Source organism: Aulonocara stuartgranti (genome assembly GCF_965226115.1).
Source record: "Aulonocara stuartgranti genome assembly, chromosome: 1".
NCBI classification, from domain to species: Eukaryota; Metazoa; Chordata; class Actinopteri; order Cichliformes; family Cichlidae; genus Aulonocara; species Aulonocara stuartgranti.
Window position 1 is genome coordinate 3327277 of NC_138939.1, and position 143426 is coordinate 3470702.

At 43.9% G+C, this 143426-nt stretch overlaps 5 protein-coding genes and 1 long non-coding RNA gene across 8 annotated transcripts; 2 read left to right on the forward strand and 4 right to left on the reverse strand.

Moving 5' to 3' along the window:
* Window positions 1-6937: 6937 nt before the first annotated feature.
* plekhg4 (pleckstrin homology domain containing, family G (with RhoGef domain) member 4) lies at window positions 6938-50805 on the forward strand. The gene is given in 23 exon segments (XM_082519059.1): window positions 6938-7067; window positions 27030-27227; window positions 28874-29828; window positions 33795-33962; window positions 34146-34269; window positions 34346-34439; window positions 35611-35697; window positions 35782-35898; window positions 36450-36548; window positions 37258-37545; window positions 38442-38564; window positions 38713-38904; window positions 46042-46931; window positions 47030-47279; window positions 47385-47474; window positions 47566-47790; window positions 48515-48685; window positions 48769-48949; window positions 49023-49139; window positions 49231-49373; window positions 49376-49544; window positions 49668-49822; window positions 49971-50805. Coding segments are annotated over 23 exon segments (4887 nt in total). The 5' UTR covers window positions 6938-7064; the 3' UTR covers window positions 50019-50805.
* A 2007-nt stretch (window positions 50806-52812) lies between these two features.
* On the reverse strand, window positions 52813-69158 carry LOC309697632 (ras-related protein Rab-8B). Its single transcript, XM_082519693.1, has 8 exons — window positions 68824-69158; window positions 59332-59392; window positions 59136-59196; window positions 58512-58589; window positions 57034-57123; window positions 56692-56757; window positions 56557-56607; window positions 52813-56336 (listed from the first exon to the last, which is right to left on the reverse strand). Exons 1-8 carry the CDS (start codon window positions 68945-68947, stop codon window positions 56247-56249), a joined length of 621 nt encoding a protein of 206 aa, XP_082375819.1. The 5' UTR covers window positions 68948-69158; the 3' UTR covers window positions 52813-56246.
* A 993-nt stretch (window positions 69159-70151) lies between these two features.
* LOC309706603 (calcium and integrin-binding family member 2-like) lies at window positions 70152-86901 on the forward strand. Of its 2 annotated transcripts, XM_082533295.1 has the most exons (7): window positions 70152-70275; window positions 81333-81632; window positions 81901-81935; window positions 83303-83414; window positions 83539-83686; window positions 84289-84484; window positions 86221-86901. In XM_082533295.1, exons 2-7 carry the CDS (start codon window positions 81582-81584, stop codon window positions 86240-86242), a joined length of 564 nt encoding a protein of 187 aa, XP_082389421.1. In that variant the 5' UTR covers window positions 70152-70275; window positions 81333-81581; the 3' UTR covers window positions 86243-86901. The 2 variants fall into 2 exon arrangements, with proteins under 2 accessions (XP_082389421.1, XP_082389420.1); XM_082533294.1 differs by lacking the exon at window positions 70152-70275 and having other exon boundaries at window positions 81283-81632; window positions 84289-86901.
* On the reverse strand, window positions 71188-80326 carry LOC309706538 (isocitrate dehydrogenase [NAD] subunit alpha, mitochondrial-like). Its single transcript, XM_082533164.1, has 11 exons — window positions 80204-80326; window positions 79015-79080; window positions 78753-78836; window positions 78049-78163; window positions 77769-77956; window positions 75200-75333; window positions 73936-74038; window positions 73578-73642; window positions 73409-73493; window positions 72480-72632; window positions 71188-71634 (listed from the first exon to the last, which is right to left on the reverse strand). Exons 1-11 carry the CDS (start codon window positions 80228-80230, stop codon window positions 71551-71553), a joined length of 1104 nt encoding a protein of 367 aa, XP_082389290.1. The 5' UTR covers window positions 80231-80326; the 3' UTR covers window positions 71188-71550.
* A 15151-nt stretch (window positions 86902-102052) lies between the features above and the next one.
* On the reverse strand, window positions 102053-102901 carry LOC309712441. Its single transcript, XR_014278294.1, has 2 exons — window positions 102463-102901; window positions 102053-102216 (listed from the first exon to the last, which is right to left on the reverse strand). It is a non-coding gene; the product is annotated as an uncharacterized lncRNA (long non-coding RNA).
* A 550-nt stretch (window positions 102902-103451) lies between these two features.
* hsd11b2 (hydroxysteroid (11-beta) dehydrogenase 2) lies at window positions 103452-130537 on the reverse strand. 2 transcript variants are annotated; one of them, XM_082533916.1, is made up of 6 exons: window positions 126025-126075; window positions 115087-115186; window positions 113183-113395; window positions 110078-110263; window positions 108848-108985; window positions 103452-106378 (listed from the first exon to the last, which is right to left on the reverse strand). In XM_082533916.1, the coding sequence occupies exons 1-6, from the start codon at window positions 126058-126060 to the stop codon at window positions 105975-105977; spliced, it is 1077 nt and encodes a 358-aa protein (XP_082390042.1). In that variant the 5' UTR covers window positions 126061-126075; the 3' UTR covers window positions 103452-105974. The 2 variants fall into 2 exon arrangements, with proteins under 2 accessions (XP_082390042.1, XP_082390041.1); XM_082533915.1 differs by lacking the exons at window positions 115087-115186; window positions 126025-126075 and adding an exon at window positions 130004-130537.
* Window positions 130538-143426: the final 12889 nt, after the last annotated feature.

Here is a 143426-nt window from a genome sequence, read left to right on the forward strand (position 1 = left end):
ACAAATTTTCTTAATGTGAAAAAACTGTGGATTCTTATTTTGTTGAATATGAGGAATGGGGTGCAGGACCTTTTTCAGTGCTGAGGAATGTGTTGAAGCCCGAGGTGGAGCTGTTTGATCCACGTCTGCTGACCCGTTCATGTTGTCTCAACTAATCCAGTGAAAGCTTCTACACCCATTCATGCAGTCTTATTTAGCTGTGTACTCTGCGGTCATGAGTCACTGACGCTGACTGATGCTCTGTGTGCTCATGTGCAGGTCTGCTGAGCTCACCTGTTTGTCTCAGGTGAGAGGGTGTGCTGGAAGGCGTGTGGCCCGGTAACAATGTGACTGTGTAAGTGTAAGCAGGAGTAGGCGTATAACGGTTCCTGTGTCCGGGCCACGGTGTGGTCATGCGTGCAGTTTAAAATTAAAGTGGAATTGTGTCACTGTTGTTTCATGTTATACCTCTTCATTTTAGTGTTGGTTATTAAAGAGGGCCAGTTATGATGATCTTGAACTGTCTTTTTACTCTGAAACTCCACTAAAGCATCTTTGTTTTTGCACATCACTGCAGACTTGAACTAGTCTTGATTTGAGGCGTCACAGATGTGAGGTTTCTCCTGCCTGGTGCATAAACCACCAGTGAGTCAGTCTTGTGTGCCGCTTCCTGTCCTTAAGCCTGAAGGTAGGGCTGGGCGATATGACCCAAAATTCATATCTCGATATTTTTTTAGCTGGATGGCGATATAAGATATATATCTCGATATTTTTTTTAAAGCCACAAGGTAAGAACAAAAAGAGTTCTTAGTCAAAGCTGTGTCCCAGATGTCACACGGGCACTTTTATTAACATACAGCATAGATGTACATGAAAAAAACTACTCAAAAATAAATTATGAGCATTTATTAAATAATAATGCTCCATAAATAAGAGAAAACTATGTTGGTTTTGTGCATAACAAAGAGCTCACAATTGTGCAGTCAAAATGTAAACTAAAAGACGCTGAGCATAATAACAAAGACAGATTTCACAGCTGCTCTGTTCCCAAGTTCGTGACTGACAGCCTGGAGTTTGAAATCCGCTTCGTAACCATGTCTCTTAACAGGTGCCATTTATGGTCCTTATACACACACAGTAGGGTAATATTACGTTGAAGCACAGTACGTATCACTCCGCGAGGCTCCTCGGTAGCCGTAATGCTCCGACAATCCATCAAGCGGTGCAGCTCCGTAGCTTACCAAAGTTGTACTGAAACATTTTTTGACAGATTGCTGAGCACCGTGTTCCACATAAAATCGGTTCGCAGTCATCAAGCACATCAGAATTCATACATAAGGCGCGCTGTCAATTTTTGAGAAAATGAAAGGATTTCAGGCCGTGCATGCCGTTAGCGTGGTTAGCTCATTAGCACGTTGACGCCGTCCACCCCCACGCACGGGGCGATGCGCAGTAACTTGTTAACGGAGATTTGCCGTGTCCATCTTGTGGCTGCCTGCAGGTGAAGCGATGGGGGAGGAGGGGGAGTTGTGTTCAGTGAAGGAGAGGCGAGGCCGAGTAACGTTGTTTAGAGACAAAAGTGGACGAAAGAGAGGCAAACTTGTGGCCCACAACTATAATTATAATGTCCTGTGAAGGACATTTCTGGCTATGAAAACTGCGTTTCCAGCTATGGCAATTCATCAGGTTATGCACCATGGATTTGACCTTCAAGGTCAGGCTGTCCTCGTGGACTTTAACATCCCGAGGCAACCGAGAGACAACATTTAACGGTTAACCAGATACACCGACTTCCTGTTTTTCCTGTTTGCTTCCTTGCCTCTTCATCCATTCCCTGACAATGAAAATATCAAGTTGAACGAGCACCACACCATTGAGGAGACTCAGTGAAAGTGTTCCTGTGGACTAGGGCTGCCGCAAACAATTATTTTGATAGTCGACTAGTCACAGATTATTTTTGCGATTAGTCGACTAATCAGATCATCATCCATTGAACATAAAACGTACAGCTTATTGCACCAGCAGCATCTGCTCTTATATGACTATCATTAGCTTACAGCTTTAAGTGTTTAAGGTCTGTGCTAACTAAAAATAAAGACAAGATGGTAGTTTATTAATTTTTAATGAAATTTGCAGATTGTCTCGGTGAAGTTTAATAAACTCCTTGCTATCTAAAATATAACAGGACACCGGAGTAAATTCTCCAGCATCTCACACTTCTGATAATCAGCTGTCTGCTTGACGTTTATTCAGCTGTGTAAAAACTATAACTTTAATCTCAGCCAAACCGATTTACTCAGGAACAAATAAAATACTAAAAAAGCCAAACAATAACATGTTTAAGTTATCTAAGTGACTTATATATCATGTTTAACCTGAGTAGCGAAAGACAGCAGTGGGTTTGAAAACGATTTGCCGGGAGTCCGGTGTTCTCACCGGCTCTAGTGAGCCTAGCCCCCGGCTAGCTATCGAGCTAGTGGGTAACAGACGTCTCCGAAAACGTCGGAGCGCTTTTGAAAATATGTGGTGTCTTGATAAACTGAGCAGATATTTGAGGTTTACACAGCTACATTCTCGCTTGAAAATATGTTAAACGTTTATTTTGTGACCCAGAAAGAATAATAAGAGTAATATTAAAACTAAGTAGCTGCCGCCATTGTTGGAAACTGAGCTGGGCTGCGCTATGAATTCTGGGACACAGCTTCTTCTTCTTCTTCTTCGGGGTTTAACGGCAGCTGGCATCCTTGTACACGCAGTGCTGCCATCTTCTGTTTAAGTCCGTTATTACACTCTTAAATCCTACTACTTATTCCTGCGTCTTTTGGGATCTTACAAAGCTTCAAACGACGCGTCGACTATTAAATCAGTCGTCGACGATTTTGATAGTCGACGTAATCGTGACTAGCCGACTAATCGTCGCAGCCCTACTGTGGACCGTGTGTCGGTTTTTAAAAGTGGTCCCTCCCAAATTTAAATCTTTCACAGATTTTCCTCCTTATAGTTTCCTAACCGTTTGTTCTCACTTGCTGGTAAAACCCAGGTGTCGATTACATTCATGTTCATTTTAGGTAGAGACACGGCACTTGGTGATATTTGGCCTCTGGTCATAAGAGGGGCTGTCAGAGCTGCTAAACAGGGGCCTGCTGTGCTGTGAATGACTCACGCTGACTGTCTCTGTGTGCTGCAGCAGAAACATTACAGGTCACATCGCCGCCAGGACTTTCACATAAAAGAAGTTCCTGCATTTATTCAGACATGAGAGAACAAGTGAAGCTGCAGGAACATTTATGTAACAGGGGCTGAGAGGGGGTTTTGTTCCCCCCTCAGGCATTTGTTTAGAAGAGGAGCCCCCCAGATCCTGACACGTCTCCTGATCTGTGTTGTTAGCAGATAACTGAGCAATACTCCTCCAAGACACAGGGAAACGGGATATGTGTGAGACCTGCCTAAATCCCTCATCATTTATAAAAAAGGTGGGGCTAATAGAGCATAGATGCTTGTATCCTCCACCTGCGCACCTTTCGGATATGTTATGATCTTGTGTTTCCTGCAGAAATAGTTTGTGGTGGTAAACCTTGTCCTTTTCTTCAGTTTTAACTGTTTTCTCTTTCTTCCTTTTCTCTCCAGTTTAAATGAGTAGTATATTAGTCAACAGGAAACTTTTGTAGTGTATTTATGTGTAAATAAATCATATGCACACAATAACTAGAGGATCAATATTCAACTGCTTCTTCAGTCAGTTCATGGATGGACTCCAGATCCAGGTAGTGATGGTAGACTGTATTCTGCTCAGCAGGCGAACCTGTTCTCTGGAGGTTAAGTAGGAGTAGACCGAACCTGAACTATGGTCTCCAGCTGCACTCTTTTAATCTACGAGTAAAGAAAAATCTTCTGGAGAGCAGCTGAATGATATCAGACTGTCACAACAGCAACCTGATCAGCCTGCTGGTGGGAAACACTGGAAAGGGTAGGGCTGGCTGGTTACCAACTTTCAAAATAAGAGTGAGCAAGTAAAGTCTGTATGTAGGGAAATGCTGCTCAGAACAAACAGGTGGGTACCGTTCTCTGATTGGATCAAATTATTTAAAAGTTACCTCAAAGTAAAGGATGACTTTTTCTTTTACTGAAAGGTTAAAAATAAAGCCCGTTGCTGGTTCTGCTCTGGCATCTCTGTCTTTTGTTTTTCATTTGCCTGCGATTATACATGATGAATGACACAAGCAGATCTTCAATCGCCACAATTCTAATTTGAAGGGAGAGCTGGGAATTCGAGGAGACCCTGGCAGAGTCCCCAGTGTTCCCATCATAAACGTCCGGGTAGTAGTGTTGGTGGTGGGGGGACTCCATGTCATCCTTTCAGAGCCTCAGCCATTGTGACCTTGCCAGTTTGTCTCTGTTTTCTACACACGGACGCTCTGAAAGCAGTTTTTCTCTGCAGCTCCTGGAAACCACAGACAGACTCCCAGCAGCACCCTGGAAACCAGCACAAACCCCTCGACCCTATGCTGGTCTCAGTGGTGCATCAGCTTCTCTGTGGAGTCCAGCTTCAGTGAACAGTTTGAGCACTGTGCAGGAGTCTAATATCAGGCACTAAAAACAGGCTTTAGGCTTTGTGTTTCCATTTTCTCTGACTATCAAACTGAATCGTGTGACATTCATGACCGGCTTAGTCACTTTAACATCTTAGAAACTGCAAAAATGACTCGCATTAATCTTCTCGAGCTTTGAGAACTTTGGGAAAACCCTTCATCGCTGTCACCATCAGCTGGTTTCTGGTCCAGTCTGAGCTGTCATCAGGTGACCTATATCAGCAGGAACTCTGCTTCAGGCATTGGCCCATTTCAGCATCTCACTAGCCCACTGCCATACATTATCTCTGACCCCCGACCCCAAACTCAGAGGTCTCTCTGCTGTGATGATAGCAGCAGCTGTTTGTCTCCAGCTGTGACCATCAACTTGTTTCAGACTGGAGGCTGTGGGAGTCAGTACAGTTCTGTATGGGTCTTTGTTCCCAGCCGGCAAACTGTTAGCAGTGCGGCGTCACATGTGGGACTTGTTAGGGCAGTAATGGATTCAGCAGAGGCCTCTAGTGCCCTTCAGTTCAGCCATTACTGTGCATTCACAAGGCAGATGTTTTTAACAGTGACCACATTCAGCCTCGGTGGCAGCAGGAGCCAAAAACGATCCTTCAGGACTTTTGATGCAAGCGTCCCTCGGTTACTGCTTGGAGTCAGCCGATGGACTCATCTGCAGCTGTTTTATACCTGATTTCAGTGAATACTTGTCAGAAACACTAGACATCCCAAAATTTGAGGAGACTGGAGAGCAAAAGGATTAATCACAGGACTGATAAATCAGCCGAATATTTCAGAGCATTTATTGATCGTCCGTGTTCTTGGACACATTTTCTCTGGGTTTACATGAAAACAAATAGCATGTCTGTTGTTTTCATTGTGGACACTTTGACCTGCTGGTGGAACTAAAACAAATCTTTTCGTGTGTGTGTGTGTGTGTGTGTGTAACTGAAATTCTTTGCATTGTTACTCAAACGTTCTACAACGTCTGAGAAAATGAGTGTGCATATTGTCCGTCTTGGCTTACTGTATTCAACATATGAATATAATTTTGGGCATCCTGAGCACACTCGATCTTATCTGATCTTGGAACCAAAGTGGGATGTTGCCTGTTTAGCACTCGCTCATAGACCACCTGGGAACTGTGCTGTAAGCTTAGGGGCGGCTGTTGGACGTCTGTTAGTCGGAAAGTTTGATCCACACTTCCTCCGGTCTGTGCCGCAAGATGCTGAACTCCTGGTTATCCCAGTGCATCCTTAATGTGTGTCTGAATAGGTAACTTTTGTTACTTTAGTGCACGAGTGGAAAATGTAATGTGATTAGAGTAATGCAGTAATTAACCAAACTGAGTCTTTTTAATAAGATTTGGGTGACTATTCTTTGCTGGGGAAAGGCTTTGCTCAAAAGGCTACAAGTGGAAAGTCTTTTCACAGGGGCTTTGCTTCATGTCTGTTCACAACAAAATTGACCTTTTTTAAACTTTTATTTAACAAAGAGGTCCTTTAATTTTTATTTTTTTTTGCCTCAAGGACAGAACATGAAGAGACATGAGACAAAAATAAGGACAAATCAGGACAAACAAGTAACTGAATACAAATACAGAGCCCAGCTTAGGAATGTCAGTATCATTCTTCAGTGCGAAGTAAAATGATACATGAAGGCTGAAGGTTGGTTTCTGCCATTATCAGTAAAACCGAACTGATCATAATGGAGTTGGGGCTGATAAACGACACCAGCTTTTTCCTGATACAGAACAAAGAGAAGACTTTAGAACAAACTGCGTCTGTTTGTATTATCAGAGTTTTAAAGTGGGGAAAAAAACGACACACGTCCACTCTAAAGAAATTAAAAGAGATAAAGTTAGCTTGGTATATTGTGTTACAGTTATCACTGTCTCATCGGTGTGCTGTGTTTATAGCTGGTAATACTGGAAAACAGGCCTGTCACATTCTGAGGAAGGTCCAAGTCACATTGACACAGCACTAAAAATCATGTTTTACTGTGTGGGAAGTTAAAATGAGCTGGAATTGGTTTAGAACGGCTTCTTTGAATCAAACTGTTTTAAGTCTCAGGAACACAATACAGAAAAATAAACCTGCTCGGAGCTATCAAGATTTCCCCTGACAGAGGATCTGTCCTCACCTGCTCCTTGTTGGGTTTTCCTGGGTTTTATTCTGCAGGTTGTGATGAAACTGGATTAACTTTGTTTGGTATTTAAATTATTTATTTGCAGTATTTGTAACTTGAATCTTGTTGATGTACCTTAAGTTCTGCCAGCAGAGAGTGACAGAGAGGTGAGGTGAGGAGGGCAGGGGGAGGATCCAGAGATGCATGATTGGCAGCTGGTGGGCGGGGCTTAACATGTGAGAGGCTAGACTGAGAGTTGCAGTGAATCAGACCTCACCGGAGGCGAGACACACGGCACACAGACAGACAGACGGAAAGACAGGAAGAGAGGAGCTAAAATGGTCTTAAACTGGAATACACAGCGACTGACAGCACACTGCAAACATGGTAAGATCACACACTCAGTCTCCAACAGCAGTCTGCAGCACATGGTGTGTGTGTGTGTGTGTGTGTGTGTGTGTGTGTGTGTGTGTTCAGTCAGTTAAAAAGTCCTTGCAGTGACTGTGTGTGAGTGTGTTTGTGTGTGTGTGGTTTGGAGCAGAGTCTGTGTTCAGCTCAAATAAACCTCTAAATTCAAACCTCTTGAGTTCTGAGTTCAGACTCGCAGCAAAACAGAGAAAAGCAGAATCATCTGTTGGTTCAGCAGTTTAAAATGTCCATGATTGAAAAAGCAAAACAAATGCAATAAAATGAGTATGTAACAGTTCACAAAGACAGCTAAAGTGCAGTAAATAAAAGCACCAGTAATGGCTTTTTTGGATGCACATTTAGTTGGAGTCCCTGTCTTCACCCTCTTGTGTTTTTCCAAACTCTCAGATCTTTATTTTAAAGTTTTTAAGTGTCAGTTTGTGGTTGAAGGTTTCCATAAAAAACCAAAAAACAAACAACCCCCCCAAAATTATGTATACCAGGACCTTTGTGTGTCTTTAATGAAGAGCTGCAATAACGTGAGGGCTTTTCTCTAGCCTTCAGAGAAACCTGGGGTTAAATGTAAAATGTGGTGATGTTTAATGCATTTAGATGTTGTGGGCTGTCATGATGCTGGTTTGGATTGTACTCCTGTTTTGTCCCTCAGCTCCTCCTGAAATCGGTTGTTTGTTTTGGTCCTGTGGTCAGTGCGTCACCTCTCAGGATTTCCTTATAGGCTTTAAACCTAGTTTGGTTTTCTTACTGAGCTGTTAGTAGATTTGTAGTTTTATTATTGCTGTCAGTTATGACTATTTAGCATCAGATGGACTTTTACCAAAGTAAGATCATTAAGGCCACAACGTCTTAAACTTACTGTAAATGGGAGTCCTCCTCACACACAAGAATAATTATGGAGTTCCACAGGGTTCTATGCTAGGACCAATTTTATTTGCATTATGCATGCATTATATTATATTATTTGAAATAAAATACATTTTCATCATTGCTATGAAGATTATATCAAGCTCTATCGATCCATCAATCCACACAACACAAAGTGATTAGATAAATTGCAGGAATATCTTGCTAGCAACAAAGAGTGAGCTGCAAAGTGACTCACTACGAGTGACTCACTTCCTGTGTGGAAGCCCCTTCACAGTTAGGAAGGAGGATTATCCAGGTGGTGCTCATTGGTTAATGACTTAAAGTCACACGTTAGCCAGTAAGCATGCGGCTTCACTGTCTACCCCTCATTTGTCACAGCTAGTGTCACACCTAACATCAGGATAGCAATGGCACAAAAACATCTCTGCCTCGTAATGGATTTAACTGACTGCCTGTTTGTGTCATGCTATAGAAACGTTGTAGTCTGTGTGTAAAGATGGCTTTAATATGGGGGTGAACAGAAGAGTGGTTATCATTTATTTTATGGTAGAACACTTAAATTTGTACCTGTAGTGTTTTTGTAGTTTAGTTCACTCTGGGCTCATTAACTAACATCAGACCCGAGGAGCACATTTTATCACACTCAGAAGAAGGCGAGACAAAGTTTTAGTGAAAGTTCACAGTGTTGGTTTGACCTTCAGTTTGTTCCCAAAGAGCCACAGCAGCGTCCCTCCCTGCAGTACATCCCAGTGCCTGGGAAGTGTAAAAAGAAAAGAAGTGTAACAACACAAAACTGTTTGCCACAGATATCTCTGTCTTTCCCGTGAGCTCTTATTACACTGTACACTGTGAGGTTTCTCACTGCTGGCCAGAAAATTGTACAACATTCCTGTTTTTCCAGTTTTATTAAAGTGTAATAAACAGATCGCTTTGCCTGAACAAAATGCCTGGAACAAAAGTCAGAGGGTAAAAAAGTTTAGTTTATCAAAACCTGAAGACTTTCACGTTAAAGAAGTCCTTTCTTTCAGGGAGTTAAGAGCTTCCTGCTTTCCTGCAGCAGTGAAGTAAATGAAGTGGTGTTAAAAAAGGTGTTAAAAGCTTGTCTGCATGAATGCAGGGTTCCTCCTCCAATCACATTATAATTCAGTGGCTTTATATCAGGTTCACTGGGATTTGTTTGTGGTTTGTAAGTCTTAGAGGAGAAGCTGCTGAGTAAAATGTCATCTGTCGAAGCTTGGATTAACTCAAAATTGATGATCGTGATTTATTATGGACTGAAATGCTTTGCGGGCTTTCAGTGCTTCATTGTTAGACTTCAGAAATGTTGGCTTCCGCTGGAGGTCTTGCCCCTTTTCCTACTATTTTACCTGAGGATTAAATAAAAATAATAAAATTTTTATTTAATATATATATATATATATATATATATATATATATATATATATATATAAAATAAATAAATGATTTTTATTTATTTTAAATGAAAATATCTAAAAATACACAGATTTCTGTGAGGTAATGTGACACAGCCTTGGCTGTATGTGGACCAGTCGTAATAAGTCACCCTTCAAAGGTCCATTTTAATCCAGTAAAAGCCCTGATTGGTCACTCTTCATGACCAGAAGGCTTGAAAATAAGGCCCTGGATCTCATGTCCAGTCTGCTCCGATTGCCACAGTGCAACTTGGTAACAATGGAGATAAATAAGTGTGTGGCTGTTGTTTCAGTGAGTCACATTTTGGAGGCTGAATCACACACACACCTGAGCAGAGATGAAATGTTGTTGCCATGGAGGAGTGTGATTGGGTGTGTTTGACACAAAGGTGAAATATTGCGAGGCTGAAGAACACGTGCTCAGGCATGTTGGGGAACCATAAAGGTTCTGCAGGAGTTAGAACCAGGAGTCCACCAGACAGGAGGTTGTCCTGCTCAACTGTTTTTAAAGCAGAAAATCACTCAGAAAACACTTCAATTACACTACAGTCGCAGCACAGCCATCTTTGGTCAGTTTTCCAGATGTTTTGCTCCGTGTTCCTGTCTCTGAACTGAAGTTGTCCTCACCCCAGCAGCTGACTCAGACTGTGATGTTATGCCATCATGTTTCATCATACTGGTCTGTAACGTCCCTCATGAATGACCCGTTTCTAACCGGGTTTATAGCAGTTTGCTTTCTCCCTGGCCTGCAGTCCTCTCTCTGTGATTAGCAGATCAACCCCCTGCTGGGATGACCCAAATGGCACTATGCTGTGATGCGAATCAGTGTTTGAGATTTTGGTGATGCGCACTTATCATCATCTCCATAAACAGCCTATTAAATAAGCAGAAACGCCTAACATTATTCAACACATTCCTGCATTGATTATTTTTATTCTGTAAGATAAAAACATTTAATCTCAGCACATCACAGCTTTCATCTGACAAACTGCTGCTCTGACAGTGCCAGAAGCAACACACAGCCTGACATAACCTCTGCCGGTCTGCACGTGATGTTAGGATAGAGATAAATGTACTCTTTTCCTCAGAGCAACTGTGGAATAAGCTGTGTTTATTTAACTGGATTTAAGGTGAGGGCTCAGTACCCCCTGATCCAAACCCCGAAAACCAACCCAGCATTTGGGGCAAAAAAAGAAAAAGTTCCCGTTAACACTAGGGCTGCCACAAACGATTATTTTGATAGTCGACTAGTCACCGATTATTTTTGCGATTAGTCGACTAATCAGATCATCATCCATTGGACGTACAGCGTACAGCTTATTGCACCAGCAGCATCTGGTCTTATATAACTATCATTAGCTTACAGCTTTAAGTGTTCAAGGTATGTGCTAACTAAAAATAAAGACAAGATGGTAGTTTATTAATTTTTAATGAAATTTGCAGATTGTTTCGGTGAAGTTTAATAAACTCCTTGCTTTCTAAAATATAACAGGACACCGGAGTATATTCTCCAGCGTCTCACACTTCTGATAATCAGCTGTCTGCTTGACAGTTTTAGCTGTGCAAAAACTATAACTTTAATCTCAGCCAAACCGATTTACTCAGGAACAAATAAAATACTAAAGAAAGCCAAACAATAACATTTTTAAGTTATCTAAGTGACTCATATATGTTTAACCTGACTAGCGAAAGACGGCGGTGGGTTTGAAAACTGTTTGCCGGGAGTCCGTGTTCTCACGGCTCTAGTTAGCCTTGCCCCCGCCTAGCTAACGAGCTAGTGGGTAACAGACGTCTCCGAAAACGTCGGAGCGCTTTTGAAAATATGTGGTGTCCTGATAAACTGAGCAGATATTTGAGGTTTACACAGCTACATTCTCGCCTGAACATATGTTAAACGTTTATATTGTGACCAAGAAAGAATAATAAGAGTAAAGTTAAAACTAACTAGCTGCCGCCATTGTTGACAACTGCGCTGGGCTGCGCTATGAATTCTGGGACACAGCTTCTTCTTCTTCGGGGTTTAACGGCAGCTGGCATCCTTGTACATGCAGTGCTGCCATCTTCTGTTTCAGTCCGTTATTACACTCTTAAATCCTACTACTCATTCCTGCGTCCTTTGTGATCTTACAAAGCTTCAAACGATGCGTCGACTATTAAATTAGTCATCGACGATTTTAATAGTCGACATAATTGTGACTAGTCGACTAATCGTGGCAGCCCTAGTTAACACACACACTAAAAATTATTTCAGTTTTTCCCCAAAAGCCTTTTTATTTTTCTCAAACAGTGGGGTTAGGGTTACTCCTCGTCATTGATGCCTTGGACCTCACACGGGTTAAATTGAGATATAAAGATCAGCGGCTGTGTTCAGGCTCTTCCTGCGACACCGTCTTTTTACCCAGCAGACCCTTGACAAGCCCAAGCGCCTCTGATTTACAGAGCCTTGAAGCTCTGCAGGAATGTTTGAGGCACTCAGATAATGGACTCGCACTGATGGAGGTTACAGACAGAAAACAAGGTGTGGTCATGGATCGTTGACATTCTTACAACAAACATGTCACAGATAAGCCTCAGTGTAATTCAAGATAATTAGTTTGGGTGATTTTTTAAAAAAAAAAGAAAAAAAAAAGAAAAAAAAGATTTCATGACATGAGATTTGGTAATACTTCTTAAAACGGTTAAAGAAATCCGCTTCCAGTAAACAGGATTTGATGGAAGAGGTTTCCATGAGCGGGCTGCTCATCTTGCGTATCGGGTTTAACACACTGACCCAGTGGGCTTCACTTCACCGCCTGATGGAAGCTGTTTTTCACGCTGCCTCTCGGGTCAGATGTCAGAGGAAAAAAGCTCAGCCTTTGAACCTGCAGGCTGCAGCTCAGCCGGAAATGTTTTTATCTCTTGGGACTCGTCAGCGATAGGAAGTGGTCGTCGTCCGCGGTGTTGAGTGCTGCGTTGTTGGGATGGACCCGCGGCGATGCGCTTCGGAGGAGGCAGCACAAAGAGCCAGTGTTCCTGCAGGTCCTCACCGTACCTCAGCACCCTGTCATCTTCCTGCCCCAGCCTGCCTGAAACATGAAGCCTCTTCCCCCTCCCTTCACCCTCAACTCCGTCTGGGAAAACACCCCTCCACCGAAGAACACGCTACCTGAATATAACACCCGTAAAATAAGATTCCCCCCCAGGCCAATAAATTCTCTGACCTACTTCAGTGTGAGGTGAATCCTGCCACACATGCAGAGAGCTTCAGGGTCCCTCATGTGGGATATTAGATCCATTTCATTGTTTTCCACTTACAAACTTTACATGGGTGGTCCACTGCACTATAATTCCCTACTCGTTTTAGCATTTTTGTCTTCATCTTATTATCTTCATTCATCATGCAGGATCCAAACAACACTTGATTAAAAAGTTCAGTCACAGCTGAGCAGCCGGTCCCAGCTTTTTCTTGTCGTGCATTTTCTCTAAAGGCTCTGTGGCAGGTTGCTGTCGTGGCAGTTCATGATATCATTCAGCTGCCCAGAGAGGATGCTGATCATCCTGACAGACTCCAACTCCACCACTTTGGACTGCAGCTGGTGATTCTAGGCCTGTGTCTCATATTCGCTATCACTTATGAATGATCGTAGGTGTTTTTTGTTTTGTTTTTTTGTTTTTTTTCATATGGATCCTATGTGTTGGAATTTCTTTTAAGAAAAAATTAAATGGTAAATTGAATGTATGTTTGATACTTGATAATGTATATCAAGTATCAAACTTTTTAAACTTCTTTTTAATGACTTTTTACAACCTGTTTTTATAAATGTCAGACTGGTGTAATCAGACTTCAACTGCATTACAGATGTAATCAGTCATAATAATGTTATGTATGTATAATGATGAATAACAGTGCTGAGGCAGAGATGAGTCTGCAGCATGCACAGAGGTAAACGTAGGAGTTGGAGTTACAATCGGTGCATCAGTTGAGTCCTCCGCCAATTTAATGTAAACAGAAGGCGATAAAGTGAGCATGACTGCTTTTCTGGTCTGTAACTGGGCAACTTTAAACAGCCCACATGAAGGCGTTTATGGTGGTATTTACAGTAGCTGCAGCTTTAATGCTGAGCGCAAACGTCTCACGGCTGTCCTAGACCCACTCCTTACATGACTTTATTTAAACCAGCTGGTTTGTCGAGGATTCTTGTGTTCAGTGAAGTTATTTACAAAAGAAAAAAACCCCTTTTGTGTTGTTTTTTTTTTTTTGTTAATATGTTTCTTCTCTGTTATATCAGGTTAAATCCACTCAGATTATGTATCTGTGGACTTGTTTGGTGACTTTTTACCTTTGAGGTGACAGAATTATGACTAGGTGATAATTTGTCTTTAAGATGGACAGATGTGGCTGAAACCGTTTTGGGTCAATGTGTTATGAAGAACTGTTGGCAGCTTGTTGCAGGCATCTTTGAGTTAACAAAGTCAAAGATGGTGGAAGCACCTGCAGAAATCTGCAGTAGCAGATTAATGGAGTTCAGAAATCTGCTGCTTCTCTGCACTGGAGTTGAAACACATTCAGAATTCACTGAAGGTCGTTTGAGGGAAAACATATTGTCGGCGCATCAGAGAGAGGCTTTCAATTAATCTGCATTGTTTCTGTTTACAGTCCTACCTGCTGCCACTTGAACGTAAGCCGCCCCATCCTGCAGACAGACTTCCTTCATGTCCTGTCTGTAGTTTGGGGTTTAAGGGTGCAGCAGTGTTCATCATGCTGCAGGTTGAGCTTCAGTTTTGGCTCAGTTTGCTGCAGTAATAATTAGCATGTGAAGCAAACATGAGGAACACCTTTGATGTGGGATACTGGGGTTTTGTAATGTGATACACAGATGAACCATGAGGTTTCATGCGGTTGTCCACACCAGATCCTAGACCAGCTTCTGTTGTTAAAAGTCACCTCAGGCTGAGTTTGAAGATGAACTGAAATATTTCGCTCTGACTGTGTGCAGGTACTTGGGACAGCTCACTGTTTTTCTGGCTTTTTGATTTTCTCCTCTTGAGGAGAAGATGTTTCTTGCTTTAGACTTTCCCCCGTCGAGTACCCCTGCAGCCCCTCTGATCCTCTCAATGGTCTGGGTTTAGCTCGGCCCTTAAATCAAATCGTGTCCCACAGGGACCGGCCATTACCTCTTTCCCCTATAAAGGGCCTTGAAGTTGGGCTTTTTGTCCTCCCCACTCAGCCAGCTGAGCTCAGCTTATTGAGCAGCCTGTCAGCTCTTCGCTGTGAGAAACTTGCAAATCTAATCTCATGTTTTAGAAACTCTGTGTGTCAAGGTCACGGCTCTACGCTATCGGTCTGAGCGCTGTGGCGCCGGACGCGGAGACGTTTTTGTTCCCCTTCAGGTTTGAGAAAGGTTTGTGTTCATGTGGGATGGATGGTGGCTCAGCTGCTGCCTGGCCTCATGAAGGTGTGAACTCCTGTGAAAACACTCCACAGGAGGCAGAAACAAAGACCACAGGCAGTGTGAAAGCAAAGTGAAAGGAGTGTTTGCTTTGAAGCCGAGGACCTCGCTGACTTTAGCTGATTTTATATCACGTCTTTGCTGCTTCCAGTTTAGTTTTGTTGCTCAGGCTTTGTTAGTCTGAGTTTTGTTTCTTCTTCTCTAGTTAAATAATGTATACTACAATACAAACACACTTTTAGTTCTGAAGAGTCAAACTGAAGACATTTCCTGATAATCTGCATTTCATTACAAGGCCCTTTCAGACATGTTTGCCTCCCATGAATCTGACAGCGTCTGACCTGAGGGATCATCACGGTCACTTTGTTGTGACATTTTATGCTATTATTATTGTGGCAGATTGTGACTGTCAGTTTTAAGTTGCAGCTTCATCAGAGAACAACCTGAGGTCTTCCTCTTCTTCTTTTCTCTTCCTTTGTGCTACAATCACAAGAAAGAAGATTGATGAGATTTTATTGATACCACAATCCCGTAATTGATTTCTCTAATTAATTTTCTATGGGTAAAAAGTAGCCCTGTGCAGGTTTAAAGTGTCAGTGCAGGTGTATTATTCTCTGTCTGAAGGCAGCGAGGAAACGGATTACCAGGTAGGCTTAACTATGAATGCATATGCTCATGACATCATTATTTTGCAATGCACAACTGTGGAGGAAAGTAAACAAAACTTGCCAGTGCTGACAGAGCTGATAATCTAAGGCATGCAGTAGAATCAGCTTGGTTCCATGACTTGGTATCGGTTCTCTAGTTTTATTTTTTCCTCCATTGAGATCAAAATGTTGAAACGGAGCCTTCCTGAATGGTGTCCAGAGCGTATGAGTTAAACTCTAGGCTGGTGGTCCCATATCCACTTGCATAACAGCATTTCCGTTTGTGTTTTTACCTTTCGTGCTTTTTGAGTGCATGGAAGGTAAAAACAGAGTTCCAGGTCACTGGAAACAGACCAACTGGAAAACTTCTTCCCAGGTGTGAGATCTGTTTGCAGTGCTAACAGGTGTTGAGAGAAGTTTCAGCTTGTGATGTCTGATATGTGTGACTGTCTGCACCACACAGCAAGCCTTATTATAGCTGTCAGAAAATCCCATCAAATAATTCAAATAGTCACTGTTGATTAAAATATTCACCTGTGGTAACCAAGTGGCATTTTACCAATTAGATGGTGACTTTGAATACCTGAGCAGACTCCGAGCCTGAGGCTGAGGGCTTTGATTTCCTCTGTGTGATTGTGGATGTGCATCTGTAGCATTCCTTTCCTATTATCTGTGGATCGCTGCCTGGTACGTCGTCTCATCTGTCATGTTTTCCTCTCATGATGAGTTTACAGCTGGGATTTTCAGAATAAAGGCATGCTCATTCTGTTCATTCTTGCTCATCATTTGCAGATTAGACAATTAAAGTCTCATCTGTCTGATACAATCAGGCAGAGGAGACTTTAATTGTCTTCTACTTTAAACAAGCTGCAACAGGTCACAGCAAACAGAAACAAGTCTCTGAATGAGAAAAAGGCAGTTTGTGGTTAAAGGAAATATTGATGAATGGAGCAGGAGATGAAAAACGACACCGTGGAGCTTCCCGATGCAGACATGCTTTATTATTTTCACACGGGACTTGTGTGACCCGCAGGCCCTGTTAGATTTGTAATCGTTAAGGAAACAGAGGTTGTCTGCATTTGTAATTTCCACATTTCACCAGAGGTCATCAGATAACATGAAGCTGTTGAAAAGGCTTCACAGACCTCTGACGCTGTGCTGTGATGAGGGATGTGGAGCCACAGTGACAGAGGCTGCACATCCCTGTGGGACAATCAAACATCTGTCTAGTTTACCGTGTCGAGGTGTTTTTCTGTTAAGGATCGTCACTGATTTCAAAAGCAGCGTGTTTTGTATCAGGGTGGGCCGCCTGTGGTTAGCCGCATCGCAGCAGCGCAACAGAGGAGAAGGAAAATAGCATCTGATTTTTATCTCCCAGCCACAATCGGCAACATGAACTGCCAGACGTGTGTGTGTCTGTGGTGTGGGTGTTTTTGTTGTGATCAACTGTTGGCTGTGTGTTTCTGCAGAAACCATCTGCACTGAAGGTTTCATAGTGTTCGTCCGGAGTAAGGGAGCCACATCAAATGGATATAAATATGTGAGTGGCATGAGGCTGTTGTTGAACTGTGGTCTTGTGCAAATACAGCTGCAGATATGAGAATATGGATCTTTTTATTTTATGTGCAGAGTGTTGTTTGCATGCAGTGAAGGAGGCCAACACGTACAGTTTTGACAGATTTCTGAGCGCTGTGTACCACGTAAGATTCGAGGTCAGTAAGCACAACCAGAATTCATACATAAGGCACACGGGAAGGGGCACTGTCGATTTTTTTTCAGAAAATCAAAGGATTGATTTTAAGTGTGCCTTATTTTCCGAAAAACACGGTAATAACGACGGCCCGCTAGCATGTGCTACCAAAAATAGTGCTTTGGTGCATATCTGACGGACGAACGCCAAACCAGTTCCACACCACTGAAGTTGCAGCATTTTTACAAACCAGTTCTGGTTCATCCGTTTCATACAACCGTCCACTTTCGCCCTTCTCATTCTGCGTCACCGCCATGCTTTTTCCGCCATGTGCGTATGAAAACAAAGGCACCGCGCATGCGTGTTTTACCCATATTCTATCGCGATATTTCATTTTCTTATCGTTGCCTAACGTTATAACGGTATTACCGTGAACGGTATGATATAGCCCAGCCATACTCCAGACTAAGGGCAACTGACGGTCATTTTATTTGTTCCATGTCCAAAAAATGAGAGCAACAGTTGTTACCTTCACTCAGTTTGTAAGTGAACAAACTCACAAATTCAACAGGGATTAAATAATTACTTCCCTCTGCGCACATCACTTCATCCTTTTATTATCATTTCATAGACTTTATTATTGTGGCACAAAACATTGTTTGATGCAAGCAGGACTTAAGAGACCTCGTGCTTTCTTATATATCAACATCACAATGTTCCCTTTCTGCGCCCCTCACATGTGGCTGACTTTGACCAATAGAAGTGCATATCAGGCTTTTCCCTGCAAGGAAATGTAGGAGAAAGGGAAAAATCTCTAGCATTAAAGATACCTTTGAGGTCAGTTTTCTTAATCGGGTGTTTTACTCAATCACTGCCTTGATTGGACAGACTGAGCCTGGTATGAGGTACAGCTTTTTCAGTATCTGGATTGAGCGGGTCTCCGTCGCTGGTTGAATTGGTCTGTGCCGTCAGAAATCTCTACTTTTCCTTTAGCTGACAGCTGGCCTGTCACTGTTCACGTCTCTGGAACGGGGGGGTTAAAAGGTCATATGTCCTGTGGGTCCCTCGCCTATATAGCTCCTCCCTCCCCATGCCATGTTACCATGATTGGTAACTAAAACAGTCATGACCTCTGCTTTGTGGAACCGTGACCCCCTTTTGTGGCTGGGCTGTTTAAACATGTGAACAGTTTCAGCACGCCGCTGACTCCTCCTCCTCCACACCCAACAGGAACTGGTTTGCCGCTGAGCAGTCAGCCGAACAGTTGGAAGGATGAATCATGACCCTCAGGGGAGACACGGGCTGCCACTAACTATTCATAAAACCAGCTGAACCTGAGATATTACATTAGTTTATCTCAGAGGCTCCATCCTGATTATTAAACAGGAGCCCTTTTCTCTTCCATCCACATGCTCATTTAAAAATGGCACCAAGTACTGACAGCAACAGTGAAACTGAAAGAGTAACATCTGAAGAATGAGAGCAAAGCATAACGTGATGGTTGAATGGACATTTCAAATATAGTATGAAGTAGCTACAGAAAAAAGTCTCACAGCAACCAGTAGAGCTGGGCGATAGAACGATAACGATATGTATCGCGATATAACTTTTACTCGATAGAGAAATTAAGCTATCGCGATAGACCTCGCCGCTCTTGTCCTCTTAAAAAAAAAAAAAAAAAAAAAAAGGTCAGCCAATCCAAATTAAGTAGCGCAGAGCCGAACCAATCACAGCCGCAGCGTCACGTCACGTGACTTGTTACGTACAGCACAAGTGCCAAGCCGCACGTGTGTTTGTTTGGGAAGCAGCCAGCGGGTAATGGAGGAAATGAGTGTGCCGACTAGAAAAATCAACCGAGCGTGACCGAAGAGAAAACAGATGATGGCTCCAACGCCGGAGAGATTGTCGAACGGAAGAGCCATAGAAGTTCCGTAGTGTGAAGGTATTTCGGCTATTTCAAGTCTGACAAAAAACAGAGTAGCGTGCACTGTAAATTGTGCCGAAAGCAAGTCTGGAAATACAATAAACTGGTGCATGCGTCACACTGTGCGCCACGTTATTGTTTCGGTGAAATGAATTTCTACAATACTGTTAATTCTACTCTCTGCAGTGTTTAAATGCTTACATATACACACAGTTACTGTCCGTCCACACATACGACTCGGTTCTGCTTCTATGCCCCAGCTTTGTTTACTTTTTCCCACCGAGGCTTCTAGACTTCTGATTGGCCAACATTTCCGCACAGTTAGGAATCTAGCGCCACCTGCTGCTTTGGCATGTTCATAGCAGCGTTTTCCTTCATTTCTGCCTTTATGTGTGGACGGGATTATTTTTTAAAACGAAAACGGAAAATCTCAGTTTTCAAAAATACCCGTGTACGTGTGGACGTAGCCTCAGTCTCTGACTGGAAGCGCTAATTCGTCATTCGGCTTTTGTCAGACTAAAGTAACTGTTAAAACTGTTTGAAAAGCTCAGCTATACAACAAGGAGAGATTGAGAATTTCCTTTTAGTTCTCAGTTTATTTGATATTGACAAAAGTTAGTCAGTTTTGTCTGTTCTTCTGTAAAACAAACTAAGATTTATTTTTAGAATTAATATTTTGTTTCTAAGTGGAATTGACAATTTAGTCTGTTTCGTTTGTTCTATTTTGAAACTTAAACGCTTTAGCGGCTGCCTTTTGTGTAGTTTGCAATATTTGCCTTTATTTATCTGAAAAAGTCTCATGTTCCTTAAGTACATCTACCCTGTTGAACTTATTATGGGAAATAAATATTTAAATAAAAACAAGCTGCTGATTATTTCACATTTTACTTGTGAGCAACAGCACATTTAAATCTTACAAATATAGTTATTTGGCTTATATCATGATAGATATCGTTATCGCCTGAAATGAAAAAAACATATCGTGATATGAAAAAATCTCATATCGCCCAGCTCTAGCAACCAGTAATTAGAAACATACCTTAAACACTTAAAGCTGTAAGCTAATGATAGTTATATAAGAGCAGATGCTGCTGGTGCAATAAGCCAGTTTTACGTTCAATGGATGATGATCTGATTAGTCGACTAATCGCAAAAATAATTGGTGACTAGTCGACTATCAAAATAATCGTTTGTGGCAGCCCTATATTTAACACATTTTTCAATAATGAATCATGCTGCTTAACTGTGCGGCACCTCACATTGTGCATTATCAACATTATAGTCCAGACAGATGACGAGCAGTCGTAAATGTTAAAAATGATTTGAAAACATGTTACAACAAAAGATGTTGACGTATTATTAAAATGTGTTAAATTAACATCTGAAAAACTAAAACATTGCGACGGAAAAGTATGGTGCTTTGTGCTGTGCACTGAGAATGATGCAGGCTGTTCAAAAGTTCATGCCAACCATTTCAATAAAAGTTCAAATCTAAAACAATAAATCATCCCGCCATTTTCTTCCTCTTATCTAAAGTCAGGTCGTGGGGGCAGTAGGGAAGCCCAGACTTCCATCTCACCATCTCCTTCTAACGATAACGTTGAGCCTTTCCGAGGCCAGCCTATAAATGTTAGCTCTCCAAATTGCCTTGGTTTCACTCCGGGGCTTCCTACTGGCAGCACATGCCTGGCCGGAACACCTTACCCAGGAGGTGACGGGCTTAGTCCTCTCCTTTTGATGTGGAGGAGTGGTGGCCCTTCCCTGAACGCCTCCCGAATGACTGAACTGCTCACCCGATCGCTAAGGCAGAGCCCATCCACCTTTCGGAGAAAGCTAATTTCCACTACTTGTATCAGAGATATCACTCTAATACTGTTAACAAGAGATCAGACCGAGAATAACAGATTTTTGGCATTTCCCAACAACCGTGGACCATCTGGTTGCAGATAGCTGCTTAACATTAAGCATACAATAATGTAGGTGTAATATTTATCCATCCAGCCATTGTTGCCATATGTTCAGGGCTGTCACACTGTGAGAGGCAGGGCATGCTCTGAACAGGTCACCAGACTATCCACTCATCGTTTTTCCCTTACTCTGTTTGGTCACTAACAAGCTGTTAAACTTGAGGGGGCATCACATGATTGGTTAAGTGTAAATATTCCTTATTGGTCCACATATTGCCTGCAGGTTTATGTTTACTGGCTTGCTTACATGCTGTTGCCATTGACAGTGGGTTATTTATAGTGACTTATAGTGTGCTCTATAAAGAACGTGAAGCCCAGCGATTGGCTGGTTGTCAGTAAAATGATGCCTGGTAGTTGATGTCTTTCCTTCAGTTCCTATATCTGCAGTAATAGAGCTCCTGTGGTTTTTCTTCATGCGACCAGCTTTGGACTCCAGTTCCAGCTGGTCGTGGTCTCTGTTGTACAGACACACTGTCCTCTGTCTTGGTAGCGTGGTGTTATCCAAAGGGGTGGTGAAACGCATGAGGTATGCTGATCAGGTTTGTCTGGTCCCTCCCGTTCCGGTTCACAATACCAAAATAATCTCAGTACAGTAAGCTCAGTAACAGAGTTATCTCTGTTTACTTTGCCTGTTTGATCTCTCCACTGTTCCTACACACCTGGAGCTCGTGAGTCAGACGGCAAACGATTTGTTTAAATCTTGTCTTAAACTCCAGAATTTCACTTTCAGTCCCACGTCGGCCCAATTATTTTAGGCTTTGACCTCCAATATTTCTGCTTGTTTTTCTGTTTCTTCACACTGACACTGAATCCATATCACTGCTCAGCCTGAGGCGCAACACAGGAAGGAGCTTAAACCCACTGGTTTGACCTCTGACCTCCTCCTAATTGGTGTGTTTACGTTGTGAAGTGATCTCAGGAGTGAGACTCTTCTGTTGCTGCACTCCGGATTAGAGGCCGAACTGACTGAAACTCTGTAAATCTGAATGAAAGTAAAAGCAGTGTTTTTATCACAGGACTCTGGTGTGTTGAGGATAATGAAGTTATTATTCAGAGTGGGTGGCCTCTCTCTTTCTCCCATGGGAACCTCTCTCAGCCTGCTTTGATGCGGCCCCCTCCCATCATCCTCCTCACCCTCTCAAAGCAAGCCTGAGCTGCAGTCTTAATACTGTAATCCTCGCTTTTATATACATCGTGATTCCTACAGTCTTTTCATGCCGTTACACAACAGAGTAGGTTTACAGTTTATATCCGCAACATAAAAGATGTGAAGTATGTTTAATGGGTTTACTCCTCCTGGACTGTGTCACTGAGGTTTTCTGGTTCTTGAAACACGTATTAATGCATATTAAGAGTCCTAATGCAGAAAAGGAGAGACCATTAGCTCATCGCACCTCAGAGAAGATGATCTAAACATACGTTAACATACTGGCCTTATTATGATGAGTTAAGAATGTCTATATTTCACATTTTCAAATAGCTCTTACATATGCATGCTGTATTTTCACAGTGCTTTCTTACTTGTAGGCCATAGACAGTATAAGATATGAATGTAGTAAATACGAACTGTCCACGGTTTACAAAACGATCTGAAGTTTGGCGGTGCAGCGATGAATCTGTAAATTTCTGTCGTTGATGAAGCTGCCAGCTTTGTGTCAGTGTCACGTCAGCAGAGACGTCCATCAGTGCCCATTTATTTTCACTCCGGTTGTAACTTTTGGAGCGCTGCTGTGTTTACGATCGGTCTCTGTTTGCATCAGCACTTTAAACTCATGATCGTCCACAACCTGCCGCGGTGCTTTTCAGCAGCACAAAAATCCCCCCCCGGTCCCCTGTCCCCCTGCACCAGCTGTCATCTGATATCCTGCTGCTAATATTGGCCTCAGTGTTGCATTTGGCTGCCAGTTGTCGCCTGATTCACATCCAGAATATTCAGCCGAGGCTGAAGGGGAACGCTGGCTGAGCAGGACGACACAACTGGAAACTGTTAGTGACATCACCGCAGGGTCAGTTCAACAGGTCTGTGGGCGCTTTGAATACGGCGCAAATACAGCGATAAACAGAAGCGTCAAACTTTACAGTCAGGACAAAGTCAAATAAGGAGAATTTAAACGCTAAAGAAGCTGCTTAGAAAAACAGAAAATAATGTTCAATTTATTTTATTTATTTATTTTTTTGCTGTGATGCAGTGACGTAATCTCTGCATCTGAGACTCATACAGCAGATAAATAAGACTCTGATGTTGATCGTGGTGCTGTCTTACATCACCATCTGTCTGCGCTGTGAAAAAGAAAACACAAACACTCAGTTACACATTCTGTCATATTTGTAGTTTTTACATCTTTCTGATTAAACTATTATGAATTTATTAGCAAATTAGGAATAACCTATGTTGTCAGGATTATATCCATGATTTAGTCAACACTGGTTGTCTTTAAACTGAACTTGGACTTGAGTTCACTGCCGATGTTGTGCTTACATTCAATAGAAAAAGATGCTGGTGCATTAAAAATCATGACATAAGCTTTTGTGACTTAAACAACTGTCACCTGTAAGTCTCCAGTCGTTTAATGCTGGCGCCTGAAGGCACCTGCCTCGTGAGTTCTGCCCTCTGGAGGACAAATGAAGGTAGATTTTCTTTCGCAACTCGGTGTGACTGATGGTATCAGTTTAGTATGAAGACACACTGAAGGCGTCCTTTATCACAGAGACCATGGATGATGCACAAACTCTGTCATGCTGTTATCTGCAGTGATCTGGATTTCTGTAACGGTCCCAGAAATCATCAACAGAATGTGCCGAAGTGTGCAGCTGAGAACGGCGAGCATGTCTCCCATTTTCCCCCTCCCTGCACTGCTACCAGAGACGATCTCAACTGATTTATGTTAAAACTGCTTGATTACAGCAGGAGTCATGCGCTTATTTGGGTCAGTACTTGAATCTGAGTATTCACAAACTTAAACAAGAAGCAGCTTTCACTTAAGAACGTGTTTTACACGAAGCATTTAGAACTTTAAGTGAAATGTGAATGAAAGACGTGTTCATCAGGATGTGACTTTGATCTTGCAATGTGGCGGTTTGTAGCAAAGTGAGAAGTGACTGCTATAAGGGTCAGCACCTCTCAGTCAGAGGCCACATTTCTCTCTTGGAAAATGGTGGATTGCTCCTTCTGGGAATCGAGGAACGTTGCTGCACCAACCAAGGGAGTGCAGATATCTCTAGAGATGGTGGAGCATGACATGGGTAAGTAGAGGTAGCATGAGGCATTGTACCAGACTGTTGTGGGGAAGAGAAAGTGGAGCCAGTTGATCTTTGTTCCGGCCTTCAACTGTGCTCGTGAGCTGTGGTGGACAAAAGCAGCCAAACTGAGCTCAGCCTTAAATTTTCCAAACAACCCCAACTGGGAGTAAACAACGGGATTGACCTTCAATTCATGAGAGATTACATATCTTGTCTAGTCTGGGAGCAACTTGGATGCCCTGGGAAGAACTGGAAAACATTATTGGGAGGAGATATCTGGAACGTCCTGCTCAGACAGGATAAGGATGGATGGAGGTGAGGATGGTTTTGGACGTGGGTTTGGACTGGACTTGGGCAGCACCGGGCTGCCCCTCCCCCTCTCTCTGTATCTTCCTCTCGCTACACAATGCTGTCAAATAAAGACTTAAAATGCCAAAAATAAACCGGAGAGGGAGAGCTTTTGTAGCAATTATCTTGTTTTCATAACCATCGGATGCCAAAATCGCTCATGACATTAAAATTAGTTGCCCAACCCCAGTCTTATATTAAACTCGCATGCCTCCTTGTAGACTCGGACCAGCTGTTGCCTTTGGTCCCGAAGGCCAGGCGACAGACAGACTCCACTTCAAGCTTCAGCTGATAATCACACGAGCTGCCCTCGTATCCACTTTTAAAGCTTATAAAACAGCTTTTTATGTATTTTACGACAAGTTATGTATCAGTCTCGATTACTGAGTTTCTGTATTTTCTGTTTTATAATGTGCTGCGTTTGTTTAACTTTGCTTGGATGTATAGCTGTAAAGCACTTGGTAAACCTGTTTTTAACTTCATTATAAATACAGTTAATTATCAGGGATGGGCATTTCAGCTATCTGGAACTATTACACTGTTCATTCAAGAACGCGCTCCACCCCAAACCACTCTCCAGTGACGCTGTGCATAGTTCTGTATAGTTGTGCAATTCATCAAAATGTAATCTTGGTTACAATCCTGGTTTCCAGCGACTATGAAAGCAAGACATTTGACATGAAACAATTAAAAGAAGAAAAAAAAAGAGAGGCCGTGGCAGGTTTCATTCAACTCATGCCAAAACCTCTTTTTCCTTTATTTTTCTGACACTTGGCACTCCATCCCACCACACTTTACCCTGGTGTGTTGGTGTGTTGAGCTGTGTTAGCGTCACCTTTATTTCCATAGAAACGTCCTTCCTGGCGGTGCTAAAAACACAGGAAAATATGAAAAGGGTTTTCTTTTTTAATATTTAAAACTGAATGCCGATAACTGTCCACTGCAGATCTTTAATGGTCTCTGTTGTGTTACTTCCTCTTCACGGTGAAGAGTTGGTTGAAAATTAGATTTTCTTATCGCTTCCTTGCTGGTTTGTAGCTGCAGGTGCTTCTCAGGTGCTGCACAGCGGCGACCTGCTGCTCCTGGATCGTTAACGACAGGAAAAGGAGGAAAACTGAGCTTATTTGTCTGTGTGAGTGAAGCCGACGCTGAGGGTGGAGCTGCCAGTCAGTGTGCTTCTGCCTGGAATGTTAGACATGTTGAATTAAAGAGGAGGCATGGACGCACGCACCTCAGAGGGCTGTCTGGAGCCAGACGGGGTGCGGATATTTTTACCTGACCAGTCGCCGCTACTTCCAGACCAGTGGATCCAGTTACCGCTGCAGACGGGGCCTCCCAGCCACACCTCCAGGGCCTGCCTTCTGTGCTTGGCCTTAAACATTAATCAAATGTGTCAATTGGAAGCACATGAGTGTGAGAGCAGCTTTACGGACACACGACAGCTGACTGTGGAGGTGCAGCACACTCGCATGACGTGTGGTCATAGCGGGAGAGGAAGCTGCTGTGGTCTCCGAGGCGATCCGATCAGTCCCTTTGATCGGTCTGAACAGATGGGAACAGAGGAGCTGTTGTCTGTTCTGGAATGTGATGCAGAGGTGTGGCGTTTTTAAAGACAACAGCTGGATGTTCTGCAGACACACACTCACATGTTCTCTCCTGTATCCTCTGCAGTTTGGGCTGTTCTACTGCTGATTGTGACACACAGCCCAGCATTAAGGCCACATGAGCTGAAACTGATTATTCTTTAATACCATGAAAGCACCTTTTGTTGGTCTGAGCGGCTCATTATAGAGTGATTTGGTTGAGAGACGTCTTTTATTTTATCAGCAGTATGATAAAATCAGGACAGAGGAGCCAGAGAGGACTTCCTTAAACTAACAAATAAACAAAACAGTCAGTCTGCATCAGATACTGTACTGTACAGCGCACAGTAAAAGTAAACTTGGAAAGAATTAGGCCTGCACATTGTTTTCAGCGTCAGCGCAACTGTTTTATTATCCGTCTCTTAACGCAGGGTAGTGAGTTTGACAAGTGAGTTTGACATTGCTGTTTTGCAATCTCCACCTTTCAGGAAAACATGCCAGCATTGATTGTTTGATAAGCACAGAGGCATAAAATTCAGATGGTGATGACAATTTGTTACCAGCTCTCAACTTCAATCCACAGTTGAGATGTTATCGTGTCGTCTGAAGCTCAGATTAAAGAAGATTGAAACCTTGTGTGTTTAAAGGTTCTTCTGTAGTGTGTCTGATTTTTTTTTTTGGGATCTGAAAATGTGAAACTCTCATTTGTGGCATCTGTTAAAGTGTAGCAGAGCTCTTAGATTTGCCAGCTGAAATAAATTACCTTTGAAGTAAAACGTCTCATACTCTTTGCAGGACTCTGAATCTTTGGACCGGTGCATCCAGTCGGCTCTGGCAGCCCTCTACCCACCCTTCCAAGCCACATCCCCAACTGTCCTCTGTCAGGTCCTCAGCGTTGTGGAGCGCTGTTACCGAGGAGACGGCCTCCGCTACCTCCTCCACTTCCTGCTGCCGGCAAAGCAGTTCTTACAAAACCTCCAGCAGGATGCCTGTGTGAGTATCTCTGCATTTCCCCGAGTAATCTCGTCACACCTTTAAGCGTCCTTAACTTACGCTCAGTGTCTGTTTGTTGTGGATTCCCTCTGCTGTAGTCTGTTGTTACATCAGCTTGGATGGTGAACACAAGAACAGACAGGAATCTCTGCACAGATTATCACTGTTTCTGAATCAAACGACTCACAGAATATTCGTGTCTGTTCCTGCCTGTCGTACGTGTTCGACTCCAAAGCTCACGTGCTCGCTGCTGGGCGTTCACGTCCCGTCAGATTTGGGGAGGCTCTGCTGCTCTCTAGTTTGCGTGTTTTTCTTCGTGATGCAACTTTTGACTGTAAATGAACAGAAAGATGTCAGACTGTTTGAGGGACTCATTAACTGAGCAGCTACAGCAGCCTAAGTGGATACAGATGTGCCACAGCTGCCAAACATGGACTTTTAAGCACTGTTCTCTTGTTACAAAATATTAATGACAGATCAACCAGTACCTGCCCTTCAAAATAAGCTTTTGTGTTTTTTCACTTTTTGTATTTTTTCACTTTTGTTAATGAGGCTATGCAAAATGTTCCAAGTCACAGGCCCTCAGAATACAGAGGAGTGGGTTTAAAGGAAGTCTCAGGATCACTGCATGATCTGAATAGCGGATGAAGATGCAGAACTTTTAGTTTCCCCTCTAAAGTTTAGTAAACCAAATAAAAGGGACGTGGCATCTTACGCCAGAGAAAATTGTCACAAGCTGAACAGGAGATGGTGCAACAACCTGCAGACAGATCATCCGTGGATCCTCTGTGTCCTTCACGAACTTTGAAAATCTTCAGGGCCTAAAGTTGTTTGATCATCATGTTGAGACTGTTATATACAACAGTGTGGTTTCTTCATTTCACAGTGAAATTCACAAGTTTTAAAATGGAGCTGTTGGAGTGTTTTGACCAGCCACCTGCCCTCCGTGCTCCAGTGCTCGTTTCTGTTCCTCCGTGCCAGGGATGTCCAGTTGATTTTACAACCTGGGCCACATGGAGCCCACTTTCATCTTAAGTGGGTCGGATCAGTGAATCTCTTGTGTGTGGCAGTGAAAAGACGTTTGACTACACATTGCAATTTCAGAATTATGTGTTTTTCTACCTGTTAAAGGAATTTCGCTTCATTAAAGAAAGAAATTCCAAAATTTATCCTCTTCTTCACCTTTTCCAACATGCTCCAGTGGGACAGGTTGGAGTCTGTGCTCCTCATGTTGGACACCCCTGCTCTATGCCATAGATGTTAAATTAGTGCAGGTTTTGCTATTAAAACTATGATGTATCCTGTGATACTGATGCTGAAAGTTAGCAAGATTTTAGCTTTGCATTGTTACACATGGAGAGATGTAGTGGCAACTTATACCCGTGTGCTTTTAGGGCAAGTTATTTGACAATGAAGGTAAACTTTTGCATGATTTCTTTAAAGAGATTAAAGTTATTGTAAGAGATAAATCAGCTGATTCTGAGGGGATCAGGTGGGAACTTTACTCAGATTTAATTGAATCTCTGTGGTTGCTCTGTTCCAATATTTGGAGAAGGTGTTAGTTTGCACCCATACAGATGATATTCTTCAGAACCAGGATTTTAATGACGCTCTGTCTTGACTGGGATGCTCTCTTCTCTCCTCAGCTGCAGTACTGTGGTTTCCTGTTTCGTCATGAAGGCTGGCCTTTGTGCATCCACGAGAAGGTAGTCGTTCAGCTCAGTCATCTGGACCCACGCCTCCTCCGTCCAGGAGACTTCTACCTGCTGGTTTCTCCTTCTGCAGCCCCACCCCCTCCTCGAGCACACAGGGCCTCCTGGAGGGGCGACATCCCGTTAAAACCGCGCCTGCTCCTGTGCAGCAAGTCGGCCGGCAGCCATCATGTGGAGCAGCAGGAGGTGTCTGGCGTAGCTCTGCAGTCGCTCTTTAGCATGGCCTGGTTAGACTCCGTCAACAGGGAGAGGGAGCAGCGCGGAGCATCCAGGTTGGAGCGCTGCCTCCTCTCCGCCCACGGAGACGTCTTTAGGGTCCCCTGGGAGGATCTGGTCTACCCACAATTCATCAGTCGGCCCTGTGCTGCTCCGAAGGAGGACCAGGACCCCTCCATTAAGGGCAAAGATGTGGCAATCAAGACATCATCTGACAACAACAGAGAAGCAACCTCTTCAAGTGATGTGAAGCACCTCCCATCTTCGCCTAAAACCGACCAATCACCAGCAAATAGCGGGGGCGAGGACTCGGAGGGGGAGTACGTGGAGCTGACGGAGCTCCCGCTTCCTCGCTTCTCCCCACAGAAAGGCTCTTTAACCCAGTCCATCAGCCTGCAGCACCGAGCCAGGACAAGTACACATACCACCACACACACACTGTCTGCTGCTACCGCACACACTCCTCAAACCACCAACATACACTCTGCTGCTTCCACACTCACTGCTCACGCACACAGCAACTTCCCGCAGCCCTGTGAGGATGCAACCTGCAGGCTCATGGAAGAGAGCATCCACCAGGACCACCGTGAAGCTGTGGTCCCGACCCCTTTCTCCTCCTCTGCCCCTCCTGAAGTCACAGGAACATCCATCTGTGAATCGGAAGAAACAAAAGGTACTGACACAGGCACAAATCTGAACACTAAACCTGAAACCTGCACAGAAATGAGCGTGGAGGGGGGGGAGGAGCAAAGTAACAAGGAGGAAGCTGTAATTTCAGCTGCTGAGGAAGAAGAGGAGGTGCCAAAGGAGGAAGAGTTCCCAAGTGATGAGGAGGAAGCTGAAAGTGAAGATACAGAGGGAGATGGAGAAGACGAGTTGAATGAAGATGGAGAAGATGAGGTAGAAGAAGGCCCAGAGGAAGTAGAGGTCGAGGAGGAGATACAGGTTGTGATTGTGCAACAAAGTAAAGAAAGAAATGAGGATGAGGAAATGGTGACAGAAGATGCAAGAGGAGGAGAGACAGAAGAAGAAAAGGGATGTGGAGAGGTTCACACAGATAAAGACTCTTATTTTGAAAGTAACGCACAACAAAAGCAATCTGAAAACTTTTATTTAAAAAATAACACACAACAAGCACACTCCATCGACTCGGTAACAGAAACAGATTATAAAGACTCTTATTCTGAAAATAACACAAAACAGAAACACTGGCAGGGCTCTTATTCTGAAAGCAAAACTACAGAACCATACTACGAGGAGTCTTATTCTGAAAACATAAAACCAGTAAAAACCTCAAATTCTGAAAGTGATGCACAGCAATCGCACTCCAGTAACTCTTGCTTTGAAAATTGCAAAACACAAATACATTCTGAGGAATCTTATTCTGAAAGAATAGCTACAGAATCATATTGCAAGGACTGTTATCCTGAAAATAACAAACAACCACTACACACTGAGCACTCTTATTCTGAAAACACAGCACCAGAAACGCACTCTGTGGACTATTCGGAAAACATAAAAAACGTAGACTCAGAAACCTTATATCCTGAAAATGCCACACAGCGTGCACACGCTGTTGACTCTTATTTTGAAAGCAACAAACCACAAAGTAAATCTGAGCAGTCTTATTTTGAAAACATAGCTACAGAGTCACGTTGCGAGGACTGTTATCCTGAAAATAACAAACAACCACACATTCAGGACTCTTATTCTGAAAACACAGTACTAGAAACATACTCGGTGGACTCTCATTCTGAAAACACAGTACGAGAAGCACATTACAAAGACTCTTATTCTGAAAGTGACACTAAACAGACAGACTCCAGTGACTTTAATTCTGAAAATAACAAGCAAGAGATGGCAAGAGACTCTTATTCTGAAAGCAACATAAAAGAAACAGACACTGAGGGCTCGTATTCTGAAAACACAGCACCAGAAACGCACTTTGCGGACTATTATTCTGAAAGTACAGCGAGAGAACGACACGCTGACTCAGAAAAAAATAAACAGCGTCACACTGAGTGCTGTTATTTTGAAAAAACAGCAACAGAACCATATTACAAGGACTCTTATTCTGAAAAACAGACACAGCACACATGCTCTGAAGGGCCCAGCACAGGATACAAGCAGATCAAGGATTTGTTTTCTGAAAACAGCACACATCTAACACAACACAGGGACTCTTATTGTGAAAGCAACACACTGCAAACACATCAAGGAACTTTTAATTCTGAAAAAGAAACACAACCTCAGAGCTCTTCTGAAAATAATACAGAAGACTCTCACTTAGCAAGCACATATTCTGAAAGTACACCTGACCCTGGGGACTCTTATTCTAAAAACAAAGCACATTGCGATGACTTTTATTCTGAAAGCAGTGCACTTCAGGGACCCACAGAAGAATCTGATCAATCCAGTACTGGTGAGAATAATGCGGAGGAGTGTAAAACACTGCACTGCGTCTCCACACCAGCAGCACATCAAAACTTGCTTCCGACAAAAGCTGAGGAGTCCAACAGTGGACAGGAAGTCCAAAAAGAAGAGGAGCGGTGGAGCTGTGAGGAGGCTGCTGGAGCTTCAGAGTGTCACACTGAAGGTACATGAACCCGTTTCTCCTCCTCAGTACATTTTCCTCTCCTGCTTTTCCTCCCACAGACCATCAGACTCACTCTTTCTCCTCCTTTATCACATCCTCCTCCTCCTCATTGGCTGAGTGGTTCTTCCTTTGCATCTCTTTCACTAAAACTACCCTCGACTTCACCTCCTGTTTTAACTCACCTGTGTGGCTGCAGGAGCAGCTTGTGAACGAGTCTGTGTCAGGTTTTCAGTTTTTTCTATAAAATCTCACATTTCACACGACTGCGTTGATCATTTAAAGGACCATTCACTTTTTTTTTCGGCCTGCTCTGCCTCTGTTACCCAAGAGCAGACAGGAAGTTGTGTGCCTTGTGCTCTCGCTCCAGGCTCCATTAAGGGGAATTCTCTGCAGTGTCTTTCAGTTCAGAGAAAGCTGAACGTCTCATCCCTCCGGTTGTTTAACAAATAGTAAAATATGCAGATTTATCACGATGTGTTCAGATGCAGCAGAGTCTTGATGACCTCAAGCTTTTGAACTAAAAAACGACTCTGTGCATCGTAATATAAACAAATCACCCAGAATACCTAAAACAGTAAGAGGTCAGTTTCTGCTGCCCTGAGCGCTGCCTTATAGGCTCCAACACTTGACAGTAACATACTGAGTAAGGATGCACAGGTGATATATTTGTTTACTGAACAAAATCACGGAAGCCTGGATAGATCTCATGCAGAGGAAGCATAACCACAGGAACTGCTGAGATCCTCTGTCTTCATGTTAGGTTTGGTGAGAGTGCGTGTCAGGGAGTCTACGTTGTCTGTGTGTATCAGCACGTAACTTTTTTGTTTTGTAATTTGAGTTTGGTCAATTTGGTTAGTTCAGACATGAACGTCATGAAAACTTTGTTTTGTTTTGTTTAGTAGCTGCATGATTTATTTATATTTATATTATTGTACTTAAGTTTTTCCACACTTTTAATATTTGTACACTTTTCTGCTTTTCATTATAGCACCCCCTGTGGGTTATACCCCACAGCACAGGGGTTGTTTCCCACCTGCGACTGACTTGCACTTTGTGAAACCCTGATGAAGCCTTGGACTCTGAGAATTAACTGAAAACATTCTCTCTTTATTTAAAATCAAAATTATATCATCCAGTGGGACCTAATAGATGGCTTTAAAAAAAGTGTGAAATTATGAATTACTTTATTGGTCAATAAAATCCCCTGCTGTTCCTGTTGCAGTGACGCCAGCGATAGTCTATGAAAGATGAAGGCATTTCTAGTTTTGTGGATTTAGAAACTCTACAGGTGAAGCCTCCATGCCTGTCCAGTAGTGTGGAAAAACTGAGATCTGCTGCTGGAGTTTGTTGTTTATCTTAAGATGTTACAGACTGTTTATCATCTGCTTTTCTTCGAGTTCACTAAATGAGAAAAATGAGAAAAAAAAAGAGATGATACCTTCTGTTAAATGTTAAAGGAGTGAGGTGAGGGGCGTACGTCACTTCAGTTTCAGCTTATTTACAACATCTTGACTTAAGTGAACAAAAAACTGAAAACTGAAGAAGGGAATGATTTTGGTTGTGCTTGAGATCAAATTCAGCTCTTTGTGGACGGTGAAGGAGTTTGACACTCGTGGTTTAAAGTCTTCAGGCAGTGTGTGTGTGTGTGTGTGTGCGTGCGTGCGTGCGTGCACTGTTGTATTTGTGTCCTCAGACGTGGAGACCTTGACAGTGAGGACACTTTTGTCTGGTTCTTAGCTGTTTTGCCATTTTGAGGTTAACGGTTAAAGTTCTTCATTAACTACATTAACCGCAGCCCTGAAATTTAGCAGGCATGACCCGGCGGAGCTGAATCTCAGAATGAAAATGTCCTTGATGGCCAGATTGGACTATAAATGGTCTTTCTTTCTTTTTTTTGCATCTGTGAGAGAACCCCAGCAGCACAGTATTTCTAGTTGTGAGAACATGTCCATTATCTGTGTCATACATGAAAACTGGGCCTCACAGGCCTGCTGTGTCAGTACACTGTAAGTAACACAGGTTCATTTCGGCATCTCTTCACAGGCCTCTGCAGTGAGCTGCGTCCTGCCCAGTCAGAGGTTGCTCTGGCTGCTGGTTCGAATCCGACAGAACAACCAGCAGCTGTTCCAAGGGTAGTCCAGCCTGTCACCCAGTCCTCCCAGTCCAGACTGTACAGTATGCTGCTGAGGTCTGGAGCTGTTTGTCTGCCTGGTGAGAAAACACAAACGTCATGTACCAACCAGTTTCAGGCCTCAGACCCGACTAGACTAAGATCAGGGCAGTCAGAAGCTCCAGCCTGAGGTTTATAAAGTTGGGCAGGTGGAGCAGAGACTGAACTTCAGAGTTGGAGTCATTGTTTCTGTGTGTAAATGAAGTTGCTGCGTCTTCCTGCAGGAACCAGAGACAAAGGTGGGCGAGCGCTGCTTACCGTCTCCACCACGAGCCCCGTGTGGTCCCACCTGGACTGTGACAGCACTGAGCTGCCCCGCCTCCTCCTTTACTACACCTCCACCCTCAGGTACACTCCTCTGTTACTGTTGTTACCCAGGTCTCTGTGCTGTCCACCCTCTGATATCACTTCTTTCATGGAACAGGAAGGAGGTGCTAGCTTCGGGGCTGACGGTGTTGGTGGATGCCCGTGGAGCTGCTCCCTCTCCCGCCCTGTACTCCGCCCTCAGGTCGCTGCAGGTGAGTTGGTTATGATTGAGCTACCTGGAGACAGGAGCTCTGTGCTGTGGAGCTGCAGACTGAGCGCGTGCGAGAAAAGGTGGCTTTACTAATTCTGGAGTCTCTCTCATGTTTCAGCCCCTCAGAGTCGTTTTATTCTCCAGGAGTCATTTAGAGAAACATGCACTCGTGAGAGACAGCATCTCAGCTCCTATTAAAACAATGATGCAGCTGCTCCTGATGAGGAATACATGCAGAACATGAATAGTGGAGAAACATTTGTAGAGAGCAGAATATGTCGTCCTTCTTATCTCTGATCGACCATGAATCTGAGAATGTTTTTTACATTTTCAATCATGATTTCTTGTTTCTGTTTAAAGTATCAAAGTTGAAGCTGTAGGTTTCTGTGCAGCCACAGTTTTTTAGTTTCTGGTCAAACAGGAAATGGATTATGGATCCTTACTCTGTCCTCCCCTCTGGCATCCAGGTCTGAACATCGTCAGTGACCTTCAGGAACGAGGGGACAGTCAGTTAGTTTAAAAAAAAGAAGTTTTTTTTCCCGTAAACTTTATCTCCACCTCACTGGAAAACTTAGGAAGAGAGAAGTGTGGTTACAGAGGCCAACTGAGCTCCTTAATGATGTGCTCTGATTGGTCAGTGACCAACAGGGGGCGTTAGTTACAAACTGCGGTGGTTGGAGGACTGCTCTGCTGCTGCTTTTGAAATTTATCGTTTATGGATTAGAAACAAGTCCACACACAGCTTTGTATAGTTCCAGTCAGCTGGTTTCACTGACAGACTGAACCCAGAGAGGTCAGAGGTTGCGAGTATAACGCATCAACAACAGCACTCTTTGTCTACCAGTGCTTTTCTTTAATATATGGGTTCAGTGACTCACAGGCTATTTCTATCTGAATTTATTAGCATTAATCAAACTTTAAATCCTGAAAGCAGAACATCTGAAAAGCTCGACCCCCAGCAGACTAACAACCTGAAAATCAACCAGACTCCAGTTTTTAGCCCCGTTTTAAGAACGGTTTTGTTTCCTGATGTATTTTATTAGTTTAATTCTGTTTTTAGTGGTTTTCTCTGAAAATGTGGTCAATTGGTTCTTGTTCTAAATACATGAACAACTTGTGTGTGTGTGTGTGTGTGTGTGTGTGTGTGTGTGCGTGTGCGTGCGTGTGCGCAGGAGGACACACCAGTCTCCATCCACGGTGTTTTGATCCTTGCTAACAAGGACTCATCTCTGCGTGTGGACAAACCTGCAGCTACACAGGTAACACTTTACACCGCAGCTGCTCACAAACACCTTTGTGTGAATGTATGTTTTAAAGTGTGCGTTGATGTTTCTGTTGTGCAGGTGGAGGTGCTGAGCTCTCCAAAGTCTGTCCAGAAACACGTGGAGCTCCGACAGCTTCCCGTGGAGTTTGGAGGATCCTTCATCTTCAGTCAGAGCAGCTGGGTCAGCTTCAGATTGGTCAGTGTAAAACTCGCACACAGATTAAAATGAACAGTCAAAAAGAAACAACAAGGCAGACGTGTAACAGTGAAACACACGAACGCGGTGAAGTCTGTTTGTTAGAACAATGTCAAACCTTTCTTAAGTGTTTCGATGATTTGTAGTCATCAGAAAACTGTTTCACCTACATGAGTATAAGACTCAGACTATTATTCCATGTTTGTACTGATGCGTGTTGGACAGACGTCTCAGTGTCACGACAAACCCAAATCAGTCAGCACAGGTTAATCCCTGCTCGCTGGTGCAGGTGAGGCATGTCTGATTCTGGACTTTCACAGCTCCTCTTTGCTTTTCTGCAGCTGAAACGTTGCATGCTTCATTAAAAAATAATTGGACAGGTTGTCCCACATTCCTGGGGTGCTAATGACATGAGGTTTGTATTGTAGAGTGGAAGGTTTTATTCACCTTCCAGTTGACTATTTAAAGCTTCTTTTCTTCTTTCATAAGTGAGTTTAAGTGTGCGGCTTTGGAAACGATTCACACAATGAAAATGTGTTTGTGTCCCTCAGAGACTGGAGCAGCTGACCCGTCAGTGTGAGGACGTCATCAGCCTGCTGCAGAAGAGCATCAACGCGCTGCAATCCACACCTTTACCGAACACTGCTGAGGTAAAAACACACACGGCATGGAAAGAGAGTGCTAGATCTGTGTCTACTCCTCACCTGTAAAAGGCCGACGGGGTACTGTGATTACCCCGCCAGCCGGGTGCGCGTGGACACCTTAGTTTGTACATGCGAGAGTGAGGCAGCAGAGGAGCTTCAAATTGATACCATAGGTGTGTCTGCTGAGGGGTAGCCAGTATTTTTACTTTAGGAACCTAAATCTGTCCAATTAACAACAAATTTGTTAGTTATATAAGAACAATCGGGGGGAGGTTGTAGTCTTTAGGAGAGCTAAGGACTACAACTCAGTCAGTTGAACTCTGAACCATCCTCCCCGCTTGGAGTTTGAGATACAGTCGTCTTTTTAAGATATCTGATTGGATGACTGAAAGACTGTCTCGTGCTCCTAATCCTTTCTGGGCAAATGGCACTCTGACCAAATTCACGGTGCTATTCCAGAACTTTTTCAAAACTTTTGTAAAGTTTATCATTTCCTGTTCTTATGTTATACAAATTGGGTTTAATATAAAACTGGAAATGAGGTCTAAAAGTTGGGCTCATTGAAAACATGAACAGTTTCAACAGGAGGCTGTTGATCCCTTCACAAGTATTAAAATCCACTCTGCGTGTTTTTATTCACTTGAACAGTTTGTGGTTTTGCTCTGTTCTCACATAAAGGTTCAGACACCAGCTCAAACCTCTCTGTCTTTGCCAGGATGCCGAGCTGCTGCTGTCCCGCTACAGGGCAGTGATGTGCAGCATCCTCGCAGACAGCCGATTGGTGCAGCTCCAGCAGGAGGGCGGCGCCTCGCTGGCGTGGCTGCGCAGGGAGGAGAGCAGCGTCGGCGTGGCGGTGGACCAGCGGGCGGCGGTGGAGTCAGTGTCGGCTCTGTACGAGCAGGTGGACGAGCTGCTCCACCGCCTGGTGATGCTGTCCAACTCCAAAACGCAGGAGCTGAACTTCATCGCAGACTTCAGGAACCTGGAGCAAGGTTTCAGCGAGGTCAGTCTGAGCGCGCTCAGTATGCATCGTTCATACTGACATTTACATCAGTGTCGTCTTAATGTGAGGAGTTGACTTCATGATGAACCGTGACTCTAAGTGACACTGAGACACTCCCACCTCCTTTGTTTCCTTGGTTACGCTCTTAGCCAGTGATCAAAGTGTGGACAGCAGCCCCCTGGTGTGCTGTGAAGGTACTGCAAGTAGGCCAAAAGAAGTAATGCACAATAAATACATTAAAAAAATATAATTTTCAGATGTTTTTCTTTTTTTTAACCTGAACTCTGGTGTCTTGTATCTTGTCAGTAGGAGGAAAAAACTAAAGTGGAGTTGTGGTTGTCAGATGTAGGGAGGTTTTAACTTACTACATCTTTTTTGTGAAATGGAGGCATGTTTGGAAATATGCGCTCTAAGCTGTAAGCAATCGAATTATTACCTGATAACATCAGATTAATATCAGATCAATAACCATCAACAGAAAAACACCAATTATGTGTTTGGAGTTAAACTGGAACGAGTTCGTCTTCTGAAGCTTTGACAGGATGAAACACTTCCCTCCCTGAGCACACTCACAAATGAATGATTAGGAAAATGAATAAACATTAGATGATATATGGATTTCATAAATGGGTAATTCAGGTTAAAGTAGATCCATATGTGAGTGATTTGCTGCTTGTGGGTGTGGATGAACTGTCAGACATTTGGCCCTCAGGCATAGACGAGCTGACAGAGCTGCAGCATTGATTGGTTCTCTTTTTCCTTTCTTAGCCTTATTTTTTGTTTTTCTGTCATTCTTTGACTTCGTAACCATAAAAAAAAGTGTCGACTGGAGTTCTGTTTGGTTTTTTAAGAAGTGTGTGTGTGTGTGTGTGTGTGTGTGTGTGTGTGTGTGTCAGGTGAAGACGTGGCTACAGGAGGTTGGTGAAGTTTGTCTGAAGAGTCTGGAAGAGCCGGCAGACTCTCTGGTGCTTCTGAATGAAAAACAGCAGGACTACAAGGACTTCTGCACAACGGCATACGTACGACACACACACACACACACACACACACACACACACACACACACACACACACACACACACACACACACACTCTCTCTCACTCGTTCAAACATTTCTTTTAGCACTGGTCCCCACAGAGGATGAGGTCTGTTTCCTCTGTGTGCAGGACCAGTGTAAACGAGGGAAGGAGCTGCTGTCTCGGCTGGAGCGCCGGGACGACGTGCCGTCCGCTGACCTCCACATTTACGAGGACAAAGTTCACTCCTTCTGGGCTCAGCTGCAGGATTTCACTCAGCGGGTCAGCAGTACCGGGCAGAACATCGAGCGGGCCGTCCGACTCTACGGCTTCTTAGATCAGGTACAGTCACTGAGGCTGTGGCTCATCGGATCAGTTTTTAATGGCAGTTTGAGCCTCACAGCCATCTAAATGTGTAAATCTATATTTAATCTGGTGCTTTCTGAGATTAGCTAAAGTGAATTTCAGTGTTGTGAACAGTACTTGCTGCTCTTTCTGATTATAGCTCCAGCTGTGCTCTGATTTTTCATGTTTTACTGTCTCTCGGTTTAAACCATCTGAGAAGCCTGTCAGCTCTGTCTGAGCAGCTTCTAATCCATCTTCAGAAATCTAATTTTAGCTGCATGTAAAACAGCTGAATGTGGATCGGAGCAGCTGGTTTGTCGTGTCTCTCCTCCTCCTCCTCATATCGTCTCCCTGCAGTGAAACTGACAGCTTGTATTGAGGCCAGGAGGATGAAGAGGGGGGAGAGAGTGTCAATATTGCTTTGTGTACTGGACTCTTTGTAAAGGGGTGTGAGGGGGGTGATGGTCTTTGTCCACATGACTCTGTCTTGTAGGTTTGTTTGTGTGTTTTTATGTCATGCTGATATTTTTATAATGTGCAGATTCTTGAAATTCAGTCATGAAATAGTTGAAGTTGTCCCTCAGACATCCTATAAAAACAAACGCACCGACCACAAAAGTTTCTTCGATCGTTGTTCACATCATAACCAAGAGCGACACGGTGTGAACTCCGGCGCACTTTCGGTTTTCTTTCAGAAAAGATTCAGACTCGTGTCATATTAGGACGTACACAGCGTAGGATGAGGACAGGGCCGTAGATCGACCGGTAAATCGACAGCTTTGCTTTTACCCTCTTCTCCACAACAGATCGGTACAGCGTCCACATCACTACAGACACCACCCCAATCTAGTCTGTCAGTCTCTCACTCGTGAAAAAGACCCTGAGATACTTAAACTCCTCCACGTGGGGCGGCAACAAGTCCTGTGACAACTGAAAAATCAAGAATCCAGTTGATCTGTCCAGATCCCACCACACACACACACACACACACACACACACACACACACACACACACACACATTGGGTCCCAGCCACACTTAGCCCGAAGAAGTTACATGGTCCACATTCCTGCAACAAACTATATTTTCTATATCATCTCCCGAGGTGCAGCAGCTGCTGGGCCTCCTGCTGCCTCTTCAAAAAAAACAGCCGCTCATCCAAAGTCCCTTCTGACGACCTCGCGCGTCCGTAGACCTTTGTCTTTCATTTCATTTGTTTCATTTGTTTTTCGAAAGGATGATCCCAAATTCCCTGTAAAAAGACACTTCATGATAAGTTGGTACAGAAATCAAGCGTACAATTACCAACAAAGTAATTATGGTTTTTGCTATAGCTCATAAGCTCGTGCGAACGAACATGACGGACCGACACATTTTTACTCGCTCGGTTTGCTGCAAAGTTGAACTAAACCAAAGGAGAGAAACAGCCTCTCTGTTGAAATGCAACATAGACATAGAAGATTTCTATTTGGGGAAAACAAAAATTGAAATTGCGATGACAAGAAGATTATTTTTCATTGTGTGGAAGTCTTTTCAAGCCTCACTTCCTGTCCTGTCCTGACATGTCTGCTCTGTGGGTGAAAACATCAGCCTGTGGGGATCCGAGCCGCCTCACTCAGTGGTGGGCTCGGCCGGTCGGCAGGCACGTGTTTCAGACCGATGTTTAAACTTTCACCAGTGAAGTTTGTTCGGATGCTTTAGTCACGCCACCAAATTCTGCACAACACCAACCACAGAGTGTGCTGAAGTTTCCTCTCTGATACACTAAGCAGGCAGTACTGACCTGACACACACAGACAGGAATGAAGCGTGCGTGTGCGTGCGTGCGTGTGTGTGTGCGTGTGTGTGTGTGTGTGTGTGTGTGCGTGTGTGTGTGTGTGTGGTCGGTCCAGGTATCACTCCGGTGCCAAGTTTTCTTTCCATCCCCCTTTCATTCCTTTCACCACAAAGTCTTTGTCGCCGTGGTGATGCCCCCCCTCCTCTCCTCCTGGGACCGCCCATCTGCCATTCAGCCCATTGATGAAGTTTGGGGGGGTCACTGTGTGTGTGTGTGTGTGTGTGTGTGTGTGTGTGTGTGTGGTCAGGATGCTGCTCTCTGCGCGAATCACTCAGGCTTCAGAGCTTCAGCTGAACACACAGGTACGATACACACTTCTTACTGTTTTTTGTTGTTGTTTTTTTAAAAACACACACAGCTGAGGTTTGCTTTGGAGAAGTTTTATCAGCACGTGTGTGTGTGTGTGGCAGTTTTTCAGCCGTTTGATGTTAACTTGGCGTCACTTTGACTGCAGAGAGATCTTTGAAGCTGCTCTCGCTGCTTGTTGCTCGCTCTCTTTCTGCGCGTGTGTGTGTGTTACCAGTTTACCTGCTGCAGATGTTATCGTGTCGTTTCCAGATCACGCATGTTGTCATGTTGCTGCGGCTCAGTGACATTCCCACCCTGACTCGTGTTTTTTGCATATAAAGCAACACAGGGTTGCTGTCTGTTTCGATGATGGTGTGTCGGAGGTAATTTTGCTTGTCATGCGTTTTGGGGACGGAGACTCCAGCTAGAGTCTGCAGGAAAGGAAAGGAAATGGGTATTAGCAAATACAAAACTGGCTGTCTGCTCCATTTCACAGCAGTCACAGCGGCAGCATCATTCCCTTTTCCGCTTTGTCGTGTCCACATTGTTCACAGCTGAGTGGCAGGAAAAAACTCCAACAGCTGGCAGAGCGCTCTGTGCTCATAGGTGGACGATAAAGGGAGCAATCTCAGGCTACGGGTTTATTCTGCTGTACCTACACACACTGTCATTTCATTTCAAGGAGCCAGTAAAGAAACTTTAACCTTCCAGTCAGTAAACCAGCTGCTCCACCACAGCTATCAGAGCTCAGTCTCCAAAATCAGTTTGATTCATACCAAGTTTTCTCTTCAGAAGGGATGAGCAGCATTCGGAGAAAACATTTGTTTTTTCTTGTATTTACTTATTTTTAAATATTTTTGGTAAAATCACTTAATCGTGATTAGATATTGGGGAAAAATAATGAATTCTATAATTTTGATCCATTTCCAGTTCACCCGTTACCTCTTTAAGAATCTTTAAAAATAACAGCTTTTAGCACAGCAGCGAGGTTTGGCCAGGCGCTAGCAGCTCCACGTGGGCTCGTTTTCAGAATAGTTTCACCACGTTGCCTAGTTTCTTCTCGGATGGCGATACACCAGATCTGGTCATGTGTCAGCTCATTTATTTAATACGCACCACTCGAACACAGTATTGGGTTCATTCTGAACCTCGTCGGTACCTGCTGTGATCCAAACCGTCGACACCTCCTCGGATCAGTTCCTCGGACTGCGTTCTGGCAGCAGTAGATGTGTTTTTATAATAAGTGATTTTATATTGAAAGGAAGGAGATCAGTTTCCTCTGATCTGGACAGGATACAGCATCTGTCAGTTTTATGTTTTTAAGTTTTCCGTTTTGCACCGAAAACGATGTGTGACAGTTTGTCAGGTAGTGTCTGAATTCTTGAATATTGTGAGCTCACAGTGACCTTTGACCATGAAAATCTTACCCTCCATCTTCGAGTTCAAGTAATTTTTTTTGCCATGTTTAAGTATCTCAAGAATGGGACAAATGGACACCTGAAAACACGACAGCTCTGGGCACAGCTGTTTCTGACGTCGGGGCATAAAAACACTGGTATTGGAGGATTCTGCCTTGTTTGACATTTCTTCCTTTTATATGAAGACTTCAGAATAAAAGCACAGAATATAGAAACGGAGCAAAGAGTGAAGAAACAAAGTGAAACAAAAGACTTCTTTCACATCAACAAGAGTTTGAAGACAAAACGCTCTCCTCCAGGAACCGCAGAACCGTTTGAAGTAGGTTCACCACTACTCCTCTGAAGGAGGAGGAAAGGAGCCCTACCCCCTCCTTTTATATGGTTTGGAGGGTTTTGGCCTCCTCCGCCCTCCCTCTGTTTCCCCTCCTCCTCTTTGGTTGACTGGCTCCAGGCCTGGAGTCCTGCAGGGCCACTGTCCCCAAAACCACAGCCCGTGTGCTCCTGTTTATCCCTCCTCCCCCTCCTGCCTCCCCCCTCTGCAGCACCATAACAACCACATGTTATTTTAATTAGAGTCCTCCTCTTCTCTGCCCCACGTTTTCACTCCCTCTCTTGTTTGGAAACATCCAGAGGCGAGCTGAAACAATCGGCCGAATAATCAATTTATTGATCGACGGAAACGTAATCGGCATCTGTTCTGATCATTGATTGTCGGAGGCCTGAAAATAGATTAAAAGCAAATGTTGTCAGGTTTGTGAAGTGGAAATGGTCCAGTAACGCTGGATCCAAAGCTTCCTTACTTGGAAAGCAGTACATTTCTTCAGCCTTACTTTATAAATCGATGTGAACGATGCTAAAATAATGAAAGTAGACGAAAACAAAGGAACAATCTGTTCCTCATATTATTATATGAACAGTTTACAACACTTATCTGAAGGACCTTCATATTGAAGTGTAAAGATCCTAAATATTAGAGAGGCTCATGTGATCACTGGGCTCTGTGAGCAGTACTTGGTGATGATGGGGAGGAAGAACACTCTTTTAACAGGAAGAGACCTCCAGTAGAGGGAGGGTCAGCCTTTGGTAATAATGGTACATGCACAGCAGCCCACAACTTGGTCCAAAGAAGCTGCACGTGTTCAAGTTTCCAACCGTTAATTCTCCAGTCTTTAACCTGGCAGCTAATGCTAACCGTCCCAGACAATCACTGCTAACGGCCGGCCATCATGTGTGCTGCCTCCTGCACGCTCGACCAGGTGTTTCTCTACCTAAACCACAGAGTAGCGCCTGCTGTGTGCTACATGTGGAAGACATTCCAGCCTGTTGCTGCTGAAATAGTCCAAAGACACACAGCATCTGGGTTCATGAAAAGCTTTTTATACAGTCAGAATATTGAGATCTACATTGGTCATTTCCACAGTCCAACCACTGTCTGCCACGGTCTCTGCAGGTAAACTATTCATTATAAAAAGGTCCTCTGAAAACACCCCAAGTCATCTTCATTTAAAGTGGTCCAATCAGATCTTAATAAAATGATTAAACCTGGCTGACAACTAAAATGTACCCACAGTTGTTGTGTTGTAGAATCGAAGATAAAGAGTACAGTTACAATAAAGGACTGCTGTGACGATCCTCTCTCTCTCACACACACACACACACACACACACACACACACACACACACCTTTGTGCATGTGGGAAGTGAGCGGCTGCAGCGATCAGGACACATCAGCAGCTAATCGGTCTGGAGAGCGCTGACCCGGTAGCCTCCTGCCACATCGATGTCCATATGGTTTCATTGTTAGCACGTCCTGTCGGATCATATCTGTGTCACCGCCTTGGTTGTTTACGTCGACCTCATGAAGACGTCTGAATGGATTATTATTAGACCTTATCTAATGAAATATTAACTGACACATCCGTCTGTTTTTGGACCACTTTCTCCTCTTTGAGCCTTTCTGGGAAGACTGATTGAAGAGTTGGTGTAGGTAGAGATAGATGTTGGAGCACACCTCCACCTTCTCAGGCAGGCGTGCAGCAGATGATTGTTGTGCCACAAACCTCTGTGCTTTGCACGTTTAGACTCAAACCATCGCCGCTGTCACCAAATCAGCCGAGACTGAAGTGTCAGAGCTGCTCCTCAGTGTTCTGCGATGCTGGTGGGTTGTTTTCTTTCAGCAGGCACTGAAGAGGGTGTCTGCACCCTCACAGTGAACCCTCACCCTGCTGTGCTTCCAGCGCCCTCTGCTGGCCACACCCTGCCCAAACCCAACCCGCTGTCAGTGCTGCTGAACTTTCCCTCTCCAGGCCTTGAAAAGTTTGGAATAACCTGCACATGACCTTGTGTGCGTGTGTGTCTCCTGCTGTTTTAGTGGTGAAGTAATATGTTAGCTGCATGTCAGGAAGGTAAAGACTCATTCAGTCATTCTTCAGTGGAGAAGCAGGAGGCCTCTGGTCTTTAATTTACCACACACACACACACACACACTCTCCTCCCCCTCCAGCCTTCAGCAAAAAGGAGATTGGCGGTCGACTCCTTCGTGGTGCGCACACAAACACGAGCTCACACTTCAAAGCTCTCTGACTACACACTTGCAGAGTGACGTCATTGTCGGTCTGTTCTTGTTGTTTGTCCGAACAGACAGAAAAAACGGAGACGCCCTGAATGTTTCAGTGTCGGGTCCGAGTTCTGCTCGCTTTAAAGGAAAAGCTGGAACGGCTTGGACCAGGAAACATCATCACTTTGAAAACAAACGAGGAAAACGTCTTCTCAGAGAGATGGTTTAAAAGTTTACATGTTACATCAGCTGTTTTAGTGCGGGCCCTTTAGGACCTCCTCCATGTGAGAAGAGGACCTGCACCATGGCATCTTTGTGTGTGACCCTAGCAAAAAAAAAAAAAAGTGGGCGGGGAAAAGGTGGGTGTTCAACTTGATTGGGGAAACTTAAAATGTTCCCATCATAACCAGCTAAAGTAACCCCATCACTTCCTGCCTTTTTCTTTTTTCAGTCTTTTTGCTTTTGAATTTATTAAAACGAAGAAAAAAAAACATTTCTTCAGTGGGCTGCTGTCTAGGGTCAAAGGTCATGTCATCTGGACAAAATAGATCTTCTGCTCTTTGAATTTTTTAAACGATGATATTTAAGTTTCAGATTGTTTTTCATGTTATAGTAAAACACCTCTGAGCGCTGGGGTGTCACAGCGTCTGTAAATGTTGATTTGAAGCGTCGGGCGAGCAGCAGCCTCAGAGAGCGTTTCCTTCATCCATCACAACCAGCTGGACACAAAGTTCCTGCTGGGCTTTAGCTCTGGTTCTGATGTTTAGTTATCATTCTGAACAGGGTGCCACTGAGAGTGTTTTCTATTGTCCTTAACCAACCAATGAGCACGCACTACAGCGTGACTGCTGATTGTTTGGGTTTTTTTGTTTTTAGTTAGTCGTCTTATTTAATTTCTGACAGATTTTTGATGCTGTCTGACTTTCTCCTGAGCGCCCCCTGCTGTACTTCAGCTAAACTGCAGTCATTTTAACAGGAAGTGGAATGGCGCCTTTCCATCGGCTCTCCATGTGACTCTCCCCTCTCTCTCTGCAGGCTTATGGCTGGGCGCTGCAGGGTATGCGTCACCTAGCTGGGATCAGTATGGAGGACTGCACACTGCCAGACAAATGCCAAGCTGTGATTGGCTGCCTGGAGGACTACCAGCGTCTGCACCCACCAATCTCAGACGCCTGTTTTCAGGAAATGAAGGTGGCTGCGGGTGAACTGCGGGGCGAGCGAGGCCTTCGTCAGTGGAGCTTCGCTTGGTCAAAGTGTCAAGAGACCAAGAAGATGTTTGACAGGAAGATGGAGGCAGCACTCAAGACGCGTGACTCTGCCCACAGGCGCCGCTCTGACTCTGCCACCAGCAGGAGCTCCATCTCCTCCAGGAAGTCTCTGTCAGGACTCTGGCTCTCCTCCCGCCTGCCAGAGGAGAAAACAAATGCCTCCTCGGTTCTTTCCATTACCTCCACCCCTGCTGGCTCCGCCTCCCCTCCCACCCCGCAGCACACGCCGCTCCTCCGGCGACTTTTTCGCAGCTCCTCCTCAGACGAGTCCTCAGACCGTGTGGATATCACTTCCTGCAGTCCCAGACTCCCCCGCCTGGATTCTTCTCCCTGCTTCACTCCATCGTCGTCTTCCTTCTCCCTCTCCTCTTCCTCCTCTTCCTTCTCCTGCAGACGACAGCAGCTCAGGAAGACTCAGAGTTTCGACTGCCCCGCCACCCCGGAGACGTCGCGCTACAGCCCGTCTGCTCGCGCCCTCAGCGAGCCAGTGCGCAGAGGAAACACGGGTGTGTTCATCCGTGGTCTGGAGGTCAGCAGCACTGAGGCAGCAGACCGCACGCTCTGCCCCAGGACGCCTTCTCACAGCTGGGGAGGACAGGGGCCACATAGCCCCGGGACACCCAGCACACCCACCGGAGAACCCCGACCCAGGAGCAGGTGGGTAATCCTGGTTCTCAGACTGAATTTGTAGACTGACACTTCTCTGCTGACATCTGTGTGTGTGTGTGTGTGTGTGTGTGTGTGTGTGTGTGCAGCAAGCTGCGTCACATTGTGGAGGAGATGGTGAACACTGAGCGCGAGTACGTCCGCTCACTGCGTTACATCATACATCACTACTTCCCTGAGATGGACCGAGCAGACCTCCCGCAGGATCTCAGGGGGAAACGCACTGTCGTCTTCGGCAACCTGGAGAAACTCCTCGACTTCCACAGCCAGTTTTTCCTGAAGGAGCTGGAGGCCTGCTCGAAGCATCCGCTCAGAGTGCCACACTGCTTCCTCAGACACGTAGGGGACGGATACACACACACACACACACACACACACACACACACACACACACACACTTCATATGTACTCTGTGTGAATGTGTTTGTTGTTTGTGTTGAACAGCAGGAGCAGTTCGGTCTGTACGCTCTTTACAGCAAGAACAAACCCAAGTCTGACGCTCTTCTGGCGAATCACGGACACTCCTTCTTCAGAGTGAGAACTACAACCACCACCTCTGACCTTTGACCTTCATGTGACCTCATATTTGTACTCGCACTAACCCCTGCCCCCCTCGTTCCTGCAGAGGAAGCAGCTGGAGCTGGGCGATAAGATGGACCTGTCCTCCTACCTGCTGAAGCCCGTTCAGAGGATGAGCAAATACGCGCTGCTCCTCACTGACCTCATGAAGGAGGTGGGCGTGGCACAAGAGGCGGAGCTTACGGCACTGCAGTCTGCCACCAATATGGTCAAGTTCCAGCTTCGCCATGGAAACGACCTGTTGGCCATGGACGCCATTCGAGACTGTGACGTAAGTGTAGCCTGATCTGAGCTCAGGTGAAACTCGTGTTCTAGACTCACCAGAAATATTGATCTGAGGTGAAAGTCCCCTCCACATCACACATGAATCAAATTCAAGGAGCAGAACTTCTGGAACTGATCACTTGTTTCAAAATCCTTGATGATGGTCTCCTAAAAATTTCTGGATCCAAAATCCTGAAAAACTTTTTTAGTAGTCCAACTAAAAACCAATCACACGACCGCCTTGATGGACATGATTACCACAGTAAGATGGGAGGTTTGTGTTTGTGGGTTTCATGATAAAGACGGAGCTCAAGGTGAGACGTTTAAATCGGACCGTGTCGTTAAAAGCTCCCTCTTTGTGTTTTCTGCTCTTTTAAGTTAAACAGCGTAACAGTATCAGAAACTATTTTCCATATATGCTGTGAAATACTCCAGAAGCCAGTTCAGAGGCTTCCTCCAGCAGACTGCAGCTCCCTGTGAGGCTGGGGGTAGCCTCCAAAAAGCCTGACCAGCCATTCCTTTGTGTTCAGATTACCAAACTAAGGGCTGTGTCCCATGAGCCTCAGCAGAGCCGCTTTTACGGTCTTTTACTTTCTTATAATCCTGTTTTAGCGTCATCGTTCGTGCCCAAGTCTACAACGTCTTAAATTAAGTTTCGATGGACCTTATGAACATAATTAAATCGGCTACTCTTAGGAATTAAACCCAATCAGCTCTTCTTCTGCCTGCAGGTGAACCTGAAGGAGCAGGGTCAGCTGATCCGGCAGGACGAGTTCACTGTCTGGAGTGGGAGGAGGAAATGTCAGCGTCGCATCTTCCTGTTCGAGGAGCTCGTCCTCTTCAGTAAACCTAAGAAGATGGAGGGAGGGCTGGACGTCTTCATCTACAAACACTCCTTCAAGGTAAGCTCTCCAAGAGCAGGCGAGCCCACGCCAACCGTGAGGCGAGGAATTTTCTGAGCAGAAAACGTGTGCCTGTGCTGCAGACGGCGGACGTTGGTCTGACAGAGTCGACGGGGGACAGCGGGCTGAAGTTTGAGATCTGGTTCAGGAGGAGGACATCCAAGAATCAGACCTTCATCCTTCAGGCGACAACGACGGACGCAAAACACGCCTGGACAAACGACATCGCCCGAATCCTGTGGACCCAGGCCACGAGGAACAAAGGTGCGGATGGCGGAGCGTTCAGGAGAGCGTCGGTGTCGGAGATCAACTCACCCGTTTGTCTTTCTGCCAGCAGAGATGCGTTTGAAGGAGATGGTGTCGATGGGCGTGGGCAACAAACCGTTCTTGGACATCCAGCCGAGCGACGCGGCCATCAGCGACCGAGCCGTTCACTACATGATGAAGAGCAGAGGTGCCGCTCAGACTTTACTTTCACTAGAATTCACCAATTAGCTCGTTAGTTACTGATGATCAAAAAGTAAAACGGTGATTGGGTCCTTCAGGTGCCAGAACGCGGGCGTCCATCGCCGTCTCCGTCTTCGACCATTCGAATCCTTTTAAAAGGGGAACGGTGACCTCTGACCCTGCAGCATTAGGCCCGTCTTCAGCCAGCCTGCTGGGACCGCTCAATCTGCACATGTACAGGTGAGACTTACCTGTCCTGCTGTCAAAGGTTCTTGTGCTGGTTTTATAACATCCTCCTCTCCCTCCTGCAGTCAGAGCATCCCCCCTCCTCCCACCACTCAGAGCTCCTTCAGCGCTTCGTGCATCGAGGAAGACGAGCAGGAGCACGAGACCAGCAGCCAGCCCTCCATGAGTACGTCAGCACACACCTAAACTCATGAGTCTCAGATTAGGTTTGAGTAATCTTCGTCCCAATCCTCCAGCCTCTTCACTTTAACGCCTGACTGCAGTTTCTTTTTCTTTTTTCTGTCTTCAGCCACTGAGAGTTCAGGTTCGTCGTCTCGCTGCCTCTCCGGCTCTACTGGCTCCGACAGCGGCTGCGTGTCCTCCCACCTCCAGGAAGCGCTGCCCGAGGAGCCCTCCCCCTCTTCCCCCAGCAAACAGCACCTCAACAGCCCGTACATTTCAGCTGTGAGTGCAGACAGCGCCATGAAGGAGGCGGAGTTAGAGCATTTTTAAATATGTTTGTCATCTCTCCGAGCGGCTCGGTGATTCTCTGGGAATTTCTCTGAGTTTATAAATGTTTGGTTGATGGTGTTCTCCGTCTGTCCTCAGAAAGCAGCTGCAGTCATCAGCCCGGCAACCATCGTGTGATCAGCTCGCCTGAATGACGTTCCTGTAAGTCTGCAGGTCCTCACAGAGGGATTGTGTTTGGGGGGAAAACTGGAAATGGGCAAACCCTGACGGCTTTTTGGGTTATTGCAGAAAATAAGCGGGAAAGCAAAGTATGAGAATAAAAATCAAAAAGGGAAACAAAAGAAAAAAAGGCATACAACCCGAGCAAACTGTTAATGATAACTTTAACCATGCGAGTCTTTCTAAAGACAGGCAGGCAGACGTAAAGGCTGACACATGAAGCAAAAGCTATAACAATGAGTTCGCAACAGATCAGAGACTAAGTGAGCTCAGGATGGTCACCTTTAAGTAATCTGCATTAATCTAAGCCCCGCCCCCAAGAAAACACTGATCACCAGGTAAAAATATAAACGAGTACAACACGATTTCAGCGTCTGCTGGAGGTCACCGACTGGTCTCTGTTTGGTCTGATGACCCCAGTCTCATGTCTCTGAGGTGATGCGCGAGACCTCCATACATACCTTAAATCCGTCTGTGTGTGCGCGCAGGTTCATCTGCTTCCTGCTGCAGTTCTGCGTTTCCTCCTGTTTGACCCGGACGTCGGACAGCTGCTTTCATTTGTGTTGTAAATAAGGACAGTTTGAGTTCGTCTCCTCGCCGCCGCGTCCGTTTGTCATGCTGACCCAGGGTCAGTCTGCGGGCGGGCCGGCGTGCTGTGAGGATGGCAGGTTTGTGTCTGTACATGTGTGTAAATAAACCCTCAGCTGAGCGTCTGCTGCCACTTTTTACTTGAATAATAAACTGAGTTTGTTCACATGCTTCCTGTTCTGTGTTCTCTCGGAGATCAGCTGACCTGGGGCCCGTTCTTCGTACCTCGCTAAGTAGGTTAGCCGGATTAGATTGTTGACGATTTCGCGTGATCCTGGATCGTTCGGTTCCCCGAAGCTCATCCGGGACTTGCTGTCATAGCAACAGAGCCGTAAGCGTAAACCTGCTCGGGAGCAGGTTTACTTTATGTAAACAGGATTAGATCGCGGCCACGCAGGTATGTCCGCTTCATTTATACGAAAGCAACAGCGATATTTTACCACTGTTTCACCATAAATAAATAACATCAATGTAACTAAAGATAATGCAGCACTTGATCCTTTTACAGATACATACAGGTCATTTCCTAAAAAAGGGAAATGAACTATTAACATTCTATTACATGTATGTGATTATTACAGATGTAATTCATATTTCAGAGTAGTAATTGTAAATTACTTCGTGTAATCAAGATGAGAGACCACGGCTATAAAAGCGAAGGTGGATTTGGGAAGCCTGTCGCAGCCATGTCCTGTCCGTATACGCGACCAACCCATTGCGGAAGGTGCAAGATTGATAAGGAGAGTCCTCAGAATTCAGCGTATGTTGCGGGATAGACAGGATCCTTTAGCTCAGCGCGACAGTGTGCTCATAGAGAGATATCGATATTCCCGTGAGGGTATTATTTACTTAACCAACTTGTTGACGAGGGGGTGCAGGACCACCACCTGTCTTTTTTTCCTCTGCCCTTTTCTTGGTTGCTGTTATGAACAAACTAACAGAGTATTACAGGCCAGTATTACCTTGCCAAGAGACGCAAAGCAATCTAAGAGATAAATATTACCATTCTGTAGAATACTCCTGTATTCCACTTTTACTTGTTCCCATGTTCTTGTGGGTCCTGTTGTGGCTCTAATGTGAAAGGGGATATAATATAACATATTATAATATAATATAATGCCATATGATATTGGACAATATAGTGTCATATGATAGATCTACCCTACCGCCTACTGGTGTTGGCCAGAGGGGCCGATGGCGCGATATGGCAGCCTGGCTACAACCGTAGCTGCCTCCACCAGTGTGTGAATGTGGGAGTGAATGAATAGTGGTATCGTAAAGCGCTTTGGGTGCCTTGGAAAGCGCTATATAAACCCAATCCATTATTATTATTATTATTATTATTATTAAATTACCTACGAGTCTGATTTGTCAGCAACTTTCTGCCAGCCCTCTCTCCTTGCTTTTGCAGCCTTTGCAGTGTTCTCTTGCGTTTTAATTAAACTCTGAAACTCCTGTAATCCCTCACTCATGAGTTCTTGGCCTGCTGCCGGAACATACCGAGCACGCCCCTTCGACATTTTCGCCGACCAATCAGCGGGTTGCCGATCAATGTTTCTACTATCGATGCGTAGCCCCTTTTACGACACCCAGTGATGTCACATTCCTGCGTCCAGCTGTAGTAATCGTCAACAGCAGGTGTGTTCGGGGAACCGGATTAGCGAGCTCACGGTTAGTGCGATGATTTGATCTTGGATGTGTCATTTGATCTTGGATGTAGTAAGCGACGTACGAAGAACGGGCCCCTGGAGCCAAACACATTCATTTCTTTTTAGGTTTTACGGAATAATACGGAGACAACAGCACAACAGCCTCATCAGGCAGCTCATGATGATGTCGACTTTTGTTTTTCCAGTGAACTTTAAGAATCATACAGCACCTCTCTTCTGATCGTACTGTGACATGCAGAGTTACACCTATAGGATCTCATTTACCACCTGTAAAAGTAAATTACTGTACCTGTTACACATGTAGTGTAAAAACTCATTTTAAATAAGCATCACCAAAGTTTCATCATCACATAACCCAACATGTCCTGCACACGTTGAGGTCAGGCGAGTGTTTCAAACAGCTGTAGGAGAAATCATTTCAGCCTCAGCCCGGATCACCTCAGTGAACCCGAGGCATCCTCTCCTCGCTGCAGCAGCTGAGCGATTAAAGATGAAAAACAAACCAGATGGTAGAAAGTTGTTTATTGTTCATCAGCTGAAGCAGCGACGACGCTCCAATCATCTCAGAGCAAACGGAAGACACTGATGGGGTCAGAGGTCACCGAAACCTACTGAATCAGTCTTGTGAATTTCACATTAAGAGCCTCTGGTCTGCAGCCCTTTTCTTTGATTCAGATTAAAAAAAGAAAACATCCAGCTCCTCCTCAGAGCCTTCATCTGTTTCACCCTCATCAGTAACTTTCAATCCCAGCCGACACCAAAGTCCCAAATATAAAACTTTATTAAAACCATCCGTCTTTCCATGTGCTGAAGTGACAAGGCTTTTAATCTGAAAGTCACATTTAAAATAAACTCGTTTCCTACTAAAAGTATGACCTCTGACAAACACATCGATGCGTCTGACGACCTGTGTGACCAATCAGAGCACAGTAACACAAACTCCTGATAAAAGGAAAAAGTGGTTTTTGCATAGCGAATTACAAAGTGCTGAAAAGTACAAAAACACGTCGAGCACGCCTCCTTCAGCTCTTCATTAATCTTTAAGACGTTCGGACTGGACATAAAGATGGATGACAGGAAGTGAGGAAACGTGGTACACAGGTCACAAACCCCGCCCCCTCCAAGTACATTCTTACTGTTTTTTGATTGCGTGCTTTAAACTGATGTCTGTGGCCGTGATTGGCAGCTTCTCTGATTGAGGTCAGAATTATTCCGCATTAAACCAGAATGGCGGATACTCTGAGGAAGAGGCGGCATGTCATCCATCTTTATTTACAGTCTGTGGCTGTGACAGGAAGCCGAGCGGAGTAAAATAAAAGCACTGCTGTAAACAAACGTGCTGTAACACTGATTTCTGCACACGGGCTTCATCTGCAGCTGCTGAGTGTCTGTTCCCGCTGAACTCGGGATCAAGCCAAAATTCAATTTTTAGGAATTTTCCAGAAGCTAAATCACTGAAAGTATTTTTCCTCCGAAGGAACTGGAGGAACAGATCCTGCAGGCTTTGAGCTGCAGGATCTGTTCAGTTCAGTACACATGTACAGTGCTCAGGGGGGTAAGCCAAGTTTGCTGATACCACCTTGCATCTCACCAGGCTCCAGTAAAAACGAGTACAGACATATTTCAGACAAAAATGGGATATTTAATCACTTAAACCGGCACCGGTGGCTGTCTTTTCTCAGCCTGGTTCTGCTGGAGGGTACTTCCTGTTAAAAAGATGTTTTTCCTTCCCACTGTCACCACTTGCACACGGGCGCTTTCTGTTATTGTAGGGTCTTTATGAAGTACTTGAATATATAAAAAACACACTGCTTCTGATATACTTCACGATATTTGTAAAACTAGAAACCCATCTAAAGCCAGACAAAAACGACCAACGGCAACGCGCCTCACTCGTTTTTGGCGGGCTCAGGACAGACGTCACAAAATCTTTCCGTTTTCACTCTGCCTTCACGGAAACAGTCAGGAGGGATTATATGAATTCGAGGACTTTCCAAAAAGCTGAAAGTAGCTTCAGTTTATATCCCGTGTTTCCATCTTGCTTCCCGCCGTTGTTTGGGGTGTTTTGGGATAGTCGTGACGGTCAAAGTTATCGCAGAATATCGGCTGCAAAAATTTAAGAGCTCGAGCTCCTTCCGCGGAAACAGCTTTTCAGAGAAAACTGCAGGAAACTAAAAGTTTGACTTTACGTTTCCACGCCGTGCTCATCGAATTTAATCAATCGTTGTTGTCAATCACATCTTTTACGATAATAAATATATAGTTTCAGCCAATGAACCGATCGGGAGTCAGAAAGAGGAAATCTAACACCAGCAGCTGCACATGAAAATAAAACACTTCAAAATAAAAGCGCAGGTTGTACAGTTCCTTTGAAAACGTACAAAATAAAAGTAGCACGTGTGCTATTAAACGACTAAATACAAAAACACAGAAAAGCATCAAAAGTAAAAACAGAAGCTTCTTCGCGTCTTTGAACAGAGAAGAAAAAGCTGCTTCGCAGGGACTTTCTCTGCTTTCATACATATTTATCACAGAGACGTTTTAAAGGAACAGAATTAACTAAAGATGCATTAAAAAAAAGATAAAATATAAAACTATTAGTTCTGTTTAGTTAAAATAAACTCTGAAAGGAAATGAAGGCTGGAGGTCACATGAAGGTTAAGACATTTTAGTGAACACAAAATTTAAAACTCAATAATATTTTTATGATTTCCACTCGTCTGTTCGAAGCCCGCCGATCTTACTGGGCTTTTACTTCCTATGTTTGAGTTGGAAATTCAAGATTGAAATGAAAATGATTTTATACATTTTTATATATATTTATATTTTTTATATATATTTATTTTAATCTTTTCAGCTGATTTCCTGCAAAGTTTCCTAAAATACAAAGCTGCACATTTCAGGACGTTTTCAAAGGTCCTGCACAGTTTGCCTCTGATAACCAACATCAGGTAAGTTCCTGTAGTTCAGCTTATTTTTAGGCGGCGTGCAGGAGATTAGCTGAAGCGATCTGACACAGGCCTGAACCACGAAGCAGGACCTGGGCTTAGAGACCTCAGGTTTAACCAGGTTTTGGGGTTTGTGACGGCGGTGCACGAGGCTGTAAACCTGTGCACAGAGATTCAGAAAACCTGGTTTGGCTTCACAACCACCGTGTTCCCACTTTTCACGATTAGATCAAGATGAGACATACGAGGTGCGATCGGAAAGTTCAGTTACGGTGTTTATTAAAAAAAATTAAAATTAAAAAATGGAAAACATTGATTCTGATTTGAATTTGGTCGAAGACTCTTTGGGAATGAGTTGCTGCCCCATCGGAGAAGTGTGTTCATGAGTGAGGGAGGCAGGAAGTGAGAGCCTGACGGATGGATTTGTAGATGCCGACAGAACAGAGACCCGAGCGAGATCCAGCCGTCATCGCGGGTGATTGTGGAGCTGCTGATGTCCACGCCTGACCTCTTAGACTCCCACTGACTCAGGACTGAATGTTACCGCCTGGCTGAACTCTTTAATCGCACCTCGTATCCTTGGTTACCTGCTTCGTAGTCCAGGCCGCTGGTCTGTGATTGGTCAGTTGCTGTAAGAGTCGGACTGAAGCCTCTGCAAGAGTCTGCTACATGTCTGATCCTTAAATGCTTCATTCTCAACGCGTAAAATCAGAGGAGAGGGCGGAGCCACAGCCCCACCCACTTTGGTACAAACAGTCATCGGCCTTGTCCTTCATCGCCATCATCATCATCATCGTCGCCTCCGTGTTCTCGCTGCAACAAACACTGAGATGCTGCGTTGGCTCAGCCTCCAACTGCTGAGCTGACAGCAGACAACAAGAAAACAGAAGAAGAAGAAGAAAAGGAGGAGGAGTCACAGCAGGCTTCTAAACTGTCCACAGGTTGTTCCTCAGCTCCTGCTGCAGGAGGAGGTGGTCTGAGCTGAGGCTCCGCCTACAGCAGCGAACACCTGAACAGGCTCTTCTTGGAGCGGGGCTCCGTGATCTTGACGGGCCCACCTCCACCTGACGGGTTGTTGTCGTTCTGCAGGAAGAAAGGAGGTCAAAGGTCACATCAGTTATAAGAACACAGCGGGGCTGATTATGGCGATTAACAATCTCCTGCTCACGGTGACCAACTCCGTCTTTAATTTTAGCGGCACGTTCATCCCCTGCATGTTCAGCTGATAAAGTCATTTACATATCTGGAGCCAGCTGCTCGAGTCGGAGCGCCGCCTCCGCAGACCTCAATCTGCTCAACTCACCATTTTCCTGTTGAGCCTGGCCATGATGTCTCGGGCGAGCGTGTAGAAGCCCTGTGAAGGGAAACGGGACAGAAATTAGTCGCCTCGTGTGCGCGGGACTGACGGAGGAGACGGCGGATCGGGATCAGGACTCACCTCCTCCACGTTGATACTGGACTTGGCGCTTGTTTCCAGGAACTTGATCCCGTAGTCGATGGCGAGCTGGAAAACCAAAGAGAAAGGGATTACACCCAGGTAGAAGAAAAGGTTGAAGTGACATTTAAAGCATAAGTTCAGAAGCGTTTTCTCTCATTAAGGCTGAAATCAGTGTGAAGCGTTTCTAACTGTCAGCAAATGAATCCCTGAAGCAAAGCAAAGAGTAAAAATCTCGTCTGCTCCTAAATGCATAATAATAAGATGATATCATCTCCTGGAGGTTTCCTGCTTTCACTCAGTTTGATCGAATGAGTCCTGCTCTCTGCAGGGATCGGCTCAGACCTTCTCTCCTCTCTCCTTGGACACTTGTCTCTTGTCGTTCATGTCGCACTTGTTTCCCAGAACCATTTTCTCCACGTCTGCAGAGGCATGCTGAAAACACACACACACACACACACACACACACACACACACACACACACACACACACACACACACACACGGATTAATCCACCATGTTTTTAACGCTAAAGTATAATTATTATTGTTGTTATCCTTCAATTTTCAAATGTACTGCTTTACAAGAAAATAAATTTTTATTTATAAATTAAAGTTATTTAGTTGCATCCTTGAACAAAAAAAAAAGTGTGATCTCAAAAATGTGAATTCTTGTTTTTCTGAGAAGAATTCACTGGATAGAAAACAGATCACATCTCTCTGCTGGTTGGGACGCCTCGGTGTCCCCCCAGAAGAGCTGCAGGAGGCGACCGGGGAGACGGAGGTCTTGGCATCTCTGCCACAAAGACCTCGATAAGTGATGGAAATTGAACACGTGTCAGGTTTGCACATTTCTACCACATACACTCAAAGCAAACTGATGGATTTAGAGCATTTCTGTGTGCTGTGTTTGTGAGGAGGGCCTACACCACAGCCTCTCAAACAGGAGATAACTGCAGCTGTTCATCACGGATCTCAATATCTGATTACTGAGTATTGATTACAGCTGGAATTGATGTGTAATGTGGAAGTGAACGCACACGGTCGTATTCCGTCACCCTGCAGAGTGAGCGCGAGTAACGGTACTAACACCGATCTTATCTTCTGTCACACATCATAAGGAACGAGAGCTCAGCAGGTCTGATGTCCAGAAATGAGTCATGAGGATGTCACATCTTCCAACCATCTTAAAGGATGGCGTACTTACTAAACTACTTACTAAATTTCGACTTATTAACTCAAAATTTCGAGTTAATAAGTCGAAGTTATGGATACTAGCTGTTTTGTTTTTATTTAGTGGCGGAAACGGGCTTCCATATAATTACACCCTAACCTTTATGCAGTGCCTTGAAAAAGTATTCATACTCTTTTGTCATCTTACATCCACAAACGTGGTGAGATTTTCTATGATAAACCAACACAAAGCAGCACATAATTGTGAAGTGGTACAAATATAACATGGTTTTCAAAATTTTAAGCAAATAAAAATCTGAAAAGTGTGGCATCTGTATTCAGCTCCCCTGAGTCCTTACTTTGTAGAGCCATCTTTCGCTGCAATCACAGCTGCAAGTCTTTTGGGGTGTGCATCTAGAGACTGAAATTTTCCCCCATTCTTTGTTGCAAAAACAGCTCAAGCTCAGCCGGATCTGATGGAGAGCATCTGTCTCATTGTATAACAGATCACATGACTCTGTGATGACGTCATACAAGCATTTCTTCGGGAGCAGGTGTGGAGTTCACCTGAAGACCTCTTCAAATCCAACTGAACAATGTGAGCTCTGAAAATAACAAAAGTCACGTGACATCAAAGGGGCGTGGCCTACCTCCTCGATATTGCGAATCCAGTTCTTGATGTTGTCGAAGGACTTCTCGTTGGTGATGTCATACACCAGCATGATGCCCTAATGAACACAAGACAGGAAATGACATCAGCACAGGAAGTGCAAGCTGATTCCTGAGGTCAGGACCAGCTTGTTTTAACAAGGCCCTGCATGATGTGAACCAGCTCAGGCCTCCTGGTTGTGGCTGGTCTCAACCAATCACCTGGCACTGAAGCAAATCAGGTGTACAGGTGTGCTCCCACATTATCAGAGTTTAAATCCAACTAAAGTAGATAATTGAGTCATGGTCTCAGTTATCATGTTATTTCTTTTCTAATGGTTTTAAACTTTAGGTTTTAATTTGGACTAATGCTGAGCTTCACAAGTTTTTCCATTTTATTTCTATTGGTGTCATGTTTTTATTGTTTTACTCATCTATTGTTGGTTTCTATTTCTTTATGGATTAGCTTGAATGTGTCTTTCCTGTTATCATTGCCTTTTGTTTGTTTGTGCTTCAGCTGGAATAAAATTTGCTGTATAAATAAAGGTTTTCTTGCTTGTTTCACTGGTGACCGACACGTTACCTGTGCATCAGCAGAGGGGTAACAGGAAGGGGGTGTGTCTTACCATGGCTCCTCTATAATAGGCCGTTGTGATGGTCCTGAACCTCTCCTGACCTGCTGTGTCCCTGCAGGAAGAAGCCACTGTTACACACCCGCACTGAGAGGCTCATTAAAAATATCCACACAACAAAACACCTGATTTCAGGTTCATCTCCTCTCAAAGCTCACACACGGACGTTGGAGCAGAGAGTGGCACTCACCAGATCTGCAGTTTGATTTTCTTTCCATCCAACTCGATTGTTCGGATTTTGAAGTCGATTCCTGAAAGAGAAACAACGGTCAGCTTCAAGCTCCGGACACAAACATATTTACAGCTCCAGAGACGCCAAAGCGTCATAGCAACGATCACGAGCAGACGCAGAGAGCGCTCGGGCTCACTCCGTCTTATTCTCTGCCCAACGACAGACTCAGAAAAGCAGGACTGATGGAATAATGAACAGTTAAGATAAAAGCGGCTGTCAGTGAGTGCAGGAGTTTTATGCTTTTAAAAACTGCGGTCTGATGCAGAGGAAGCCCTGCTAGCAGGGCCATGTGGTTAAAACAAACGCTGAGGCGTGTTTGTTTCTCTTCTGCGTCTTAAATCTGTCAGCTGACTGGGTTTGTGCCTGCCTGGTCAAAGAGGAAGTCGAAGATATTTTTAAAAACACTTCTTCCTGCCTGAGCAGAAGAAATGCTTCCAAGAAGCTGCGGATGTGAAGCCCTGACAGCTCGGGTTCCTCCTGCTCACAGCTGTTTGGGCTGCTGGTTCAAATCCCTGGGCTACAGCTCTAACCAAACCCCTCCCTCCTCACGCCACTTCACCATCAGCTGCAACTGATTTCATTCATTCATTCATTGATCTTACAACTAATGACACAAGAAGTGAATGACTGATGAAACCATCCTGGCTCTTATGGACCCGTTCTATGGTTAAGTGTCTCATGTTTGAAGGATGTGCTGATTTAAGCAGAGAGCAGGTAATATTTTTATTTCCCCCACTGTTAAATTACTAACTTTGTCTTGGACTGATAGGACTGAGCCCTGCTAGAAGTGAACTTTCATCACATTCTCAATTAATGACTTCATTGTCTCAAAAGACAACCAAAGAGCAACAAAAAAACCCCACCAATAAAATACAAAGAAATCCAGCAAAGAGTGGCACAAAGCCACCAACAGGAGGCGCACGACCGAGGAGCCAAACATTCAAGAGAGCAGCACAGACCCGCCAAAATAAAGCTCCCACCCTCCCCCCAAAAACAGAAAAATGAAACGCTACTCTGTTTCCTTTTAGAGAAGAAGAACACGGGCAGGTTTCAACACTTTGTAAAGACTCACACGGCTCACGTTTATTCTCTGCGCTGAGTATCATCGCTGGTCACAACGGGCCTGATTATTAGAGTGTTACATTCTTTTATCGTGGCACACTAGAAGAGTCTGTTATTAGGTTGTAACTCATCAGTTCTTCCTGTTGTGGTTTTGGTGTATGCTGTGTTTTGTTTCGTTGCCATGCGTCGTAAAGGCAACACATCGGCACATTAACTGTTTATAAAGGTGTCAACTTTTCTTATTTTGGGATGTTAGCGCTGGAGCTGTGGCTGTGCTTACAACATGATCAACCATCAAAGTGATGCCTCCATGTGCCGTCTTTCTCAATCTCTCCTCTTATGAATCCACTGATGTAGGAAGTAGAGAACTGAATTTAATGTGAGCAAAGGCAGAAAATGAGTCAGCTGATTTCCTCTTTGCTTCTCTTCTTCGGCTCAGACTAAACCTCTCCTCTTCCCTCCATTCTTCAGCAGCTCTTTCTATTCTCTCACCAGGAAGTGAAACATTTTCTGCTGCCTGTTACGGAAACATGCAGCGGACGAGGTCACTGACCTCCGCCATCTCCACCCACAACATAATGCTGCAGCTAACAGTTTCGTCTGCTGCTGATAAATCGAGCATTCTGCTTTAAGAAGCAAAACAGTAATGTCACAGTCCCCCAGGCATCAGCTGATCATTGTCAGATGAGACTTTAGAGTGGGCTCGTGTTAGCCCACTCCATGCTGTTAACTCCTGTGTTGCCTTGGTGGTGTGTTTTGAATCATTGTCATGCTGGAAGACCCACCAACAACCCATCCTCAGTGTTGTGGCTGAGGGAAGGAGAGGGAAAGGTCGTACTCAGCATTTCTCTTCCTCCAACACGGCGGATGCAGCCGATTCCAAAGAGCTCAACCTTGGTTTCACCCGACCACAGCACTTTCTCCAACCCTTCTCTGAATCATTTACGTTCTCTGACAAACATCCATTTCACTCCATTATGGCAGAGAGTGTTATCAATGGTGCTCTTGGTGTTTGTGGTCCAAACTGCTTTCAGAGCATTAACAAGCTGCTCCTGTAGTTTTGGGCTGATCCACCACTTTTCTCATAATCATCCTGACCCAATGAGGCAAGACCTCGCATAGAGCTCCTGAGGACAACTGACGGTCATTTTATATTTCTACCATTTACAAATAATTGCACCAACAGCTGTCATCTTCTCCCCGAGCGCATTACAGCCTTGTTTAGATCTACAATCCTGTACCTGACGTCCTTTGACAGCTCTCGCCCGTGGTGGTAGAGCGGTGGTGTAGTTTATATCCATAACGAGATCAGGAGTGTCTGTGATTGAGTGACTGATTGATTGGTTGTAGGAGCCAGAGTTCTGGCTGGTGTGTAGGGGATCAACTACTTATTTCACTCAATATGACATGCAAATCAATTTATATCTTTCAAGTCTGTCCATTAAAATGAAACTACCAGAAGAATTACAGACTGTTTATTTCTTTGGAAGTAAGAATTAACATGTATTTAAAGCTTTAACAAAACCCCCAAAATAATGAAGAACTGCCAAATAAAAAAGGAAACTGCAAAAAGACAAAACTGTCTAAGAGTGAAACAAAACCAGAAAAAAAGATGCAAAATGGCCAAAGTTACAAAAGACACAAAATGATCAAAGAAAAGGACAAAAACTCCAGAAAAGAGACAAATGTGAAAAACAACCCCAAACAGCCAAAAACATGATGGAAAAAAACCCAACAGAAATAAAATGGCCGACGATACAAAAACCAAAAAAGAGACAAACACTGAAATATACAAACTCGCCAAAGAGCAGAAGACGACCAGCAAAAACATTCAGACAAATATATTTTACAGACATGCTTAAATTTAATCGAAAAGCTCTGTGTGCTGCTTTAGAAACACATGAAACTCTCAACTAGTCCAAAATAGCTCCTTAGCCTTTGTAACATTTAATTAAGAAAAGTGAAAGACCTTTGACCCCGTAGTTTTTCAAACAGCCGGGCCTTCCGCCCTGAAACTTGCCTTTAACGCTCTGCAAAGTGGAGCTTTAGCTTAAGCGAAGGTACAATTCTGTTGTGACTCTTTTCAGTTCAGCTGCTTTCTGAAGCTTCAGTTTCTCGTCTGTGACTTTAAAACTTTTCTGTCTGCTGACTAAAACATGTAGGCTGCCGTCACAGCTTCAGCCTGCCTGCTGTTAGCCAGCTCGCTCAGTTCGGTTGCATCCCTGTGCCAGTCGCACCTACAGCCGGGTTTAAGAAACCTAAAGTGACTCAAACTTGTGAATGTCTGGATTTGGCCCACATGCCTTCGATTCTGACAGAGAGGTTAAAAATTACCTTTTAAAACAATGAGAAGCAAAGTTTCTGCCTCAAACACAACAACTACAGAACAAACTCAGAGTGTTTTTGTCAATTAACTAACCAACCTGACAATCAGCTCATTGTTTGAGCTTTATAGAAGTCTGCGACCGCTCACTCACTGAAATAAAAACAGGAAGATGAATACCACACACACACACACACACACACACACACACACACACACACACACACACACACACACACACACACACACATTTCCTGCTCCTACTCTAAGCATTTGCGCTCACATTTACATCGTGGTGGTTTTATTTTGTGTCCTCAGTAGGAAAGTAAGTCCTCACGGTGAGAACATGTAAAGTCTTATGTCCACACAACACGAAGAATGCACACGCACAAACACACACAGCCTGCATCAGAGCTGAGGAAACCAGTAACTCAGTGTCAGTGTTTAAATACTCAGCACAAAGCAGCACTTAAACACAACATCACTGCCTTTTATAACATTTAATACCTTCTTCCTGCCTTCCTGTGTGCATGATGAAAAACGTATGTACACACACATGACAATCCTCCACATCATAGTGAGCAATACTTCTAAATATCACCATAAACCCCCCTTTGTGCTTCTGCTCGTACCTGTTTTTACTGCTCCTACTTCATATTTACATCACAGACAAGCACACTGGCTGTACCAGACTCCATCACTATAATAACAGTTTTCATTTCTTCTTCTTTGTTATTTTGGCAGTGCTGATCATCAATCACTCTGTGCACTTTTTATTGTTCAGTCTTCAGATGCATTAATAAAAAAACTTTGTGTTTAACCAGTTTACAGCGTGGTCACATGACGTTTCCAGCCAATTAAAATTCACCTCCATGCAGCCTGAAAAAGGATGTGATGTCAAATTTGTGATACAGGCAGTAACTATATATTGATCCAAGACTGTAACTGGCAATCCCACAAAGAGTAGCTGCTGTATGCAGCAGCAGGTGACCTTTGACCTATGAGCTCTAGTACCAGGTCTGGACCCCTCAAAACAGCTCTTTAATGCAACTTCCTCAAAAGTGGCCCTCACAGAGCCAGATACACTCACACATGCTCAGAGGTCAGCTGACTCTCACGAGACCTCTGACAGAGCAGCCACAGAGCGTCCTCTGTCCAAACGCCGCAGCAGAGGATTGTGGGAGCTCATGTAACATTCATGCAGCTCCGGCAAATGAACTGGGAACAACCCAGCAGAGAGTGGAGCGCCGTGAGAGGAAGATGACACCTTCAGGTGCCACTGTAAAAACCAGGGTTGTCGCTGTGTGGAAAGCCTGAAATTTACAGACAATAACCCCTCAGTTTACAAATCAAATAAATAAATCAGGGCGACACCGAGATAATGAGACGGCAGAGAGCTCAGCAGCTCACGCTCAGCTGTGAGGAGAGTCCACCCACCAATCAGCTGTTCAGATAATAGCTAACCAATCGAATGCTCGCACTATGAAGCAACCTGAGATCAGCAATCAGGCTAAAGATGTTACCAGCTCGATGAATCAGCCTAGACTTCAACAATCTAACAAATAATTCTAACCAATTCTGACTAGGGCTGCCACGATTAGTCGACTAGTCACGATTACGTCGACTATCAAAATCGTCGACGACTAATTTAATAGTCGACGCGTCGTTTGAAGCTTTGTAAGATCACAAAAGACGCAGGAATGAGTAGTAGGATTTAAGCGTGTAATAATGGACTGAAACAGAAGATGGCAGCACTGCATGTCCAAGGATGCCAGCTGCCGTTAAACCCCGAAGAAGAAGAAACTGTGTCCCAGAATTCATAGCACGGCCCATCGCGGCCCTGCTCAGTTTCCAACAATGGCGGCAGCTGGTTAGTTTTAATATTATTCTTATTATTCTTTCTGGGTCACAAAATAAACGTTTAACATATGTTCAGGCGAGAATGTAGCTGTGTAAACCTCAAATATCTGCTCAGTTTATCAGGACACCACATATTTTCAAAAGCGCTCCGACGTTTTCGGAGACGTCTGTTACCCACTAGCTTGATAGCTAGCCGGGGGCTAGGTCACTAGAGCCGGTGAGAACACCGGACTCCCGGCAGATCGTTTTCAAACCCACCGCCATCTTTCACTACTCAGGTTAAACATGATATATGAGTCACTTAGATAACTTCAAAATGTTGTTTGGCTTTTTTCAGTGTTTTATTTGTTCCTGAGTAAATCGGTTTGGCTGAGATGAAAGTTATAGTTTTTACACAGCTGAATAAACGTCAAGCAGACAGCTGATTATCAGAAGTGTGAGATGCTGGAGAATTTACTCCGGTGTCCTGTTATATTTTAGATGGCAAGGAGTTTATTAAACTTCACCGAGACAATCTGCAAATTTCATTAAAAATTAATAAACTACCATCTTGTCTTTATTTTTAGTTAGCACCTTAAAAGCTTAAAGCTGTAAGCTAATGATAGTTATATAAGAGCAGATGCTGCTGGTGCAATAAGCTGTAGTTTTACGTCCAGTGGATGATGATCTGATTAGTCGACTAATCGCAAAAGTAATCGCTGACTAGTTGACTATCAAAATAATCGTTTGTGGCAGCCCTAATTCTGACCAATCAGAAACATGGACAGGTCTACTGGCAGCAGAGCGGCCGATGACAAAACTGTAATGAAACACATAACAAAGAGCGTGAGAGATAAACTGCTTTATGAATCTGAGAAGCTGGCCTGCAGAGCAAATATCTTTCAGTGCTCAGCGTGACAGGAAACAGGCTGTATAAATAAAGTTTATTTAAAGCCTTGAAGGAAAGCTGTGTTAAAATGTGACTGATGTTAAACTGTCAGGGAGCAAAAAAATAAAAGAACAAAAATAAAACCAGAATTCAAACCAGTAACACCTGACTCATCCTACAGCTTTAAACACAGTGACCTGCAGAGGCTCACACCTCATCAGCTGTGGCCAAATTTATGCCCTCCTTCCAGTTTCACACTTTCCACAGCCATCCAAGGGGCCCAATCGGAGCTTTTGACGATCCAGCTCTGGCCCCCAGCCATGTATTTGACACCTTGATAAATGCGGTAATCAGATTCGGCTGTAATTGTATCTCATTTTGCTAATGCAGCAAATACTTTGACATAATGTAAAAATACTTTAATTGTAGAGATCCGGAGCTGTGCATCCACTCAGTCAGCTATGAAGCAAATTACCTGCCGTTTAATGTTTATTACTTCCAAGTTAAAGACGAACAGGTGAAGTCAGGTCAGTGCAGATCCACCAGGACAAAGTAAAAATGTGACATCATCACCCACTAATGAACCATCTCCAACACACTTAAACCCGACGTCACCTCGCCAAATCCTGCGTCATATTTCTGGCCTCAGGAACTTCCTGCTTCTGTCGTGACACATTTTTGCTGCTCTCTTTGAGTGTCCGCTGAAAATCTTTGAGGTTTTGAGGGATGTAAAGTCGTCACATAGACTTTTTCTGGCAGTTTAATAACCAAACAAGTTAAGGAAATAATCAGTAATAAATAGGAGTAGCAATAACCTAACTCTTTAGCCAGTTTGATGACCTCAATCTTTTGTTTCTTTTTTCCCCAAAATAAAAGCTTCTATCAGTTCAGTCTCCCATCCCACACACACGCGCGCGCACGCACACACGTTCTTAAGCCTCTGTATAACCACTCACTTATATTTGATTTTACTCTGAATCCTCAGACCTTGTGGGGAGAGCCTGAAGAACCACCAAAAATGTCCTCACTGTGATACCAAAGACACAAACACACCCCCTACTACTTAAACACTCGCCGACAGATAGAAGAAGACAGCTCCCACTTCCTGTTTCCACCAGGAAGACAGCAGAGCGACACACTCCGCTGACGCACCGGAAACACACACACACACACACACACACACACACACACACACACACACACACACACACACACACACACACACACAGTCTTGCTTCTCTATCTCTGTGAGGACCTTTAGGATTCAGGGTCCCGGTCAGGGACCACCGAGGTTCCACACAAAGACAGAAGGCCTAAACTGCATCCTGCTCAATGTGAGACGTCACCTCATATGACCTTTGACCTGCCTCATGTAAGAACATCTTCCTCCAGATAAACGTCAGCACAGCTGCTTCCTGATGCAGCTGCTTACTGCAATTTATCGATGGACTTTTTGATGTTAATTAGCTCCACTGCTTCACTAAAGATCAGGAAATCAGTAAAGCTGCAGCTGATCTGTTTCCATCCACCTGCTTTTCACGACCATCTCCAAATTTAAAAAAGGAGCTTTATTACTGCCATTATATGAAGAAGAAATCTAAAAAGTAATATAAATAAATCAAACACAACAACAGGGAATTACAAGTTAGTAATCTTTCTCATAAAAGTTCCATTAAAAAAAAAAAAATCGACAAAACTAATAAATTAACAGTCGTGTTTTCATCCACATTTGATCGTCACAATTCCTGCTGTCGTTTCCGACTCTCTGCTGTGAGATTAACTACAGGAAGGTTTATATCTGAGCAACACAGCTGGACACATCCTCACTGTTAGACCACAAAAAGGGGAGCCTACATTTCCCATGATGCAACTCAGTGCCATCTTTCTAATGTTTCAAACTGCACGCTCTTCTCTGTGAAGCAGCCTTTCTGCCAGTGGCATCAAGTTTCAAACCGAAGCCGAGATATCTGAGAGCATCGCATGGATCTGCTTTGTCCAGCTGTTATTTTATCCAGCTGTTCATCCCAGGATGTAGAGCCCAAAGGCACATATTCTACTTCTATTATTTTTTGGAGACAGAACAGACAATTATTAAAATAATGACAATAATTACAAAAAACGTAAATAAATCATGACTATTTTGTACATTTTTGACTCTTTTTATGATTGTACATTCAGATGTACATCATCAGCTCTAAAACGTAGAGCCCAATGCAGTGGTATCTGCACATAGTGTATACAAAAAGGAAACTAAAAGTACAATTCTTAGGATAACTACACTCTGTAAAAATATTTTGAATCGTTTATTCTTTTACTCTCTGATTTTGGCATTATTAAAAAAAAAAAAAAATCGTACTGTTAGACTTCATCTAAAAATGTCTGTTTAAAAATGAAGATTTATGAAAGCAAAATTTTGTCTAATTAATAATCAGATTCATGAAGTATGAGCTGTGATTTCTGTCAGTGAAACAAAACATTTTTCCCCTCAAAGTAAAGTTAGGGTTTATTGAAAGAAATCAAAAACTTTGTATAAGTGGACAAAAGACGTACTTCTCTGGGCTCATCACAAAAAAAATACATTTTCATCAGCTTCAGTTTGGTTTCGTAGGCGATGATTACTTTTTACAATATGTTAAAAAAGTAAATGAAAAATAGGTCCAACCAGAGTTATTATAATTTTGTAGTTTCATATTTTCAAATTGTATTTACTTTATTTCTCCACTTGGTTTGGTCTCAGTCAGTTTACTAGTTTCATTTTGTTTGGTAAAATGTTCTCTCTATTTGTGTTATTATTATTATTATTTTTCCTTTAAAATTGTTCAGTAAGGTCATACAAAATGATTAACCAAAGCAAACTGAGGCGGACTCTATTAGAAGTTTGTCCACATTTTAAAAACAAACAAACAAACAAACAAACAAAAATTCTAGTGGATCTTCTAAAAAATCCCTTTGATTTAGAACACGTTTCGTAACATCTGAGTTTCTTTTCTTTTCTAAAGTTAAATAAAGTTGTTTTTAACCACACTGATTGTGAGTTTGTTAGACACGTGCGCTGATATTATTGATGACAGTATTGCTTATGATATTGATGATAATAAGTATTAGTAACTGGATGGGAAAAACCGTGGGAATGCTCCATTAAGTGATACTCGATCACTAATTAGTTAACAGATACATCACTTCACAACTACTGTATGTTTCTGAGGGGTCAGAGGTCACATGCTCCACACCACCCCACCCGAACACTTTCACTTTTCCGGTCAGTTAGCTTGTGGCCTGGAGCTAGCCCTCCGTTCGGCCGGTACACCGGGAAGAGGGTGATGAGGAGAAGACTCACCGATGGTGGAGATGAAGGTGGTGTTGAAGGCGTCCTCGCTGAACCGGAACAGCAGGCAGGTCTTGCCGACGCCGCTGTCCCCGATGAGCAGCAGCTTGAACAGGTAGTCGTACGTCTTCGCCATTTTCCCGCCGTTCGTCCGTCGGTCCGTCCGTGTGTCCCGGTGAGTTCACGGGGAACCTGCGGCCTGCTCCCTTTCTGCTGGGCGGACTGGCTTCACTGGGAGCGCTGGTTTCGTGTTGGTTCCACTCTGAGAGCAGCGACAAGCAGCAGGAAGCGCTCCGGCTGCAAGCTAGCCTGAATCTACCCCGCCCACATCCGGTCCCTTTTTTTCACAATAAGGCCAGCCTCTCCCAGCGTGCTCCGTTATTGATGATCGTTAGTAATTATAACATTTCACACGTATAAAGTCTGGAACAGAAACAACATCATAGGTAATTATTATTATTATTATTATTATTATTATTATTATTATTTAGTAGTAGTAGTAGTTTGCAAATAGGTGTGTGCAGGGGTTTATGATAGTAAAATAGAGTAATGGTTATTTATTTCTTTATTCTAAATGTAATGAATTAATATAGTAATCAAAGGAGCTTGCAAAGAAAAGCGTCTGGACTTCTTTAAGTTGCTTGAAGACGTTTCACCTCTCATCCGAATATTATATAATAATAATATAGTAAGTATTTTTGCTATTTAAATTTTTTTTCGTTTGTATCCCTCTGCCTCTAAACAATTTGTATGTGCTTTACAACTAAGTAATAAAAATGTTTTTAAGTGTTGACTGTGACATAATTAAATGAGTATAAAAATAAAGCAAATCTGCAGTGTGCATTGTACTAACACAAAAACATTTACGATGCGTGTAACAGCTCCATGTGAAAGACTACCCTTGAAATTCAGCGAATATAAAAGTTTATTTTGATCTCTATATTTATGGATTTCTAAAAACAAATTATGAATATTTATGAAAAATATAAAAATATTATATGTGTAAATTGTTTCTTTTTCAGTTTGATATTTATTATTTAATTAATTTTATTCATTATTTACCGTGACTTTATACAGTGGTTTTGAGCTCCTTTTTTAACATAATCTCCAACATGTTTCTGTTATTCGTGTTTTAAATTAAATAACTCACAATTATCTACATTTTTATATTTTGTTTTCAAAAGTTTAGTTTTCATTTCGATCACTGCGCTCTGCAGGTAAAAACAAATAATATTTTGAAAGTAAAACTGCTCTTTTTCCCGTTTGTATGCCGCAATTTGACGCAGCCAGGAAATAGGGGCGGGGTCACATGACGTAATTTGCAGGGAGGGAAAGGGTGATAATTATAAATATTATTATTTATATTGGTTTCTGTTTAGTTTATTATTATAAACATGAATTATGTGCTTGCTAATGGATCATGATTCTAACGTCTCTGGACTTTCAGACTGACTCCATCACAAGGTTAGGTCTTGTTTCATTTTCATGTTCATGACTTATTTCTGTTCAGTTTCAGTTTCTTCCTGTTGTTGGATTAAAGCTGCTCCACCCACTCTGCAAAAGTCTTGAGCCATCTGGCCCTCCAGTTGATCCACATACTGTTTCTGATAAAGTCTCATCAGAAACAGTCTCAGTGGAGCGATGGCGATTCATCACAGCTGGATTTTTAGCAGTAACCCTTCTGTCCTTATTTGGGGCCCAGCAACTTTGGTTTAGAGCGATGACAGCAGTATTTTTGGTAGAAATCCAGGGACTGGGATATTAAGACTGTAGAACGTGTACCTAACAAAGTGGTCAGAGTATGGAAAAGAGTGAAGACAGGTTTCTGTTTTTAAATAAACAGTTTCTTGATGCTGCTGCTGATCCTGCCCCCCCCCCTTAAACTGGTATTGTTTAAAAGGTCAATACATAGAGTTATAGCCATTTCTCTTACAATTCATTTAGGTTAATTGGGCAAGGTTATTAAATGATCTCAACTCTGGGTAATAATAATGCTAAAATGTATAATCCCAGTTTGAACGACAAGATGTCGTAATGACTCAACATAGCATTGATTTAACAAGGTCATAATGAGGACATTCTTGTTTGCAGTGATGGCCTTGGGAGAAAGCCTCTTTAGGAAATTTAGCCCAATTGAGAGTAATTACAAAAAGCACCTTTATTGAAGTTAAGTAGAACCTCTCTCTGGTGCTGCCATGTTTCCTGATGGTTTGCTCAGTGTTCCACTCTGACTTTAACAGGATACGCTAAACTGTTTCTGAATAATTTCAAATAAAAACGAATGTTAAGAGCAGATGCTAAACTTGAAGCATTAAAGCTGCATGTTTGAGTCCAAGTGTCTGAGGTGCAAAAGAAAAACAAAACAGAGGAGAGACCTTTCTTTGTAGAATTTTTATATATCCGGGTGAGTGAATAAAGCAGTAACAGGAAGTGGAAACAATAAATAAGAGGACCTTTTACCCGCAGTACTACTGTTACAAAAATACGATAAAGAATATGCGAATGGAACGAAGCACTGATACCGTCATTCATCTGATATTACAGTAAGAAACGCTCATCTCATGCTTCTTGGTGAAACTTGTGCGTTACGCTTGCTGTGAATGTTAAGGACTCAAGATCTTGCTGCAGAAGCCCCACCCCTCCACAGCCAGCAGCTCCAGAGAGATATGACGAGTCAGCAGGATAGGTGGGCGGGCGGGGGGGGGGGGAGCCTCCAACAGCGGCCTCTCCCCTGCAGCTTCAGCCCAGATCCTGGACACGACGGCAGATCTCAGCTGTGAACTCAGAGCACTTTGCACTTCCTCCCAGGTCCTTCGTCAGAACCTGAAACACAAACACATCAGTGAGCAGCAGCTCTTATTTCACAGGAATCTGCTCCAACCAGCAGGTGGTGCTGCTGACAGCCAGCCTGGACTAAAGTGCAGACCCATCCACAGCCACTGGGTGGTGCTCAAACTGACTTCTGTTGAATAAGCCTCCTAAGGCGTAACAATGTATCAACTGTCATCTCAGAAGAGCTCAACAGGAAGTATCCAGCAGCCTCCACTCAGATTAAAAGCAGCCCTGTCAGCAGAGTGTCATGTTTCCCGTCTGCTTCGCTCCAAGATACAGGAGTGTGACAAACCATTAGAAAAAAGATCATACAAAGTGTGATTTTAAGGAGGTCGTCCTCCAGAATGCACAACTGAAAGTAAGTGTAAGATTTTTTCCTGGCGGTCCTGGAGTAACTGCAGCTTCTCTCTGAGAGCATTTCAGGTGTCCTCAATATCATTCCAGCTGTTATTAATGAGATTAGCAGAGGTTCTCAGACTCCACTAGAGTGGCTTTGGACGATTCACAACTGAAAATAATCCTATTTATTCTGGGCGTCGATGAAACCAACCAGATCGCCTGATACATGCCGTTTAAGCTTCTCTGCTTTCTCTCGAGCTTTTCAGGCCACCTTGCTCGTGATTGGCTGCCCGTCATAAATAGAAGGTAGGTGGGTGGGGCTGCTAAGACACTCCCCTTTCTTTGTCATCATCCAAAACCAAGAGTAAAAATTCAGTGTTTGGATCAGTCGGAGCTTTTGGCACAATGAGTTACAGACACGCTGCTTTCATTGTTTGAAACTTCGACTTAAAGGAACAAAAATACTGGAGCCCTCCAAGGAGAGACTTCAGCCTCACCTTCTTGTCTCTGATGGTGTCAAAACAGGCCGTCTGGATCTTGTCGGCATGGTCATGCAGACCCATGTGACGCAGCATCATGACAGCACTCAGTAACAGGGCAGTGGGGTTCGCCAGGTCCATGCCGGCGATGTCAGGGGCGGTGCCGTGGACCTGCAGCACAAACATTCATTTTAGTTTGTCAGCAAAACAACAATAAATCTGCAGGTCTCCTGATTACAGACGTTTGGTCACAGGATTACAGGACTGGTTAACACTCAGATAATTACACTGTAAAACTGCCTGTTACAAGTTCAATCCAAGCATTCAGTTTTGTGGGAAAAATATCTTTTAAAGAGTTTTACTGATGGGATTTTTCTGTGTACCAGGTCGAGGTGGAGCTCAACATTACTTCACCCCAGGGCTCGACTGGAGCAGCTCTGCATAATTCACAGTTCAGATTAAATCCTTATTCATCCCTTTACTGACATTTTCAGTAGCTCCTGTCTCTTTAAGGACACGACTGTGTGTGTCCACAGTAAGGTTACAACTCAGGCAACTGCACAGACTCTCAAACTCATTCCCAAATGACCACAGTGACATCTCTGGGGTGAGAGCCCCCTCCCTAAATTTCTACTTCTACCAGCAGTAAATGAATCCCTGGGAATGGAGCTTTTGTTCCCAGGGAGTCATTTGCCTCATTGGTTGAAAGACTAAGAACACCTGACATCATATAACAAATTACAGAAGATCAGAAAAGAATATTTAATCTTTTTAAAGCATCTGCTTTTAAAGATTGTACATGCTTTTTGTGCAGAACAACAAGCAAGTGCAGTAAAACTACAGCATGAAGAGTAAAGTACTCAGTGTATGAAGCACAATAAAAACAGATGAAGTATCATAACTCAGATGAAGCTGCACGGCACTAAAAAAGACAACGCCATACAAACCGATTCGAATATGGCGACTCCGTTGGCGCCGATGTTCCCGCTGGGAGTGACGCCGAGGCCTCCGATCAGACCAGCGCACAGATCGCTGAAACACAGTCACATGACCTCAGCACTTCCAATCACAGCCTCTGATTGGCAACACAGGTTTCAGAGCGAATAATTCACTGACCTCAGGATGTCTCCGTACAGGTTGGGCATCACCAGGACGTCAAACTGGGTTGGATCCTGGACCATCTGGAAAACACAAGCATCGGGACATGTCAGGAAAGTACGGAAGAGGATAAGGGCCACTGGAAACAAAACTAAACAAAAAGTGGGCACATCTTTCTTTCTTTCTGAGAAAAAAGTCAGAATTCTGGAAAAGCAATACTACTGAATACTGAAATTAACCCCCACGTCCATCCAGCTCTGAACACACTCATTAAACATAATTATTTCACTGTCTGGATTAATGAGGTAAACACATTAAATGCAGACTGTGAAACAGCTGCAGAACATCTGGCTGCTGAACTGTTTGGCGGACTCACATTGAGGCACACTGTGTCGAGGTACATCTCGGTAAACTTGATGTCTTTGTAGTTTTCAGCCACCTCGCGGCACTTTCTCAGAAAGAGACCGTCTGACATCCGCCTGCAAACAGAGTCGGAGTTACACAACAGCAACACAACATCTGCACTGCGGGGGAACACGACGCCTGACAGGGACAGAGTCTGAGTGTGTGAGTGACAAAACATGGGTGACATTTTATTTAAAGGAAACATTTAATCGAATTACTTCAAACAGTTTGGGGGTTATTATTTATAAGTCCTCTAATCACTCCTCTCCCTCAGACGTGCAAGCTAAGGTGGAGTGATTACTTGGATTTTGGCTTTCAACAACTATTCTTTGTTCATTTATTTCCACTCTCCTTCTTTCTGTATGTTATCTCTAATCGACCCCTTTCCTTTACAGAGGTGCACTTGTGCCCCGTCCTAAAAGCTGAAACTCAGTAACCTGTGGACTGACTATCAACAGGTGGTAACCCTCGCTGGAGGCAGGCTGCCCACTGTCCATGTGAGATGGACTTTGGGTTTGGTCCATCTCCCATGGGCCTCCGACTGGATGAATCTACCTCACCTCCATTTCTTTCCTGCTAATAAAGTGCTTTTGTTGGCAGTTACTGATGATTAGGAAGTCAAACCTTACACTGGTGAATAAATGAGTTGCCTGATCAGTTTTGGTGGAGGTTCCCAGGGGATGGATGTGAGACTTTACACACACACACGTTCACTGCCAGCTGGAAGATCTGCTCGGATGCCTCGTTCTTTGAACACGGACACCAGCGTTCATGCTAACAGGTTCTCCCTGCTGCTGGGCTTCGTGCTAACACCGTCTCCAGATCTGAGCTGACAGTGTGAATGCAGACGGATCCACGTCGGGAATGTGTGGGTGAACAGGTGAGCTTCAGGAAGCTGGCAGTGGTTCTGCCGTATTCACAAAACATCCAGAAGCACCAAGAAGATTTAAAGGACCATTCCGCTTTATTTCAGCCTGCTGTGCTTTCCATTCACCTGTCTATGGTGTGTCTATGCCCAAATGTTTACAAAGGTGAAGGAGAGCAGAACAGGCTGAAACGAAGCAGAAATATTTGAAGGTTCAGAGGATTGTGCTTTAAACTTGAGTTGATAACAAATATCAAAGGATCTAATCAGCATAAGACACTAACTGTTCTGAATTTGTTCTTCCTCGGCACACGAGGACTAAACATTCCGGTCTCACTGACTGACACACAGGGCGATGGGCTGCACTCACATGATGTTGGCTTTGTGGACGGCGGTCACGCTCGTTCTTTTGTTGTTCCTGGCGTACTCGAAGGCGTACTCAGCGATGCGTCTGCTAGCGTTCTCGGTGATCAGTTTGATGCTCTGAACAACACCGTCGACGATCTACGGCAACAAAAAGATAAGAAACGCACTGAAGTTACTCACAGCTGGACAGAACACAATCGAATCAACAATCAAACTGTGGAGGGACGCAAGAGACTGCACCTATTACCAGAAACACAGAAGGAAAAGATGGATGTGGCTGAATACACATCTGGCAAACTAGTGGAAATCAGTGGAAAACGGGGTAATTCTAATAGTGGATCGTCCTGCCTCCACACACATGCACGCAACAGGAAGCGTGTCTGCTGCGTTAGCCAATAGGTAACGGAGCAAAAAATAGAAGGTTACAGCTGGTTCGATCGATTTAAACGCTGCGTTTTAAAACAGGAAGTCGAGGAGACCCTGCAATTCAGGCAGAGGAAAATTAGTGTAACAGACCCTCCTGCAGCCTGTAACTGCAGCCTGTGCTGCTTCAACCTTTGTGCTCAGTCAAGGTTTCGGTGCCGTGCCGGTGCAGAAAAAGCTTCTCCACAGCTTTTCTGTGGAAATACATGGAACAGTTTCCAGATTAGGAAACAAGAGGTATGTGACGCACACAGGGAGGGGAGGCCTAATCTTTCAAAGATATAAAAGCATCGTTTTGGGGACATAATTAATCAGATATATACAAGGGGAGGTTTCAGACCTCTAGGACACTAGCAAACATCTTTTCCATGAGATTCGAGGTCTTTACCAAGTTAAACTTGTTCTCAAATAAGGTTTGACCTTACAGAGTTTCAGCTGCTGCAGTTATTAGTCCATCCTGAGGTCAGCTGTGGGTAAAAGTTGAGACAAGGAGGAGGGGCGACACGAATCACCAGACGGAGAACAGGTGGAGGTTCCCAGGGGATGGATGTGAGACTTTACACACACACACGTTCACTGCCAGCTGGAAGATCTGCTCGGATGCCTCGTTCTTTGAACACGGACACCAGCGTTCATGCTAACAGGTTCTCCCTGCTGCTGGGCTTCGTGCTAACACCGTCTCCAGATCTGAGCTGACAGTGTGAATGCAGACGGATCCACGTCGGGAATGTGTGGGTGAACAGGTGAGCTTCAGGAAGCTGGCAGTGGTTCTGCCGTATTCACAAAACATCCAGAAGCACCAAGAAGATTTAAAGGACCATTCCGCTTTATTTCAGCCTGCTGTGCTTTCCATTCACCTGTCTATGGTGTGTCTATGCCCAAATGTTTACAAAGGTGAAGGAGAGCAGAACAGGCTGAAACGAAGCAGAAATATTTGAAGGTTCAGAGGATTGTGCTTTAAACTTGAGTTGATAACAAATATCAAAGGATCTAATCAGCATAAGACACTAACTGTCCAATCAGGAGTCCAGAGAATTAAAGACCTGGATCCACAGTCTGAATAAGGGAGCTGCTCAGTGCAGGATGATAGTTAGCATGCTCATCATGTCTGCAGCACAGTGAGCAGAATGTGAAACAGTCTCAGGTCCTTAGTTTGTGTCTTTGGGATGAAAGTGAATCTATCAGAGGTGGAACGAGGTGCTCTGTGAATACGACTCTGGCGCCGCTTCCTCCTTCTTACCAGAAGAGACGAACAGGAGCAGAGCGTCCTGCCTGCAGCTGCTAGCTGACCTGCAGGGAACAGGTGAGGAGGCAGGTAGACCAACCAGTTAACACAGATAACAACACCTGCTAACAGCTTCCAGCAGCATCCTGACTCACACGCTAAAGAACTGGACAACAGTCACTGTGACAGATTCCTGCACACATTTGCTCATTGGTGATTATTTTTGTTTGAATACAGAAAAAAACCCTGACAGGCTGAAGGACAAAAGGATGCCATGCAGCTCCTAAATGAACAGGTGTGGATAATCCTGGCAGGGTGCACAGCCTTAATAAGTGTAAACTTGCTAGCTGTTGATGAACAGTGGTGGATGTTCACCTTAAAAACGGCCAAAGCTTCTAATAATGAGCTCAGTGTACCTACAGTAACCCCCGTGATCCAAAAGACCTCACACAGTTTTTTCTACTCCTGGCTCTGAATGATGTCAGCAACAGAGGAAATCCCTAATATGGTTATCTGAGGCAAAGAAGCCCCACCCACCTGTTGTTCAAACACTGTTTTTGAGGGGCAACCAATCGGAAGGAAGCTGACTTACAAGGGGAGGAGCTAAAACAGCTTGTTTCATGAACCACAGCAGCAGCAAGGCCCACTGTGTAGAATAAGTGAGGCTTATTTTGAAATGTGAATCATGCAAAGCTGCTCTGGCACAGTCCACAAATAAAAACAGAACAAAATGAAGCACTTTAAACAAATGCACTACCAAACGTTTCACATACTGTGTCAGAAAATTAAGCAGAACTCCTCTCTGTCTGCAGTTTGTGCATCGCCTGTGACGGCTGCTTTCACACAGCTGTCAGGATTACTCAGGACAGCCCGCTGTAACCCTCTCAGCTTGGAGCTGTCGCACACTCGGCCTCCGTTCACTCACCATGTGTTCGATGCCGCTGTACTCGCCCTCCGTGTTCTCCCGGATGGTGACCAGGTTGACATCGGTGTACGGAGTCTTGTAGCCCTCGATGGAGACGCAGGGCCTCACGTTTGCGTACAGGTCAAAGGTCTTCCTGAGCAGCAGGTTCATGGAGGGGTGACCTGCAGCGATGGGTGTCTTCAGGGGTCCTGATGGAGAAAAAAAAATGTAAAAAACAAAAAACACTGACGAGCAGGAATCTTCCAGGAAATCTGTCTAAAGGTAACGGACACGTGCAGACCTTTCAGACCGATCTTGCTCCGGTCCATGGACTCTTTGGCGTCAGGAGGGATCATCCATCTGCCGCCAGGTCCCTTTATCGCCGTCACGTTCCTCTCCTCCCACGTGATTGGAGCCTTCAGAGGAAAATTCTATTTAGAAACTGATCCAAAACCAATCAGTGCCTCCCACCTGACCCTCTTAGAATAGCCAGCAGTGCTTTGTATTTATTTATTTCCAGCACGTTGAGCTCACATAACTTTATAAGAAAAGGTGATATCACATGAAATTTTCAGGGCTGAAAACACACTAAAGATTTATCAAAATGCTCTAACGCAGGGGTGTCAAAGTCCAGGCCTCGAGACCTGGACTTCGACACAGAGGAACAGAAAAGTGCATGGATCCCCTGAAGGTTTGCTCTATATTCTGATCATTTACTCGAGAAAACTTAAATAAAAAGTGTATTTTGGGTAACCCTTGAAGGGTACAAAGAACTAAAGAAGTTACGAGAGATGAAAAATGGTGGAAAAAACAAGGCAAATTAGAACGCACCAGCTATGTACTTCGAGGTGCTTATAACTCAGAAAATACCCACAGCATTAAAGTACATTTTTTCATGGCTTTATTAAATATGTTAAAGTTACTGTTCCAAAAATCCACTGACTCTGAGAGGACTCAGGTGAGATCATTTTCCAGATTTGGCCTCTAAAGTCTGATCAAACTTGCCTTTGCTGCTTCAAAGATCTTCATGACAGCAGCGGAGATCTCTGGACCGATTCCATCACCGGGAATCATGGTGACTGTCTTCACCTGCAGAGACAGAGAGACAACTCAGACAGCTGGAGCAGATCACAGTCCAGCCGAGATCAAGGTGTCTGCTTTCATGTAAAACATTTCCTGTTATTTTATAAATGGATTTTCTGGGAGTTGTGAAGCGAAAAGCATCTCTTTGATTGCATCCCAGGAAGGCAGAGGTGGATCTACTCACCCCTCTTGAAAAGGAGGCTGAAGCCAGAGCCGGTTTTCTGACCGCCACCCCCACTGCCTGGGTCAGCTGGAAGAGACGACGTAAAGGTCAACTCAACACAAAACACACCAAAGCAGCTCAAAAACAACCTGATCATGATGGTTAGTCTGTGTTCAGCTGTTTGAAAACACTTGCTGTTGATGTGTAAAACAAAACTGCAAAGAATCACCTTGATTATTTGCTGCTGAGGCTTGAAACACTCCTAATAATTCATATTATAACATTTAAAAATGACTTGAGGAGCTTATATGTACAAACTTTAAGTTCTAGGGCTAAATTCAAGCATCAGTAACAAATTACAAGAAGGGAGAAAATTATTACCACCACTTCCGCTGTTCTGTTTTGTAGATCCTTTGTATGCTGATTATTTTTGGATAATGTAGTATATCTCTCACATTTTTTACTGCCTATTACATTACGGTGACTTTTTTCAATGCCGAGTTTATCTCAGGAGCCTCACATTATTTGACATCTTTTCCGTCAGTTAAAACGGGACCTGGAATTTAATCATAGTACGAGTTTAAGGTAAATTGCTTTATTTAAAAAGGGAGTCTGGTGTTCGTCTCCACATTAGTTAAAGCAAACATTTCTCAGCAGCCACACCTAGTTTGAGTCTACCATGAACTAGCTACATGTTGAATTTCATGTATGCAGAAGTTATCAGAGGATATCCACTTTTCGTGAAATGTTTTCAACTAACTTCTACGATCTAATGATTCCATCTAAACTCTAAACTGAGCTTAAATTCGTGCAAATTTAAACGGAGGCTGACGTTGGTTTCTCCGTCACTCTAGTATGGATTTGGGGATCACAGAGAACTAAAGAGCAGAAATAGCGGGACAGGTCGACGTATTGTCAAGGTAACCAGATTGAGGTTGGCGGAGGGGAATATGTAAAGTCAAAGTTGTATTAGACAGGTGAGACGAGGGTACACGTCTCCGTCAGCTCCAGAAGCTTCCGTTCACGTGAAGGACGTGGGTTCCTGGCTAAGAGCTAACCAAGGTACATCAGCCCGAAAAAACACGCGGAGAGCGCGTAAAGACAGACAAAGTCACAAACACAGGCTTCAGGACACACACACAGCCCCGTTCATCTGTAACACACAGAGCTTTGGTGGTCTAAAACCGGGAATAAACACGGTGCTTCTTACCAGTGACCTCCACGCGTTGCCTGCCATTCTGCTCAGGAAGAGCTCTCCGAGATCGTCTGTGGAAGAGATGACTCACTCCGAGCTGCTGCCGAAAACCAGCCGGGATAAAGATCCTGTGCGAGCAAGATGACTCACTCAGAGAGAGTTTTGTGGCTGTACGAGTCATTGGCGCCACAGGCTGTTTTTGGCGCCACCTGCTGGACGCTGCACCACCATCAGAATTAGTGCTGCCTTCAGGAGCAATTAGGAAGATCCGAATCTGCACAAACAAGGCAAAAGGGCGCTACTCTCCAGTCATCACCGTGATTAGAACATATTAAAAGTTTGTTCACTTCTTTTTTGTTTTTTTATTTGCTGTAATTAGGCTGGTTTTTTTTAGTGGTTGCCATGTCTATTTATTATATCTTTTTTTTGTTGCTCACTTAGTTTTATTTCTTTACTTATTTATTGGACAAAATGTATGTTTGTGTGAAACAAGAGAATTTGATTTATGTCATTTGAAAAATACACCTGTGTACATCACTTACCCCCTGGTGTCTGAGTAGTTTTTTGATTCTGAGGTTTATATTTTGAGAAAGAGCCACTGCTCCTGCTCTACCCAACACTTGATGTCCACTGTCAGAGCTTTAATTTCTAGACCTGCATGCAAAAAAAACACTCAGACTCGTGTGCGTGCACTTTTGTTATTGACTTTACTTTGTTTACTGTGAGCTTAGAACCTGTGGCTCTAAGCTCAGAGCTGTGGCTTAGTGTTCAAATGATGTCTGAGATCTGATGGCACAGAACAGCCAGTCTAACATTCATCTCGAGAAAGAAAATCTGCAAACATACATTTCTGTATTTATTTTAGCATAACTTTATTATTATAAAAGGAAAAGAAACAAACAATACATGAAAAATCAGTTGAAAAAGAAAATGGGTTTTACAACTTTTACGCTGATTGAACCCAAGCTGGAAAGCAGATCGAAGAAATGTGTGGTTGAAATAAAGAAAGATGGATGTAAAGTTATAAAAAGTAATTTATTTAACATAAAAATAAACAAAACAAAAAATAAACAAACATTCTGATAAAGTCATCGTACAGACTAATCTAATGATGTAATTCCAGAATTTCTTCCTGCATTTACAGTTCATGGTTTTCCAAGCAGCAGCTGAAAGCAGCACTGTGATGCCTGCACCTCCTCCTCCTGTCCTCTGAGGCGTCACAATCCTGTTTTCCTCCGCGTTGGGACCAGCAGCAGCAGCAGCAGCATCAGGCTCGCAGACTGAGACCCGGATCAGAAGAGTGGATGTCCCGGCTGTGCGCAGACCTGCTGCCGGATGCAAAGCCAGCTCAGAGTGTGATGCAGCTGTGTGATGGGAGGATCCGCCGGCCAAGATGGGCAACAAGCAGACAACCTTCACCGAGGAACAGCTGGAGGCGTATCAGGTGAGGGGGGGCAGGATGGAGGCAGACAGCTGGATGTCCTTCAGAGAGGCGTGAAAGGTGGAGAGGTGTCTGCCTTCATGGCTCAGCAGAACGCAGACCACATCAGATCTGCCTCCTGCTGCTGATTGGCTCTGCATCCTGCTGCACTGGATGATGATGATGATGGTGGTGGTGGTAGTGGTGAAGATGCTGACTGATGGTGAAAGCAGATCCTCCCTGAGGACTGGCCGCTCTGACTCACTTTCTTCGTCTCTCTGTTTGTTCCCAGGACTGCACCTTCTTCACCCGGAAGGAAATCCTGCGGTGAGTGTGGCGCACGGCGAAAGTCTGCTGGTCTTCTTTTCTTTTTGAATCTACACCTTCATCACTCACTGAGGGAGAGGAACGACTGCAGCTCGGCTATTTTTCCTGCTGTGTATTGTAGGCGCGATGTGTTTACACAATGGTTTTGATGATTGGCTTTACTGTACTGGGATCTACTAAACTCACACTGAACGCAGCGCGCTTGGAGTATATTTTAATAGCTGATTGACTCATTTTAACGAAGCACAAAAGGAAACACTTTATATGCTTCACACACCTGTCCTGCATGGTGATACGACCCTTCAAAGTTTACTCAAAATGCACTTTTTGAAGTTTTCTCCAATAAGTAATTAGAAACAGATCAAACATCCATGGTACAGATGGTATTTCTGTTCCTCTACATCAAAGTGGATGTTACTAATGCTCAGAAAAGGTTACAGGAAGAATTGTACCAAACAAAAAACACATTTTAGCTTCAGATTGTGACACTTGAGTGGGCTTAAAGTGGATTTGGGTTGCATGCTTTAAACAGAGCTTAAATGAGTTTTTCAGCACTGGAAAGATCTCGTGTAGTCATGACGTTGTGAAAAAACAAAAATGCTGGGAAAAAAATTTGTGCAAAATTTCCACCCACACCTATGCACCTCCAGGACCTGCAGCTCCACCTGTTTTCATAGTATGAGGTGAAACTGTTCAGTAGACTGAAGTGAGATTAACTGAGCTGATTTCAAACATCAAAACTGGATTTTTTAACTTATTTTAAGATGACTTGTAACGTAGGCTGATTCAGCGTTCCTGTATTTCCTGTCACATGACCCAGAGTTAGACCTTCATATTAAACCTGCACAGTTTAGAAAAATAATGAGTAAACGTATCTAAAGGAAATCCCTGTGAGCCAAACACTCAAACTTCAGATTGCTCTGAATGCTTTGATTCCATCATTTGGTGCCAGTAAAGCTCAAAAAGTCTGGATGCTGCCCTTCAGCAGGCTTCTGCGAGTTGACCAATCAGAAGAAAATGGCATGAGAGGGGGTGACCTTCAAGAAACAGTCCCTGGGTGGGATAAATAAAGGTCAAGACTGAAACTCTAGAGGTGGAAATGAGCAGATTGGAGTCGCTCAGACAAACACTTTACAGCTACAGACGGACAGCGTCGGCGTGTTTCAGATTCTCCTTCCTTGTTCCAGCAGCTTTTATCTTAAGGTTGCATCATTTTGTTAGGAAGGCTTTGATCACTGACTGACTGATGGAAACTTGTTGCTTTTCTCTCATCAGTCTGAAATTTGGGATCCTGAATGTAAAGTGTTATTAAAGTGAATGTATTAGACTCCTGTGTAAACTGCTGACTTTGCTCTAATGTGCTGCAGGTTACACGCTCGATATCGTGAGCTGGCGCCACATTTAGTGCCGCTGGACTACACCAACAACCCCGACATCAAAGTCCCGATGACGCTCATCGTCACCATGCCTGAACTGAAGGTACAGTTTGTACAGGTCAAAATTCTGCTGGCTGATGCAAGACTTTAAAACAAATGTGTCTCACATCCCGGTTTTTGTTGGCCGTTATGTTCAACTGTGTGATGTTTTGCGTCTGTGCTGACAGGAAAACCCGTTTAGAGAGAGAATCGTGGAGACGTTCTCCGAGGACGGACAGGGGAACCTGAGCTTCAGCGACTTCATCGATATGTTTTCTGCCCTCTGCGAAGCTTCACCCAGAGAGCTCAAGACCATTTACGCCTTCAAGATATACGGTAACGTGCGCCTTCAGGTGGAGAAGCTCGGGTTGGGTCTGAGATGACACACCTGTGGCAGCAATGTGCCTCGGCGAGTACTCGCTTCAGAATAAGTGCTGTTTTCCCGATTTAAACAAAAATAGCATGACTATATAAAAGATTATTTTAATTAATTATTTCAACTTCGTAAGTATATAATTAAGAGAAAATTATTAATTCCTGGAAAATGATTATTATAATTTCTGAAAATATTAAAAGAAAGTAAAATGTTAATATACACAAATCTCTCCTAAATGTAAATAAAATGGCCAAAAATATGTGAATAAAAGAATTATCATTCAAAATAATCAAAAAATTTAAATAATTATTATTAGTCTAAAAATTATTCTTCTAAATATTAATTAAATGTCACTAAATTAACATTAAATGTCTAAATAGATTTAAATGGTCTCAAAATAATATATGAAAAATCTAAATAAAGTCTAAGAAAATGTATAGTTTACAAAATGATTTCATTATTTGCAGTTATTACTGTTGATTACATGGAGATTATTCGTAGAATAAGTTCAGGTTTTTGTGGCAGCCCAGTACTGAGTCGTCTCGTTGGGGATCTGGTCCAGACTTTAACAGGGACAACTTCATCTGTAAGGAGGACCTGGAGAAGACCCTGAACAAGCTGACCAAAGGGGAGCTGACGCCCGAGGAGGTCACGCTGGTGTGTGACAAAGCCATCGAGGAGGCCGACCTCGACGGAGACAACAAGCTCTCATTCGCCGACTTTGAGAACATGATCTCCAAGGCTCCTGACTTTCTGAGGTACCGTCATCTCTTCTGTTATGTGTTCATTTTTTAAAGTAAGGCAGAGACGTGGCTGCTCCTCTCCCACAAACCTCCACAGTGACAGCGCGAAGTTAGAAAAGTATGTGATTGGTTTTTTAATCCTTAATTTCTGTGTTTGGAATCGGTCCAAAGTGTTTTTTGCTGCTCAGACTGTTGTCTGACTGTTTCTTATATTTCCCCTCCAGGCTGTCATGGGGTGCTGTTGCCAGCTCATCACAATAATGTCACATAACACATCAGCTCTGTGCTCTCTGCTCTTGAAGCAGCATTTTTTGGAGGAAAATATGCTTTAGGGTCAGTTTTCTTCTGTTCTGCTGGCAGTATCACTAAAACACGATGATCTGCAGGGTTATCAACAGTTTTCATCCATCCACCACAAAGGCACACACTATTTTAGCCTTTTAATTCACAGTCAGCCGTACAGACTGTGCTGCGGCTCAGTATGATCCTCCCACTAATGCAGCGGTGTCAAACTTACTAAATGAGTCTTACTGTGCGCTGGAAGATATTTGTAGTTCTTGTTTGATCTGCTGCTCAACACACATCAGTTGTTTCACGATTGAGGCTGAACTGAGGGGCTGCATGAAGGGACAGCATCAAATCAATGAGAAGCTTCACCGTGAAGCTGCCGGCGGGATGTCTCCTGAAAGGACAGAGGATGGTTGTGATCCAGGTCCTGATCCAGGTCCTGATCCAGGTCCTGATCCAGGTCCTGATCCTGGCTGTGAGTGTTTCTCACTCAGGCTGCTGAGTCTTCTGCTGCTCTGCATAAAGCTGCAGAGATAAAACCCACGAGTTTTACTGCTGGCAATCCATCACAGTGTCCCACAGTGAGCACAGAGGAGGGGTGAAGGGAGAGACAAGGGGAAGAAGAGTAGAGTGAGGAGGAGGAGGGTGCATTTATCAAGTCATTGAGTTCAGTCATTAATTTGTCTATCACACTGCACCGCCGCTCAGAGATAATAGCTGGAAACTGGGCTCAAGGGTTGGTGTTACTATGGCAACAGAAGCAGTTAAACTGTAAAAAGAGAAAGCTGGAAAGCCATTATGTTTTTACTAGCAGGTACATCACCTCCCGCGTCACCCTGGTTACGGTCGGCCAGTTAATCTGACGTCACAAAGCCGAGCAGCTCGACTGTCATAAACGTCGGCGTGAACGCGCGTCTGCAAGGTGCGGCGCACAGATAGCAGCATTTACGCTCGTCCAGTCATTTATGTCTGCTTACAACAGACTCTGCAGCACCTGCTGCGGACCCCCAACCGGCCGGCCCTCCCTGAGCCCGGTTCTGCTAGAGTTTTCTTCTTGTTAAAAGGGACTTTTTCCTTCCCATTGTCACCAAGTACTTGCTCATAGGGGGTCGTCTAATTGTGGAAGTTTTCTCTGTAGCACTGTGGGGTATTTACCCGACATTGTAAAGTAGTTTGAGGCAGCTCAAAGTGAGCATGTTTTCCATGAGCATGTTTTCCAGTCGCTCTGCCCTGGAGGTGAATCCTATGAAACATTACATGCAAAGATAATTGTCAGAGTTTTAATTTAAAGAGTAAAAACAGACTCCTGACAGCAACTGAGATGCACCATTACCATCCTGCAGTTGATACAACGAGGCTAAATTTCACAGTTTCATCCAGTTACAGCCTGAGAGGTTCAAACAGTTAATGATGATTCAGTCAGTCCTAGAAGTCACCCACATCTGCTTGCTTTGTGTCTTCAGCAATTTCCACATACGAATATGAGGCAGCTGAGATCCTGCAGAGGAAAGACGTCTCTCTTCGACCCCGATTCCACCTGAACCTCGGACCCAGCTCGACTCAGTGCCTGTCCTTTCTACTGCCGGCGGGGAGTCTTCTTTCCTGAAAGATCCTGAGACCTGGACTGTCTCGATCACGCAGTCATTCCAGAGGGGATACGGTTACTGCATGAAGCCTCTCTCTGGGATGGAGTTTGAACTCAGCTTAGACAGGGCTGACTTTCTTCTCCCCTGTGGACGTTTCCGATTTTCTGAGAAACATCTGTGAGGACGGCGCCGCAGTGGATACAGAACAGGGCTTTTCTGAATTTAGTGCTTTTCAGAAAGGCCTCATCCAAAACTGGATTCTTTTTAAAAGCACATCTTTAAAGGGCAAAACAGTGAGGAGCTATGCAATCTTTCTCCATAAAGTGCATGTTGTAAATTGCTTCTAGCTGGTGAATTTGTACATCTGGTTTAGTGAAGCATTCTGGTGCATAACGACAATCATAGTAAACTGTAGCTCAGTTGATGGAAGGGCTCTCTCTGTCATCTCACCTGTACTCCTGGCTTTGATAAAACTTTTTCCTGCCTCCTACTAACTTGATATGACAGCTTTCACTCTTTCAAGACAAAATATTTTATGGCTAGAATCAAATAAAAGGTTGTTCTGTCACTCGATGCTTCACGAGGCTTCTTGTCTGAGAAAACCGATCCAGGTTCAGGCGAGGGCGCGAGCTGTTCCTCATCCTGCAGCTAAACACATCAGGTCTTAACATTGGTTTGTACCATCAAGTGTCTAGAGGAAGAACAGGAGGAGGTCCAGGAATGCTGTTGGTCTGCAGCTTTGAAGGTCTGAAGGTTTGCTCTGCTACAGGAAGACACTTCAAAGCACCTTTCACTGTAAGCCTTTCTCTTAATGCACAATTTATATGAGAAATGATTTACAATACTGCATAGTTTCACCTAGTAGGACTCTCACTGGGCTGTTGGTTACAGGGAGCACTGTCATGCTGGGGGAGGAGGTGGAGGAGCTGCAGTTTGGATGGGCCGTTCAGTCGTTACACTTTTAGAGCCTGCAGATAACACGTTATCTCAAACTTATCACTTTTGATTTAAATACTCTGCTAATCCACCGAAAGATTCAAACCCCACAAAAATCATTTTATCACAAATCTATTTATAACTTTCCTTCTAGTTCACCCAGCTCAAATGTCTTCAAAAGATTTTTCCCCTAAAATTCTGAACGAGGACTGCAGAAAAGCAGCCAAGAGGAATTACTGGCTGGAATCATTTGCATTATCTGTACCCAGTCATGTCTAACAATAGAGGAATGACTACTCCTGTTCTAACCTCTAGAGACGTGATCCAGTCTACAGATCAGTTAGCGTAGCTGCTAGTGGTCTCCTGTAAACTGTGGGGTCAGAGTCGGCTGTAGTGATTCAAGGAATAAGAAATAGATGTGTAAAGACGGAGCTTCAGACATCCGTCTGTACTAAGAGGCCTGGAATTACTGGGAAACTAGAAGGTACAAGATGAGTTCACCTCTCCTTCACAGTACAGTCAGCTGGCTGTGAGTTTGAACTCTGGGTGGTGTGAATAAGCTGAAGCGCCTCCTCCTGCAGCTGCTGTTCAGTTCAGGCTGCAGAGGCACATCCGTCCTGATTATCATGAGCAGCCAACTGTGGTGAAGACACGGCGTTCCTGCTGCTGCAGCACAGCAGCCTTCATCTGCTGGATTACACAACCTCCACCAGGACACACCTGACATTTACAGGTACAGCACACTGCACGCAGGGCAGGATGAGCACCCCGCAAGGCCACCAGTCTGTAATGATCTATGCAGCATATGCTAATCTCAACCAGAATAACAAAAAGATTAAATGTCGATTTTTGCCAAACGAGGTTTCTCTCTCTGCAGTGATGGTGGAGAAACATGAGGTTAGCATACTGAGTCAGAAGAGTCACAACAACAATAAACAGGAAGTCAGTAATGTTAGTGTGTCAGCAGGTGGAGCTGCAGTAGTAGCACTTTAGTAGCACTCTAATTTGAATCGTTGACCGATGCCCTCAGACTAATGTTACCGCGCCAGATCCGCGGCCCCGAACCGTAGTAAGGAAACCTCTGGCAGTTACTTGACTCGCAGCCGGCAACAGCTTACTATACAGGTCAACTCCGCTAGCAAGAAGATCGAGGGAGGCGTAGGAAACTGCTTTACCGAACCTTTATTTCTCCTCCAAGGCACGAACACCGCGTACAGTGGGCTGAAACAGTTTACTCACAGCGGGCATCGCCGATACAACTTTGGCTGCCGAGGGAGTTATTATATTCCTTTTATTTACTTTCTCTTCGTCTCTTCTGTAGCTAACCGTTACTTTTCTTTTCCTTCTCCGCTCACCCTCACACACCCGACAGGCAGTTCCGCTACACACACCCGCATACATTTCCCATCAGGCTTCACCCTTAAAGGACCATGCCTGTAACACTACCCCCACTCTGGATGATAATTAAACCCTTAACATCATTCCAGCACATGAACCCCCCATTAACAAGGAAACATACAGCATTCGTGCCCCCAGTCCAAAAATGGCGATCCTTAGGATGGAACAATCTTGAAGTAGACAACTGTCCATATTTTAAGCACAAGAAAACATAGGATGTACAGGGTTCACTTTGAGGAGGGTGCAAGTCAATGTCCATATCCCGCCCTTCACATAGACAGTATTCATAAAGAAAGACATTAAGGCACTACAGCTGAACGTTTACCCCTATATCCAGCTTTACCTCATTAGTATAAACAGTTCAAACAATAACTTGCAGCCCGTCGACAGCCATGTTGCCAGGAAACAGCAAGACAAACAAGCCCAACAGTACACGTAAGAATAGCCCCCTGTAACAACTCAATTTACAACAGTCATATCCCTTAACATATGTAACATGAACAATTTTTTTTTTTTTTTTTTTTTTTAACTACTGAGCAGGGCAGCGATCCGCCTACACCCCGACTCAGTTAGGACATACTAGCCTAGTGACTGACCCAGTCACCAAACATGTCCGGCGCCCGCCGCACACGCTGTGGTCTGGAACGGGGTGTGGACCTGAAGGAAGGGTGCTGTTCTGGTCCTTCAGCCCCATCCATGTAAGGCTGAACAGGGCTGGCTGGCAACCCACTACCATCTCCTTGAGCGGGTGGCGGAGAGCCAGCTCTCAGGGAAGCACCAGTATCTGGTTGATCTGCCCCAGCTGGGGTCTCCCACAAGTCGAAGGGGCCGAAATCAATGTCAGAATCGCTTTCGTCGAGCGCTGGAGGAGGCACCTCGGTGGGTGCTGCCTGGTCGGAGTCTTGGAAGACCCAGCTGTTGTCCAGCGGCGTTCTTGAGTGATAAGGCTTGAGTCTGTCGTGATGAACCACTTTAGCCTTTGCTCGGGGCCCCTTTTTAATGCAGTAGACTAAATCATCCAACAGGCCCACTACGAAGTAGGGGCCCTCATAGGAAGGCAGAAACTTGCGAACCTTGTGCCGCACTCTCTTGGTCCCTTTGATCAGATGCCACACTGCAGCGCCGACTGGATACTGAACTTGGCAGATATTCTTATCGTACTGTTTCTTAGCGCGCTCAACAGATTTCCCGAGAGCCTCCCGTGCCAGTTGGTGGGAAAGCTCCAGCCTTTCCCTGAGTTGCACCACATACTGTGGTGTAGTGCAGTTGGGGGTGTCGTCGGCCGGCAGACCCGCGACCAGGTCAATAGGCTCGGTTATCTCTCGGCCCAGAAGCATCATGTTTGGGGTCAATCCTGTGGAACTGTGCTTAGTTGCCCGATAAGCCATGACAGCATAGGGGATCATTATATCCCAGTCCCAGTGGCAGCGCTCCGCGGTGGTGGCTAAGGCCTTCTGCAGGGTAGCATTAAAACGCTCTACCTGGCCATCGGACTGTGGATGAAAGGGCGTGGTGCGTGTCTTTTTGATTCCGAACAGTTCACACATCCCCTGGAACACAGCCGACTCAAAGTTGGTGCCCTGGTCGCTATGCAGAGACTGTGGGGCTCCATATCTACATACCCACTCCGCAACAACCTTTCCTGCCACCGTGGGCGCTTGTGCATCGGGGACTGGATAAGCCTCCACCCACTTGCTGAAGTAGTCTTGTACCACCAATATGAATCGGTTATGCCTTTCTGTTTCGTTCAACGGTCCCATCAGATCGACTGCAATCCTCTCCATGGGGGCGCCAACACGTACCGTGCCCATCGCTGCCTGGGGGGTTTTTGGGGGCCGCGCCCTTTCAGCACAACTGGTGCAAGTGCGGCACCACAGGGTCACATCATCTTTCATGTTGTACCAGTAGTACCTATTCTTCAAGCGTGCCAGGGTCCTTTCTGCCCCAAAGTGGCCACCCACTGGGCCATCGTGCATCTGCTGCATTACGGAGTGACGATAGGCGTGAGGCAGAAGGATTTGGGGGAAAAACACATTACTTTCTGTACAGTGGAATTTCCTCACCAGCACTCCATCTTTTAGGTACAGTCTCTTCCACTGCGCCCAGTAGGCTTTGGTTGCGGGGCTGCATGCCGCTACATCGGCCCAGACGGGCCGACCTTCCCCTTTTTCCTTCCATTCCCAAACTGGGCCTATATCCACATCGTTCTTCTGGCTAGCCAAGAGCTGTTCTGGGGTCCAGCCACTGAACAAGCTAGTGTGATGGGACTCATCCACCCGGTGGATATTTGGGCAGGTGTCGTGGCTACTACTGGAACAACAGTCCACTGCTGCTACGGGTGCACACTCTGGTTCTGCTACCCGGCTTTTCCCATCGGTACCATCAGGCCCCACTACCCCCACTGGGGGCTGCCCTGGGGGGGTCATGCTGGTACCACAGTCCTCTAAGTTACACTGCACACCTTTATGCTCGAACCGGTCGCTGTTGATGGTGGGCTCTGGGAGTGTGCACGGGCATGAAGCGCGGCAGGGTCTCCTGGAAAGTGCATCCGCATTCTGGTGGTTTTTCCCAGGTCGGTGCAGCACCTGGAAGTTATACTCTGCCAGCTTCTCCAACCAGCGGGCCAGCTGGCCCTCGGGCTCCCTCAGCCTGGTCAGCCAGCGGAGGCTGCTATGGTCAGTCCGGACAGTGAACGGCCTACCCAGCAGGTACTGTCTGAAGTGGGAAGTGAACGCCACAACCGCCAGAAGCTCTCGCCTGGTCGTACAATAGTTTTGTTCGGTAGCCGACAGCCGCCTGCTCCCATAGGCCAAGACCCGCTCTTCGCCCCCTTGCACTTGGGAGAGAATCGCTCCAATCCCACAATTGCTGGCATCAGTGTCGAGGAAGAAGTCACCCTGGTCCAGTGGGTAACCCAGGACAGGGGCTGCCGTAAGCCGTCTTTTTAATTCCTGGAATGCTCCCTGGCAGTCGGCAGTCCAGTTAAAACGGGCATACTTCTTAGTAAGTTCGTGGAGGGGTTTAGCCACTGTGGCAAAGTCCTCCACGAACCGGCGGTAGTATGAGGCTAAGCCAACAAACTGACGCACTTCTGTGACGGTCCGCGGTGCAGGCCAGTCCGTCACCTGCTGGACTTTCTGGGGGTCCGTGGAAATACCTCCAGCAGAGATGATATGGCCCAGATAGGCCACCTGCTCCCGAAACAGGCAGCATTTAGATGGCTTCAGTTTTAGGTTGGCTCCACGCAATCTGATGAACACTTGCTCGAGCCGCTCCAGCATCTGGGTGCTATCCTGGCCCAGGACAATGATGTCATCTAGGTACACTAGGCATGTCTCCCACTGCAGCCCAGCCAGGACTCTGTCCATAAGCCTTTGGAATGTGGCCGGTGCGTTGCACAGTCCAAACGGCATCACATTCCACTCGAACAATCCCTTACGGGTACAAAATGCAGCTGCTTTTCGGGCTCTGGGGGTCATCTCTACCTGCCAGTACCCTGAAGTCAGGTCTAGTGTACTGAAGTACTTGGCAGTAGAAAGCGTGTCAAGGGTGTCCTGGATGCGTGGCAGGGGATAAGCGTCTTTAAGGGTTCGCTCATTTAGTGGTCTATAGTCCACGCATAGTCTGGGACTCTGGTCCTTCTTCTTCACCATCACAATTGGAGCAGCCCAGCCGCTATTGCTAGGTTGAGCTAGCCCAGCCTCCAAGCTCTGCTGTACTTGCTGGTCGGCCGCTATTTGTTTGTCCCCTGCCATCCTGCGCGGCGGGTGCTTAACTGGTGGCCCTGGCGTGGTCAGGATGTCATGCTGGACAACACCAGTGCGACCAAGGTCATTCGGGCCAGTGGAGAAGACATCACTGTAGGACCTCAGCAGGCCTGCCAGATCGTAGCGGGCAACGTGAGTCAAACCGGGGCTGCTCTCGGCGTAAAGGGCCTGCAAATGGCTTGGTACAGAAGCAGGGGGAGTACCATTAAGTTCGAGGGCTGCCAGGACCCTTGGTGGGCGACCCCCCGACCCCTCCAGGACCTGCACGGGCTGAAGAACCCCTGCCACGGCACCACGCTTTAAGGTGACAGCTGCGGCCCCAGGGTTAAAGACTCTGATTGGGATGCTAGAGGGTTTACTAGGTTGCACAACTGCGTGAGCTACCAGTACTTGGTGCTTCTCCACAAAGCCCTTTGTAGGGCTTAGCATCATGTCTCTATGGGCGGCACAGTGGGAGCTGGAAAACCCGGGGACCACATACTCGCAGCCTGGTTCCAAAACCGTAGTGCGTGCCACCCTAACAACAAGCACCTGGGGTCGAGGGCCCACGCCAGAACATGGTATCTTTTCATTAAACAGGGTTATCTCTTGGCGGCCGTAGTCTAAGCAAGCGCACGATTGTTGCAGGAAAGGGTGCCCCAGAATAACTTCAGTGCCTTCAGCCATGTCGGCCAAAAGAAAGTCTACATTTTCAACACCGCTCCCCACCTGTACAGGCAGGATGACCTCGCCCAGAACGGCCAATCCCTCTGGACCAATGCCTTGTAGAGTCTGAGCAATGGATGCCTGCACCTGAGGTCTTGACTCTGCGGGGATGGTGTTAAAATAGTGGAGGGGCAGCACATTCCGCCGTGCACCAGAATCCAGCAAGGCCCGTATTTCCCGTCCCTGTATTGCTATCTGGACACACATCACATCTTGGCCTCCGTTGTGGAACACTGTGCCTGGGTCAGGGGCTGGGCCTCTAGCAGCTTTTACAGGCTTTTGGGCAGGTGAGCGAGGAGAGGGGCAGTTCCTCTGTAGATGTCCTATGCCGGAGCAGTTATGGCAAACAGCCTCCTTCCTGCTTGACCTGTTAGATGTGCTCCAGCTTTGGCGCCCACGCTGGATAGGTCTTTGGGCCCTCTCCGGTGGTTCATAACTTAGCATATGAACACTCTCCCGTAATGCAGCTGTTCGGGTCCCCTGTGCTGTAGAGACTCGTGGCCCTGGCTGCATAAGCTGTGTGACTGCCCTGGCGGCCCTTTTCGTTGTCTCGAACCTGTGGGCGATTTCATAGGCTCTTGCCAGGGTGCGTGGTTGTTCTTCCAACAATTTCTGGACCATTTCAGCATCTGCCAAAGCATTAGTGAAGATCTCTACAGCAATGCAGTCCTGCTCCAGCTCGGAGCGGTTGGCATACACAATGGAAACCTTCTCGTATATATCATCTCTGAGGGTGTGCAGGGCCTCACCTGGTTTCCGGATTCTCTGCCGTAGCTCAATGCCAATGGCTGCTGCATGCTCTGAACACGGCCCATAGGCAGCCTCCACCTCCTCCACAATCCTCTGGTAACTCCAGCGAGCAGATTTGGGGTTTTTGTGGATTATGGCTCCAGCTGCGCCCCTCAGGCTGAATCTCAGTTGGACAGCCATGGTGTTCTCCGTCCAGCAGTTGGCCTTTGCACAGGTCTCGAACTGATAGAGAAAGTCTTTCCATGACCCTGACCCATCGAAATGGTCTGGTTGTAATGTGGGAATTTTCTCCTTGCCCCTCGTCTGTCCATCAGCACTACAATCTGCAAAACCCCCGTCTTGCACTACACCAGGAAAACAGCCGCGTGGCCCTGGCATGGCTTGTTTTGAACTGTGACCCTGGTCATGCTTGCAAAGCCCACACCCCCCATCTGGTGCTGGTATTGCCATGCGAGTTGTTGGGGAAAAATAGCCCTGAGCTGGCATTTCATAGCTGTACTGCGCAGGTTGGGGTATACCCGGCATAATGTGTAGCTTCGCTGGCTCAGTAAACGGCGTTTTTCTAGGGACACTGCAGGTACAGTTCACGGCGGTGAATGGCTGGCTGCATGGCCGAGATGTAACAATCCGAGGTGGGTGATCATGCGAGCCATGCTGTCCCACTGTGAGCGGTGTAGATGCAGTGTTACCAGGGCCTCCGCAGTCTGAGCACTGCAACTGCTTAAACTCACTGCACACTGCATTCTGCTTCGCTATTGGTGTTAAGAAAGGGTTGGTGTGAGCTGAAGGTGGCGGGGTGAGATGCCATGCAGCCTCAAACTCCGTCGTATAGACTGCTGCTATGCTCGCCGCTGGCGTTAACTCTATGTCCGTGATGAAGGGGTTGCTGCTGTGGATTCTATTGTTTACATAAGTGGCACGGTCCACATTAGCTGTGCCACTCTCTGGGGTTTCTGGCAAAAATGGGTTGCTGCTCTTACTGAAGTACATTCCCATGCCATCCCCTTCAGCATCTCTCGGAGCCGCCATTTTCTCTGTCGTCCGAGGGAAAAGAGAAAAAGAAAGTTCGCTCCCTCTCTCTCGGCGCTTTGCGGAGTTTTATCCCGGAAAAGAGCCCCCAGTGTTACCGCGCCAGATCCGCGGCCCCGAACCGTAGTAAGGAAACCTCTGGCAGTTACTTGACTCGCAGCCGGCAACAGCTTACTATACAGGTCAACTCCGCTAGCAAGAAGATCGAGGGAGGCGTAGGAAACTGCTTTACCGAACCTTTATTTCTCCTCCAAGGCACGAACACCGCGTACAGTGGGCTGAAACAGTTTACTCACAGCGGGCATCGCCGATACAACTTTGGCTGCCGAGGGAGTTATTATATTCCTTTTATTTACTTTCTCTTCGTCTCTTCTGTAGCTAACCGTTACTTTTCTTTTCCTTCTCCGCTCACCCTCACACACCCGACAGGCAGTTCCGCTACACACACCCGCATACATTTCCCATCAGGCTTCACCCTTAAAGGACCATGCCTGTAACACTAACAACTAATTTGAACTCAAACACTTAAAAAACAAAACATTAAAAAATCAAAGGAACATTTTTGTGGGTAAATTGTCATCATGTTTTTCAATACAACCTGCTGAACAACATGAATTTATTTCTATTTTATAGTACAGTCCTGTGAAAAGGCACGTTTTAACAGGACTCTATGCAGTCATGTGTAAAACTAAGCAAACATACTGCTTCCATTGGAATTAAGATGCTGCTAATCAAATGCACTTAGCTGATCATCTATAAATTAGAGCAACTCTATAAAAGCAGAGGTTTTGACATTTTGCCGTTGTGCATTAACACAATCACAAAGGAGTGGACGTCTCAGCAAATTCACACCAAGGTCAGACAACTTAAGACTTCTTTGTGATTTTTTTTTTTCCCTTTTGAAAAACCCGTGAAGGTGTGCCAGGACTGTGGGAGAACAGACGGAGAGCAGGTACCAGGACCTGAGAGCAAAGAACCATCTTGCTCTGAGGTCGCAGTTCTAATCACTGTACTCATCTGAAATCAAACCGAGTCTGTAAGTATACCTCAAAACTAACAGGACGCATACACATGGATTATCACCAGTAAGGTGCTTTTGTTGTCCATGTGGTGTCTATGCTGGAGGTGAAGCAGGTAAAGTCTGCAGACTACACGCTGCCAGACTTTAAATAACCACAGAGGAGAGTGTGTGATATTAGATTGTTGTGTAACTGAAGCTGAGGAGCATCGACGTGTTGGCAGGATGAAACAGCAGCTGATGATCAGCAGATAGCAACAACATCGACCTGTTTTCACTGACAGAAACATGAGACCAGTGTTGATCTGAGGTCAGTAGAATTTTAGCAGGAGCTGCGCTTCACATCCAACTCACAATTCATCCACAGAACAATTCATCCAGCAGTGCTTCTAGTTTTTAGCAATCACGTGTGTGCAATCAGCAGTGAACACATGGAGTTGAATTCATCCTCAGAAAGTGACAAAAATAATTTGCAATAAAATAAAATACTCCACGGATCAACAACATAATAATATAAAGAAGAAGAAAAATGATGACTAACAGATACCTTCCACACCGTGCTGGCTGTGTTGTGCCGTTTATTGTTTGCAGGTAGTTGTTCTGCTGTGTTACACTGACACCTGGTGGCGAGTGGTGGATTTACTGACAAACGTTTCTGTACTGAAACAGTAAAACGATTAAATAAGCACTGACCGAACTATTAGTGACCGGTGTGGTCGCAAAACCATGTTCGTTCGTTTGTTTTGTCAGATTTTATCCACCGTGCTGATGGACCCGGGAACTAATACGTTTCACAGTTGTATATACAACCTTTACGTCCAAAATCCGGGGGATGTGACGTCAGAGGCGATGCTAGATTTGAGGTTTTAACATGAAATCTATAGACGATTCGTATGTAAATAAACGGATCGTTGTACAGCGAAAAAAATCCTCCCAACAGCTTACATACATCATATCGGGGAGGTCATGTCTGTTCGACTTTTAAATAATGAAATTTCCGACGATGTAAGCACGTGGTTCCATGGTGTAATGGTTAGCACTCTGGACTCTGAATCCAGCGATCCGAGTTCAAATCTCGGTGGAACCTGCCCTCATTTTTCTCCTGATACACAGGAATAAATCCATCAAGTATAAAAAATAAAATTGACTGAATAAAGTCACAGCAGTTAGTAGAAGCGCAGCCCTGTGCGCAAGTGTCATAGGACCAGGTGACATTCATACCTCATATCTTTACTTTTTGATATGAAATACAAGAAATACATGCAGTGGTTTATTGAAAAGAGCAAATATAAATGTAAATGCAGCAGTCCGGTTTCTATGACCATCTTTATTCTTCAACACAACCTTAACTCTGTTAAGCATTTAAAAAAAATCTTATTCAGGAATAGATTTACAGGCTTGTTGAATCCCGCACTGCTTTGATAATGTTGAGCTTCAGGTTCTGGGGAGGCTAATCCATGACTGATAATGTTCCATTGTCTGTTTTTATATCCAAGAATGCTTTTACTGCACTGGCACTGTGTTTGGAGTCCTTGTCCCAAACACTGAAAAATGGTTAAAAAAAAAGAAGTTGTTTTCTGTCAGGTTTTTCCAGATGATGTTGCATGGTGGATCATCTGAGAAGCTCCTTCAGTCCTAAAAGCAATTGGTGGAGAGTCCCAGATTTTAAGCCCTATGGGAGTGTCTCCAAGAGGATCATGGACCCCCACTGTTCCTCTGCCTAATCACCCAAGACAAGGTGTGAAAATGGGTGTCGGTCACAATCAGACAAGGTTTCGGGTGAACCCATTGTGAAACCTAGTCCCACCCTGCCGTGTGATTTACTGAGGTCAAAAGGCCCAGGATGTGAGTGGGTGATAAGGCGTCTGTGAAGTGAGAACCATTTCAGGTGACTACATCATGGAGCTCATTGAGAAAAGGCCAAGGGTTTGCAGCGCTGTCAACAAAGCTAAGGGTGGTTCAGGAATCTAAAAGACTTATTTAGAGTTATTTATCAGTTTTTTCTTTGCTACATAATTCTTGCTTCATATATTTGATATCATCAGTATGTATCTACAATGTAGAAAGCAATAAAAATAAACACAAAAATAAACAAAATGAGAAGGTGTGTCCAAACTGTTGACGGGTCTGGCTCCTTGGAAGCAAAAGATAAAGAAGTGAAGTGTGGCTCAAGAGTTTTACACAGTAAAAGTCAAAGTCAAAGTCAACTTTATTTGTCGATTCTGCCACATGTACAGGACATACAGAGAATAGAAATTGCGTTACTCTCAATCCCTAGATAAATAGCAAATGAACATTTAAATATATTTAAATATAAAAGTGATTAAAAATGCAAGTAAAATAATTAAAAAGTAAAAATTTAAATAAATACAATTTTACATATAACAAGAAAGCTATACAATATACAATATAATGGGTAAGTGACATTGAGTGTAAACCAGGCAGAGTAGTGCAAATAGGCAAATAGTGCAAATGGAGATTTAGTAGTGTACGGTAAGAGAAAGTGTAACAACAAAGTCTTGTGAGGTAATGGCAGTCCAATGCTCCACAAAGTGACTGGTAACTGGTGCAGGCCAGTGAGTGAGTCAGAGAGTGTGTGTGTTTGTGTGTGTGTGACAGAGTTCAGTGAGACCGTGGAGGAGAGAGGGGAGAGGGGGCAGAATCGGGAGGGAGTTAAGCTTCCTGACAGCCTGATGGATGAAGCTGTCCTTCAGCCTGCTGGTCCTGGCCTGGAGACTCCGCAGTCTCCTCCCCGACGGCAGCAGCTTGAAGAAGCTTTGCATTGGGTGCGTGGGATCAGCCGCTATGCAAAGGGCTTTTTTAGTGAGACGGGTGCTGTAAATGTCCTGGAGGGAGGGGAGAGAGACACCAATGATCCTCTCTGCAGCTCTCACTATGCGTTGGAGGGTTCTATGACAGGACGCATTGCAGGCTCCAAACCACACAGTGATGCAGCTCGACAGGATGCTCTCGATGGTGCCTCTGTAGAAAGTGTACATGATGGGGGCTGGTGCTCCTGCTCTTCTTAGTTTGCGGAGAAAGAAGAGACGCTGCTGTGATTTCTTGGCCAGTGCTGTGGTGTTGTACGTCCAGGAGAGATCCTCTGTGATGTGCACACCCAAGAACTTGGTGCTGCTCACTCTCTCCACAGACGCTCCGTCAATGGTCAGAGGAGCATGTTGGGTGTGCATTCTCCTGAAGTCCACAACAATCTCCTTCGTCTTCTCCACATTCAGAGAGAGATTGTTGTCAGCACACCACGTGGCCAGGCGTCTCACCTCACTTCTGTAGTCGGTCTCATCCCTGTTGCTAATGAGACCCACCACCGTTGTGTCGTCCGCAAACTTGATGAAGAGGTTGGAGCTGTATGATGGAGTGCAGTCATGGGTCAGCAGAGTGAAGAGGAGGGGGCTCAGCACACATCCCACACAATGTAAGAGAATGTGCACAGAAACAAAGCAGGGATGTTTGATGTTCCACATGTCTCTCATGGTTAACGGCTCATTATTTTAAACATTGTAAATGAGAAGCAGTGATGTCTCAAGCTGCTGTCCCTTATTTGCCCCTTAAACTGAACATGACCCCTCACTTTGTATAGTGGTGAGGATTCGGGCCACCAGTCAGACGTTTGGAGGTCCAGATTGAGCCAGACTGTGGGTGATCCTCTCTGTTTATCAGATCATAGATTTAAAGTCTTAGTTCCTCTTTAAAACGCCTAATGTCCTCATTAAATCGCCTTCATTAGTGGAAACAAAGCAGGAATGACACAGAGGGTTGCAGTCCTGGCAGAATGGATGGACAAGGTCAACCTGACCTGAACACGACCTTGATGTTACCTCATCGGTGATTTATGCAGGAGTTCATGCTCTGGATTTATCAGCAGGAAATCAGTTCTAACTGGACAAACCGTCCGCTCTCAGCAGTCTGTCAGCAGTCTAAGAGCTGAAGCGAAATCACCTTATCAGCCTAGAGGAGAGAAAGGCCTATTTAATAGAGCTGCAGGTCAGACTGAGGAGGTCATAATGAGCTTACAAAAGAGCCGTTTGGCAAAAATAAATAAAAAGAGTGCACAGTGCAGAGCATATGGTTTCCCTGGTATGCAAAAGGAGACGGTTTAATGTGTGCAGTGTAAAAGCTAAAAAAAATGTAACGTAAGGGATGAATATCAGAAGTACAAAGTGAAATGTGGCTACAGCTTCGAGGGACAAAGCTTTGAGACTCACAAACCTGAGCCCGACTCCTTCTTCTTCTGTCGTTTACAAGAAACCAAAAATCTAGACATTGCTCATTCTCACTTCATGTGTTTGAACATGTGTGCTGCTCTTACAGTCTGGGCTCTGCTGGCTTCGGTGCTTCCAGCAGATCATAAATCTGCAGCAGTGATTCTTTGCAAAAAACCTGGATTTGGATCATCACCGATGTGTTGGACTGGGCTGAGGTGTTAACACGGCGCAGAAAAGTTAGACAAATATTACTGTCAGCGCCGTCAAACACGTACCAGGGTTCGTTTGATGTCACGGTAGATCTTTCACCATGGATGAAAAAAAATTAGGAGGTTGTGTAAAATGTTAATAATGACATAATTCAGCTGTTTACAAATCCTTTACATCTAATTTTTATGTGCGAAAGGACCTTTACCCTGCTGACTCTGGAAAAGTACTGTTTTAATTCTTTTAGACCTGAGTGCAGCACTGTTGATCACACAATCCTATGAAACCGTTTGAAGACGTGCGTCGGCATCCAAGGTTCTGCTCTAAAATGGTTTGCCTCTTACTTAGAGAGCAGAACTCCTTGATGCAGGGCAACAAAACTCTTCCCCTTCTACACTTACTTGTGGAATACCTCAGGGCTCTATTCTGGGCCCCATCTTATTCTCCTTATACATGCTCCCATTAGGCTCTATTTTTCAGAAACACCAAATTTCCTATCACTCTTATGCAGATGATACACAGTTCTACCTCTGTCTAAAACCATGTGCTGATAGCACATTGCAGAAAGGTTCAGATTTTCTTAACAATATTAATTGCTGGATGTCTTTGAACTTTCTCAAACTAAACCATGACAAACTTGACATTATCATTTTTAGCGACTAAGACTGTTAGTCTCATAAGAAATGTCTTGGGCCCATTATCAGCTATTGTACATCCCCATGTACATCTGAGGGCTTTTGGTGTTGTTGAGTTTCCTGCACTCCTTCTTTTTAGGAATGTATCAGACTGTTGATTTGAACACTCCTACATTTTTTTGCTATCTCTCTGATAGCTTTATTTAGGTTTGTCAGCCTAATGATGGCCTCCTACACGTGCATCACTGATATGAAGTTCAACTTGAAATAAACTCTAGATATTTATCTCCTTAATTTGTCATGAAATAATGAGTGAACAGACCTCACCTGGCCATGAACCTGCCTGTCAGCCAGTTGTCCAATTAATTTTGAGGCTTTAAAATGAGAGACAACAGTTCATGCAATACTTTTGTCAAACTCTTGAGTTGAAGCTATAAGTCTGCACTTCAGTCAGGTCTACTGTGGTAGTGTACAGAGTGAAAACCACAACAAGTCACTCTAAGTTGCACTTTTTATATACAGCGGTCCCTCGTTTATCGCGAGTGTTACGTTCTAAAAATAACCCGCGATAGGTGAAGTAGGGAACTTTATTTTTTTTACAATTATTATAGATGTTTTAAGGCTGTAAAACCCCTCTCTACACACTTTATACACTTTTCTTAGACAGGCATCGACATTTCCACACTTTTCTTTCTTGTTTAAACTCTCAAAGATCAAACCTTCGTAGAAAAACCCTGTTTTCAGGTCCAGAACATGGGAATAGATCAGCTGCAAGAGAATTCAACATTAATGAATCAATGGGGCGACCGTGGCTCAGGGGGTTGGGAAGCGTATCTGTACCCGGAAGGTCGCCGGTTCGATCCCCGAGCTCTCTGTCCTGGTCGTTGTGTCCTTGGGCAAGACACTTCACCCTACCGCCTACTGGTGTTGGCCGATGGTGCGATATGGCAGCCTCGCTTCTTTTTTTTTTTTTTTTTTTTTTTCTAAATGACATCAGAAACAGCAGTATGCGACATTACGTGATGGCAGAGCTTCAGTTCATCCTTTGTCATTTTTTTTTTTTTTTTTTTTTTTTTAATAAATAGGACAGGGGGAATGAATGAGAGAAAGAGGGGGAGAGAAAGAAAGAAAACCAAAGGGGAGAAGAGACGGTGAGAAGGGGGGGGGGGGAAGAGAGAGAGAAAAAAAAAGAACTCCTGGGTCACCTGTATGGAGAAAAAAAACAAAAAAAAACAAAAAAAACAAACAGAGGAGACAGCAAACAACAAAGAGCAACATAATAATAGAGAAAACAAAGCACCATCACAATAAACTAGCTAGTCATAGATATCAATATTTACTAAATAATAAACGATATTGTGCAGCACGCAAGATAGACAGCGCACAGTGTGCTTTGAGGTAGCAGCCAAGAAAGCTTTAGTCCGCGTCTGTGAATACCCATGTGTGCATACCTGTGTGGATCAGCATGCTTGCATTCCAAAGGTTTCTCCATGTAATGATCTGCTAGGGAGTGTGGGGGGGCCACAGCCCCGTCCTCCAGGGTGTGAAGTGGGTATGGAGGAGATCAAAACTCCAGACATCCAGAGGCCCCCAGAACACAAGAGACCATGGAAGACCAACAGAGGGGCAGCCGCGCCACTGTTCCAGTAAGAGCTGAGGAGAGTCCCAGATGAGGGCTCACCCAGCAGCCCCGGAGCAGAAGTCAGGGGGAGTTGCAGTGACGCGCCCGTGAGCTCCGCCGGCCCCCAGCTGTGCCTGAGTGACCGAGCCCCAGGCCGAGAGGCCGGGGGCACCCCACCTCCAAAGGGGCCCGAGCGAGCCCCAGGCCCCAGGCCCCGACAAGCGGCCGCCAAGGAGTGAGCCGGTGTGTACCCGGACGCCCACCCCCAGACACAAAGAACCACCAACACACCGATATGGCAGCCTCGCTTCTGTCAGTCTGCCCCAGGGCAGCTGTGGCTACAACTGTAGCTGCCTCCACCAGTGTGTGAATGTGAGAGTGAATGAATAGTGGCATTGTAAAGCGCTTTGGGTGCCTTGAAACGCGCTATATAAATCCAATCCATTATTATTAATGGTATGGAAGTAGAGGAAGTTAAGTTTGAATTATCTGACAGTTTTGTTTCGCTTAATGTGCCTTATAATCCTTTGACGTCGACACCGTTATGTTTGTTGTCTTCTGCTGGCAAAGATTTATGTAAATTTGACAAGCTGAACGCATTCTGTACTGTACAGGAGACACAGCACGAGATTGATTGAAAATGGTCTACAGCCAATCAGGACGCAGAGCACAATGCGCTGTAAAAAAAACAACAACTCCCAAACCTAACCAAAAAAACAGAGAAAATTGCACCGTCGTGATATAGGGAGGGACCACTGTGTACTGTTCTAGAGGGGATATCTTCATATTTCTACACAAATTCACAAATCGCCGCAAAGGTAGAAGTCTGAAAAGCCAACTTTATTTCTATTACAGAATCAACCAAGTGAACGTTTTACATCATGTTTTTTTTTTTTTAGTTTTCTTAAATTTTTTTTATAAAAAGAAACAAAGTCACAATTTGAATGGTGATAAAAGAAAAGATGCCATAAATAGTTTGATTCGAAATGGGCTGAGAAACAAAACAAACACACAAATAGACAGAACAAAAAACACAAAATGAAAAAACTCGGGGATGTTTTTGGAGGTGAGTCTGATGAGAGACAGGCTGTTTCCAACCACAGAAACACAACACCCTGAACATGTGCACAAAAGTTTGTTTTTTAGCTATGTAGTGTCTGCATGACTCATAGCAACACCCCAGCATATAATACCATATCTGCTCTGTACATGTGTTGTATAAAGTTTTGAGGTTTGAATTGTTGCATTTACAACAGCAGAAAAAAACTGCTACATGATTTATTGATCCATGTTTATACATTTAATCAAAGAGACAATGACGACACAGGGTGAAGAAACAAAGATCCTGAAGATGAAGTCGGCATTTAGTGAGAGAAACCAGCAGGCTGTCCTGCGAGAAAACAGCATGTTTCTTTCTAGTTTCCATGAGAATAACAGAAACGTGTCTGTGGCTCACTGTCAAGAACCAAAATGTAGCTGGATCATCTGGATTTCAGAGGCTAAAAAGATCAAAATTAAGTTTAAGCTCAACTATCTACATTCATCACCAGAGTTAGTTGTGCTTTTATTTCGAAGGCGAAATGCAAACAGGAAGTCTGATAACCATGTTTGGCGTTGATGAGCAAACTTCTCAAGCCAAAATCAGATAATAAAGTCACTGTGTTTTGGTTTTGCATATAAAATGAAACCAAAATACGTCAAACTGAAAGCGTGATTTTGTTTTGAAATTATTTTGCCTCAATTTGCTTCCTGCAGAAAATACCCGGACCCCAGAGATCACAAGTGTAAGTAAAGTCTTTAAATACCTGAAGAAGAATATGTTTCTCTCTGATGCAGGTGGATGGACGCAGCACTGCAGCAGCTCATTTCACTGTTTGTTCCCTTTTTACTCCTTTTTTCTTTTGTTTTTTCACAGAAGGCCAAAGATTTTAGCAAAAATTAGACAAAAGTTTCATTCAGTATTTCTACACGCTGTTATTTAATGCAAAAATCCCAAATGATTCCTGACTGTGCCATGACTAACGATTCATGTATGTAATGAATTTACTGTGACGCAGTTCTTTGTGCCTCACTAAAAAGTGTTTATGACTTAGATGGTAAATGGTAAATGGCCTGTATTTATATAGCGCCTTACTAGTCCCTAAGGACCCCAAAGCGCTTTACATATCCAGTCATCCACCCATTCACACACACATTCGCACACTGGTGATGGCAAGCTACATTATAACCACAGCCACCCTGGGGCGCACTGACAGAGGCGACTTAGAGACGATGGAACATCAGGAACCATAAATGAGGGCCTGCAAATAATGAAATCTGCTTCTAATAAGGGCCTCTGACTTGTTGTCAGTTGACTCTGTTGAGCAAAGACACAGTATTCAGCAGGTGTGTTCTCATTCTACCAGTTTCTGTACTGAATATAAACGTGGAGCTGGCCGGACGAGATTTGAGTTACAGATCTGAGGTTTCCCTTAGATTTTTAACTTTGACTTTGTAACTTGCTGCTTTAAGATGCTCACAGGTGGCTTGACTCAGCTGTGATGTTGCTCTGGCCCGGACACAAATGTCAGATTTGGCTCTTTTTTTTGTGCGTTAATTTTGGCTGAACATCAGGTTCAGGTAGCAGCATCAGTCGAATCAGTGTGGGGCCAGACCTGACATCCGGAGATGGACCAGACCAGTGTTTGATTTGTTAAACTCCAGAGCGATAGTCAGTAAAAGCTCCTTTAGACAGCAAGAAAACTGTTGTTGCTGGGGTTTTTGAGAATTTATAATAATCTGCAGTCTTTGAATCAGGCATATAATTTGATTCAACACGGGACGAGTCGTGCTGAGTCAGTAGATTTTATGTCATCTAGCTTAGTCTCAATCTAAGAATCACACTGACTGTTGATGGGTTGATAGAAAATTAACTTTTTATTATGATTATGAAGCTAAATAATTTAATATGATGTAGGTGATAAAAATTGATATCTTTCTGCAAACGATATTTTTGTATGGCTGTGCTGGTGTTGGTTTAATGAGCTGCTGTAGTGTTTGCTTCCACCTGCAAAGCTGCTTTCTATGTGATAAAGGCACATGACATCAGTGTGATCCTTCCGGTGTTTATTCAGTACAGCTGGCAGAGGTGAAGGTGTCCCGTGATCGGCCTGTGGTTGCATCTGCCGAACCCCACCCCCTGACCTCCCCATGCAGGCCAGACATTACAGAGACAAACAGAAACCATTTTGGTGCATCTCAATGTTCCCTTCAACATTTTAAAAAACATAAAACGACAGCTCTATGAGTGTGTTACAGAAGTGGTCCTCTATCTGCAGGATAATACCCTCTGTGTTGACTGTCTCACATCTGCTGTAGCTTCTCCTCATTGTTGTTGTTATGAAGGCTGAGGTTCAGATCAAAGGCTGACTGCTTCCTCAGAGCGCGCGGGATCACATTCTTCTTCAAAAACCTTTTCTTCAGAAAGTTGTTGCTCATGCTGTAAGGAAAGTAGGTGTGGAGGAAGTACATGAGGCTCAAGCCAGAGCCTGCAAAGTAACGCGGCTGAGGCTGCGGAGCCAGCAGCGCCTGCACGATGGTGTCAACAACAGGCTGGAGGTTGGTGGTGGTGTGTTTGGCAAAGGTCTGGAACAGATCCTTGGTCTCGGTCACGTACTCCTCACCGTAGTCCTCAAGCAACGCCGGGGACAGATTCTGCAGCAGATGCTTGTGCTGTTTCTCCCAGTAGGCGGAGTTACTGGACTGAGCTGCAGACAGAAGAGGGCAGTGTTACCATAGCAACATCAATGACACCAAACCCCAATATTGCTTGCTTTTTAACTTCGACATTTAAAGTGAAAATCCATTTTAGGCCTTCGGTGTGTAGTTTTTTAGGTTTAGAATCAGCATCTCTGCTTCACATGCAGGTTTAATTTCAACAAAAGGGACGGCTGTAGCTGCCTGCACAGAATCAGCAGCTTTTGACACTTCACTGCCTCAGTGTGAGCCTTGACTCAGCTGCGGACTGGCTGTTTAACTGTTGAACATGGTGTCAGCAGGTCTTGGAAAGTTCAAGTTGAAGAGTGGGATAAGAAGCTTAAATGCAAACCTGTTTCTTCAGGATTAAAGAGTAAACAGATGGAAAGTGAGCCAGCTCGGTGTTTACATCCCTGTCATCACCACAGCCGGCGTGATGGGAACTCCTCTCTGTGGTTCTTTTGCTGTCCTACGTTTTCCTGTTTGAAGCTGCTGTTTGCTTTTATTGTTTTTGTGAGGACCCAGGAGGACTAGAATAGTTTTGGTCACACTGCAGTGGTAAACATTACAACCTGTTTTTATTACAGCTGAGTGCAAGTGGACTTTTAAAAGCTTTTTTCACTGTTTAAAGATTTTCTTTTACCTTCAGACCAATAAGAAACACATTTCACTCTAATGTGTGATAATAAAGTGTACAAAAGTAATTTAGAGTTTAGGGTTAAAGCTGATCCCATCACTGCCTGGCAAACACTGGTAAGCTATTAACGAGGGGTTTTCCTGGAGGAGACTAACTTTCTTTTACTGCAGTCTTCACTGGTTTGTAAAGGCCTTTGAGACAGATAATCACACTGTTTTTCAAATCATATAAATAATGAAAAAAATAATCAGCGTTTGTGTGGTTTAGATCAATATTAACAGTCCTACTAGCAGCATTTAAGTATTTAATTTTTATTTTCCAAAATGCACTTTCTATGCTGATGATTATGCACAAGTTGCAACTTGCTTTTTGTTACTGCCAAACAATTTATTTAAGATTTGTCAATTTCTTATAGAAGCATAGGAAGAAAATTAGATATTTCATGCTTTTTAAATGTTTATGAAAAAATGATAAATAGCTTTGACATAACATTGAATTAGATCCCTTTACAAAGTCATTAAGACTGCTAAAGATTAGAAAGCGTAATTTAATTGCATGGAGCAATGCGTCTATTGGTTGATGCTCAGGTGTTTATTTTCTCCCAGTTTCTGCAATTTTGCATCTCAGGTTACAACAGACTCTGAGTCAGAAGAGAATAATGCACTGATAGTATAATATACTCTATTGCACAGTCAGAACTTTTAATACTTCAGGGACTTTTTATTGTCAGTACTTTAATGCGTTACTGCTAATTTTCCTAAAGTAAATTATGCAAGTACTTACTCCATCACTGGCCCGTGATTGTGAGTTAGATATTGTCTCTACATTTCAACATAATCAGGTTGTTGAGTTGTTATGTTGATCTGTCTCCTGAGCACAGCAACTGCAGGACAAAGTGAATTACTGAGGCATGCTCCCTCCCTCCCTCTAATCATATCCATCCATCCCCGAAGAGTTTCGAAATCCCAAGTCAGCGCTGAGTGTGTGCGTGTGTGAAAACAGATGGTCCATCACACATGTGTTTCTCATCACGAGCGTACTTTCCTCAGCAGGAGGGCTGTCATTGTGTTTGACATGAGGCCAAACCACAGTGTACAACTCCTGCAGGATGAGGAGTGCAGTTTATTCCCGATGGATCCGAATTAATAAAAATCTTAAGCTTATTTCTACATCTCACCTCAGCGCTTAGCGAGCCCTTCGTCACAACTTGTCATCTTCTCTGGAAGGTTTGGCAGCCAAACAAATGTTTTCATATTCCACTCATCACTTTTACTTTTTGAACCAGAATGTGGAACAGTTTTTAAAATTTTTTTACTTTAGTTTTTTACAGATTTCTTGGTCTGTCAATATTACAGAAAATTATTTGATAAGAATATGAAGTGATGTGAATAGTACGAGTTGGTTTTGAAAACAATGAATAAATCTAATTCTCTGGTTGGTACCATTAAACGAAGCTATTAAAAATACTACAGTTTAACTTAAAAAAGTGTCAAATAAAGTTTCTTTTAGTTTCCCGTGTCTAGTTTTATAATGCAGTAACAACAGATTTATTTCGTTTGATTAAAGCTTCTAACTGGAAAATGAAAATATTGGATGACCGTTGATTGAGCCTTGTGGAACTCCTACATCTTATCACATTTCATATAAAAATAACAATTTGTTTCCGTTGACTATTGTGCCTTAGTAGGTCCGAATACCAGCATGACATAAATCATTCATGCAGGTTTTTAATTGACTGAATGCAGCCAATGACCCAACTACTCTGTTTGACCTCAAATCTCTGCTCATTCCTCTGTAAACTGTGGTGAGTTGAGGTGTCCAGGGTACTGTTTGGTACTGGTACCTGTCCTGTATGAGGATGGCAGGATGGTGGACACTTGGACTCCCCAGGGCTCCAGCTCATGTCTCAGAGTCTCAGTGATGAGGTTCAGAGCTGCTTTAGATGCTCCATATGCTGCCAGGCAGGGAAATGGCTGGTCACCTAGAAGCACGGGTAAAGTGTCAGCATGACCTCTTTCATGTAGTAAGATTAAGGCTAAATACTCTACAAAAGAATTGGTCATTTTCTTCTTTGTTTGTTCTGCTGCTGTGCAGCTGCCTTCACCCACAGAACCAGACCAAATGAGCCCTAAAGTGCTTTCTTTCCTTCCTGTTTTTTAAACCTTCACTTGAACTAACTTACGCAGGTTAATTTGTCAGAGTATTCATCCACTGGTGCGCAACGCCTGCACTTACTCAGGTACTAATTCAGAAAACCCTCCAGCCTTTCTCACAACAGTGCTCATAAGACATAATAAACAAACCATCAAAGTAACTTGTGATTCAAGTTACAGATCTACCAGATGAAAAAATGAAAAAAGTGGGTCTTGCTTCTGAGTTGTGGTCAAAGAACCACGTCAGTTCACTTTGCTGGATCCAACTGGACTAAAAATTTGACATAAAAAACTAAACTAAGAAAATGTAACTAGTGGAATTTTTATTAAACTGAATCAACAAAATGCAAAAAGCTGATCAGGGAAGAAATTCTTAAATAAATTTGTACATTATGGTCAAAATTAACTATAACATTTCTTCCGTAGGCACAGTAGCCAAATTAGCTTTGTTATAACAGCATATATTAGTCTCATTAAGTCCACTCTTGGATATCCTGGTTATTCATTTCTGTGTTAGATGTAACAATGTGAGTCTAAGAAAGAGGACGATATATATCTTCTGCAGATGTGTTTAGTGTTTTTAGGGCCCAGAGCATGAACTGTTCCCTTTCCACCTCACCACATACAGAGAAAATGTTAAACTCTGTCTTACAGTCTAACCAACAGCAGATGTCAGTGGAAGCTGCTGAGCTCATTAACTGCACCTGGGGATGAACCTTTCTGATTGATTTGGTTGCACTGTGGTGTTTTGGCATGATAACAGAGTCGAGTTGGACAAACGGCCGGCAGCAGCGCTGTTTGTTTGCTTTGGCTGTTTGAAGGCAACAGTTTAAGTGTGGCTCACTCACTTTGGAGCACTCACGTAAGATTTATCACAGCATCTTTGTATGTGTGTGTGTGTGAACGTCTCAGACACACACCGGCGGGACTGGAGATGGTCACAATGCGTCCCTTGGTCTGTCGCAGCAGCGGCAAGAAGGCCTTGGTGATGCTCAGCGTGCCGAAGAAATTGACCTCCATGCACCCACGGTAGTTGGACATCAGCGACAGCTCGACTTCTCCGAAGTTCACACACACGCCGGCGTTATTCACCAAAGCCCACAGACCTGCAAAGACAAACCAACGCACGGCAGAGGTTAGGAAATGTGGTGTGTTGACACAGACACATGAAAGCACTAATGGTAAAACAGATGGCTTGTGTGCCAGAGGACAACAAAAAGGCGAATTTAATAGTTACTGACATGACAGGATACATTTAATTAATTACAGCGTTTCGGATTTGATTGTGAAAAATCTTTTTTAGTAGATGCTGACCTTTGGTATTCAAATGAATAAAGAGTTTGACTTTAGTATTATTTCTTGCTACTTAAGTGAAACTTAAGGTAATTGCACTCCAAGTATTTGATGCTATTTTGTATTTTACACACATATTTGCGCACAAATACTGTGAAATAATGTGAACCATTCTAATTGTTTTAGTTTTAATTATCGAGCTGACTGACAGAACTTTAAAATTTAAATCATCTTCTGTACCTTACTTTTGAAGAATTTGGGTATATTTGAATAAATAAGTCATTACTTTTCTAATGATGGACCATGTTTCTTCTGTGGTGAGAGTCTGAGTACTTTTGATTGATCTCTTGGATTCACAGCGAACATGTGGAGGCCTGGTGTGTTTTCTCAGAACTTTTATGTAACATTTGTTCCGCAGACCCTCAGACTGCCAACACATTCAGCTGTAGTACACCAACAACTCTCTCTCTCGCTCTGCTGGTGTAAATAAGCCTCACTCGTCCTCATCTGAAGCGGCTGTCCCAGAATCACAGTGTTTGTTTCGGGGGCCGCTGTGGGAACTTTGTTTAGGTCTGAGCTGATGAATGATAAGCAGGCAAACAACAGGCCAAACTTTGACTCTGGGTCAGCGGTAAAAAGGTCAAACATAAAGTTTCCAAACCAGAAGGCAGCAGTTCATGTTCTGTGAACTGGAACTGGAGGTGACCTTCGGATAAAACTAAAATTGTAAAACCGAAGCTGCTTGAAATAAGCTGCAGTAAAGAATTTTATTGTGAAAGGCAACCTTAATGTGTCTTTGTGGTTATTAATGAACACTTATTACCACTCTAAGAGTCCTTATGTAAGGCAGACATCCCCACAGAGCCCTCTCTTGGAGTGATCTTTGGGTTCCCTCCCTGGTCAAGGACTATCTTGCTCAATCACTAGTTTTGTCTGATAGCCAGATCTATGAAGAGGCACTCCAGCTTTCTTTTCTTTGGCTTCTGGGAACACTTGAGGCTTTAAATAGAGTGTTTTATCCTCACCATAATCTCTGCTTATCAATGTTTTATTGCATAATCAGGTGTGTAGCCTTCTAAACTTTGTCCAATGAGCTTCAGGACATCTTAATGGCAATTCAAGCAAACAGAATGCAGAAGATGGGCGTTTGGTGCCAGAACAAAGAATTCGTTTCTAAATGAGACATTTAATAGATTTGCAGGATTTTCTAAAAGTATGTTTTTATTTTCTCATAGCTGGGAAATTTTATGGAAAAACTACAACTCGATTGATCTTCAATTAAAATAAAGCAAGAGGGGATTCTTTCTGAATCTTTTTCTGAATCCGCTCTTAGAAATCTCCAAGCAAACCACACAACAGTTTCATGATTTATGTCTCGCAGGGAGGCGAATCCTTACAGTGTGACTGTGGCCAAATCCATGTCCCAACAACACGAATAAAAAAGTGCACACTCATGCAAGGACATAAACCACACGCGCAGTTCCAGCGTGTGTTTAAGTGACCTTTCCTTCCAGATATTTTATTACATCCACACACGCACACACACTGTGTGTATCCTTAAATGACTGGGACATGAAGCCAGCGGTCTAAGATGTCTAATTACAAAGCCAGTGGGTGCTGCAGGGCTGAGCCAATCACAGACTGAATCAACACTCTGATATCTGTGTGTGAAATATGAGACACCTGCACAACACCTCTCGAACAGTCCTCCACTCGCAAAGCAGTCCGAGCCATTTGCAGTGGTTTTGCTGCCTGAGCGCCTCCTCTGCCACTGTGATTTCCTAGAAGGCTGTTGGACAAACTCCACCACACATTCCTGTGCATCGCTGCACGCTCTGAACCAGCACGCTGTGCAGAATCAGCCGACCATTTAAAGGAGCAGTCCAGCATTTACCGGTGCTCATAAATCTCTCTCCCTTCGAACCTTGATCTTGTGAAGTTCACCAGAAGCTCAGCAGGTGATTAAACTTTATCACACCGGCGTGTCAAGTCACAAGTTAACTGACAGGCCACCTCGCTGCGGTAAACCCCACATACACCTGTTCCCTGCAGATTGCTGTTGTTTTTCTGAACTCCTTCCTGTTCCAGTTTTGTTTAACCCTTAACTGCCCGGTGACTTCATTCATAATCACTCAGCTCCCTGCAGTCAAGATGTCACTAATTTAGTGTTGCTAATGTTGATGGAGCCGCTTTGAAGTTTAGTTCTTTGTATTTTTTTAATACCCAAGACTTTTGATGATAACAGGTCAACAGGTGAAGATGTACTTGAAGCTGCTGACGATTTCGTCAGAACATTTCAAACGAAATCCAGAAAGATACTCAGAGATTATTTTTTATGCTCTATCGACATCTGGACTGCAGAGATTTGTTCTTTTTATGGGGTCCAAAAGTTTTATTTCAGCTTTTAAGTTCAATAAATAATCTGTCCTTTGTCAAACATACTTTGAACCATATAAAATATATTAAAAGTAAAACTTGGCATCATTCCTGTTTTCTTTGGATCTACTTCTAAAACAGTTTGGAGAAGACTACACGAGCCATTTCAGATGTCAAACTCGTGCTGAGATTTAAATGTTACATCTCAAACCGCAGTCATAAGAACACGCGATCATCCTAACTTGTGACCCTGAAACACTTGATAAATGTGGCGGTAGCTCCATTAAATCCATTAAGCCTAATCCTAGCTGGTTTGTCTGGTATGAACAGACTCAGAAAAAGCAGTTCGTCTTTACCTTTGAGCCCCAGTTTGGCTTTGGTGTCCAGCAAGGCCTGTTGCACTTGTTGTGGCTGGGTGATGTCCACCTGGAGGAGGGTGAGGCGGTGTGAGCAGGTCCTCTGCAGCTCCTTGGCTCCGTCTCCATTCAGATCCAACACTGTGGCGAACACTTCAAAGCCCAGGGAGTCCAGATGTTTAGCCGTTGCATTCCCAAAGCCAGAGTCGCAGCCTGCAGGGACAGAGCGAGCATTTTTTTCAAGTTCATGTCTCTTTACTAGAGAGATACTCCCATACAGCTTATGACAAAATTTGATCCGAAGTGATTGATGGCCCTAATCATAACCTTTTGACCTCCCCCCTCCCCCCTCCGGAAGCGCGCCATCTGTCGCTAAGCGTGTCGAATTGTGAAGGACTGTTTACGTCTCAGCGCTATTGTGAATGCCGACGAGACATTTCCGGCGTTTCTTACTTCAAGTTAAAAGCTTTGAAATGGTGATTCAGCTTGATGCTTTTATTGTGAGGGAACTATCGGAGATGCAAGTTTACAGAACTTCTTTTTTTTTTTTTTTCTTTTGTCCTCAGCGCGGGTGAAAAAACTCGGGCTGCACGTAACCGAAGCTGCTCACTGCAAAGGTCGGTGCTGGTAACCAGAACACGGAGGGCCCCCTCCACTGACTCATACAACTTTTTTTTGTCGTGTAGTCGTCGCCACAAACCAAAAAAAACAAAACAAAACATCTACAGCTTATACAAATTTAAATTACATACATACATTTAAATCCTACACTCCTCTTGCAGGATTGAGTAAATAGTTCGTACGTGCATGCGTGCATGGATGTTTTATGGTATTTGTGTTCTTGTGTGTGAGGCTGCGTGTGCATGTGTGTGATGTGGACTCAGTAGGATTTCTTTTGTGGTTTTTTGTATGTCTGGCTGGAGTCGTGCAGGGAACAGACAGGGTTGAAGAAGAGGTGGAGCAAGAAATGTTCTAGACAGTATTGCTAAGAGCAACGTGTTCTTTCTTCTGAAAATCTGAAAATCTTTTTAGGATCTCAGGATGGCCTGTGCACACGGACAGCTGTTTTCAACTGTGATGAACCCTGTCACTCCATTATCCCACTGTGCAAGACTAGTTTCTTGCACGTTAAATGCTGTAAACATGCACGTTTCAGTCAGCACAGGAGAACTACATTTAAAGCACGATGTCAGCATCATCGGGAACATTATGAATCTCACAATCTTCAGAGACTAAAGATTGCTCAGTATCCCTGGTACCAAGTACCAAATATGTACCGAGTTCTGTCACTCTGATGGTTGATTGAGCAGAAGGGCTGGAAGATGCCATTTTCATGGAGAATTTCAAGCCCAACAGATGGGAATTACCGTTCTTTTCCAAAGTTACAGCTGCTAGAGACGCAGTGGCCAACTCTACGGTTTTTGAAAATAGCTGCCACACCTACCCGCACCCTTTAAGATCAACCCACTTCCAGACCACGCCCTCTTCTGTTATTTAAAAAGAAGACCGCTGTCTCATTCCTTCAAACCTTTATTTATTTATTTTTTTTTTAGCTCAAAAACAGAGAGAAGTATGGCCTCTACAGCCCTGCGCCACCCTGTGGAGGAGGAGGAAAGTTCTGCGGACGAGGGCACAATATTACCTGACACGTCCGGTTACTATCGACCCTTGGAAAAGCAGCAGCAAGCGGACGAGCTTGACGGTTGGGCATCTTCTTTGTTCATCGATATCGTGAAAACTGCTGTGTATCATCTTGTCAACCTCGTAATCAACAAGTACCTCACTGACACATGCAACGGTTGTATGTCCGATCAACCCCACCAGAAACAGCACGAGTGTTCGCGAGTGTTGGAGGATGACTTTTACGCTGAAAATTATTACAGCATCAGAAAAAGACTCCTCACCCCTCGTTTCATTCCATCCATTCATCGGCTGCTGATTGCTCGCCACATCAAAATGGACGACGTCAAAGTCTGCATGGTGGCGGAAACTCTCTTGCACGAACTGAAATCGGAAAGGAAAGTCTTTGACGCCATCGCCGAGGCATACCACAATCTGGTAGGGTTGGACATGGTGAAAATCAGACAGCTACGGTTGGTCGCAGAGTTTTACAAAGGGGGCTGCTAATTTTTTCTCTGACAGACTGATTTTTTCATTCTTAGAACGTGTAACCAGCATTTTACCAAACAATGTATTCTACATATAGTGCATTTAAAAAAAAAAAAATGTACCCACGTAATCGGTGATGAATTGTGAAGTTACAATTCTTTTCTGAAAAAGCATTTTTATTTTTGTATATAAATAAATGTTGATGTTGTGCTATGGGATTGTATGTTTCAATTTTACTTATAATGTGCCAAATCACTACAACAGGCGGCTCAAGGCGATGCCATCCAGAGTAAGGATCTTGTTAGCCACAGTGTTTCTAAGATTTTTACGCCCCGTTACAATAACCTTAGTTCTATCTGAACTTAGAAGCAGAAAATTAAAGCTCATTATGCGTCTAAGACATCCCGGCAGTTTAACCAATAAAAGCGGGTATCATATGCATAGCAGTGAAAATGTATGCTATGCTATGCCTTCTAAAGCGCGTATAATGTAAACAAAACTGGTCTTTGCACAGAAGCCTGTGGAGCTTCATAATTAACCTCAGTGTGTGAAGAGGACTCTCCATTTAATAATAGCTGTAATAAAATGTTCTGGCCGACGGTGTTAAACGCTGCACTTGGGTCTAGCAGGGAAGATTTCAACTTTTCAATATGAATGAAGGCTGAAAACTGATTAGATTCATGTCTGATGATCTTTTCTGTGCTTCTTCAAGTTTGTAACACCAAACATATTAAAGGATGATATAAGGTTCACAGGAAGAGTTTAATTAGACACACATTTACTATTTTCTTTATACTCTTTCTTTCTTGACATGTTTAATATGCTTACTATCAGAGGAGAAAATGACCCTTGTGTAGTTTAAAAACTTTTTATTTAATCAAACTGTAATGTTGTTGAACTCTGACGGACGTGTCTTTTAATCTTGTCAACAAATCCTTAATCACCTAAATGTGCCATTTATCATCTAGTAAAATGTTCCCTCTGCTTCTGTTGCACATCTCCCCCGACACTCTCTGCTTCACCCGTCCTGTGCAGGTGGTCCAACCCCTGCCTGCCTCCTTAAACTGGGGTGTTTAAATCTCTTTACCTCTGTTGTGAACTTCACACAAAGTTTGTGGTAACAAAATCAAACTGACGAGGATCTCGTTTGAAAAACACACACACTCACGAGACAAAATAAAAACAGACTGCTCAAAGCAAAAGCAGAGCCCTCGCAGCTGGTAGTACAAAACACAGCGACAACATGCGTATTAGATACCCTCAGTGCCAAAAGCATAAATATGAAAAAAATGGGATCACCAAGAATATCCTAAAAATGGCGATGAGGTGGGTGTTACAGTGGAAAAACAAAAAGCAGCCAAATTTTCATCTGAAAATGTTGAATTTTAGTAAAAACAATGCTCTGTAGTGTGATACTGTCGTTACAGACAAAGCAGATGTTTAAAGCCTTCGGACGCTCATTTGAAATGCACACATTCTCCTTATCAGCTGGAAACATTAAAGCCGTAAAATGACTTTTTTCGAACGGATAAAAACTATTGAACAGCAGCAATGTTGAGCCTGTACCAGAATTTGAATGTACATGTGTTGAAGGTGCGGGTCTTGTTGAATTATTAAACATACTTTCTTTAATTTTTCGAGCCACAAAAACAACAACTTTTAATTTTCTTCTGCTTGAGTCTCGGCCTCGGGTAGCTCTACTTATCATTGCTCAGTCAGTTGTCTGTTTGCGCTACTTTTTCAAGGAGCAGCGGATTATTGGTAAGGGTGACTTTATATGTTTAGCTACTTAAGTGGAAGTACTGTGGATAGTTTTACCTTACATACATAGATCTACCAGTACAGCTTCTGAGGTAACTGTTTACAAAATGTTATAATCTATCCACAAGTTCTTTGCAATTTTACATTGATAAACATTATCCTTAACACATTTGGCCCACATAAAGTGCTATGGCCATCACACTGTCATTTAGAATTGTTTAAATAACTCGTGTCTTAAGTCCTTCCATCAAACAGAAAATAAAAAAAAAAAGTCGCATGGTTCACTTTATATTTCTAACATTTTGTGATATAAAGTCGTTCATAACAAACTGAAAGGCCGGGAGTTTAAAATGCAAACCGATGGAAGCAGAAGTAGAAGACTGTAATGTCACAGAGCACACGGTGTCTATTATTGTGTAGACTTTTATAAATAAGAGCTTAATAAAGATGCTTAATTTCTTTAGAAATAAACAGGTGGCGTGATCTTTATCAAAAGTGGAGGTGACCCAGGAGTTCTTTTTTTTTTTTTTCTCTCTCTTCCCCCCCTTCTCACCGTCTCTTCTCCCCTTTGGTTTTCTTTCTTTCTCTCCCCCTCTTTCTCTCATTCATTCCCCCTGTCCTATTTGTTAAAAAAAAAAAAAAAAAAAAATGACAAAGGATGAACTGAAGCTCTGCCATCACGTAATGTCGCATACTGCTGTTTCTGATGTCATTTAGAGAAAAAAAAAAAAAAAAAAAAAAATACGACTTTGAGGCGGATATTTGTTTTACTTTATGGGCAACAGTTATTCTTGCTCGTCTCCTGTTGACAAAACTCGCCTCATGGTTGACTCTGAGGAAAAAAACTCTTTCCCCACAGAGGGGAATAAACTTATTCGAATATGAGCTTTTTTCCACTAAGGCTTATTTTATAGGGAGATGTACGAAATTATTTACCAGGTTACAAGCAATGATAATATCGGCTGTTGACTCCTCAGCGTCATCATTTTCTGTCTATTGAGAAAACCCATTGTAAAAGTAATGAAGAAAAAAACTCTACCAAGGAGCAGGCTGTGCAAAAGCTACCTCATATAGATGTTTTAATAATAATAATAATATTTTTTGGGGGGCGCGTTATAGGTTATAAGCATTGAGAAAAAACTGATATCTGCTGTCTCACTCCTCCTTGACCCGCGGTGTGTGTGTGTGTGTGTGTGTGTGTGTGTGTGTGTGTGTGTGTGTGTGTGTGTGTGTGAAACAAGATCGCCTGTCGCGGCAATTATGGTTTGTTTTTCAGTCTCTCAAAAGGAAAAGTAGTATTCACTAAGGGATATTTATTCATTTTTTACACATAGGCAGCCTGTAGGTTACAAGCGGATAGAAAGTTCTTCTTTTCATCACAAGCTATGGTGTATCTTAAAGGTTTTTTACAGCGTCTGTATTATAGGAAAATAAAATACTATTGAAATCTCTACAGGAAGTCACTCTTTATTCCCATTACAAACGCCGGTGCAGCTTAAGAAAGTAAAATTACACCCGCTATTGTAAAAAACAGAGAAAATTGTCATAATATCGAAACAGAATTCAAACTATGAGTTTGCGGAAAACTAACTGCCGCTCTGTCTCTCTATACATCACAGAATCATCTGCTGCATCACCGCTGTGCTTCAGGAACCATACCCCTCCCCTCATGCTTAGGGAACATGACGCATCAGGTCTGAAAATGACTAGACACTTCCGGAGTATTTCCGGTAGGGTCATAAGGTCCGGATCGAGGCCTTCCATAGTAAATATGCTGTATTTGAATATGTCATATTCAAAGCCTTCTTCTTTGGGAGAGCAGATCTCATCGGACACAGGAACGCTGCTGGGCTGCAGAAGGAAATCCATCTTGCGTCTGTGCCTTAGAAATTGTGACGGACTCCACCTCTCTGCTTTTTTATTCTCCTCCCCCGCTGCACTCCCTCCCTCTAAAAACTTTTTTTTCCCCAACAACAGATGGCGCGCTTCCGGAGGTTTCCCCCCTCCCTTCTCAGGATGCAATTCGACACGCTTAGCGACAGATGGCGCGCTTCCGGAGGGGGGAGGTCAAAAGGTTATGATTAGGGCCAGCGCTTACCTGCTGCTCCTTGGCAGGTAGCTCCATGCCCTCCTGGGTTTTAATTGCACCTTAGAACACATATGCATCAACACTACAATGAGCGGGTGGAGGGAGGTTTGGAGTCTTCTCCCACCCCCATTCTCTGCGGCCTGCTGGAGCGGGAGGGCTAGTAGGAGGAGTTGGCCGTCCGACTGCGGTCTGGGGTGTGGGGCCTCCCTGCTGCTGCGGAGTCGGGGTGGTCTGCCTCTCCCCACCGCAGGGAAAAGGGTAACACCACCTGGGTCTGGGTGCAATTCCCCCCTCCAGGGGCAAGGGTACCTAGACCCAGTTTGTAGAGTACGCTTGGGGAGTGTGATTGTGTGTACAGCGTCTCTTTATGTCTGTCTCCACGTTGGTTGAGTGTGGAGTGAGTGCATATGAGAGCATGAGGGTGGGAATGGATGTTTGTATCTGTGTGTGCCTGTATGTCTGTGTCTATATGTCAGGTTGGGTATCAGACGCCACCTCTCTGGGGACACCTCAGGCCCTCCAAGGTTTGGAGGCCTATCTCCACCCACCACCACTTCCCCTGCCGGTGGCGGACTCCCTCAGGTGTCGGTGTGTTGGTGGTTCTTTGTGTCTGGGGGTGGGCGTCCGGGTACACACCGGCTCACTCCTTGGCGGCCGCTTGTCGGGGCCTGGGGCCTGGGGCTCGCTCGGGCCCCTTTGGAGGTGGGGTGCCCCCGGCCTCTCGGCCTAGGGCTCGGTCACTCAGGCACAGCTGGGGGCCGGCGGAGCTCACGGGCGCGTCACTGCAACTCCCCCTGACTTCTGCTCCGCGGCTGCTGGGCGAGCCCTCATCTGGGACTCTCCTCAGCTCTTACTGGAACAGTGGCGCGGCTGCCCCTCTGTTGGTCTTCCATGGTCTCTTGTGTTCTGGGGGCCTCTGGATGTCTGGAGTTTTGATCTCCTCCATACCCGCTTCACACCCTGGAGGACGGGGCTGTGGCCCCCCCACACTCCCTAGCAGATCATTACATGAAGAAACCTTTGGAATGCAAGCATGCTGATCCACACAGGTATGCACACATGGGTATTCACAGACGCGGACTAAAGCTTTCTTGGCTGCTGCCTCAAAGCACACTGTGCGCTGTCTATCTTGCGTGCTGCACAATATCGTTTATTACTTAGTAAATACTGATATCTATGACTAGCTAGTTTATTGTGATGGTGCTTTGTTTTCTCTATTATTATGTTGCTCTTTGTTGTTTGCTGTCTCCTCTGTTTGTTTTTGTTTGTTTGTTTGTTTTTTTTTTTTCTCCATACAGGTGACCCAGGAGTTTTTTTTTTTTTTTTTTGTCTCTCTTCCCCCCCCTTCTCACCGTCTCTTCTCCCCTTTGGTTTTCTTTCTTTCTCTCCCCCTCTCTCTCTCATTCATTCCCCCTGTCGTATTTATTAAAAAAAAAAAAAAAAAAAAAAATGACAAAGGATGAACTGAAGCTCTGCCATCACGTAATGTCGCATACTGCTGTTTCTGATGTCATTTAGAAAAAAAAAAAAAAAAAAAAAAAAAAAAGATTAGGGCCATCAATCACTTCGGATCAAATTTTGTCATAAGCTGTATGGGAGTATCTCTCTTTTACTGTTAACGTCAAGCTGCAGAGCCAACGAAAAAGAAAACGAGATGCACTTGTCTTTGCCTCTGAAGAAAAAAAGAAAGCAAACACTGGTTTTGGTTTATGTGACTTTGACTCCAAAAAGTTGCTTTATATAAATCATATATACCTATGTTATAAATACATGATACTTTCAGCAAAATATCACACAGTGTTCTAGCACAATATCTAATCTGGGACTCTAGTCACGCAGCTCATGGCCCCCGAACCAGAACCTTCATCTGTTAACTGTTCTTGTTGGAAACACAAAACATTACAAAACAGGCAAAATGACCACTCAGACGCTTACAGAGAAACACGTGTGAGACACCGCCGCCAGGTTAGGGATAAGTTTTCATGTCTTGTGTCTGACAGTCTGTTCCTGACTCCAGGCTCCACCTGTACTACCTGCAGCATTATGACGGCTTCCTGGTTCTGCTCAGATCCTGTTTCAGGTCCTGAAAAGTACCTAAACCTGCACAAAAGAGCTTTTGTTGGCTCAGCCACAGGCAAGAGTCTGGGTGTGAACCTGGTTTCTGGTGTCACAGCATTGCACCCTGCACTTCCTCCATCCAGTCCTTCAGGTGTAGCTCACAAATGCAGAGTTTTCATTTCGAACAGAATCTGACAAAAGATCGACTCAAACACAAAGTTCTTTGTTAATGCGTGAACCTAATCATTACACAATAATCTTACTGTTATCTGGGCTAAGATTAGGCATTAACACATGCATGGTGTGAAAGGAGTTTTCAGCCTTGGCAGAGGCATGCGGTCTCAGACGCTCTTGGAACTGTTTCACTGCATTTTTAAACTAAGTAATTAGTCAATAATAATTAACAGATTCCTGAATTCCTTCATTCCCTGATCAGTGGAGCGAGCTGTTATTTTTCCTCAAACTTTATGAGGAACCAACCGCAGAGCCGTTGTGTTCACACACCCACATATGTTCCTCCAGCAGGACTGCAGTGTCCCTCAGAAACAGCCACCGTGGGGATCTGTCACGTACCCCGCAGCTCGCCCAGTTTCCCAGAAGTCCTGGTCCTACAACCTGATCCACAGCGGTACTCGCTGTTCTGTTTGTTCTTTTGTGCAGCGGGTGTCTGAAAGAGCTCTGCTGGCGAGAGTGTCGAGGCGTTGGCAAGTTGTTTCTATCCGTGTCCTTGGAGGATTTCCAGAGTCACGTCCTGAGAAAAAAGCCGCTGAGTGAGAGTGAAATAAATACCTCAGCTCTGCTCCACGCTGCAGAAACACCTGATTCATAGCTGCAAACGCTTTCTGCTGAGTTCCACTTGCTGTTCAACTGCCAGGATATTTTGAGCTGTGCTTTGTTATTGTGAGCAGCTTGATATCTGATAACAGAGGGGAATGTGGGGAGGGGGAGCCGGTTTCATGCTGTGATGTCTTTTAGCTCTCAGACTCAAACAAAATTGACATAAGGCCAGGAGACCAGCTCTTGAGTCTTGAGTCAAAGGGCCACCACACACAGCCGAGGGTCTCAAAAGGAACTATACTGTGTGCAGATTTAAAGTACTTCATCTTTGTTGTTTTTTGGTGAAATTCTGAATTCATCCAATTTGTTTTCCCCCCTAAAGAGCATTTTCATCTCAAAGAGCAGAGAAGAAAAGCACGCCTGTTAATGCGCTGGTCTATCCTCGGTATACCGAGTGTGTGACTGCAGACGCGGAAGCCTGACTAATGAAAAATTCACCACGTCATCACAGTGCTGAAAAAGCTGAGCCCAGCTTAACACTTTCTGTGTTAGCCACATCAAAGAACAAACAAGTTTGTCTGACCCTGATCCCCTTCCCCTTACATAACACAATTAATTTGATATGTCCGCTCAAATCGTCGTATGATCCTATTCATCTTCAGGTTCCCCGGGAGCTGCAGATTCTTGGTTGATGGCTAAAGGACAGCGACAGGAGAAACCACATTTACAGAAACAATAAGTCCTGTTGTTTGTTGCACCATGCTGTGGTGGAAAACGTATTTGAGATGGTTTGTTTGGTTTGCTTTGTCATGATTCGTACGTCAAGGTAGTGACACCGTTTGAGATATGATCAGGGCAAAAACGAATACGTAGGAATAAAAAAATGTTTGTGTTTGTGGTCAGAGGTTTTGAGGTGAATATGTGACTGCGGTATTGCAGAAAAGAGGCTCCAGGTCTAAAGGGGAGCAGCGCTGCAATTTATGGCTGAGGCTCTGAGAGGCTCCTGAGGTTAAGAAAACAATGTGTGCAGAGACAGAGAAGAACAAATATGAATAAGGTCGAAAAGACACTTTGTAGAGACCTAAATAACTGCATTCATCAGCTCCATCCGCACATGCAGAAACTGCCACCGACAGGAGAGCTAACTCACATAAAACCACTAAAATTTTAATTTGTTGATATTAAACTTGCACAGTGTGTGGCAAATGTTCTTCCCAAGAAAAAGACAAAAATACCACGAATCACTCATGAAGTCTGAGGTCTAAGTGATCATCAGTGAAGACCCCAACACCAGCTCGCAATCCTAAACTTAACCCTGTGGTTTGGAGAGAAGTAATAATATGTCTTTGTAAAAAGAAACAACCCCCCCCAAAAACCCTCCAACTGTTTTCCCCTTTTAATCAAGGGGAAAAGGGAAAGAAAAACGTTTTTCTTTGATTACCAAGGCAATTTTTCCTGTACTGGGGAATCTCCTTTGGTTAATATAACACCCTGCAGACAGAAAACGTTATAGGATACAAAGACTGCCATCAATCAAACGAGGTTAAAAAATGACCCCAAAAAGTTACAGATGTGGGATGAAAAAGTCAGGATTGTGATGTTACAACACTGTTAGTGAAAAAGGGTGACAGCCAATGTTTGTGCTGAACTACGAAATGTGAGCCATCGCTTAGTGTTTAGAGCTTCATGAAAAAGTTTAAAGAGGTGTGAAAGAAATGTGTCTGAGGATTTCTATTTCTCCCTTTTGCTGGACTTGGAAGGTCATGGGGGTCTATAAATCAGCTGTGAGATACACCTGGAAGTGATCAGAACTGTCGTAATATCACATTCACACCTAATATCTGTGTTCAGAGAACTTCATCGTTAACACAGGGAATAACCCAGGAATGTAACCACGAGAGTTCAAGAAACTCACAGGAGCTTCTAGGACGAGCAAACGAGAAATATGATTGGTGTCTCCGCAGAGGTTGTAGAGATGTTTAAGGGTATTTTATGAAGTTCTATGGACCATTTGGGAGAATGCAGTGGTTTCCAATCTTCTTTTAGACTTTTTGGACTAAAAGGTCTAAAGCATACTTCTGTTATGATTCACAGAGAGGTTTTAAGGATCCAAGATGAAATTCTAGGGTTGCATGTTTACAAATGAAAATATTCCATGTCATCTTATCAAGATTCAGCTTGAGAAATTGAATTTGTCTGGAAACTGCACTACAGTTTAAATCTATGATTTAGCTTTCTGGGTTTGAAGACATTTTGGTTTCTGCTGACCAAGCTGACAATGAGACTCCACGTTTCACTTACTGTTCCTGTTGATGTGGAATCAGTGAACACGGTTTTTTCACTCCTTGCCTTCTGTGGTGTTTTTATGAACAAAATGCTTTTGGTGCAAACATTGAGCAATGTTTTCTAATATCCTGCTATTATTTGCCTGACTGCGTGAAAGAAAAGTTTTCTGTGCGTGAACTCGACGTGAGGACATGATGAAGGTTGCCATTGCTTCATCAATGCAATTGTCCAACTTTAAGCAGAGGTCAAGACTGCAAAGCTTGCAGAATCAAACCTTTGAATAACAAAGCCTCGGTTTCTAGACTGTTAATAAGCAGAGGCGTATTACACAAGACTTCACCCCGGATGCAGCTGCAAACAGTTTTTAAAACTTTTAAAACTCTTGACTACGACATGAGGTGAACTCTGAGTCTGCGTTTATGAAAAGGTGAACTCTGATGAACTTTCTGTTGAACCGAGTGACTGAGATGAGGGAGGAGAAACGAGGGGTGGAAGCATAAGAAAGTGCACGAGTCAAATGGGAAAGGAAAGTGAAAAATATTCCAAAAAAGGGAAACAGCACTATGAAACAAGGAAGTAAAATGTAGAAATGGAAAACAATGAAGGAAAATGGAGCACAATTGAGTAAATACAGAGAACAAGAGAGAAAAACATGAATAAAATGATGAAAGAAGACGGGCATACAAAAGAGCAAAGATCAACATTCAACATTATGCACTCCACACTGTATATAAATGCCACTTGTTTTGCACATATTCAACTCTGTATATTTTATATATTTTATTATTATTATTATTATTATTTTATTTTATTTTTTTACTATTTAATTTGTAAAAATGTGTATACACACACACACACACACACACACACACACACACACACACACACGTAGGAAAATATTTAGTATACACATCCAGAAATGCATACACTATTATATATTGTACATATATTTATTAGTTTCAGGTTGGCCATTCTTGTATTTTGCTCGTTTGTGTTGTTGTGTTTGCACATCTCTGTTGCTTGTGGGGCTCGCACACAAGAATTTCACTCGCATGTGCTGTGCCAGTGTGCCTGCACATGTGATGTGACAATAAAAAGTGATTTGATTTGATTTGATTTGAGATCGAATAAATAGAAGGAAGAAAATCTGATTACTCACAGTTAAGGGATTATAGATGTAATGTAGGTTTTGCTACAGAAATATTTTGATTGTTAGTTACTGAACGCAGCTGTTTCAACGTGGAGAAAGTGGTTTGATGAAATGTGTAGTTTAGACATTCATGCTTCTGATACAAATGTGTCTAACAGAACCAAGTTTGTTTTTAGCTGTGTTTGTCTGTCAACAGGATCAAATTTCATCAGACTTGGAGAGACGAAGCCCGAGCAATGAAAGAAACCATTACATTTTGGTGGGCTTCTGGCAAGATGGTGCTTTGGACTTAGTAGAGGACTGGGATTTGTCTAGGCCAGGGGTGGGCAACTCCAGGCCACGAGGGCCGCTGTCCCTGCAGATTTTAGATGTGTCCTTGAACCAACACAGCTGATTTAAATGGCTAAATTAGCTCCTCAACATGTCCTGAAGTTCTCTAGAGGCCTGGTAACGAATGAATCATGTGATTCAGGTGTGTTGACCCAAGGTGAGATCTAAAACCTGCCGGGTACCGGCCCTCGACGCCTGGAATTGCCCACCCCTGGTCTAGGCCATCTCCTGCAGGAGACTACTGCAGGCGTTTTAGAAAACCTTAGATTCTCATCAACTTACCATCTTAAGGTGTCCGTCATCAGCAGTTCTGACCATGACTCCCTTCCCTCCCTCTGAAAGAGTCTAAAGGCTCTGAGAGGTTTCCTTAACACGTTGGCAGGACATCAACCTGCAGCGCTGCCCAGTCACCGAGCCCTGTGACTTCAGCCCTCATCCTTTGAAGAATGTGGCTCTGTTTAGAACAAATCAACTTGCTTTCTAAGAGGTTTACTGCAGCCTTTTGTTCCACCCTCTGCTCTTATTTCCAAAATGACCAAACGTTGACCCTAACAGTTTTCGGCAGAGCCAATTAAGAACGATCTGTTGGTTGAGATCTGGGATCTGGACCAGCTTTAAATCTCCTCGTAGATATTTCCCCTTCTACTGGGTTGAAGCCAATGTTCAAAGGGCCACGTAAGTGAGAGAGCTTTCAGGCTGTAATCAGATCTCAAATAAAGCTCCGCACCGTATCTGCGTGAAGTACTTGATAGTAGGATAACGTGGTTGGTGTGCAAAGATGTGAGGCTGTATCTTGTAAAGGCCATGTGTGCTGTGGTGATCTTCATGCATGCTCGTGTGTGTCTTAGGGATTTATGTCTTGCCATGTCAACAGACCATCTCCTGAAGCCCTACAGCTCCGGTGTCAGACCGCTTAGTCTGCAGGATATGTTTGTTCTGGTTTGGGATTACTTTGAATCTGTGCCATGGCGGATGTGTACAATCAGACTAGTACAGACGTGAGAATCTGACTTTTTAGCTGTTAGAGGAACACGTAATATTTTATTCATTGATCTATTAAATCCACAGACCAACTAATTGGTTTAAGAGTTTTGGCTGTTTCATTGCTATTAGAGGTAGTCTTTTGGTGAGTAGTCAGAGTATTGTTTTAGTTCATCTCATTGCTCCTGCTATTGCTGTTTAATACCCCATCATCCTTTCACCCTAAAGGTGTCGTCTCATTTGAGTTTGTTCATGCAGACTTCTGCTCCTCCAGTATCCTACCATCATTTGTGCCTGTAGGGTAAGTAATACTGGAGACAAACGTTGTGCCAGTTCATCCAGACATTTCACTCTTAACGAGAGAAGTGGACTGACTGACACCGAGACCAGTTTATGGCTAACATCTGTTTTTCTAACATCTGTCTGCTGCTTGATGGATGCTGTGTGATGTGTTATACTCACTGGTGCCGGTGCAGTTTAATGCGTGAACGTGAACGGCTTTATTTGTTTAACCTAGATTTTTTTCCTCCCGTTCAAAGGAGCACTCCTTCCTGTGTGGGAGGTGAGTGGCAGAGATCTGGACCACACCTTTGTTCAAAGTGTAAAGGTGTTTGCAAACAAACTGACATCCCCACAAAGCAAGAAAATATAACAGGAAATACGGGCCAATCCTGTGCAGCTGAATGACATTTCACTTTGTTTGGGATGATAATAATTAACATAACTTTTATTTGTTTGAAAAATACACAGAAAACCTCCCAAGACGCATTTTACCTGTGTGTATTTATGTAATTGCTCCAGTATTTGGGTTTTTGATCGTGCGCAGCTTACAGGAAACATCCATCCATCCATTCGCTTCCGCTTGTCCTTTTCAGGGTCGCGGGGGGCGCTGGAGCCTATCCCAGCTGTCATAGGGCGAGAGGCGGGGTACACCCTGGACAGGTCGCCAGTCTGTCGCAGGGCCAACACACAGAGACAGACAACCATTCGCACTGACATTCACACCTAGTGGCAATTATCCAATTAACCTATCCCCACAAGCTGCATGTCTTTGGACGGTGGGAGGAAGCCGGAGTACCCGGAGGGAACCCACACAAACACATGCAAAGTCCACACAGAAAGACCCCGGCCTGATGGTGGAATTGAACTCAGGACCTTCTTGCTGTGCGGCAACAGTGCTAACCACCGTGCTGCCTTACAGGAAATATGTGCGTTGGTAATAGCCTGTTTTTTATATGTCAAAAAATCTCAGAAACTGTGTGTCATGGGAAATTATCATTACAGTAGCTGTTTGTAAAAAGTGACCGTAGCCACTGTGAAGTCTGGTTTTGAAGCTTAAGTGTTTGCAGCCAAAAGTGACTGCCAGAGGCTGGAGTGTCAGGTTATTATGTAAGCCAGGGGATAACTGCATTAAAATTCTCCATAGGCTCCAACACAGTCAGTCAAATATTAAGAAAGCTCAGCAGGCACTTAGAAGAGACATCGCCGGAACCACACCTTTAACTTTATGCCTTGATAGAATCTAATCAAGAGAGCTATAAAAAATAAACACACCCTATAATTATTTAGAAAGAAATTAGATGGATGGCAGTGAATGTCACTGGCTGCTATCGAGACTTACCATTGTCACTGTTATGAAATTGCAAATGTGACCTCTTGTTTTTTCTCCACACGCACTTTTTATCTGCTCGGATGTGATTGGTCGATAGAACTTGGGCTCCAAATTAAGAAACTTCGCGCCTATTTTCTGAGCTTAACTTCTCCAAATGTGAAGCTAGGAGAACTAAACAAGTAATAAATTAAGAAAACAACAGGTAAGGACTAATGAATAACAATGAACACCCTCTCAGTAGATCAAGGCAGATTTCATTATATTTTTTAATGTGATCTGTGTTTGACATTTACAGGGAAGCAACAGGTAATTTAACACAACGGCTGAGCGTCTTTCTGTCTCCACAGTAACGGCTGTTTCCTACCTTTCAGGGTTACCTGAGGAGCAGTTTGGGAAAGTTTCCACTATATGTGTGCTTCTACGGAGATTACAGGAGAGTACAGTTACACAAAAGCAAAGCGTGGTGTGATTAAAGTGACGCATTAATCTGTAGATCTGATTATCTCGTTAACTATGACACAAAGAGGCCTGGGCCAGCTGGATGTCAGGCAACAAAAGTGTGATTAAGGCTGCATGGAGACGGAGGTCAGCCCACACACACACACACACACACACACACACACACACACACACACACACACACACACACACACACACACACACAAACCCATGAATATAAGTCTTCTATTAGACTCACTCCACAGTGCTCAGATAACAGAGAGCGCAGCAAAAACAGTCATCTGTGATCAGCAAACACACCGCTGACGTTTCCCTTATACGCTGACTTTTATTGTGAAGGGAAATCCCATTTGACCACCACACTCCCCCACCCCCTCCCTGCAGGCGCCCATTGTGCATAAAGTTTATTCCCTGTCACACACACAAACAGAGAGCCAACACACACTGTTTTCCTTTGGGATCAGATCACCTCCTTGATCCGAGCGGTGATTCGAATGGTTTTTAAAGAGGGCTCAGTACACCGGGACCTCACCACGTCTGTGATCATTTACAGTCACACTAAAGATTACAAAACTTCTCCTTTTCACCTCTGAAAGCCTGCTCGCCTCTACCCTTCCCCTCAGAGGCTCTGTTGAAAACAGTATAATATTAAGTTTTAAGGCTGCATTTAATATTTTTCTGCTCTGCTTTTGCATGCTTGCATGAAATTCTAACTGCAAATTACAGGATCAGGGATCTTTATAAGCTTTGGGATTCCTGCCAGCTTGAGGTTTATTTTAGACAGAGAACACCGATGTACTGTAATTTCAGGACAGATTTTTCTCGGGGTAAAATAAGCATATCTTAAATTACATGCTCCTGCTGATAGATACGTTGATAAACTCAAAACAAGTTTGAGCAAAATCTGATGATGCACTTTTCAGAAATTTACAAAGTTTGCTTGTTTTCAAGCAAAGATTGTTGGTTTTCATGCTTTTGGAGCAACCAGTTCCCCATCTTCCCGACACCCAGGATCCTAAATCTGACAGAAACCCTTATCATTGAGGAGAAATTAGGAGGATTTCACCTAAAGTGCACAACTGACAACAACTAAAAAGACTGCATACACACACTGTTGTGAAAATAAGACCCAACCCAGAATAAATACACAAACGTCTGATTTCTAGTGTCGATAAAACACCCGAATGAGTGGGCAGTGCCTCCTCTTACCTGTGATGATTACGGCTTTGCCGTGGGCAGGCAGCATGGCTCGTGGCTGGCTGGTCTTGGTTGCATAGTAGATGCAGAAGGTGATGCCAAATAGCACCGGGAGCAGCATGGCCGGTAGGCAGAACGCCCACAGCCTCTCCACCAGCACGGTGGCCCCCAGCCAGGCCACCACGGTGGAGGTGGTGTTCAGGTGGGACGCCAAGATCTTCTTCATGGCTCCGCCGATGAACACAGTCACAATGGCCAGGTAAATCCAGAAGGGGAGAGTGTAGTCTTCCATCACTGAAGGAGAGTATGAGTGGCTTTTTCACCTGTTCTACCTGTCTGCCTAATTTTTACCTGTCTGTCCTTCTTTCCTGCAGCTGCAAGTTTGAAGTTTAAAGAAACAAGAGCGTGCTGTCCCCTCTGTCAGATAGTAACTCAGTCTGAGTGTGTGTCTATTTGTTGCTCTCCCTCTCTGCTGTACACACTCCCTCTCACACTCTGTGTTCTGACGAGCAGCCGGTACAGAGCTCTTCGGCTGCTTCTCTCACTCACTGTATATATAGAGATCTGCAGGGGAAGGAGGAGGGACTAAAGGCTGTAGCCCTGCATCTAATCTGCAGCCCACACACGCGCGTGCACACTCACACACACACACACACACACACACACACACACACACACACACACACACACACACACTGAGAGAGCAAGTTTGGCTCAAGAACAATCATGAGTGTGAATTACCTGATCATTTATCAAAGTTTTTATGCAATATTAACATAAAAATAAAAACAAAGCACAAACCTGACACACACACACACGGCGCGGGAAACGTCATGTCTTATATGACTTCTCTGTTTCTACTGATAATGTTTTTATGAGTTTCACAGGTCAGAATGTGACTTTGACTTGTGCAGCAGCTGATCTGAAAGCAGGAAAGCTGCCAGAAGTGGAGATACAAGGTTTTCACTCAGCGGACAGACTGAGTCCTTTGTTCGACTGACAGCTCGCATTAAAATCTCATTCACTGTTTAAAAAAAAGACAAACAAATAAAATCCCAATTCCAGAGCTCTGAGCGCCCGGTGTTCAGGAAAAACCAGTAAGCAGACCTTATGTTGGGCTCAGTGGTTTAAGAATGAACTTTTGTGCTTGAACTTTATGTTGAAATTTGTATGAGGTCATTACAGCGCCACATGGAGCTCATCAGAAGACTGAGACAGATTACCGATTAGTGTATTGATGAATCGAATTTAGTGACGTCAATAACGACTGCACTGCACTCTTAAAGGTCAACACAAAAGCTCCAGTTGGAGTTACTTTGTCACACTGCCGCACATCATGCAAAAAACACATTTTCTTTTTTAAAAATCGAAACCTTCAAACAAGCACCAGCACCCCCCTGCACCTCTCTCGTCTCCTTTAAGTTCTTTGCATCGCTGTATTTGTATTTGCACTGTAATGATGCCTATATACCTTTGAGTAATGGATGCAGGATATTCCTTTTTATGGGTCGACGTTTGCTCATCGAACAGTTAACGCGACCTGCTCCAGTTGCGCCGGCTGAGATTGACCAGACAAAGGAGACTTGGAACTGTTGGGCTTTCTTCTGACTGAAACTTGGCTCAGAAACAACTTTCTCGACTCATTTCAATTTGGTGCTTGACACTCCCAGCCAGGGACAAAGAGAGGAGCTGGGCTGTTCTCTGATTAACAGCTGTTGAGCAACAGCCAAATGCCGACCCCTTAACTCTTGCGCCGTTGCATTTATTTGACGTTTGGCTCTTAATGATGAGCTGAAAGAAAATAAAGTGTATTTTGTCCTTTGTCTAACTCCAACCAAGCCTTTAACCTATATCATTTGAAAAAATGCAGAAGCACTCAGAGCCGCTGATCTGAGGATGGCTCAGAGTGAGGACGCCACTTTGACAGGAGCGTTAACCTGGTATGTTTTTGACAGCAGGAGAAGCCAGAAAATCCCATCGCACACTCGGAGAACAAGTCCACACACAGCTGGGATGAGCTTTGACTGCAGGGGCGAGAGGCTTGAACATTAAAAGAAGTGACAAGCTGGATTTGATGACGTCTTTTCAGGGTTTACTCTAAAGTCTAAATTCTCACAGTTTAAATCTGGCCAGTGAGGCCAAATTACTTATAGAATAAGAACTGGAAAGTACAAGTTGCAATTTTTGCTGTTTAGCTAACATCACTAAAGAGTGCATGCTGAAGCTTTTCTTTTATTTCCTTCTGTTTTGGCTCCAAAGAGCCAAATTCTACATAATTTACTATTTCGGCTCACACTAACTTTGTTCTCTTTTCCATCAAGCTTCCCTTTTTATGCTGTCATTGATTTCATTTGTATATTGCATTGGGTAACACTAATTTCCAGACAACTGTGCTCATGATTTCTGAAAAAGAAGTGATACATTTCCAAGAAAGTACTCTGATGGACGCTGACATGAATTCATCCATTATTTCTACAACTGTAAATTACACATCAGTGTCAGGGCTGCAGCCAAGGGACCTCATTCAAGGACTGAACATGCACACACAGGAATAAATGTGTTGCTGAAAGACATCAAATAATTTGGTTTGTTATTTGTACGAGACGGGGCTGGTCTCGGAGCTCTAGGTTTGTCTTTGCTTTTTCTTTTAATCTGATCAAAGCGGTTTAGGTCTTCTCTGAACCCACGTGTGTTCACATCTAACATGCTGAGTAGCCACTTTTTAAATTCTTGTGTAACATTTCTACGATCAGACTTGTTTTGTTTTGGTTATTTATCACAATATTAGCTAGAATTCAGGAAGACGAATTTGATATGAGAACAGGATGATGGGAAATTTGGTTATTTGTTTTCCACGCCTTTAGAAGTTTGATTTTTATCAGGTTTTATTGTGCTGATTTGTTTTATCTGGACATGCTGTAAATCACTTTGATCTTTATAAATAAAGCTTATTATTGTATTCTTCCAGAACCTGTTGGACCTGTAAACGTTTTAAAGACAGCACGATGGCACGCGTCATCTCAGGTGAGCTGCTGCTTCCAAGAATTTATGGAAAAGTCAACAGTAAATTTACTTTCTCCACAAACAGCAGGTGCTGCTGGCCTTAGGTGGTCTTTCATGTTTCTCACCATAAAAGTGCTGCAGGGAACAGACCTGCCTCTGCACATCATGTTTACGAGAAACCTTCTGATAACATCCAGGCTGTTTCTAAAGAGTTTCAGTTTTTCAGTGCAGTCGCCTGACAGCTAGAAGCCCCTCGGTCAGCATTTCCATCTCTGTGTGAAGTTCGTATTCCTCCCTGAGCCTGTGATGTCAGAGTGAGTGTGTCTGACTTTGCGTTGGCCCCATGGTGGACAGGTGCAGCCCACATCTCATCCTATTACAGCTGGATTAGCTTTCAGCCCCCCTGCAACTCTAAGTTAGGATCGTTAGCTTTTCCACTTCATGCAGGACTGTATTGGATTCTATCCTATGTCCCACATTTCATTTGGCTCTAATTTACAAAAGTTAACAGCTCAAAAAGAAAAAACCTGAAGACGGCTAACTGACACAACACCTGAGAGAAGAGAAGTGGTACTCAGATAAAACACATTTGTCCTATGGTCAAAGCCAAACCATCATAGTCCCACTCAATGTCGGACATGCTGGGATCTCTCCATCCTCCCCCAAATGGAACAAGCAGTTAAGAACAAAGATGGATGGAAGCGTAGGTTGGCATCTGTAGGGGGGCAGCTCAAAACGTCAAGGGCATTTAGCATGTTTTTGATAACATCTTACACAGATGGAGGTCATGAAAACTTTACACAGCTCAGCTTTGAACCCAGGAACTCCTTACTGTGAAGTAACAGAGCAAACCGTCGATGTGCACGAAAGAGATGATGAATCATGTGGACCCTGAGCAGACTCTCAGAGGAAGCTTTCCAGCATCTCATCAAGTCCTGCGCGCAGAGAGGGTGACTCAGGATTAGTCTGCTGTTCTCTTTTTAAGTGCTTATATACTTGAAAACCAAGACTTCATTCAAGACTGGTGTATCAGATGACTTCAGAGGCAGTCAGTAGACTTTTGATCTGTGCACAGGCGGGTAACGGTGAACTGAGACCACAAAGCAGACCCGTTGCTGTTCCACTGAACGCTGCACTTTGGACTTTTTGGAGCTTTCAAATCTCAGCAAGTATTAACATGCTGTACTCTGTATTGTGGACAGCTAATGTTTTGAGAGTTGCTTTTGTTTGCTTTTGGTATTAAAACCTTCAGAGTTCAATTGCTGTGGGCCAAATTAATCAGGGACTAAACAAAGTACTGTGACAGGCTGAGAGGACATTCAGGATTAGGAGGATTGAGCAAACTGCTCTTCATGAGCTGCATTCTTCTCAAACATGACTACACCTCAGCCAAAATGTAAATAAATCTTTCCAGTGTTCCTTATGTCTTCCCTGGACATAGGGCAAAGGTCCCTGTGGACCTTTAAGCACAAAAGGTTAGTTCAGAGACACTGATGTGAAATATACCTTGTTCACACACAAAACTGTAGATTAAGCGAGATTAATTAAGGGTACACACTGAGTATGATTTTTAATCGAAAATGTATTTGTTGGTTGTATGTGTCCAGCGTTAGCAGTCAGTCCAAGCTCATTTCTCTGTTTGAGTAAATTCATTTACCTTAGTGTGTACATCACTGTGACAGCTGTGATGTATTTGATGTGTTCTGAAAAAGTCTGAAAAATCAGTGTCAAACAAAAGCTGAAGCCAGAAGTAGTCCAGTGCTAAAGCTGGAATAATCAAGGTGGTGAAGGCTGCCTGCCCCCTGGGACTGTGGCTCAGATCAACAAAAGAAGGTTTGACATCAAAAAGAGAATTAGAGACCAACGAAAAAGAAGGAAGGAGGTTGGAGGACAAAAAGCACCTAATGTGTCAGCATGAGTTGAGAAACTCCCCACGAGAACAGAAAAAAACACCCAGATGTGGGATGTTTCTCTGAAACCAGAGGGGAAGCGATAAAATCCAACAAGAATTGATTGTTCTCTGAATATTAATTTTATATGACAAACATTTAAATGTGAGCTATGATCACTGTGGTAAATGCATGAAACCTTTCTTCATTGCTGTTTACTTAAACTCACAAGCATTTTTTATTGTTGCTTTGAAAAACTGTAACATAAATGTTACCATTTTGTAAAATATCCAAACATGAATCATTCTGGGTACAAATATGGAAGCTGCTAAGGTAGCTCTAACTTTGGTTGCAGCGTACTGCAACAGATTGAGGTAAGGAAAAGCAGTCGTACACACTGTTTGAGAGCGAGGCCCATTGTCTCAGCACTAATAACCCTGTTCCTGCTTCTTTTCTCCTTCTCCTCTGTGACTTTGGCGTGAGCAGCATCGGGTTCAGGTCAACAGTTCACAGCAAGTCTTGTCACCTGTCTGACACGATTACCCGCCGCTGCGAACATGCCTGCTGAGCTGCACGGTCACACTGCAGCTCTAACCCCCTTCCCTTAATCTCAGTGCTGTTTGACACGTATCACACCCCGGAGGGGCCAAGGAGCCTTTCTCCACGTGTTGCAGATCAGCTTTTCCACTCACACCGTGACCGCCGGTTTCAACTGGATGTCCTGCAACCTGCAAGATTAAAGACAGGAGAGGCACTGCAGGAACTTGACCGACAGATAAGAGGATGTCGGGTCACCTTGGTGAAGCTGCAGTTTGTTCCTCCTATCTGTTTAGTTCTATTTACTTTGTGTTGTGTAAGGCACCATCAACAGTTAAAATTGTCACAAGAAGCTTTGCAAAAACTGGAGCCTGGACATGCTAGGGCGAGCACAAACTCTTGGGTAGGACCCAGCTCCTAATTAGGGGCAGTGCTGGAACCAATCCGATGGTCTGCTGATGGACGCTTTTTTATGGGCTTCCAGTAACATTTTAAAGCTATCTATTAAAAGACTTTATTTTCCAGGTGCTGGTCACTGTTTATAAATGTAAATTAAAAGCTAAATTGATGTCAGAACTGAAACCCAAAGAGTGATATGTACTGTACTTTACCAAAGGAAAACACCAAACAAACAAAAAAACTTGACGATCTTTGAAAAATCTCACGGGATGTTTGACAGTGATCAGTTGTTAAGTCAGACTAAACTTCAGTTTGGAGGATAACACGTTCTTGCAGGGGTCGAGCCACTACTTAAACTGATCGCACTACCTCACTGCAGCTTTAAAGGATCAGTCTGGTGTCTTTCTGGCCACGAAGCCTCATGTTCAGGCTCAAAACAACAGTGTGGTGGTATATCTACCACCACACTGCAACAGAGCTCTACTAGAGAAGACGATCTACTGAATTAGAAATGTAATCTCTAAAGCACAGTGACTTATTGCTGATGAATATCCACTGTGTGGGTAGTGGTGAGCATTAAAGAACTAAACTTAACAATTTTCTCTGTGATTATGTTTCTTAATGCTTGCAACTAACTTATATATTAGATGGAAACAGACATGTCACAGATTTTAGTCCAAGTTTTAGGTGAGACAGGCATCCTGAGCACGTCCCAAGCAGGAGGCCACAAGACAGAATAAACTGAGAGGCTATAAAATATATTATAAAGGTTATCCTGAACTGGGAACCAAGCAAGGTTACTCTAGTAGAGGCCAAGAAAAAAATTAGCAGAATCTGTGACCTTTAACTTTGTGTCTTTTTCTCTCCCCCGTTTGTACTGATTCTTCTCTGCATTCACAGCTGCATGTTCCTGAGCTGGCGAATTGATCCATGATGTGGGTCGATATCTGCTGAGCAGCAGTTGTGAGTAGGAATCTAAACAGTTTTCAAGATAAATAGTGAAAACAGTGAAGGTATCCTGCTGTAGGCAGATGTACTGGAGTGAAGCTGCATCAGAGTGAAGCACACAAGTGACCGGTCAGCACAGTCTTTCTTTTATCACATTAAGGTGGCTAACTTGTCCTTTATGTTGGCTAAGGATGCACATTTGAGAGGATCATCAGCTCTTTTACTGCCTTTTTGGCAGAGTTGGCAAAAAGTACAGACATTCTACAGGGAGTGCAGAATTATTAGGCAAGTTGTATTTTTGAGGAATAATTTTATTATTGAACAACAACCATGTTCTCAATGAACCCAAAAAACTCATTAATATCAAAGCTGAATGTTTTTGGAAGTAGTTTTTAGTTTGTTTGTAGTTTGAGCTATTTTAGGGGGATATCTGTGTGTGCAGGTGACTATTACTGTGCATAATTATTAGGCAACTTAACAAAAAACAAATATATACCCATTTCAATTATTTATTTTTACCAGTGAAACCAATATAACATCTCCACATTCACAAATAAACATATTCAAAAACAAAACAAAAACAAATCAGCGACCAATATAGCCACCTTTCTTTGCAAGGACACTCAAAAGCCTGCCATCCATGGATTCTGTCAGTGTTTTGATCTGTTCACCATCAACATTGCGTGCAGCAGCAACCACAGCCTCCCAGACACTGTTCAGAGAGGTGTACTGTTTTCCCTCCTTGTAAATCTCACATTTGATGATGGACCACAGGTTCTCAATGGGGTTCAGATCAGGTGAACAAGGAGGCCATGTCATTAGTTTTTCTTCTTTTATACCCTTTCTTGCCAGCCACGCTGTGGAGTACTTGGACGCGTGTGATGGAGCATTGTCCTGCATGAAAATCATGTTTTTCTTGAAGGATGCAGACTTCTTCCTGTACCACTGCTTGAAGAAGGTGTCTTCCAGAAACTGGCAGTAGGACTGGGAGTTGAGCTTGACTCCATCCTCAACCCGAAAAGGCCCCACAAGCTCATCTTTGATGATACCAGCCCAAACCAGTACTCCACCTCCACCTTGCTGGCGTCTGAGTCGGACTGGAGCTCTCTGCCCTTTACCAATCCAGCCACGGGCCCATCCATCTGGCCCATCAAGACTCACTCTCATTTCATCAGTCCATAAAACCTTAGAAAAACCAGTCTTGAGATATTTCTTGGCCCAGTCTTGACGTTTCAGCTTGTGTGTCTTGTTCAGTGGTGGTCGTCTTTCAGCCTTTCTTACCTTGGCCATGTCTCTGAGTATTGCACACCTTGTGCTTTTGGGCACTCCAGTGATGTTGCAGCTCTGAAATATGGCCAAACTGGTGGCAAGTGGCATCTTGGCAGCTGCACGCTTGACTTTTCTCAGTTCATGGGCAGTTATTTGGCGCCTTGGTTTTTCCACACGCTTCTTGCGACCCTGTTGACTATTTTGTATGAAACGCTTGATTGTTTGATGATCACGCTTCAGAAGCTTTGCAATTTTGAGACTGCTGCATCCCTCTGCAAGATATCTCACTATTTTTGACTTTTCTGAGCCTGTCAAGTCCTTCTTTTGACCCATTTTGCCAAAGGAAAGGACGTTGCCTAATAATTATGCACACCTGATATAGGGTGTTGATGTCATTAGACCACACCCCTTCTCATTACAGAGATGCACATCACCTAATATGCTTAATTGGTAGTAGGCTTTCGAGCCTATACAGCTTGGAGTAAGACAACATGCATGAAGAGGATGATGTGGACAAAATACTCATTTGCCTAATAATTCTGCACTCCCTGTATACTCAAGTAGAAGTACAAATTCTACTGTTCAAAACTACTCCAGTAAAAGTTGAAGTACTGATTCAACGTCTTTACTCAAGTAAAAGTAAAAAAGTACAGGCCCTGAAATGTACTCAAAGTAAGAAAGTAAATAGTAGCTGTTTGGAGGACGTTTCTGTTTTTGTGCAAAGCTAACTGAACCTTGGGCTGTGTTAACACAATGATAAAATATTATCAGTAGACAGGAATAAAAACGTTAGTCTAACTTTTTTACATTTTTATTATACTCAGCTAGAATGTGAAGAAAAATTACATCCAGGGGTTAAAGTGGATTCAGCAGGTGGGGAAAACTAACCTGGTTATAACAGTTCAGTGTGGGGAAAAGAATCACACGTCATAATTAATAAATGAACAGCACTGGCAGACATGTATTTCTGTTTAGAATGAAATCAGTTTAAAAGTACAGATGAAAAGTACAGATGTTTGTTTAAAAATGTAGGGAGTAAAAGTAAAAAGTAGTCAGAAAAAAACTTACTCAAGTAAAGTACAGATACCTGAAAATTGTACTTAACTACAGTAAAGAAGTGTTTGTTACTTCCCACCTCAGGTCCAGCTCACGTCTGGAATCACACATCAGGACAAGACAAGGTTTTATATTCAAACTGACAATATAACCTTCACAAGCCGTAGCAAACCCCAGTGCGTTACAAATTTGGAAATATAAAGTGCAATTACAATCAGTGTCACAGGTTACATAGTCGGTAAATGCGCAGATGCACATAATCTAAGCTAAAGTCTCGGCCCTCAGTGTGTACTCGGCCCAGATGTCACTGAGATCCAAAATCTCTCCTAGGAGTAATTTTTTATGACCGACCTCCAGTAAAACATTCCTTCCAGAGGCCACTATCATCTATCATGTCACGTGCGATCTTGAAGTCACTTTTATCTGATGTCCTCAGGGGCCCGTCAGCTCTGTTCAGGGACGGCAAGTAAATTGGTAACTGAAGGTGGAACAGCCAGAACTCCCATGATGTTCCACTTTAACGAAGAGTCAGCATCCAGGTGACATTAGGAAAAAACCCCACTTTCACTCTTTCCTGAAATATTCTCCAGTTCTTATTGTTTGGTTTGGTTTTTATTATTTTAATATTGTAATTATAGCATTCACTGTTATAAACAGATAATATTTAAAGCTGGGCTGATATTTGCTGGTCATTACTCTCTTAAAAACCTAAATATCTTTGGGATTAATGAGAATAACAGTTGTTTCCCTGTGTGTGACTGACATGCTTGACAAAAGGGAATCCCCATTTTCTTTTTTTCTCTGTCAGAACACTTTGTCTTCACGTGCTGTTCTCTTCTCGCTCAGCTGAGTCCTGATAACCTCTCCATCATCAGAGCACTCTCAATTGTTTATTGTTCCCAAATGAATCAGATTCATTCAGCTTTAGTTCCGCTGCATGTTGTTCTTCAGCAGTGGCTCCAAACCCCCACTGACTGTGCTGTTCCTACAAAAACACAACGCCTCCAAGCCACGAATCCTGCAAATCATAATCTTTCCCTGAAAAGTATTCGTATAATCTGGACATTCTGAACCAACCTCTTTCTTGAGACATCAACACTGATTCAAAGGGCTTTTGGGTCAGGGGAAGGTTACTGTGCACAAAGCAAGGCACTAATATTACCAAGGCTTGTTGGTTGAATTCACACTGAGTCAAAATCTTTTTAAGTCGTCCTCTCAAATGCTTCATGTTGAGCTCAAACTCTACCCATAGATCATGTCATGTTAAATCATATATGGTGTGCTGTAAAACTCAACACACACGAGGTTTTAAACCCCAAATATAATGAAAGCCTGTCGCTGCAATGAGGAGTTGAGTAACTGTAATGTTAAATTCTCAGCGCTGCACCACTGAGCTTCCAGCTGTCCAAAACAGAACCGAAAGAGGCAAACATCATAGTGAAAAGAGAGTTCACCCTCTGTCAATTACTAGAAAATAATCTAGTCCTTATTAGAGTTTGTGAAACTAATGATAACCCATGATCAAAATTTTTGCACTGTAACCGACTTCAGTAGCAATAACTCTCAAGTAATGCTTTTCTCTGTGACTTTATCTGTCTCCTCTTGTTGTGGAGGAATTTTAGTCCACTCTTCTTTACAGCAGGCTTGGGATCATTGAGGTTTGCAGGCTTTTGTTTATGCACAACTCTCTGAAGGTCCTGGCAAAGCATTTCAATCAAGTTGCAGTCTGGACTTTGACTGGGTAATTGCTAGGGGTGCAACAATACTTGTATCGATATTGAACCGTTCGATACAGTGCTTTCGGTTCGGTGCGCATATGTATCGAACAATACAACATTTTTAATTTATTTTATCAACTTTTCTTCTGACGATGCTGTCTGTGTTGAGAGCTCAGTGGATCTGCGTTCGACTACTCCGCCTAGGCTGCACTGTCGAGCGCAGATCCACTGAGCGCAACGCAAGCTAGCGAGACAGAAGCTAAGCTCGTTGCAACATGGCAAATTGAACCTCCCCCACCCTCATTCAGATCTGGCGTTTGGAACTATTTTGGTCTTCATGTGACGTATGACCCTGAAGGTAAGCGCGTCATGGACAAAAGTAAAACAGTATGTCGGATGTGCCACACAATGCTCAATTACATGGGTGGGAACTAGTGCATTAGCGCAGTTAGCTTGTTAACGTGTTGACGCCGTCCAGCCCCACGCACGGGACGATCCGCGGTAGCTCATTAATGGAGATTTGCCACGTTATGGCATTAAAGTCATTTTAATGAGATTAACGCTGACAGCACTAGTGGGAACACAACGAATATGACTGCACATTTACTCCGACATCATCCTCGTGCAAAGACAAGTGGAAGCAGAAAAAAACAACAAGCACGCATGCTACAAACTTTACCCGAGTCATTTAGACAGCCGTTAGCACATGATTCTCCTTATGGGGACCTGATATGTTTAATATGCTGCTGAGAATATAGCCCAGAAGAAGCGGATAGTATAGCTTTTATTTTGGAAAGAGCCATTTCTCTGTAGTAAACTCTCTTTTCCAAAGATGAGCGATTTCTCGATCAGATAGATTTATGTTTTTATCCCTTTGTTGTTTCAGCAACATTAAATTTTAAAACTGTACTTTTGAGTTAAAATATATATTTATAATTTTAATAAATGACAAATTAAAAAAGCATGAACTTTTTTTTGTATCGAAAAAATATCGAACCGTGACACCAAAGTATCGAACTGAACCGAACCGTGAATTTTGTGTATCGTTGCACCCCTAGTAATTGCAGCACATTGATTCTCTTCTTTTTCTGCCATTCCGTTGGAGATTTTATGCTGTGCCTGGGGTCATTGCCCTATGGCATGACCCAGTTTGGTCCCAGCTTTAGCTGTCTGACAGCTGAAGTTCAAGGTGGACTCAGTGACTTTGAGGTGGCCAGGTCCTTAGTTACATCCTGGTATATAAAACCTTACAATAAAAACGAGGGTGTACTTTATTTTTCCCACAACTGTATAATATATACCAGTGTCCACGGTGAGAGTGTTTATACACCTTAAAGTTGATATTTTCATACTTTTTCTGTGAAGTTTGTTTTTTAAAGTCATTTTGCAGTATGATGTAAAATCATATTGTACATCTGTACAATCACTCCACCAAGAAAAACCAAAAACCAGTTCAAATAAACCACGTAAACCCCCAAACTGTCATAACATTCACGTTGATGATGAGTGTATGTGAACTTCTGACTGCAACTGTATATCTAGCCCTTCAGTAGATCCATCCACTGAAGTGCCATCATAAAGGGTCTCAGTGGAAACGTGGCTGTCAAGAAAACATCCTTAAGAACGGGAAGACAAACTGAGGACAGAGCTTTGGGAACGTTTTTGGATTTATTGCTGAAACTCCCAACTGTGTCCAAATTTCAACCACCTAGCTGTTGATCTGAAGTGAAATGGAAGAATTAGGAGGTGATCTCATTATTCCATCCACTTTGTACAATGTACCAGCACCTCTGGCAGCAAAACAACCCCAGAGCATGACTCTACCACCATCATGCTTGACAACTGATACGGTATCTTTACTCCTCCAAACAAACCTCTTATCATTGTGGCCAGACAGCTCAGTCTTTGTCTCACATGACAATCAAACTTGTCTCAAGAAAGCATTTGACTTGTCCATGTGGACAGCTGCAAATTTCAGTCATGCTTGAAAGTGTTGACTTTTAAACAGGGGGTTTCTTCCTTGGCTGGCACCCTCTCAGTCCATGGAGATATAAAACTAGCGGGTTCACGTTCATAGCAGACTTGAGCCTTGGTGGTTCCTGAGTTGTTCTCGAACATGCTAACAAATTGTCTTACATCTAATGGTGACAGTTTGACCTTGGCGAACTAGTGACACATCAAAATAATTTGTACTTATGTGTAATTGTTGGAACTGGTAATCTTGGTATTTTCAGTTGCTTATTAACGAGAAGTTAATAAACACTGGACTTGTCAAGTTAATAGACAATGTGGAATATTTAGCACCATTAACTAAAAGATTAAGTAAATGTACAAATTTATTGTACATATTTATGGAAATACAACAGTTCAAAGAACACATTAAAATCTTTAAAAATATTGACATTCATGGTCATGATGAATGAATGTAAACGTCTGACCACAATTAAACTTTGTTTTTATCCTGTTATTTTATTCTGCTTTCTTATTTTCATCCATATATTTTACAATATTAAAAAAGCTCCTTATTTCTGTTTTTAACTCTCGAATTTCCTGCAAAAATCAATCAAGTTAAGTCAGAAAGCTTGCGAGCTAACTGCTAACATTTTTAAAAACCCA

What these genes read in the sequence shown, in the direction of transcription:
- LOC309697632 (XM_082519693.1), bottom strand. Translation starts at nt 68,947, where the DNA reads ATGGCGAAGACGTACGACTACCTGTTCAAGCTGCTGCTCATCGGGGAC. An exon ending in CACCTTCATCTCCACCATCG is followed by an intron (nt 59,393 to 68,823) that starts GTGAGTCTTCTC and finishes TTTCTCTTTCAG; the next exon opens with GAATCGACTTCAAAATCCGA. An exon ending in CCTATTATAGAGGAGCCATG is followed by an intron (nt 58,590 to 59,135) that starts GTAAGACACACC and finishes TGTGTTCATTAG; the next exon opens with GGCATCATGCTGGTGTATGA.
- LOC309706538 (XM_082533164.1), bottom strand. Translation starts at nt 80,230, where the DNA reads ATGGCAGGCAACGCGTGGAGGTCACTG. An exon ending in ACAGCGGCATCGAACACATG is followed by an intron (nt 75,334 to 77,768) that starts GTGAGTGAACGG and finishes TTGTTGCCGTAG; the next exon opens with ATCGTCGACGGTGTTGTTCA. An exon ending in TCGACACAGTGTGCCTCAAT is followed by an intron (nt 73,643 to 73,935) that starts GTGAGTCCGCCA and finishes TGTGTTTTCCAG; the next exon opens with ATGGTCCAGGATCCAACCCA.
- LOC309706603 (XM_082533294.1), top strand. Translation starts at nt 81,582, where the DNA reads ATGGGCAACAAGCAGACAACCTTCACCGAGGAACAGCTGGAGGCGTAT. An exon ending in AACAGCTGGAGGCGTATCAG is followed by an intron (nt 81,633 to 81,900) that starts GTGAGGGGGGGC and finishes GTTTGTTCCCAG; the next exon opens with GACTGCACCTTCTTCACCCG. An exon ending in TCACCATGCCTGAACTGAAG is followed by an intron (nt 83,415 to 83,538) that starts GTACAGTTTGTA and finishes CTGTGCTGACAG; the next exon opens with GAAAACCCGTTTAGAGAGAG.
- hsd11b2 (XM_082533915.1), bottom strand. Translation starts at nt 130,283, where the DNA reads ATGGAAGACTACACTCTCCCCTTCTGGATTTACCTGGCCATTGTGACT. An exon ending in CAAAGCCGTAATCATCACAG is followed by an intron (nt 113,396 to 130,003) that starts GTAAGAGGAGGC and finishes CTGTCCCTGCAG; the next exon opens with GCTGCGACTCTGGCTTTGGG. An exon ending in GACCATCTCCAGTCCCGCCG is followed by an intron (nt 108,986 to 110,077) that starts GTGTGTGTCTGA and finishes CCGTGCTTCTAG; the next exon opens with GTGACCAGCCATTTCCCTGC.